General features: G+C 39.1%; 3 protein-coding genes, 1 long non-coding RNA gene, 1 other non-coding gene and 1 pseudogene across 5 annotated transcripts; 2 read left to right on the top strand and 4 right to left on the bottom strand.

Moving 5' to 3' along the window:
• Positions 1-958: 958 nt before the first annotated feature.
• Positions 959-7,931, bottom strand: LOC131256558 (coniferyl alcohol acyltransferase-like). Its single transcript, XM_058257426.1, has 2 exons — positions 7,431-7,931; positions 959-2,171 (listed from the first exon to the last, which is right to left on the bottom strand). Exons 1-2 carry the CDS (start codon positions 7,869-7,871, stop codon positions 1,077-1,079), a joined length of 1,536 nt encoding a protein of 511 aa, XP_058113409.1. The 5' UTR covers positions 7,872-7,931; the 3' UTR covers positions 959-1,076.
• Positions 959-51,217, bottom strand: LOC131256255 (coniferyl alcohol acyltransferase-like; annotated as a pseudogene).
• A 2,612-nt stretch (positions 51,218-53,829) lies between these two features.
• Positions 53,830-58,576, bottom strand: LOC131256256 (coniferyl alcohol acyltransferase-like). The gene is made up of 2 exons (XM_058257244.1): positions 58,142-58,576; positions 53,830-54,918 (listed from the first exon to the last, which is right to left on the bottom strand). The coding sequence occupies exons 1-2, from the start codon at positions 58,574-58,576 to the stop codon at positions 53,830-53,832; spliced, it is 1,524 nt and encodes a 507-aa protein (XP_058113227.1).
• Positions 58,577-107,182: 48,606 nt separating this feature from the next.
• On the top strand, positions 107,183-108,117 carry LOC131256092 (uncharacterized). Its single transcript, XR_009176588.1, has 2 exons — positions 107,183-107,389; positions 107,909-108,117. It is a non-coding gene; the product is annotated as an uncharacterized LOC131256092 (long non-coding RNA).
• Positions 108,118-128,272: 20,155 nt separating this feature from the next.
• LOC131257031 (small nucleolar RNA R71) lies at positions 128,273-128,379 on the top strand. Its single transcript, XR_009177054.1, has one exon. It is a non-coding gene; the product is annotated as a small nucleolar RNA R71 (small nucleolar RNA).
• A 7,073-nt stretch (positions 128,380-135,452) lies between these two features.
• Positions 135,453-142,125, bottom strand: LOC131256093 (coniferyl alcohol acyltransferase-like). Its single transcript, XM_058257143.1, has 2 exons — positions 141,588-142,125; positions 135,453-136,592 (listed from the first exon to the last, which is right to left on the bottom strand). The coding sequence occupies exons 1-2, from the start codon at positions 142,026-142,028 to the stop codon at positions 135,501-135,503; spliced, it is 1,533 nt and encodes a 510-aa protein (XP_058113126.1). The 5' UTR covers positions 142,029-142,125; the 3' UTR covers positions 135,453-135,500.
• Between the last annotated feature and the right edge of the window lie 2,054 nt (positions 142,126-144,179).

Below are 144,179 nucleotides of genomic sequence, written 5' to 3' on the forward strand. Positions count from 1 at the left end.
TTTTCCTACCAACTTTTCCTGCCGTACGACCTACTTGAGTTTTGGATCTGCCTCATTGTTGGCACCATGATCGAACGTGATTTGGAAAAACAGATGGTCTGGAGCGGATTTCTCACAAACATCATGGTGGCCCCACCTAGCTTTCGGTCCAACTTCATTTCAAAGGCTTTCTTCTTTGGTCTTTATTAACATTAACATGGCACTAATAATGTTGTTGATGTCTCAAATCTGTAAACAATAGGGTTTGTTGATGCAATTGATAGCCAACTCGATGCCATTGAACAAATGTTGATGCCATTGACAGATACTCGATGTCATTGGAAAAATCTGAAAAATTCATGTTTTATTGCTAGAACGTTTTGATATTTTCTTGATCCATTGACAGATCGTCGATGCCATCGAACTACCATCGAAGCTGCCATCGAGTGCGCGTGCAGAATTGCATAAGTGCGGGATTTGATTTTTATTCCGATTGTGATACGATATTATGCTATATATATCAGGTGTAATTGGGATTTGGGTATTAAGAGAAGTGTTCTAGGTTTTCTAAATTCGTTCATAATTTGGCTTGAGAGGAATATTCAAGGCTTGTTCAAATTGGTAAACTCTATCTCTTATAATTTTCTTTTATAGTGTATTATTATTACTCTACGTCGTCGTTTTTTTTAGCAAAAATTTTTCCATGTAAAATTCAGTTTATTTGTGTTTGAACTTAGTCCTGTAATTGAAATACTTTGCAGGATTCATATATGTAATTCCGTGGTTCTAACAAATAATACATTAATTCATATCCAATTTCGAAGCTGGTTCGACGTGAGAGTTTTTTTTTTTTTTTTGGAACTGGAGTCTTTTCCTCGGGAAGAGATACAAAGCAATAGTCAACTTAGAATATTGCTCTCTACCTTTTCTTTTGAATTTTAGGTCCTTTTAAGTGAATTTTCAAATCGAGTTGCAGTAGAAGGGAGAACAAACATCAACTTTTATTTGTTAAAAAGATAGGGAAAGCAAATAAAAGAAAAAGAAGAAGAAAAAAAAAATCAAGCTTGGTGGTAAAGCATCCCACGCACAAATCCACATCATACAAGGCTAAAACTCTTCACCTTGCCTCCTCCTTCTACATTCGCACTAGTAGCACTGGCAGTAGTGTAGGGATGGCTACAACTTGGAATCTCATTTCTGGTATAAGAAACGTTGGAAGTTGTAGCAGCAACAGTAGCAGCCAAATTAAGGTATTCAGGAGTTAAGGGGTGAAAGATATGGCCTTCCTCAGCTTCCAGCAGATCTAACTGCCCTTTGAACAGGTGCATGTAGACCACCCAATCCCCCTCCCTGCTCGCACTCGGCATTGGCATCACGTACCCTGCGTATCCCCCCCATGGGAAATGGTATGAACCAAACACCGGCTTCCCCCACCCAAAATCCACTCTTTTCACTGGGAACCTCTGCCCCGATGACACCACAAATGCCGCCTCATCTTCCCTTCCTCTGCAATATATCTTCGCCACTGCTGGCTGTGGTCTTCTTGCCTCTACCCAATCTATCAACCCCAAGAAATGCTCCTTGCTTGCTCCCTTACTCAATGCTTCATGCACCACCTCCGCCACCCAACTCAATGGCCTTGTTGCCAGTTCCTCAACTCTTTCCTCTCCGTATGGTATTGACAACACATTCCCAAAGTAATTTGACATGAAATGGTTGGGCCCATCCTCATCACTCAATCTTGTCCGCCCGTCAACCACAATCCCCATCTTGCATCTTCTCGTGCTGTCTCTCTCACTTTTCGCAACAATCTGCCATATGCATGCACTTAGTGATTCGAGTTTGGTTCTCTTGCTGGCGCCAGAGCTGGCAAGGGACTGAAGCTCATTGATATCTTGGGCAGTCACATAGTAAATGCGGCTTATGATCTTGTCATCATCGGCTGTTTGTTCTTCATTCTTTGGAGGTGGCAACGATGATAGTGGCACGTACATGTCATCAATGGAGACATCGTAGGAGCCAGGGCGCCTTGGGTTGAGTAGGGATCGACGGAAAGATGGTGGGGTGGAAATTGGTTTTGATTGAGCCATCTCTGCCCATGATACCAAGAACATGTTCATTGAGTAGGCATCAGCTACACGGTGGTCGAATGAGCATGCGACAACCACCCCACCGCACTTGAACTCCGTTGCCTGTCCAAACCACCCACATATAATGATCATCATCATACATTGTGTTGTGCCTCTGGTAACTTTTCCTGTTCATTAATTTAAAAAAAAAAAAAAGCTTCCGGCCAATGTGGCACTTATGTAAGGACACGACTTTTAAAAAAACCGAATATAAAGATCATCTAAAACAAAAATCGGGCCAGTCTAATCTAGTCATCAGGTGTGTACTCACCGTTGAAATCATCAATGGAAAACCAATAGTCTAACTCAACGTACAATTGTGGTGATCTTCATGTTGGATTCTACCATTTTCATTGATACTAATTTCCCAAACAAATTGCATCCACTAGTTGATCATTTCGCCAAATAAAGGTGGAACAATCATATACAAGTATTGTCTGAGAAATTTTGAAATCATCCATCCTGCCAATGCGACATTCGTATTTGAAATCCTATCTATCCAAAAGCTGGAATGCAACATGGAGGTCAGGCCAGTTTACTCGTTAAAGTGTTCACTGATTTCAGTGGTGTGCATCTGAAGAATTGGCAAATGTGAGACTGGCAGGAAAAAGTGAGGGGCACGTGAAACTTCACAAACAGGGAAGCGGATTGACTGGCGTACAACCTTGAAGACAAGCTCCGAGTTACGTAGCCCACAAAATGATGTATTTATTATATCTACACCGGTCATTCATTCTGCGAGATCATTTAAGAGCATGTACCTAAAAATGATTCCTATCTAAAGCTTAACTAGACCACACTACAAATAAAAGTGGGACAATGATTTTAATTGTTACAACATCTATAGGGCCCACCATAACATTTATTTTCCATCCAATCAATTCATAAAATCACACAGACCTGCATAGAGAGGAAAAACAAATATAATATCATTTTAAAACATCCATGACCCAAAAGAGTTTCGACGTTTTATCCCTCGCTGGCTTTTTTACTTTTTCAGTGTTGTCAACTCTATCTTCTGCCTTATTTTTTTTATTTTTTATTTTTGGCTAAGTCGTATTGCGAGCTTGCCAAATGAAAGAGACATGACAAAAGCGGATTGGCTACTGTACCAGCCACACTAACATAGTTGGTGGCGTGGATACGTGTCGAGCGCTTACACTCCTTAGAACTCAGAGTTGTACGAACAGTTCAGAGTATATTAAAGTTTCATGGGCCACACAATGATGTATTTACTATATCCATTCTGTTTATCCATTGGGCTAGATTATTTTAGATCATGAGCCTATAAAATGAGTCGTATCTAAAGCTCAAGTGTACCACACCCTAAATAGCAGTGGACAATGATTCTCACCATTAAATCGTTTATAGGGCCCATCATAACGTTTACTTCACATCCAATCTATTGATAAGGACACACATACTTGGATGAATAAGAAAAACAAATATCATATTGATCCAAAATTTCTGTTATGCCCAAAATAGTTTCAATGGTAGACGTCTCATCCACCACTTCGTTGTGATGTGGTCCACTTGATATTTGAATCTGTCTTATTTGAGGGCTCGTGGAATGTACGGACAGTTGGGATATAACATATGCCTTAGGACTCACAAGACTTGGTGACGTCACACGAGTTATAACGGCGGTGGTGTGGTACACCAGCCAAAAAGACAGGTGGAAAGGGTGAACTCTGGCGTATGTACCTACACCCAAGGTAACCTTTTCTAACTCCACGTGCCATGATTTACAAATCTGGCTCATTCAACGGACAGCCATTTTAAAATTATAAAAAATAAAAATATCTATCACGTGATGTGTATGGCCACTTCAGTTTCAATATTTTCAATATTCACACCATGAAAATTGGATGGTCCTGTTTGTGAAGGTGAATATGAGGCAGAGTATCCGATGGAACGCTCGGTCCATGTGAATTTCGAGTTGTGATCCGCCCGTGATGTACCCCAGAATTTGGATGGCCTGGATAGGCTTACATGTGTGCCATGTGTAAAGAGGAAGGGTCACCATCGTTTAACTGGCACCGCAGCCTTGTCTAGCGCGTGGTTTGAGTGGATCCTTAACCCCACTGTAGTGTATGTTCCTTACATATACACTATCCATCCATTTCGAAAGCTTATTTTATGGCATGATTAAAAAAACGAAGCAGATCCAAAACTTAGGTGGTCCATGCCACAAGAAACAGCTGTGATTGAATCTCCGCCATTAAAAACTTTATAGGGGCACATGAATTTTTATTTATCATCCAACCTGTTGATAAGGTCACAAAGACCTGGATGATGGGATCACCCAAATATCATCTTGATCCAAAACTTGTTTGGGCCACAAAAAGATTTTAATGGTCAATTACCACTTTTCCTGTGGTGAGATTGTGACTAGATTTGGATCAGCTTATTTTTTTTGGGAACATGTTCTAAAATAAGCTAAAATAAGCTGTCAAAATGGATAGACGGTAAGGATTTAAGGAACATACAATAAGGTGAGTCCCATAATTAGTGATCCACCGAGGTGGCTCCCATACAATACATACTAGGGCTGGGGTTTGGTTGTTGTTCAACCCTGGCTCAATCCAAGATTTTTATACCTCAATCTTAATCCAACTCAACCGCAGGTTGGATATTCTCGATGGAAGTTTAACTCAAAAGACGCTTTATCAAGTTAGTCAGGTGAATACATGCTAATATTTTTGTTCTTACATTAGTTTATTTTACTTTCGATGCATAGAATATTTTTTTACCTATAATTTTATTAATTATATATGTAATTATTTACTACAAAAAATTTCATTTTTTCTAAGCAAATGAATTAAAATATGGTACAACTACATTAAAAGTCATGTCATGTAAAACACGGTTTATTTGAAAAAGTGAATTCCCATGATTCTTGTTAGCTAGAGTCATTAAAAAAAAAAAACCGTAGACCAATGAAACCCAATTGCATTGAAATTTTCTATGCCTCCAACAAAGACATCCGCCCTTAATTATAATTTATAAAAGACTTGTGTATCGATGATTAGATTGGGCAACCTGAAACTTCAATTAGACCTAGACCTAAGTTTTATGGGATTGGTGTTTGTATAGCATAAACTCAATACCAAACCCAGTGCATCCAGCTAGATCCCAACCTAATGTTGGGTCACGGGTCGGTTTGGTTGAACCAGTTCGACTTTCAGACCTATTACATTCATCAAGTTGGGCCCACAGTCAGGGCCCACCGTGTTGGGTGAGGCCAGGCCGTACCTAATCGGCTCCCACTGCTCGATCCGCATCGTACTCATAAGGGAGCGGATTAGTGATGGACGCGGTTTGCCTGGCCACTCCAACAACGGACGCGGATTTCCTGCAAAAGCCTTTTGCATGAAGTTTCTCCCCACCGGAAACTTAGTTGGGCCCGCCGTGATGTTTGATAGAAATCTACTCCGTCCATCCTTTTCGTGAGCTTATTTCATAACTTAAGACTAAAAATTAACAAGATTGAAGAATCAAGTGGGCTGCATTAAAGGAAAAGATGGGTATGAAAATTCCTACTCTTGAAACCTCCCTGGGTCTAAAGTGATGTTTACATGCCATCCAAACCGTTTGATAGCGTCATTTCTACTGTGATGAATTGAGAAGACAAATATTAGCGTGATTCAAAACTTATGTGGTCCCATGAATATTTTAACTGTATATGTTCAATCTTCATGTTTTTGGCACACTTGAGTATTGGATCCTAGCTCATTTTTGGCCCTGTGTCCTAAAATGAGCTCAGGAAACGGATGGGCGGAGTGGATTTCTAACATACATCATGGTGGGCCCACTAGGTTTACAGCGCAGGATCTCAGTGGAAAAGGGTGTGCGGTAAATCCACGTCCCCAACAGCGCGGCGCAGATTTCTATATAGCTCTGTAGGTACGTGTTGTGCGAAGACGAGCACTAAGGCTCCTCGAGCTCCGAGTTGTACTAACGGTTCAAAGGAGATCACAGTTACGTTGCCTCACAGCGATGTATTTATTATATCTACAGCTATTCATCGATTTTAGAGATTATTTTAGTGCTCTATACAAAAAATATTCATATCTAAAGACCATCTACCCCAAGCTACAAATATAGATAATGATTTTCACCGTTGAAAAATTCTTAGGGCCCACCATAACATTTAATTTCCATCCAATCTGTTCATTAGATGAGCAAATTTTTTTTTATATTTATCCAAAACTTCTGTGACCCTAAAAAGAATTTGAATGGTAGACGTTAAATCCCCCACTGCCTTTTGCAGTATGGTCCACTTGATAATTAATATGTTTTATTATTCATCTAAAGCCTTAATAAGAGATCGGTAAATGGATGGACAGTCTGGATATAACACATACCTCACAGGACTTGCTGACGTCAATAAGGCAGAGATATAGCTGGTGGGAGGTGGTCATTGGTTATGCAACCTCATTATAGTACGTGCGACCGAACCTCATTCACATCTACGACTAAAGTGGGCCATATAGAGGAAAAATTGGACATGAAATGCCTACCGTTGAAACCTTCCTCGACTCCCAAATAGCGAGGTCATTCACGGTGGGATCAACTGAAAAAACCAAAAAGCTTTTGTGACCGAATATTTCAACGGTAGTCGTCTAATCCCACTGTTTACTCTCGAGTGGCCCATTTGAGTCTTGGATCTGGCTGATTTTTGTTTGCACGTCTTAAAATCATTTCGAAAATGGCCCCACCTGATTTCGCAGCTCGAACTTGGTGCTAAAGGCTTTTGCAAGAAATCCCACTTCCTATGTGATTTTATCCACGCCGTCCATCTTTTAGCCAGCTCAGTTTCCAGCACGAGGTCTATAGTATTGAGAAGAAGCAACGCACGTCTTCTGGTGTTGTATCTGTTGCGACAGTGGATTGCAACAGATACTTTTAAGAAAATTGAGAGATTGAATGACCCATGTTTTACTTGAGAAATATATTATCAAGATTCATGTGATGATAGCTTATTTATGGTACTAACAAGAAAGAAGATGGACCGTTCAAAACGAGTGACGCCAGCTTCTAACCCTGTGGCTGGGGATTGCAGGCAATCCGGAAACTGAAATATTGGAGATTGGTGTCTGGAATCTTCCAAGAATATGGGAGATGTTCTGGTGAGGCCCATGAGGCCAATGCTGTGGATCTCTTAAACATGGGCCTCACTTGTATAAAGTAAAAACCCCAGTTAGGTTTGCATATTGGCTGTGAGGAGGATGACATGATTTTGAACGGGAAGAAGCTATGGAAGTGATGCGGGCGCCATAAGTACCATTCGAAAAAAGAAAAAAAGAAAAAAAGATTGACCTGAACACAGAACACCCCCTCTTTCTTCTTGGGGATGAGCTTCCCTTCGACGGTGGCATCTGGGTTGTAGAGGTGGAGATGTTGAAGCTCGATATCAGCATAAGCTTCATAGAAGTCGACTCCGCGATTGTTGCAGAAGAGCTCAGGTTCACCAAGGGAGCTGGTGATAAACTCACTGGAAAAGGCGTAGTAAGAGACAAGGGCTTGGGCAAGGGATTTCTTGAGAGTGCTGGCCACGAAAGGGAAGCTTGATTTTTCAGTGGTGCTTGTGCTGCTGGGCTTCTTATAACAGAAGAAGAGGCCTACGTCAAGAGGGGGAAGGAGCAAGTCGAGGTTGGAGAGGGGCAGCAAGTGGTCTTGCAATGGCAGAACTGCTGCCACCTTCTCCTTCATTTTCACCGTTACGGTGAAATCATCAACACCAGCAACAGCAGACGCCATGGAGAGAGAGAGAGAGAGAGAGAGAGAGAGAGAGAGAGAGAGAGAGAGAGAGGTTGGTGCGAGTGACGATATGGAGTGGAGCGGGCGCCTTTATAAATTTCACGTCAATCGTAGACCTCGCTTTATTTTATTTTATTTTATTTTCCATTATTTTCTTTATTTCCAATGTACATTCCGTGTGTAAGGAATATTGATAACTATTCTGGGTGGTCCACTCGTATATAGGAAACTGACGCACCATCTTCCTCAAGGATAACTACTTAGAATCCACTAAGCCTCACTGTAGTCCTCACTGAGACTTCTCGAATACACACAGAAAAATTGATTAATGATTGAAATAAATGAGTCTACGGCCGGGGATACCAAGCCATGGAAGAAGTTTTGGAATTAAAATACAAGTAAAACTCCTATAAATTAAATGTGACTTATTATAAATAGTATGTTTACCAGTTATAGACAACTGTGATTTCCACTAGTGTGCATGTCCTATTTAGCCGAATCATGATGTTCTCCTAATTATTCTAAGCACTTTTCGTGTCGGGAGCAACTTTTAAAGCCCAAATGAAGAGTTATACTCAAAAGAAAAATTTATTATAAATAATAAAAACAAAAATAAAATGAGAATTTGACCATCGATCCGATGATATTTCGTAAATTCAGCATGCACAACCCAGTGCAGTGGATTGGGTGGCTAAAGTAGCTTGTCCTGCTCCAAAATCATATATGATAGGTGGAATAACTCATTCCAAATTATGAGATAAGCCTGATTTAAGGTCTGATAGTTCGGATCACTTTTGTCGTTGACATGGCTTTTTCTGATCCATCTTGGCCATAAAACTGTCCTTGACCCGCTCAACAGTAGAAGCCAAGGTCCTTCCAATATTTAGAACAATTTAATCCCTTCAATCGGTGGGTCCTAGCCATAAACAACCTTAGTTATCACCTAACGATTCACCTTACCGGACACTTGAGTATTGGATCTAATTGACATTTGACCATGTACATCTCGCGTTCTAAATGTTTCAAATGGCTCACTTGAGTATAGGATCTAACTGACATTTGAGAGTCCTGATGAATTTTGAACTTGAAAACTAATGCATAGGTGGATTTCTCACGCGTATCTTTGTGGGCGGGCAGGGTGCAAGCAATCCGTGTCCCATCCTACCCCCGGTGAGTAAGGGATGCCTAAAAGTCACATGAAAAAGTTCAAACCATGGCATGATCAAGTCTAGTACAGCACAAAACAGTAGTGATAAAAGAAGATAAGCTATAGGTTTATCTGGCTAACCTTCCATCATACGTTCTCGTGTTGAAGCTCCTGAGAGCCTACTACTAAGGCATAAGGATCCATTAGACGGTCTAAGTGGGAAAGCAAGACACGACTTCTTCACACATACTCTCGTCACCTCATATATATGCTTTTCATGAAAATTACCATCTTCAACTTTAATTAAACTGTCCAACGTTACAAGAGAGTCCTGCTCACTAACATTTTCAACTGCACACATGCCCAGCCCCCACATTTATCAGGTGGGTCCCTCCATGAGCCTGCCTTGGCCATGAATCATGAGAAGTTGGACTTATAAAATAAGTTAAAGTAATGGTACAATTTCATTTGTTGGTTCAACCTTGGGGAAGATATACTTTGTGAAATTTTAGATTCATTTTAAAAAATATATAATAAAAAAGAAAATAACAAATAAAAGATGATCTAGAAAGGAAAGAGTAATAAATTATAAGCATATACATTTATTTTTTTCACTCACACACCCACACCACACACTCACCCACCCTTCCTACACATGTGACATAGGGAAGGGCGTGATGAGGACGATCACCATCTTTCTTGAATGATAAACACCTTGAATTCACAAGAAAAGTTTTTCGAATCCATGAGATAAATAAGAAAAAAATTGAGCAATTTTATTAAAAGCTATCCAAATAAATAAGTTTATATGCTTAAATACTCTTAAACAAACTCTAAAATGCAATTAGAAAAAATTAAACAAATAAGTAAACAAAAACTAAAAAATGTGCAAAATTTCACATTCCATCAATTGATTGATTGATTGATCGGAATGGTGCAAAACGTTTGGAGACTAAAACCCATAAAATTGAATTTGTATTGATCAATCGAACTGAGTAAAAATTGTCAAGCAAGCTTTTCATTTAAATCCGAATTTCGATTAATCGATCAATCGATCGTCTTGATCAATTTTCTCGATCGACCTCGATCGATTGAACTATGCTAAAACTTTTTTGATTTTTTCTGGACTTTTTCCATTTCATTTGTGATGGGCATGTGCTTGCTCCATGTCCTACATTAGATTCCTTCCACTTGAAAAAAAAACTCATCCTTGAGTTATCCTCCAACTTCGGTTCATGATACTCGTACATTTCCACCACACTGAACGTGTGTAAGATCTCTACGTCTTCAGGAATATCAACGACATATGCATCATTATTGATCTTATGGAGTATAGACACTAATATGATCTTCTTATTTTTTTAGCTTATTATATGTCTCAATCGAAAATCTCTCCTTGCACAGGTGAACCATAACGTTGTTGCCCACATTGAACATATTTAGGTGTCAATGTGTGTTAGCTCTCTCTTTATACTCATCGTTTGATGCTTGTAACTTGGCTTGAACATCAGTGTATATACTTATGATTCAGTTCGTCATATGTTCTGTAACATTGCTTATGCCTGACAGCTTGGACAATGGAACCAAATTAAGAGTATGTTTAGGTACTCGTCTATACATAACTTTAAACAGGGGCTTTTCTATGAAACGGTTTTTGTCACTCTCCAAACTCGGGAACTTGGCTCACTAAATTTTTGGCTGCCAAATTCAGTACCAACAACCTCTGTAGTACCCCATTCTCAGCTTCTAGGTCCCATATGCCAGGTTTTGATCCTGGGATCCTATAATGAAGATTTTCAAGGTTTTTTTTTTTTTTTTTTGTAAAGGAGCATTACCACGAGTGTACCAAAGTTACAAAAACATCATCATCACATATCCACCACATAATCTTTGAGTACAATGTTAAAAGGAAAATGTAAAATATAACTAAGAATTTAAAAGATTAGGCTCATGTTCCAAGCTCAATGCTACTGATATGCCCTAGCATCACTTGTAGTGTAAACAAATGCACATAAGCCTCATATAAAGCTCAGTAGAGTGCATGTATGCGTGCGCAATGCATATGACAAAAATACAGATATCAGAGTATGCGGAAAATGATGGAGGGCTAAGCTGGCAAGTTCATGAATGTTGTTAGCCATATTAAGACTATGCAATGCAAGGCCTACGTGTCCAAGTGTCATATGCTAGAGATGTAACACAAACATACCAAACGTCAACTAATCCACGAATCAGAACAGTTCGTAATTGGAAACAACACTGGGGTCTAGTAAACTTCGACACTAGCTATGCCATGCAAACATTTCAGGAAATTAAAACATCATTAGGGATATTTGCATTGTCCATTCGAAGATTAGAGTCATAACTAATTGTTAGGGAGAAAGGGACTCTTCCAACCCAACCTCTACCTAACCAAAAACCTCAATGTGAGATAAGTGACCCTGACTCTTCTACTCAATGTGTGGAGCAAGGAAAGTCCATCACCACTCTTAGAAGTGAAAAAAACAATTGATAAATGCATAACGACGAGGGTTGACAAGCTTAAGGATTCAAAAGAATCTAAGAGTGATGATGAAACTAGCAACACCCCACATGAGAAGGAACTGAAAAAAAAAGAAGAATATAAGTCTATGGCTCCATTCCCACGGTGATTGATCTCACCCAAACCTCTACTCAACAATTAGGGTATTTTAGAGGTTCTTAAACAGGTGAAAATCAGCATCCTTTTGTTGGATGCAATAAATAGATTGATGTGCATCGTCATTTTATTTGAAAAATGTTAGAGGAAGGTGGTGTTACTCTTGAGAATATTTACACTAGTGAAAATCCATCCAGCATGCTTAAAAAAGTGGTTTCTACAGAGAAGTTCAGATTTTGCTCGAATTTTCTAGGCTTAGCAAATAAGAGATAAAGATAGAGTGTACATGAGAAGTGACGATGATGGTGTTACTATTGAAGTTTAGAGATGGTAATAGCATCTTCGAACAACAAAGATAGATGGGATTAAAGCCATGGTGGAGATTGTTGAGAAGTGCATTTAATATGCTCCAGTGGAGTTTGGTTAATGAAAACTCCCTATGATATTCTCGGTCTACCGAGGTTTGATTCCAGTTGATCGAGAGTCTCTGTGATGTTTTTGATTGATCGAATGAAATGCGTAAGTTTTAGAAAGTGCATGTTTTATTTATTGATCTTGTACAGAAGTATATAAGGAGACTTCTAAACACGATCAAGATATTATAGAGAGAGCCTATACGATATCTAGGGTTAACGTTTTATGAGGGGAGCAATCTTGGGCTTTCGAATATGTAAGTTGTCCATTTCTTGTAATTTTTTAATTATAGTGAATCGTTTGTTGTTTAATGCCACTGTTTTTTCCACAAGAGTTTTTTCACATACGTAAAATCTTCATATTTCTCTATGATTGCTTGATATTCATTTTTCTATTCATATATTTGATTTGTTCTAAGGTTACTTCCACACCTAACATATGACAGCTACGCACAACACAATAAACATGAGAAATTAGACTATTATAAAATAAATGAATAAAAGTAATGGTCCAATCTCATTTGCTGCTTCAACCTTTGAAAAGATATAATATGAAATTTTAGTATCATTTGAAAGAAATATAATAAATAAAATATAACTCAAAAAGAGAAGAGTAATAAACTACATGCACACACTTTTTTTTCCCACTCACCCAACCAAATGAGCACTCAATCTCATGACGAGGGTTGAAACAAAGCCTATCTACCTACCACGGAGCCATGGAGCATATCTTACGCACACATTTGAAGACTTCATAGATAGTGACATCATGCAATTAATCTATATAATTGATTTTGAACTTATGGTAACCAGAGAGAGAGAGAGAGAGAGAGAGCTCACACACAAATAGTTGGACAAGATCACACACAACTAGTTGGGACAAATCAAATTGGTCTAGTATTAAATACTAAAAAATTATTTTTCTATCACAAGTAATATACACATGTGAAGTTTTGTAATATCAAGTTTTACATAAGTATGATAGAAATTATATGTCAAAGATCAGGCCTGTCCATCAAATAAAGCCTATTAATTATATTTTATCAGCTAAAAATTAATAAACGATAATCATCATTGAAGCCACACATACAAGTTGAATATGTACCGGTAGAATGGAATTCTAATACCCCATTTTCTTATAAATAAATATCATACCATTAATCATTAAAAATAATAATTAAGTCCTTTACATGTTTGAAAGAAATCCTATCTAATTAATGGACCCGATTTATTATACATTTACTGCACCGCACAAATACATCACATGTGTGCAGCTTACTAAGTCATCCCATTTTCTCTTGATATCCATTGCCTAATTTACATAAATGCTCTTGTGCGAAGAGAAGCTGATGGATGTTACTTTGTAAAAGGAGCACCCTGCTTGGGTGGGCCTCGCAGTGGTGTTAAAGTGAAATCCACCCCAACCATCAGGTGAGTCACCCTATATTTGACCCAAGGCCAAAAGATCTGGCCATTTGTTTCAGTTGAGCCACACAATTAGAAAATTTTTATGGGAAAATCTCACCCTCTACACTGTTCCCTAAATGTGATCCACTTGAATTACATATGAGCTTGATTTTTTAGCCTTTAAGCCTATCTTTTGGTTTCGCATTTAATGAGTGTAATGGATTTTACATACACATTATAGTGGGCCCTGTAAAAATCAAGGGTGGACTTCTCTCTCCCAACTATTTTCGTTGGTGTGCCTTAACTGAATAACATACCATCTAATTTTTAGGCTACTATCCTACCATGGGATTACACATCTAATGGTCAGAGTTGATCTCACATACACATCAAGGTGTGGCCCCGTAAAATATCACTGCTGGCGTCCCTCCGCATTGGTTCCTAGAAAATAGTATAGTTCCAAATGGACGTAGATTGTGTAGTGTACCTAATGGCATTGGCGAGTATAGATGGCAAAGATTTGTGGGCCTCATCATGATGTATTTGTTTTATCCACTCCGTTCATCCAATTTCTCATATTAATTGAAGTCATAGCCCCAAAACTGAGGTTGATCCAAAGCTAAAGCTAACCCCACCAAAAGAAACAGTGGGAACAATGATGCTCGTCGTTGACATCTTCCTAGGGCCCACCATGATGTTTATTTGTCATCCATCCTGTTCATAATGTCATAGATGAAGAAGGCAAAACACAAATATTAGCTTGATCCAATGGGAAACACAAATTTCATGCAGGGCTGATATGTGATTCAAGTGGGCCATACTTAGAGGTGGGCATGTTGGACCCGATCCGGTGGATCCGACCTGATCCAACCCAACTCGGTACCGTTCTGAACAGAACTGACGGCCTAGATCGGCCTTGATAGAGTTTGTTCATCAAGATCTGATTGTTTTTCGGGTCGGGTTCGGATAGTGGTGTATCCGGATAGATCCGATCCGAAAACCCGGATCGAAAGGGTCCGACCCGAACCGACCCGGGTTCTTATTAGAGACAATACGGTGTGGGGTATCTTCAGGTGGGACAAATGGTCAGTTTTCAGATGGCAGGAAGATTTGCATCAGCTCTGGGATTTACCAATGGAACTCTGGATTCACGAAGTGTTCGTGGAGGTGGGGTCTTGTATTGAGGAAGTGATAGCGATTGACTTGGAGACTGAAGGATGCGAGCTACTGAGGTATGCAAGAACAAGTGAAAGAAAAAAAAAGGACGGTGCAGGAGAATATTTTCTTTTCAATTGAAGAGGCCAAGATTTCAATTAAGGTGGTGCTGGAATCATCATGTTTTGTGGAGGAAGGGATCTCGGAGAGGAATATTGTTGATGGTGGTAAGACGGGAAAGAAAGGGGGTAGAAGAAAAATGGTGGAAGAGTTGCTGGAGGAAGATGGAGTAGAGGCTGGGTGCTCCAGCGATCCACCATGTCGAGAGATGTCAATGTGTAAAGCATTGGTTAGAGGGTAGAGAGATAATGAGGCATTGACGCGTGGCGTTGGCAGCCTTTACATTAAAGGGAATTTGGCGGGAATGGACACGTTACAGGAGTAGATGGTTTATAGAGAAACAACCAATGAAGTAGAGACATGTGGTCTATTGGTCAAATCACTTTGGTAAGCAGTAGAGGGTTTTCTCGACACGTGTGGAGGTTAGGAGACAGATGTCAACGCTTCGTTTAACAAGGCAACATGTGTATTAAAATAAAGTGATAGAAATATAAGGTAGGAGTCACATGAGCGGGAGAAGGTGCATGTGGAATATTTTTTTTCATTTCGGCATGGGTGGAAGAAATTAAAAGTCATGGCACCTATGATTCTGTGAAGGCACGGATCTCTATTTCTCGAAGACAATTGTTTACAAGGGGCAACGAGAAAAGACGAGTCTGCAAAAGCTAAGTGCTAAAGGATTTCGATGGAATCTAATTTTTCTTATTTGAAATTCCTGTTCACTGGTAACTCTCAATCGGAGAATGTCTCTCGGGTTACTAATCTTGCTGATCCAGGGCAGTTACCGATAGTGTCGTATGACAAGTACGATGAATGGTTCTCTTCAAAAGAACCAATTCGAACTCTGCCCAACCTGATCCGACTCAATTTTCATGACCGAGTCGGACTTGGATCGGCTCAGGACAACAGGGTTTGGGTCGGTCTGAATCAGATGATCCGGACTCGGTCCTAGATCGGTCCGAGTTCGAGTTGGTCCATGTAGATTCCGGACCGAATCAAGTTGGACCCAATCCGATCCAACTCGGTCCGATGCTTAGCTCTAGCCATACCAATAGAAATAATTGAGAGAAATGTCCACCCTTGGTTTTTACCAGGCTCAATATGATGAGCATATAAAATCCATTCCAACCATTAGACGCCAAACCAAATGCTAGATCTGATACCTAAAATGCAGACACATTCATGATTCAAGTGGGATATACTAAGAGAAACATTTTCGAGGGTTAGTTTTCACTGCATATTATTTTCAACCATGTTGTCTACCTGAACCACGAATAGGGCTGATTTTCAGGGTTGGTGTGTAACATGGGGTGACTTATCTAATGACTGGGGTGGATTTTACATAACCACCATGGTGGGGCCATCCCAAGCCAGCAACTCCTCTCCTTCTTTAATTAACTTTTCCTTTTGTATCATTTATTAACATTAATTAGCATTTAATTCAGACAGTTAGTTGGAGGTTCCAACTAAGTTGTGTGTGAGCATCTCTCTCTCTCTCTAAATATAAATATATGGGAAATGGTACTATGAGGTCGACCTCATGGGAACTTCCCATGAGGTTAAGCTGTGTGGGCCCCCTATGATGTGTGTCAAACATCAACACCATCAGCCAGATGGGTCCCCTTTAGGTTATTGGATATCCCAAAAATCAGCCGTATATGGCGCTCAGGTGGGCCATACCATCTAAAACCATATGACGACATGCTTTAAACATATAAAAGCACTTGGTGGGGCCCACTTGAGTTTTCGATGCAGCTGAAACTTGGTTTGAACACTCCATCCAAGTGTGACACACATAATGGATGGGATGGATTTGTGAAGCACATTTCAGTGGGCCCAATAAATGATTATGAATGTTTCAATGGGAGGTAACCCCTCTCAACTGTTGTATGTGGTGTGGCCCACCCAAGTCATAGATTGTCGTGTGTGTGTGTGTATATATATATATATATATATATATATATATATATATATATATATATATATATATATATATATATATATATATATATATATATGTTCATTCTTTGCTTAGATTTACCGTTTATGTACATGCATTACTCAGCGGATAAGACTAAGTAACCATGCTTCCACTCATCTATCAGGTGCCCCTTCTTATGTTAGGCCTTGAGCGCAAATAACAAAATACCAGCCTCATCGACAGCAAAGGTGGGCAACGTACCGTGGAACAATGCCAAGGGCCTGCCTACTATATATATGTTATGCTATGAGTCCCATCGTGGTGTTAATATTCCATCCGACCATTCATTGAGGCATGCCTCATTAGGATGAACATGTACATTACAAATTATACGTGGTGTGGCCCACCTGAGTTTTGGATTGGGCTGATTTTTGGGAATAATGTGAAGCATGATAAGTCTGATCATGCGATGAAAAAAGTGGATGCATGTCATACTTGGAACATGATCAGCCCATTAAACTCAAGCGTTTTGATGGCTGCGTTCAACCGGTGGTTGTAATGGATTCCGATCACTCAAACGCATTTACTTTTCCTGTCTTCCATTTGTTTCCTGGGTGTAAGGCCCACCGATTACCATCTTAGTACATCACCAGAATCATGCTTGCTAATTAAAGAATTATTAGCGTACCAAAATATAGTTTTCGTGAAGAAATATGTGGTCACATCTTCTCTGAAATACCTTTAGACATTTGTACTGATATTATTTTGCTTTCCTATGTAGGAGGTCAGAGTTTCTAACATCACATGACTCATGTATTATTATTATTTTTCAGTTAGCTTGTTAGTACACTCACTGTTAGTTCACACTTCACTGTTAGCCACCCCCACTAGGGAATCGTTACCAAGACCTTAGTGTTGAAACGAGGTATCTTTCACTCAGTCTACCACTTAAGCTATGGATCAGGGTGTCTGACTCATGTATTCAACTCACATCATTCTAAATAGATATAATGAACCCACAATCATCTACCATTTTAGACTTTTGAACGATTCGGTGAGGCCTGTGACCATGGGGCCCACCTTTATGCATTTGTTATCTATTCATGCCATTCATCCGTTTTTCCAACTTATTTTAGGGCATGAGCCCAAAAATGAAGCAGATCCAAATCTTAGGTGGACCATATCACAGTAAACAGTTGTGATCATACGCTCGTTGGCCGAAAAAAGTTTGATATTTCTATTTTCCCATATCCGGGTCCGTGTGACCTTATCAACCGGCTGGATGTCAAATAAACATTACCATGGCCCCTAAGAGGTTTTTAATGGTAAGTGTTCAATCACCACTATTTCCTACCTGTGATCAACTTGAACTACTCAGCAAGTTTTTTGGATTTTGAAAAATATTTTTATTTTTATTTTTATTTTTAAACGTCTATTTGTTTCAACATTTGGAAATTGTATATGCTTAGACATCTTGCAACACTCTAGTGCAAATACTCAATTAAAGATTGAGATTTACTCGTGATCCAAAGTTTTATATGCTAAATTCTATACTATTTTTTGCCATGTGAAAAAAATATTTTGCACTACACACAAAAATAAATAAATAAATAAAGACAAAAAATCCTGAGGCACACTCTGATGTTTATTTTTCCATTCAATCTATGTACAAGGTCACATTGATATAAGACATAGATGAAGGGAAAACATAAATATAAGCTTGATTAAAACTTCTGAGGTTCTCAAGAAGTTTTGATTGGATGGTGTTTAATCACATTGTGTGGTCCACTTGAGTCTGGGATCTGCCTCCTTTTGAGCTCATTTCCTAAAATGTCTATTAAAATGAATGAATCGAAAAACTGTAGGCCTGCTAGTCCATTTAGGCCAGGGCAAGGTGCAATCCGTATCACATCACCGACTATTGGCAGTGTTGGCATGCAATTAATGCTATTTGTTGGAACTGGTGGAAAAACAAGCTGCACGGTTTTAATTAACTAGTAACATATTTTATAAATTTTGTTTGTTAGAGCACATCAGTAACGTAAGTGCAAGACCAACACCCATCTTTTTTTTTTGAAGGGACACCCTAATAAGTGTTGCTATTAATTCAATCAAACTAGACTACCTATATAAGCAAGGGCTTAAATTAGATGTACATGTATGAGTAAAGATGTGCAAGTGTGCTAGATTCTACTTAACTTTAGGATTGGTTGAATTGTTATTATCCCCTTCATTGAGAAAAACTAATTAAAGACTGAACATAAGATCTAGATGTTTATGCCTCATTTTGTCAATGATGTGAGATAGAGTGTTTTGAGTTGGTTAATCCTTCATTGGAAGATATTAAAAAACCGAAGACATGAACAGTACTTGAAACATCATTGCTTGAAGACAATCGGTAAACATGACGTGCTTTGGTAAATGTAGCCTTAGACCCCTTAAGTTCCAAAAGAACATACTTCTAAATGTTTCATTCTATAGATAAATATGTGATTCATTTAAATCAAGCCTTAGACTTTAAATGAACATATTAAGATATGTTTATGAGAGGAGAAAAGCTATTGTGAATTAGAAGCCCAAAACAATAATTTTTCGGCAGCGGTCGATCAAATCTCAATCAAATAGACGTGTCATCGATCAGACTCGATCGATCGAAGGTTTGATCGGTCGATCGATTGAAGTCAAACTTTTTCCTTTTGTAAGATGGAGTGGAGTAGGCAATTAACTGAACCACTATACATCCTTGCATTTGTGATTAATTATATAAATGCAATTTTATTATACTTATATTGTGATTTGTTAATACATGTGGATGCATGAATAGATTGTATGTTAAGCATTTAAATTGTAGTACACACAATTGATATTTCACATTTCTTATCATAAACTAGCAACTCAATTAGTTGAATCAATTGTACTCTATATACTTAGACACACTTGGCTTGGAAGCATAAGTGTTAATCGTTTTTAATTAGCACATATTTTTTAGTTGTCCTATTCACCCCCTTTTAGGACTTAACTATAATTCTAACCTATATAAGCTTCTGCGTAGTGTGGTGTCATGTTGGACAACTGACACAATTTCAATTGATATCTGAGCAGGTTGCTCTTCGAGGACTTAACCGTCTAGAGTAAGATCCGTAAGAGCTTCCGAATCATGTTTACTCATGTAGGAAGTGTCGTCACATGGCCGCCTTATTTTAACGGGTTTAATTAACTACACATATTAAAATGATAGAATGAGAGTTTTCTTAAGATCCCATGACCCTATGATTTGACCTATAGTTGAAAAAGGATGGTATACACCCATGAACAAGTTGTGGTTAACGATAGAACCCTTAGTACTCTAAAAAATAAATCTAATTGAAGTATTGATGAAAGAGTTAGGTATGCCTATGATGTCAAAACTCTCAATGAGATTTACTATGCGGTTTGTCCTAATAAATTTGAATGCATCTGTACATGTGAAAGATGAAAGGAAGAATTGAGCATTTTATAAACAACCCATGAGGGAAGCAAACTAATTTAATCAGACCAAGCTCGATCGATCGAGGAGCAAGGTTCGATTGATCGAAGGTGGCTAAAAGTGTCCAAAAACTTAATAAACTAAATTTGAATTTTATTGATCCATGTTCGATCGATCGGAAGATTGATCGAGGGCCATCAAATTGTCTTGATCGATCAACTGGCATTATTATTTTTCAAATTTAAATTTAAGAATTAATGTTAGATCATCGTACTTGAATTAAAGGTGGACCCTACTTATTGGAATAATGTGATTAAATTGTGGTATGCTAAATCATCTTAATAGGAATTTGAAATATAGTTTTCAACGCGTTCATTATTTGAAGGATTGGACCCTATTATAAATAGGTGAGTGAATCTCAACATGTCTCATACCTATCCCGTTAAGATAGAAGATGTGATTATTGTGACTAATGGTATAATATGATTTCCATATATCTGTTATACGGTTGTGATAACATGGTCCTCTTTATATGACATATTATTTGAAAGAATTTCGATATATACATATTGAACATGTAAATATAACATTCATTGATATTTTATGTTCTTTATTCATCTTAGAGAAAATATATCTTTGTCAACTATACATGACTACCCATAGCCATTGAGCACACATGACATACATTCATCCTGATTGCATGAACACCTTGTACTTGAGATGAAAAGCTAGATGGGTTCTCCAATAATGTGTTTAAGAAATCCAACCTACCCATTCATTTTTTTTTCAGTTCATTTTAAGACTTGAGGATGAAAAATAAGTTAAATTTAAAAATCAAATGGACTGCAAAACATGAAACATAGAGGTCCACCGTTGAAACATTTGTAGGGCCACAAAAGTTTTAAATACAACTAATATTTTTGTGTTTTCTATTCATCCCAATAGGAATGACATTTTGAACATTATGGTTGGCATGTAAAGATTACGGTAGACTAGGGAGGTTTCAACGGTAGTCATTTTCCTACCCATTGTTTCTATCATACTGCCCACTTGATTTTGGATATGTCTCAATTTTGGTCCCATATCCTAAAAAGATCGGGCAAAATGGATGGATGGGTGAATCTCTCAAAAATATTACCGTGGGATCTCTCAAAATGGATGAAAGTCATTAGCCTACCTCCCAGAGCCTTTCCTAAAAAAATTCACTAAGGGGGAGATAACACTACAACAAAACAGCGCTTACCCGACCGATGGGGTTACCCTTTGCTGGCGGCTAGTTTTAACGGCCGCAGGCAAAGGGTCCTTATAAAAAAAAAGAAGCCTTAACCTTATTTGCACCGACTCTCTCTCTCTCTGCCTCTCCCTCTCCACTACCTCTCGCTCTCCCTCCCTCTCCCTCTCCCTCTCACTCTCGTGTGCTCTCCCTCTCCCTCCCTCTCTCTGCCTCTCCATCTCCCTCTTGTGCGCTCTCCCTTTCCCTCTCCCTCTGTCTCTCCCTCTGCCTCTCCCCCTCTGCTTGCTCTCCTCTCACTCTTACTCTCCCTATCTATCTCTCTCAAAACCCTATTCCTCTCTTTCTCTCTCTCTATCTCGTTAGCCCTCTGCTGCAGTTCGGTCTTTTGCTGCTCGTGAATCTCGGATTCTCAGGTATATTGTCAAGGGTTAATGTCTTGTGTTGATTGTAGTTGTTCATGTTGCTTGTATTTTGCATATTGATGTATTATCCCTTGTATGTGCTAGAATCATCTTTTTTCTTTTCCAGAAATACATCACTAGAGTTGAATATAGTAGAGTTTTCAGAATGATTTGGTGTACCGCTGTTTTACATTACTGTAGTTTGTTGCCAATTTCATATGAACTTAATGAAAGAGAAGCACTTCATGTTGTGTTCAAATGATTTTACTCCTTGTGATGTTTTCTCTAATGTTTGCAGCTTTCATTTTGTATATATTGGTCTGATTAGCTTTTATTAGTTATAGTCTTTACTGTTTACTTTAATCGTGGTATACTATTCTTTGGAATTTGGAGCTAGAAGCTCAAACTATGGTGGGCATGCTTTGGCAGTCAGAAAGTGGGATGCTTCACTCTATGTTGCCATTATCTCATGGTTTAGCAGCATGATCATAAGGCATCACTGGAAATATCTCTTGTATTCTGGGTACTGGAATGCCTAATCTGTTCTCAATCAATATATCAGTTTTGTATTGTGGCTACTAGAATACCTGATCTGTTCTCAATGCATATCAGTCTGTATAGGAATAAAGATATATTGTTTTGCACTTGATTGGTTGGATAAAAGCATCTGCCTGTTTCTTGGGTCCCTTTGAGCTAGATTTTTTATGAAGACTGCAGATAGGCTTTTTAGTGACCTTTAGCATCATTTCAATGGAAGTGATTGTAGCTGCCTGATGTTTCTCCGAGGTTCAAGGTTGTGGGTGGGTTTAGCACATGCCTCTGATTCCAGTTTAATTAGGTTGTCCAAAGAAGTGTTATGGAGAAAAAAAATATCCAGTTTTGTTGATGAATTATGTTTGAGACCTTCTTGTACACATCACACTTGTGCTTTGGGGCTGAAAAAGCTGGGGAATTGTAGACACATTTAGTACAGCCATTTCCATGCCAACACATGCAAATTGCCTCTAGTTCACTCATTGTCCTGCCAACTGTTGTTTGTCTTTACGTCCAAAAGCCTACCTAAATCATGAAGCTATTCTTCATAAATCGTCAAATGGTGCAAAGTCCATTGTTAACCTAGAATAATTTACTCCGGGATGTTCCTGAACTTTTTTGCTGCTCTAATTAAGTTGGAATGTCCTTAATTCTTTATATAATTGTAGATTCTTCCTTGAAATTCTATCAAGAAATAAGACATGGATATGTCCATGTTCTGAAATATACTGAATATGGGTGTGATATCACTGAGACATTTTTCCTCGAAGAAAAACAAAATTTTCATTAGAAAAGAGTGAGTATACTTAGTAAAATCTTTAATTTGAGTAAGTTGGCAATAAAAGAATTACCATTGCCAATTCAAATAAAAAGTAGTAAAAAAAAAGAGTTAATTTATGTAGAAAATCAATAAATGAAGAATTTGGAGCCTTTGAAGAAAAGAGGGGTAAATGGATGTAAAAAGAATCCCATGGACTCCTGCTGACACTCTAGGTTTAAGTTCATTTACATTATTGGTATTTGGTACATGACCAACACGAAGGGGAAAAAAAAATCACACATCTTGTTCTTTATTTTTAATGATCTTTTTGTTGGGATTCTCTGAATCTTTTAACTTCTAAGAGAGCATGTTTATTGTAACATTTATAGAAGTTACTGTTTCATCATATGATTATTGCCTAGCATTTAAAGTTTGTAAATTGATTTTTTATAGTTTAAACTGTAAACTGTGAAGTCAAAAAGGTTTTCTGTATTTGAGACAACCCAATGAGGTTGAATATATAGAGATTACAACCATTTATACAAGGAAAACAATAAACTCAGAATCCTCTACCTATGGAAATAAACTATATAAGGTATACTAGTTATACAAGGTATGTGAGCTATCTAACATCCCCCTCAAACTAATGCTAGTCATCGACAAGTAATAGTTTGCCAATTAAAAAAGAGTGACGTGCAGAAGTGGGGGACTTGGTGAGAATGTCAGCAATCTGATCATGGGATGCAACATGTGGAAGATAAATGAGCCTAGACTGAAATTTCTCACGAATAAAGTGAAAGTCAACTTCAATATGCTTCGTCCGTTCATGGAAAATCGGGTTAGAGGCAATCTGAATGACACTAAGATTATCGTTATGGAGTGGAGTAGGATTCTATAGAGGAATGCCCAAGTCTGAAAGAAGTCCACGTAACCAGACGAGCTTATTACACCAGCGGACATCGCCCGGTACTCGGCTTCTGTGCTTGATTTGGAAATAGTGGCCTGCTTCTTACACTTCCAAGAGATGAGAGAAGTGCCGAGAAAGACACAATAGCCAGTGATAGATCTTTGTGTGAGAGCGCAACCGGCCCAATCAGCATCCGAATAAGCACGAAGGTCCAGAGTCGCCGTGGAGGAGAAGAACAGGGATCGATCTAGAGTTTCACGAAGATACCGTAGGATGCACAACACGGTAGTCATATGAAGAGTCCGAAGAACAGAAACAAACTGACTGAAGACTTGGACAGCGTAGGCAATATCAAGGCGAGTCATAGTTAAGTAAACCAGACTCCCAACTAAACGGCGGTATAAGTCGGGCTGTGCAAGTAGATCACCATCGTACGTCACGGCCATAGTGAACGTTAAGTTCTAAGGGAGTCTAAACTGTCTTCTGATCCAGTAATGATACTAAGGTGAGAAGATCCTTGGTATATTTACGCTGACTGACCAGGATCCCACGGTTGGAACGTGAAAATTCAAGTCCAAGAAAGTATGTTAGATGGCCGAGGTCTTTCATCTTGAAGGATCACTACTAAAAAAATGACCAAAGGCTACAGACTACAATAGTTTTTGGCTACGGATGTAGACCGTAGCTAAATTGCTACGGTTTAAATCCATAACTAAAAATAATTAAACCGTAGCTAAAAGCTTCCACCACCACTCGTACCTACAACCTGAGACGGCCCCATAAGGGACTCTACGATACACATTAAAATATGTGTGCTCCATCTAATATGTCTATTCATTTTGAAAGAGCATTTTTGGGCAAGAGCCCAAAAAAGGAAGTAGTTCGAAGGCTTAAGTGGACCACACTTTAAGAAATAGTGGAGATTAAATACTTACCATTGATCGATGGGGTGGTTTAAGTTGACATTAGAATTTCCTATATTTTGGGGTCAATCCCTATAAAAAAATTTAAAAATTAATGGACGGAGTGGATATATGAAATGTATCATGATGGATCCCACAAAGTCGCCCTTGAGAGGGCCGTTCATCCATGACCGTCAAAACTGTACGCAGTAAACGGCTACAGTCCAGGGCTTTTAGCTACGGATTAAAACCGTAGCCAAGCCGTAGTAAGTAAAAATGTGGAAACTCTTATCGTGCTGCCCTTTTTCTTTTCCCCCTACACGAAATCTTTCATCTCCCTCCACTCCAAACCTATTCCGCATCCATCTTACGAAACCTTTCATTTCCCTCCACTCCAAACCCATTCCGTGTCTCTCTCTCTCTCTCAACCTTTCATTTCCCTCCACTCCAAACCCATTCAGCATCCATCTCTCTCTCTCTCTCTCTCTCTCTCTCTCTCTCTCTCTATCTCTCGATCTCTCGATCTCCCGCACCCCTTTTCACTCTCTCGATCTCCCCTCTCACAAACCCCTCTTCTCTCCCTAACCATCCCCTCTCTCTTGATCTCACGAAGACTTCCCTCTCTGACGCCATAATCCGCGTCCATTTTAGGTATGCAAGAATGATTTTCTTCTTCTTCTTTTTTTTCTTTTGAATATTCATATTGCTGTCTTTTTTTCTTTTTCTTTTTTCTTTTTTTTTTTTGGAATTGGATTGGGTTTTTTTATATATTTTATTTTTATTTTATTTTAGGTTTTTTTTTTTTTCTCTTATGAATGATATAGATGTTTTAATATGCCAAAATAGCAATCTACTCAAGGATTTGAATGGCATGGATGTTGATGAGGCAGAGTAATGATCCTCATGTGTATAAGGAACCCGATTATAGGTAATATTGAGAAGAACATTATTCTTAACTCAGTAGTAATTCTCCACAAATTGATTTTGATTAGTTATCTTCCCTGGACTTGTGTACAATACCTGAAGCAGGAATGTAAAGTTGAGGGTAATGCCTACTAAGGTGTTTCCTTGCTGATTTCTATTTGCAATCACATATTCACTTTCCCCATTATGTTCATGTTATATCTACAACGTTCATCCATTTTTTTTTTAAATTTAAATTTTATTTTTCATATGAATATGGAGTATGAACCCAAAATGGAAATCTGATACAAATCATGTGTGGACCACACGACAGGAAAGATTGGTAACTGAATGCCCACCATTAAAAAGTAAAATCCTCTTCAGGGCTAGAAAAAGGGGTGCGGCTTCTGTGGATCCCCTGACTTATGTAGCTTACATTAATGTCGTCCATCCAACTATAGTGTTTGGTTTTGAGATGGTTGGGCATTTGTGGTAATGTTTCGCCTTTTGGCACTTCTTCAATAAAAGTGCATTTTCCTTTAAAAAAAATCTATGATCTTTTGATGGGTTGTTCAAAAGCTAGAGCTAAGGGGGTTATCCATGGTGTTGGCATTCAGTGCTTGGGATTCAATTGCATATGGAGAATTAGTGCAATGAGCTTCTTCTTCTTCTTTTCCTAGAGGAAAATTTTTGGCTTTGAATCCATGGATTTGAGGAGTTGGGAATTTGCCAAATCCATGGAGAGATTCTTATTTGGGGTTGGGGTTGTCCATGTAAAGGGTTTGTGGATCTTAAATTGGTTCTTTTTCCATGTCATTTTGTTGTATGGACATGCAGTTCTTTCCAATCCGAAGTCTCAATTATTTGGGAAATTCTTCCTTATGGTATAATGTGGGGGCTATGGAGAGATTCTAGAATCCTTGAGGGAAAGACTTTATAGATTGGCTCTATAATTTAATTGATTTCCTCAATGATCAAAAGTTAGAGCTTAGAAGGTGTTTGGTTGATTTGCCAAATAATACCTTCTTTGGAGAAACAAACTCCATAGTTTGTGGTGGGGATTTTTTTGCCAAATCCAAATCCATGGGGAGTGTCTTAAATGGGGTTGGGGCTGCCTTCATGGGTTGTAAGCTGTTTTGGGGTCTTAAATCCAAATCCATGGGGAATTTTTTGCTAAATATTTCAATTGACTTAATAAGGTGGTTATATCCTACAAATTATTTCATGTTTTGAATGTATGGTGATGAGATGCAAGCTTGCCAAAGTACTGTCAGATGTAAAACCTCATGGGTCAAATCATCCGACTTCTTAATGCAACTCATGTGTCTGGAGAAATAGGTTTTTCTGTTGATAAATACATGTATGCGGTTCACGAATATGGAGGAGAATATAGTTAGAAGAATCTGGCTTCTTAATGCAGTCACACCAAAGATTTTCTCCAAGGCTAATGGTATTTTACATTAAGAAGCAATTTGATAATTCTAATGGAAACCAAAATCACTGGGTTGTCACATCTTTGAGAGCTCAATGACCCAAAGGTATTATTGTAGCCATTGAGTTGGCCTTTTTACTAGTTAATGTTATTTTTCACGTAAATGTTCATTGGATAACATTTGTTGATTTACTTTTTACTTTCTGTAAAGTAATTGAGTTCCCCCCCCCGGTTTTTTTTTCTTTTTCTTTCTTTCTTACTTTTTTAAGTGTAAATACTTTTTGATCCTTTAGTGTGGTAATATAAAATTTTTTAAAGGATTTAATGCATCTTTGTTTTCTTTATACTCCATTTAGCTGATTAATTTGAGTTTCTGTAAAACGTAAAAAGAAAGAGCATTAGTCATACAAATTCTTTAGTCTTGCAAAATTGATGAGGAGTCGAGCTTTGCAAAACCTGATGTCATACCAAGATGCCTGTTTCGAGAGTTGACAGTGAGCGGCTTGAGTGTTCTCAACAGCCATTACTTGACAATAACTTCGGAACTGTTTTCTCAGCTTTGCCTCCTAGCTTCATTGAACTATTGACTGGCTGTTTGAATGAACATGAGAACAATGGTAAGATATGCAGACTATATTTACTAGTTTCTTTAGTATGACATTCTCTCTGTTTGTGTAGTTTTAAAATTTTGAACTTTTTTGGCTGCAGAGATGCATATCGGATTCTTCTTTTCATGGTATGTGAATTTCTTTCATTACTAGTTCTCTGCTTCTAATCTGAAGGTTGTGCCAAGATTGACCTGATTCTTTGTACAGGGCATCAAGATGGTGGGATCCTTCTGTTGTATGGATTGGATCATACATATGTGCCATGCTATCACATGTTTTGGTGTGAACATGACCTGACTGTGCTTGTTTGTGGGCTTAGTAAAGCTCTTCCTCACTATTTACTTCAAAAAGGAAAAAAGAAAATGACCTGACTAATTGCTGGGACAAGAGCCATCACAAACATCGGTTGTATCGGCAGTGGCACATGGATCAGATGGTAATTTGCCACCTGAAATTGCTGTCGAGATGCTGATGGATTCAAGGTATGAAGCCCAAACATCGAAAGATTTTTCTTCATCATCATCTTCTTCTTCTTCTACATTGGGTGAGTCTTTGAGAAGAAGGTTGAGTAAGAGTAGATCAGAATGCAGAGTGTTTCCTTCAGTCCATGTAAATGAGAGTCATGGAATTGTATGAGTTTGTATCCATTTGTGTATATGTGAGTGAGAGGCTGTAATTTACAAGTTAGAATGTCTATTTCATCAAGGGCTGTGATGTAGTGAGAGTGTATTGGTAGGGTGCAAGTGGCCCACCTTGGGACTGGATTTGGACTGTAAAATTGATTCGAATGTACTAATAGCCCAGAATCCCTCATGGATTTCCAGCCCTTGGTGAACTCTGTTTCTCGTCCCATGCGTCTTTTTTTTTTTTTTTTTTTCCTTCTACATCATCATTACCTATAATGTATCTTTGTATATCTTCTTGGTGCTCACTAGTGCTGATGCTTGATTTCTTCAGGATCCTTTGCGAGGAGATTGGCGCAAGAATTTCCTATGTGGTAGGTACTTGCATAGAACTTCTGTTTAGTATGCATTTGATACATTGAACATTGGTCTTGTGATCAACTTCCTTTGCTTAATTGTCGTAGGTTTTACTTCTGCTTTTCCTTCAAATGCTATTGAACTTGATTGATTTAATTGGAATGGTTTGCGGATACATTGGAAAGTTTCATTTAAGAGGATAGGCTGTTTTACAAGTTTGGGCACGAGGCCCACCATTTGTGTGGCATCTAATTAACCTATCCAATAGGATTGCTCTATCATGAAATTAAATATTTATGTAACATCTATGTAGTCTCTGCTTTCTATATAAACTGTAACAGAATCTGAACCAAAGCAAGAAAACAACCTTCTCTCTCTCTCTCACATCTTTTACATACTTTACATACTTGTACAATGAGAGTATCAAACAGTTTACATGTTTGAGGGAGGTCGTTTAAATCCTGAGGAGTTTTTTAGCTATGGTCTCTTCCTATGAACACTGCTGATATTCAAATAAAGATAAAGAGATTGGAGCAGTTCTATGGAACAAATTTTTATAGTGGCAACAAAATGAGGTGTGTTTGCTGGCATAGTTAAAATTGGCTCTCAAAATCTGCATTGTGTGTTTTAAGGGCCTGTTTGGTTTATCCATGGCTTTATACATTTTCTTAGACTTTGTATTCCAGTTTCTAAGGGCCTGTTTGGTTGCGACTTAAAGATGTGTTTATCTCGTTTTATTCAATCGCGATTATGTATTAGAGATCTTATTCAATTGTAATTATGTATTAGAGATCAATTCTTTTGGTAGGGATTAAAAATAAAACCAACAACTTATAACTGTGTTCTCTAATATGTAATTAAAAATAAAACCACAATCATGTAAATGGTCTTCTGTAACGCCTTGAAATTCGGGGTCGAGCATAACTCAGCTCCCGAGTTTCGAAACATCACTTATGCAACATATTTAATGATGGATGTATGTTTACTGTATGAGTACATAAAACATGGGATAGATTAAGCCAAACTGCAAACATAATTCAGGGATAAATGAAAGACGCAAGCGGAAGACTTAAAGAAACATAAGTGTACATGTGTAAGTCCCTGAAATACGTATATATACCAGGTCATATTACAAGTGTTGTTATCAAAAATACAAGCATTAAATGACATTATCTATTCCCAAAAGAAAATTCAGAATTCCCGCGCATCAGGACATGGCTCACAAGAACCCGCCTGAGAACTGCATAAAGGAAAATGCGGCCTCATCAGCCTCGAACTCCTGCTCTGCCTCAGGGGTCGCATCAACATCTACATCTAAGACAGAATCTGGTTGGTGTTTAAACATCGGCCCAGAACGTGGGAGTGAGTGATCAACTCAGTGGAACAATAAAGCAAAGGTTAACATGTTATCAATTCAATCAAGCAGTAATAATAAAGCAGAACAATCAAACATGTCCTAATTACTCTTGTTAGTGCAAGGATGTATGTAGAATGATGCATGCCCTCGCCTGTACACCCTCAGCGTCTTCATCTTACGTTACGCATGACAACTATCCTCAAGTGCTCCACCTCTTCCAGGCACATGCAATGCGGTGTATGAACATGATTACCAAGTTGTTATTAGTCCTTTTCATACAGCCGGATTGGGAAGCTAAGGTACCTTCCTCATATCACTTTCCACACAGTGATCCATTCTAGGGTCGTCAGTCCTAGATCATCTCATACGATCATATGGTTTTAGGTCGCTGCAAAGGGCTTATCACCAATCAATGCTCGCCTATCATACCTTCGTTACTACAATAAGGCTTGTCACCTCAATGCGGTATCCAAGTATGCTCGAGGTCACTACAAAGGGCTTGTCACCAATCAATGTAGGCCGACAACACGAATATAGTGTCCCATACCACCATAATCGGCTCACGAGTTTGGTTACTTACTGGTCACTACGGGGAGGCTCGTCACCCCAGCGTAGGCCGACAGCACGACCATGGTGTCCCATACCACCATGTCCGGCTCATGAGTCTTAGCGGATCAAGGTACCACAGTTAATGGGATTTCATCGATAAGTTTGGTACCCTAGATTCAAACAATAGTGTCCATACATGGTGAACATACATCGGATAATCGGGTTACTTGACGAACTTGACTAGCATGAGCGCACGTTGGGTTGAACGACAGAGAGTGCGCAAACACTCCGTGTGGCCAAACCACTGCCGACAACTCTAATACGACTCGGGTTCGTCAAATCATCTCCTTCGTGACGAAAGCAACCTCAGCCATGAACTCAAGGCCAATTACCGATTTCCTAGAATATTTTCGAGTCCCAAACACATTCTACTACAACAGATATTCATATCAACAATTTAGAATAGTAATGGAACAACAATTCAAATCATGTAGTATGTGAGCATTTGCAGAATATCAACTTAGCATGGATTTAAACATAAGTAATACTTGAAACTAAACAACAAGGAATGTGACTTGCATGTGAGAAATCATACACACCAATAGGAGAGTTGATGATCGCTTCTCAACGCCCACAAATAGGATAGTATGCTACCCTTTAGACCATACCGACATTTCTACAAATACTTAGAATACATAGTTCAACATACATGACGCATGTTGAAATACACGCATTTGGACAATTCCTTTTGCCAAGGAGTTGACACACATACAATTAGCACAAGTACACGACAAATAATCATGGCAAACACATGTTCATATTTTATACGTACACGGTACTTCCTACATATACATAGAATACACAAATCTCAATATAACACATGCATATCAGGAACACAAAATAAACATGGCATTTGACATGTGAAATTACACCCATAACAAGAATAAACCATTAACTGGCATTGAAAGGCTTGAAAACCATAACCTATACGAATATAGTCCGCACCTTAAACCAGAAATAGCACACCAAACTGATTCAGACGATATGTCTTCGTCAACGGCGACAAGATAACTTAAGGCAAGAATAGAAATGAGCTACAACAACACTTAAACTATTCTAAGCTCTAAAACAGATTAGGGTGAGATGAACTTACCCAAGAAGGAACTTAGAATCGCCGGAATAACGATTCAAAAGTGATGGTTTAAGGATGTAGAGTAACAGGAAAGAATCTAAGATGATTCACCAACTTCACTCTCACTTTCTCTCTCTTTTCCTCTCTCTTTCTTAGCTAGGGTTAGGACATTCGTATGGAAAAGAGAGTGAGGGTTTTAAGGTCTTTATATAGGCCTAACATTGATGAAAATAGCCCCAGGGCCAAGGTATACTTAGGTTATAACCAAATCAGGCCTCTCTCGATCCAACGGAGCACTTCCGGTGGTCCTTTTTTCACGTGCGGTCGGACTTAAGTTCACTAACCATGGATCTAGGTCAGGCTGAGTTTTCGTACCGATCGGATTTACAGATCAGCCATGGCGGACCACACTCAATTCAACGGTCACCGAAACTCGATCAGGTCCACAAGCATTATGACATGCCTGGGCCATCTTCCCTGATCTGAGGGTAAAATTGGGTCAGAATCTAATGGTCAGATTTCTTAAAATCGTCGCGCAAGCGATACGACTCAGATTTCATAAAAGCATATTTAATTTCTCACCGTTCTCACACTCTTCACTCCAGACTCAATCAAATCGACCCAGGACATCATCTGAACTTGATTTTTGAGGTAATAGTCAAGCCCAATATGGTGACCATAAATATTTAAGATCATCGCTATCGGACTTTTGACGAGCGGTCCCGGTCCGATCCAAAGCTTCTAAAAATTCCAAAGAGCAACTGGATTTAGCGTTGAATCTCAGATTTCAGAGTAACATAGCGCTAACTATTCTACAGGTTTTAAGTCCTACAGATCAAATTTAAAGTGATTGATGCTAATTTCACAAGCAATCGAGTTTAGCGCTAATTACCCCACAAATAACTTCTAAGGAAAATAGAGGTAGTACTCGGGTCTTGGCACAAAATTTTTCGTGTCATTACATCTTCGGACTTGCTCCAATGGCTAATGTTGTAGCTTCTTTCGGTTGTTTCCAATTTGTGTTCTTCTATGAAAAATTGGCAATTCTATGCCCTATAGCCTATGGACCTTCAAATCCTATGGTTAAGGAATTTCACTCCCACTATGGAATATTACATGGAACTTTGTTGATAATTTTTACATCTTGTATCAGTTTCAGGTGTCAACCTTGTTAACCTTAAATTAGAGGCCTAGATCTTCCATTCATTTAGTCATGGGCCTGGCATAGATCCTGCCTACTTTGATCTCATTGGAAGTAAGTCATAGTTCAAGGCTTGGCTTTGGTGTAGAAAGTTCCGTGTGCTAACAAGGAAGCCCATGTCTTGGTTGCAGTCTGTCCTCTATTTATTTATGTCTTTATTATTTAAGAAATGTTTATTTTCTGACCTGATTGCAATTTAAAAATATATATATTTTTTGAATGGTGAAAATTTCAAATATACTGCTTAATCCACAAAACAACTAGTTGTTTTCCAAGTCCAACATCCATATGAATTTTCTTTAGCATTTCCTTGACTAATATAGCTCCAAAAATATTCCTTACTGCAATATGTACTAGATTGTTATTTGGACTCCTGGCTGAGCACTGGATGTTTAATTCATGCAGTGTCTTGTCGAGTACAATGCAGCATTAGCATCAATTTGCTTCATAAAGAATGGAAATGCTTCCTTAACTCTTGTTAATATGAAAATGCCATGTTTTCCTTTGTTTCTGATGTTATGGGATGAAATAGTCTAGTATGTTTCCCCAGTAAATTCAATTTATATTGTTTTCAATTGGCATTTGTCTACCTAGTATCATTGGTAGTCAGGTGGTCTGGGATTTGGCATTTAAAAGAGATCTTGCAGATGATGAATTTGATGAAATGCACTAACAATCTACATTCAATGGAGAAAAAGATTTGGTAGTTAGGATCTTCTAATTAGGGAGATTTTTTAAAAAAAAAATTTTTTAAAAAAATTTCATCCATGATGGTGGGCATCAGATCAATGGCATGGATGAACTAGTGATGAGCCCTAAATTTACAGATTAGGAACCAAACAAGGAAGTTTCATGTTGGTGACAAACATGGAACTCGGCATTTAAAAAATGATATTTAAAATCCTGCCAAAGTATAATTATATTAGTAAATAAAAATTTACTAAAATACCTTTAAAATAGTAAGGCCCTATTTGGTAGAAACCTAAAAATGAGCTCATCTCATGTTAGTCAATTGTAATTTTTTATTAGAGATCTTAGTCTCTAATGTATTAGAGATCAGATGTTTGTGGTGTATTGTCTTACAATGTCTACAAAATGTAGGTTAATCTGTCTACTGGTCAAATGATAGATTTGATACCTTGATGCTTACCAAACGCAGCCAATAGGCACAATCAGTGGAAGGGACTATTTATTAGGTTGGATTGGGAAGGAAACTTCCCAACTTCCGTCACAGACCCTTAGCCCATGGGTAAGGTTGGCATGTGCTTTCACCTATGCCTGGTGTTTACTATCCCCCATACAGAATGGGATTCATCCTATGCTTGGTAACTCCTCCTCTCCATTCTTGGCATTTGGTGGGTTTTAATAGGGAAAGCATGAACATACCCCGATATTCCAACAGATGAGCAATCCCAATCATGATCTCTTGTTCTTAGAAATGGCCATTTTATGCATGCAATCTTGAAATTACAATAAAAATAAAAATAAAAATAAATAAATAAATAAATGATGATCCCCCCAAATTTTGATTCTACAGTTTTGCTAGAGTTTTATAGACCTTGGTGTGCAAGAAACTAGCACCAATCTTAATTGAAGTTGCAGTCTCATTTAAATCTAATGAGGACGTGATCATTACAAAATGCTCCTCTGATTAAGGTAGCCACTTTCACCCACCATACACATTTCTGGGTGGTATTACCTAATCTCTTTTTGAAATAACTTGTGTTCTTTGGTCACTTTGCTTCAATTGTTGGTGTGAAGTAACTCAGATCCTTCTTTCCAAATGGTGAATTACTTTGTGCTGGGCCTTCAGACTATAGTTATTCTAAATGCCTTTTGCATTATTGCATCTGCGGCAACTTTTCTGCTCCCTTTATTTCAATGAATTTTACTTGGTTTATTCTTTGCCTTCAGGTATTGTGGATAGATTCAGCCACACAGTTCCAATCTATGAAGGTTATGCTCATAGATCTCAGAAGAAACATAATGAATCACCATCATCAACATCATCCAAAGCTATCTATGTATCTTATTCTAAAAAATATCCCTGCTAATGCGGACTATAAACTGAAGATTTGTGATTTTGGGCTTCTTTATGCATATTGCTACAGTTCTCGCGCACTTTTAGCTATAGAAATAATCTATAGCCGTAAAGTACTTGGTGCTATAGAAGCAATGGCTACGGATTTAATCCGTATCCATTGTTTCTAAGGCTACGGATTTTATCCGTAGCCATAGATTTTAGACTTATGGCTACGGCATCAATGGCTACGGTCGTGTTACAGACTTTAACTGTAGCCATAGGCCTTTAGCTATGGTTTTTATCCGTAGCCTTTGCCTAGTTTTCTGGTATTGGATGATTGCAAAACTTTCTTTAAAGCCGAAATGCCAGTAGCATCGCTACCAGTCAGGAGGAGATCGTCAATATAGACCAGAACAATGACAATTCCGTAGCAGTGGTGCACAAAAATAAGGATGGGTCATGACCACTTTGAGTAAAGCCAGCACTTGTAACAACATCGTGAAAGCGTTGGAACCATGCCCATGGTGTTTGTTTGAGGCCATACAGGGCTTTCTTTAGGCGACATACCTTATCGTCAGGGATTAAAGAGCCAGGAGGAGGTTTCAAATATACGGTTTCTTAGATGTCTCTATGAAGAAAGGCATTTTTCACATCCATCTGAGCGAGTGGCCATGAGCGAACAAAAGATATAGCCGGAAGAGTACGAACAGTTTTCATCTTGGCCACGGGAGCGAAAGTCTCATCATAATCAATTCCGTATTCCTATTTGTATCCCTGAGTGACAAATCGAGCCTTATATCGATCCAATGATCCATCAGACTTGAGCTTGACAGAATAAATCCATTTGCTACCAATTAGCTGTTGGTCAACAGATCGAGTGACAATGTCCCGCGTATGATTATCATCTAATGCCGTAAGTTCTTCTGCCATAGCCTTCTTCCAACAATCATGAGTGGCTAGCTGCCTGAGAGTATGAAGTAGGAATAAAAACAGTATCCAGAGTAGCATTCATGGTAGATAGAGAGCATATCAAGTGATCAGGCGCTCGATGTTCACGAGCGGAACGACGTATCGAGATAGGTTCGGGATCTGCAACAGGTACAGTAGGTTCGGGTTGAGTAATAGGTGGTGGATCTGTATCTGGTCGACGTGAGTAAACCTGCAATAGACGAAGGAGTGTACTTGAGGCAAACAGAATTTCTGGAAAGCTGTTAGACCAGGAGAGTTTGAAGTGTGTGGAGGAGGAAGAGATGAATGAAAGACAATGTGTTGAAGAAAAACAACATGTCGTGAAACCCGAACATGACAAGAAACCGAATCATAACATCGAAAACCCTTCTGAGTTTTTCCAAATCCCAAGTACATACATTTGACTGATTTTGGAGATAGTTTGTTACGTTCACGTTAAGCTAGGTAAACATAACAGATACAACCAAAAACACAAAATGTGGAATATGTAGGAGGTAAGCCAATGAGAACTAAGTATGGAGATTTACTGTTCAAAACCTTGGTTGACATCCGGTTAATCAAGTAGATGGAATGTAACATTGCTTCCGCCCAGAAAGAACGAGGAACACTCATAGCTGTCATTAGGGTGTTGACAGTTTCAACAATATGACGATTTTTTCGTTCAGCCACCCCATTCTGTTGTGGAGTATCAGAACAGGTGGTCTGATGAATAATCTCATGACCTTGAGGAAATGTACGAAAATTGGTTGAGAGATATTCCCCCCCTGAGTCAGAGCTGTCTAACATAAACTACTACTAATTGGTTTTTCGTTAGTACAATGATTTTTTAGATTTTGTTTGATTTTCTATCCAACCAAAAAACCTTTAATAGTCTACTTATCAATCTATTTTTTTACAAGATTTATTATTATTAATTTTTTGTTAAAAAATTTATTGATTTGTAAAAGGAACTGTTTCCGTGCACAGATTTGTGGAATTTGTTGTGCCGATAACTTGGCATCCATGCCACATGTCCAAGTAACATTGTCTCTTAGTCAATCAATGACCCCTCCAAACCTTTCCTACACTTTAGGTTCCACTTGGGTAGGGGATCCTTCAAAATAGAAGGATTGAGCCTAGTCCTGATTTAGTGGGCCATACCCTCCATGTCAGATTAATGTCATAGAAGCATCAATTCTTCCGCTTAATCAGAAATTAATTTCTGATTAGAAGTAATGGGGAAATTTTTTTCGCTGAGCAAAAGAAAGTGTCAGTTCTGTGATGCGAATTTGGTGTAGAGAGTATGGGGCCCAGCAAAATTGGGAATAATAAAGTTGAGATAATGGTGACCCTCGGACTGGCCACTTGGGGAGATTCAAATGAAGCAGTAGCCATGGCTTCTAGTGAAGGATTTAAGGATCTTTCCCCTCTAAACTCGTCACTGAAGGAGATTCTAGTAATGCTATATTTTGCATGCAAGTTCAACCTTGAAGTCTTTTGGTTGTTTTTCCCAAGATTTATGGCATTACTTCTTGGCTAAATGAAGCACTTTTTTTTTTTTTTGTTTTCCTGCCTGAATGCTGTCTGGGTGATTTCTGGGGACAAAAAGTCCTTAGCTCTTTTGCACAAAAATAAGTTGGGCAAGGTGGGGAAATCTGCCAGCCCGCACATGGTACCAACGCATTACATGAGTGAGTAATCCAAACAATCCATTAGGTGGACCAGGGTAGAAGAATCCAGTCCCTCAAAATCAATCCCATCCACTCTTTAGGTGGGCCAAAAAAACCCCTCAAATATGTACCACTGGAAGCATTAGTTTAATGATGGCATGTATTGATCCCATTCTGACACTGTCAGTACCCGGTCAGGTCTAAAATTGTTGGGGAAGATTTTCGGCCGCCATCCAATCAACTCCTCATGATTTGGCTGACAGCTTTTCTAAAAAGGGTGCAGGTCAATTCTTTTTTGTGGGAACTCATTTCTCCTTAATTCATTTGTTCTGTACGTTGTTATTGTTAAGAAAAACATAAAATATGATGCGTGATTTTCAAAAAAAAACAAACTCCAGGTTGACCTGTTTTCTTTCTTGTCTTTCATTATTATTGCATTGATGGTCATGAAACTCATGTTTCTCGTTTGGCAATTGGCTCTTTTGGATGTAGTAACTCTAATACATTTGGTGAGCCTGTGGAAATAGATCCTGCGGAGTGTGCTATACTGAATGTAAGCCTTCTTACCTCCGTATGCTTTGTGGATGAATTCTAGTCAGCACCATTTTTATTTGCAGAAATAAGTCTCTCCATTATCGCTTACTTTCATTTATTTTTCATCTTCCATCATAGACTTTTGCTTCTAAAAAGCTGTATGTACATTTTAGATCTGTTGCAATTAGTTAGATTTCAATCCTAGTTGCTTCATCTATCTTGGGATCTTCCATTCTGGAATTTTCAACATGCGCACAATTTTCTCATCTATATGCAGCCTAATGGTTATATTTGAAGCTGCAAGAGCAATAACAAAGCTAAGTGGAGTGACCAATCTATCACTGTTAGTATTGGGTAGTATAGATGCTGAATATTTCTTTGATTTCTTTGTTTTTTCATTAGTACTACTGATGTGTGTTTTGAAGTAACCACAATTTTCAAATGCGATACCTGGATCCAAAGAAAATGGGATTCAAACCAGAATTTCTTAATCATGTTTGGATCTGGGTATGCTGTTTGGAACTAATTGTTGTTTGGAAGACCATATGGTTATTTCAAATGCATGTTTTGCTGCATTTAAGTAGTTGTAACTTGGACATAGATGAAAGAAGGTATATAAGGAATACTGAATGCCAAACCTACATATACACCTACTAGCACATATTCAGATTATATATTAATTATTGTTCTGGTAATTATTTTCGTGGGTGTGCACTTGTGCAACTTGTAAAATTTGATGGAGTACCTGAACTGAACATTATTTGGGCAATATGGTTGTATGCTTTACTAGATACGAGCAATCATAAATCTAAACCAAATGAGTTCAAGCTTGATGCATGATAAACCTAGCGTGTTGCTATCCTTGTAGGCCCTTAGTGAGATTTTTTTAATATGTATTCTTAACATGATGATTTGATGGTGATGAGATGTTTAGATGATATTTTCTAGCTTGAGGATATTTGTATCTTGTTTTGTGAACATTTAATTATTATTGTTTTCTTATTTTGTTGTATACCTTAGATTTAGATATGATTCATTTTTAGGATCGATGAGTATGTTTACATGCCTTGCTTTTTGTATAGGTTAGTTTGTTGAATTTGGAAAGTGAGGACTTGTTCATTCCCCAAGTATAGGGTTGTGATGTAGTAATAAACTCGGTAAGACCGAGGTCGAATCCACAGGGACTGAAACTTGTATGTTTCCTGAAACTAACTAGAAATAAAACTAGCCTAAGATGCAATCTAAATCAAATATAAATTTATGAATAATGGTGAGAGATTAATGTAAAACTTAAGGAATTTAGAGGAAGGAAACTAGGGATTCAGAGGATCCACTTGTAGGGATCAGGGAGATCTTATGCCTGCATCAAGAATTATGAAATTTAAACTGAACTTACTTGATCTGGTTTTCAAGAGATGAAAGGTATATGAATTAGAATGGAATCTATCACCAAACCATGCCCAGGAGACAAAGTAAACAACAGAATTAAACTAATTACCAACCAATCAACAATGTATGAAGGTTAGGAAGGGTACCGACATCCAACCATGCCCAGGAGACGATGATGAACAACAGGGCTTCCTGACGTCATAAACATATAAGGAGAAAGAAATACTCAAAGCCATTGCAAACCCATTGTAATTTCAGTCACAATAGACCATTAAAGACTAAGAAAAATATTCCTTTAATAATCAACTAAATCAAATTCAGTTTATGAATTTTAAATTAAAGGTACAAAGTAGGATCTCCCATCTCGCTACAGGCTTCACCTCTTAGCCCTAGCTAAGAGGTTCAGCCCAACATGAATGGGCTGGATCCCTTAAACCAAAAACAAAACAAAAAGAAGAAGAAAAGAAAAGAAAAAAGACTAATATCTTTCTCTCTCTCTCACGTTCCACGTTGAAGCTCCAAACCGAGATCCCCTTTCTCCCTCTTTCTTTTCTCTCTTATAGCATATACTGACCGTGGCTGGGTCAGTGGAGTGCTTAACAAGCAAGTCGGTTTCCAAAACCGACTTTGCTTCGCAGTTGAAGATGTTTTACGCAACCAAAGAAAACCACAAGTTTGCCGTTTTGATTGCTCATGCACCCATGATCCTCACCGTGCAAAATATACTCCTCTTTGTTAAGTTGTGGATGGCTGAGAATATGAACGGTTTAGATTTTCTCAACATTCAACCGTGATGGCCCACCTGGAGCGTCAGATCTGTATGCAAAACAGAGTTTGCGTAACCTCTGATTGCGCTGATGAATGGTGGGGTTCAGGATCATCGCCAAAAAGGAAATCCATTCCGATCATTGGATTCAGCTCGTGAAAAAAGTCAGAAATGGTGCGGTTCGTCTTGGATTTGGTGTGGTCCACCTGGAGTTGTGCTTCTACCGTCCACCCTGCGCTTGAGTCTTCATGTACATACGGTGTTTGCCTGGAGCAAAACTGCCACCTAAGCATGAGTGATATGGCCCTCGTAGTTCTCATGGACGGTCCAGATCAGTCATCTGGACCATGATGGTGGCCCACAGAGATCGTCCGCAGGCTCTGTTCCTGCGTAAACAGAGAAGAAAGAGAAAAAAAACGAATTTCTTCCGCTGTGCTGCTGGCGGGGGCCATGATTAAATTCAGATGGGAAATCCACACCGTCCAATGAAATCCTGGCGAAAATCCAGTCAGGAATGAGTAGTTTTGGTAGGTTCTTGTGTGGCCCATTGTATAATATCAATTCACCGTTCATCTTACTTCTTTTGACGATCCACGTGAATCCACGTGTATGAGTCCAAAATTCCACCTAGGTGAGGGTATTCCCTACCCTAGAAGTACTGTGGATGGCTTTGATCATTCAAAGGAGCAAGGGGTGGGCCCCACTGAGTGAAACCGGCGGACCCACGTCCGCTCGCTGTGAGAAGTGAGTTTGGAGAAGAAGAGTCGGTCAGCGCTTGCTGACCGACTTTCGGATGTTTGGTGCACGCCCGGTGCACTTGCATCCCATGCACATGCACTACATGTATGGGTCCCACAGAGATGTTTGTGAGAAATCCGCTCCGTCTATCCATTTTGTTAGCTCATTTAAACAGTTGAGACCAAAAATGGAGAATATCCAGATATCAGGTGGGCCCCACTTAAGGATTTAAGGGGCTGATCTATCCGTTTGGCCACTTCCACAGCGATCCAATGGCTGATTTTTGATTTGTACGGCTTATTTAAGGTCTTCAGGCCATATATGGAGTTTCGACTTGAACGGATGGTGGGAACCCTGTGATCTTGTATTTTGTACCAATTTCAGGCTACTTGAGCATTAGTTTCTTGATTTTCTTGGATCCCTGGCATGCAAATATGCCGATCTTGGTCTCCTGGGGTCCATCCCATGCTTTGGTGTCATCAGAGCGTTAAATCCATGCTTTAAGCATCCTTTTTCAATCCATGCTCGTAAATACACTCTGCATCACAAACACAATTAAATCAGGCCATTAAACGGTATAATGCTTGTAAATTCATGCAATAACTGGGTTTGATATGCAATATCTGACCTACAATAGGACTTCGCCAAGAAAGTAGTAGACGCTACACAAACTAGTTTACAGGTTTGCAATTTGAGATTGTTGATTACTTTTATGGTCTTATCCTTATTTTGATTGCATTCGGATCTTTTGTTGGTTGCTGATATTCCATTTGCATGTTTCGACTTGCAAATTTAGTTTAAATTTCTTTAAAACAATAGCCCGTTTGGTAGAAGAGGTAACATCTCTGGCCGTGCTCTCTCTGAGTAGTAGCTCCTTTGGAGCCCGCTTTCACGTCGACCGAAGGGTCATAGCATGGAAGTACCAAATCTGTTCGCTGAGTCTAAAAGAGAGACGCAACGTGGTGTTTTTTTTTATTTTACTTTGCTAGTCTTATTTTATGCTTATACCTATGAAGGCATTTAATTTAATAAATTTGATATTAAATTTAGTATGCTTAATTTATATTTTGCCGCTTCATTTATATTATGTTGAAATTGGTATCAAAGCTTTGTTTACGGTTCTATTATTTAGTTTAAATTTATTTAGAACAATAGCCTGTTTGGTAGAAGAGGTAACACCTCTACCTGTGTTCTCTGAGCAGTAGCTCCTTTGGAGCCTGCTTTCACGTCGACCCAAGGGTCCTAGCGTGGAACTACCAAATATGCCCGTTGAGTCTAAAAGAGAGATGTAGTATTTTTTATTTTACTTTGTTAGTCTTATTTTATGCTTATACCTATGAAGGCATTTAATTTAATGGATTTAATATTGAATTTGGTATGCTTAATTTATATTTTGTCGTTTCATTTATATTATGTTGAAATTGGTATCAAAGCCTTGTTTACGGTTCTATTATTTAGTTTAAATTTCTTTAAAACAACAACCCGTTTGGTAGAAGAGGTAGTTATTTTCTGGTTTTTGAATATGGGTTTTGATTTCTGAAAGACGATTATTATACTGTGATTGTTTTCTTTTGACAAGAAGAAACACTGGCTCTTCAGAAGGCCGCAGATAGTACGGGCATATTCTTCTGGAATGAAAATTGACATGTTTGATCAATGGCTGTTTTGTCTTTGCAGGCACTAGCATCTCAATCTCAGTGACTCAACTTGTTGTAGGAGCTGTTCATCGATATAGCTTTAGAGGTTGATGTTCGAGCTAGGGGTAAGGAGCCAATGCATTCTTTGCTTTTCTTTTTCTCTTGAGTATGTATGCTCAGTAGTTCTGTTTTGGCCAAAAGTTGTTGGCTGGGGCTCATCTTCAATTGGAGATTTACTTGTTGTTTCTCTTCAACAACAGTTGGCTATTCATTAGTTATTAAGTTGGCTGAATTTGATGCTTTTTCTTTCACTAATAGTTGACTGGATGCAAGTGAGCTTTGTAATATTACAAGTTCTAAGTAAGGAAATCCAAGGAAATACCCAAGAAATATCCAAGCTGATTTTTTGTTTTAAATGCACCTCTTAGTTCAATTTGTGCATCTATATCTGTACATATATGATATACTCCTACTTGATTTTTTTTTTTTGGAAAGATTCCTTTTGAATGTTTATCTATCCTTCCAAAGAACAAGAATTATATTTAGTAGTTCTCAAAGAATGTGGGTATTGGTACTTTCAGGTAGGTGTTGCGGAACTTAAAGTTGCAGTCGAAAGGAGTGGGGGGTTGGTTGTGCTGGCGGAAAGCTTTGGCCATTCTGTTTTTAAGGATTCTCTCAAACGCATTTTTCAGTCCACTGATTACGACCATGGTCTATCATTTAAGTAAGGCATTGTCTCATAGTAAATTCATATTCCTGACTGTAACTTAGGATTTGTTGTTATCTGGTATCTATACTAGTTTTATTTTTTCTGATTCTGTAAGGAATCACATCTTGCTGTGTGATATGGTTTCTCCAAATGCATCCTAGCATAAGCCTGGCATCGCTAGTTTTGAAGAAAATTTCTATTATTGGTAGATTGTTTAGATTTTATTATCATTAAACAAAAATATTGATGCATTTCTTTTCCTTTTACTTCATTGGGCCTTTGCATCTCACTTCAACAGTTGGTCACCTGTGGTCTGGGGTCAAATCTTTATTTTCTACTGCCCTTCTAAATACAGAAATTGTCAAATTCTTGTCTGCAGTATTTGAATTCAAAGACAGCTGTTGGTCTATAATTGATTTGTGAATTGCCTCTGAGTATTGGCTGATAATCCCTACATGTAAGAACTTTGAAGTCGTTAGCATTTATTCTTTCATCATTTAAATTCAGAAGCATTGATTAAGTAGACAGATGGAGGTTGAAGATTTAAAAAATAAAGTTAATATATGGTTGGAAGCACAATTGACTATGCCATTTCTTTGATAATAGTTACTGATGTAATATTGGTCGCCGTGGCACATTGGTGCATTATTTAAGTTTCACCTGTCACATAAGATGTTCTATTTGGCACTTTTCAAACTTGTATTGCATAGCCACTCCACCGAAATATCCTTTTCATTTTTATCGTTTTAAAACTTTCTCTAAGGAGATAAAGTGGGCATTTGTGGATCTATAATGGAAGGGTGGACAATGAAAGGGTGGAAGATAAAGAGGGGATTTATGAATCTATAATCAGTTTCTATTATGATCTATAAGCTTATTGGTTCATGGGTGGAACAGGCTGAGATTAGATAATCTCTCTTGTGATCAAATTGAAGCGTTGGAACTTGGAAGCTGCTTGGTAGGAGAGGACTTTGAGGAAGTCTTTGAAGCAATTACTAGCCTTGGCCAAGATAGGGCCCCCAGTCCAGATGGTTTCCCCATGGTGGTCATCTTGACATTTTGGGAGGTGCTAAAGGTTGACCCAATGGCGTATGTGGTGGAATTTCAGGAGTGTGGAGGAAGATTATCTTTAACATGTTCCAACATATAATCATTTCATTTTTGTTCTCTCAGGTTAGGTTTTATGTCCAATGTCCAGGCTTGCAAGATTGTTGAAGGATAATGGTATACAAAGAGATTGAATGAGAAATAGATCACGTCCCTGCTTAAAGTTACTTGCCAAAGACCCAGGGAACAAGAAATGGACATTTTACAGGTCTCCAATTCTAATCCTTGATGTGAACCTACTTTCTGAAAAAAATCACAAATCTACATTCCAAATCCTTTCCAGGAAACTATTTTTCTGAAAAATGTACAGACACCAAGAGTTTCAAAACATTACTGTTACCTTTTATGATGAAAGTAACACACTTACCTTATTGGTGCTCTGTAATGCCTGAAAGTGAATGTTACTCACTGCATTTCCTTTTTCCATCTTGCCCATTTCCAGACGAGGATCCCTATGCGAAAGAGTTTGGGATCAATATCACTGATAGGCTTGCTTCTGTTGAAGCTCGAGTTCTACCTGCCCCTTGAGTAAATTGCAAATTAACCAGTTGAAGAATCATTTTTAAATGTATCGCATTCTTTCATGTTTTTATGTAATTATGAAACTCTTCACTGTTGCTTGTTTCCGTTATTTTGTTTTCTAAAGCTGAAATACCATGATACTGGCAAAGAAAAAGACAGTTTGCCTCAGGTCGGTCAGTCGAATATGAAGAACAAGGTACTTTTATTCCTACCTTGGAAATCCCATTTTAAAATATAGAACCTAACCCACTTTTTTATTATTATTATAAACTGTTCAAGATTTTGATATACTTTTATGTATATTATGTTTACTGCAATGCAGAAAATGATAAATGGAAGCACTGTAAATTACTGGGCTCGTATCAACTTTCCACAGAGCGTGGCTTTTGCCAGGAGCTGGTGCAGATGTGCCAAGTCTCTGGCATGGTAAACCTTCTTCAATGGTCTTCTTCAAAATTAACTTGATTCCTTAGGCAAAACAATGGAACTAAACTTGACATCCTTGACTGATCAATGCAGGAATTTAGCCGTGAACCTGTTATTCCAATCTACTCGCGCGGCAAGGTCTGGTCAAGTAGAAAAGGCCTTGAAATATGTACATAATGCAGCAACGAACAAGCTCAAAGGAAAAGAGTTGGAGCTACTTTTAGCCATTCTTCCAGACAACAATGGCTCTTTGTATGGTATGTTTGTGCCTGTGGTAGCTACTTTTTTCTGGTAATATGAAAACTGTCATTTGTACTGAACTTATAGCTTTAATATGTATTTTGATGCAATATTGAGTTGAATTCCAATCTCTAGCTCTGATACCAATTAATTTCTTTTTGCTATTTTCTTTTGCAGGTTTTAGGCATGGATGAATGGGAGCTAGATGGATGGATTTTTTATTTTATTTTTTGAAACTATTCAATTTATTATTGTAAATATTATTCACGACAGCTCAATGCATGTGAAAGGGCCACATAGGCATGTATTTTTTTTTATAGGAAAACAATCACTAGGCACTATCTACTTCCTGAGAGGAATGTGAAATTAGGTGGGCCTTGACCAAAAGTCAGGTGGGCCTTGATCAAAAGGGCCAATGATAAGGTCCATTCATCCGTAGGCATTATAAAACTGGCATATGATTAGTCTGAGACTCTCTTTTTTCTTGGATTCTATGCATTTCCACCCCCATACACATGTCCCACATGGAGAATATCTTGACCGCTCATATGGTGGACCATGGATAGAGGACCTATGTCCATCCAGATGTGTCCATTGTCTTGGATACGCGGCTTTGGTTGCGACAATGTCGTGCGTGTGGATCCAAAAATTCAAATACCACAACGTACCGTTAGAAAGGCGTACAAACTGTTGGTAAATCCCACATGAAGCAGTGGCCAGCACAACTGCCAGTAAAGGGAACATGACTGCTGGTGGAGCCTTTATCGACGCAGGCTTTACCGGCTATTAGCTGACTACAGGCAAAGGCTTTGCCGGTGGTTTTGACCGCTAGTAAAGGCCATTTTTTTTGTAGTCAAGTGTGCTTCCTGTCTGTGAGAAATCCATTATCTATATCTATTTTTTCTAATCACGTTGGGACATAATCTAAATAATTGGCAGATTTAAAACTTGAGTGGACCGCATGACAAGAAAAGTAAGAATTGAATGTCCACTGTTAAAAAACATTGGCAGGGCACATAAGTTTTGGTAGAGGTTAATATTTTATGTGTTTACTTATACCAGTATGAATGACAATATAAATGGAATGGATGGCAAATAACATTAAGGTGGATGAAGTACTAATATATTTTTACACCCTGATCCATAGCTCAAGCGGTAGACTGAGTGAAAGATTTCAACACGAGGTCTTGGTATGGATTCCCTAGTGGGGTTGGCTAACACCAAAGTGTGAACCGACAGTGGGTGTATTAACATGCTAACAAAAAAAATAAAAAAAAATCAAGGTGGACCATAGGGAGATTTCAACGCTAGACATTTCCCTACCAACTTGCTCCTGTCGTATGGCTGCTTGAGTTTTGGATGTGCCTTATACCATGACCAAACATGACCCGGAAAAAGGAAGTGTATTGGCTGATGTACCATACACCACCAACCAATACGGATAGTGTGTTGACGTCACCAAGTTCCGTTGGTCCCATCATGAGGTATGTGCCCTATCCAAACCGTCCTTCCATTTGGCCAACTCGTGATAAGGCTTGAGCTAAAAAATACTATAGATCCAAAGATCAATTGGACCACATTGCAAAACATAGTGAGGGATTGAATGTAAACCATTGAAATCATTTTAGGGGTCATAGAAGTTTTGGATCAACATGATATTTATTTTTCCTCTTCATCCAGGTATATATATATATATATATCGATATATATATATATATATATATATATATATATATATATATATATATATATATATATATATATGCATAGTACCTTTTCCCATATATATATATATATGGGAAAAGGTACTATGCACTTGACCTCACGATTAGCTCCCGTGAGGTCGAGCTGTGTGGGCCCCACCGTGATGCGTGTCGACCATCAACATCGTGCATTTGATGGGTACCCTCTAAATTATGGGATATCCCAAAAATCAGCCGTATACGGAACTCAGGTGGGCCATACCATCTAAAATCATGTGAAACACCGTTAAAACCTATAAAAGCACTTGGTGGGGCCCACCGGAGTTTTGAATGTTGCTGAAACTTGGTCTGAACCCTCATGCAAGTGGGACACACATAATGGATGGGCTGGATTTGCAAACCACATCTCTGTGGGCCCAAAAAACTGATTATGAATGTTCTAATGGTGCATGGCCCCTCCCCACTTCTGTATGTGGTGTGGCCCACAAAAGTCACGGATTGACTTGATTTTTGAGACCTAGGCCCACGATGGAATGGTGCATCTGACTGTTGGGTTAGATGTTCGAAACGCATCACGGTGGGGCCCACACAGCTCGACCTCATGGGACGGACTCGTGAGGTCGAGCGCATAGTACCTTTTCCCTATATATATATATATGACCTCATGAACAGGTTGGATGGAAAATAAACGTTATGGTGCGCCCTACAAACGTTTTAATTACGGTGTGTACTTCACTTGAGCTTTGGATATGAATCATTTTTGGGTTCATAATCTAAATGATCTAGCCGAACGAATGAACGGAGTGGATATAATAAATACATCATTGTGTGGCCCATGTAACTTTAATATCCTTTGAACCATTGGTACAACTGGGAGCTCGATGAGTGTCAGCGGTAGTCTTGGTAGGACACGTACCCACATCAGCTATATTGGTGGTGTGTGGTACACCAACCAATCCGCTTCCCTTGAAAAACCGATGGTCTGGTGTGGATTTGTCACAAACATTATGGTGGCCTCACCTGGCTTCTGGTCAACTTCCGGAAACGGATTGGCTACTAGACCTGCCACTGGCCAATGGCTAGTGGTTGGTGCTCTGTGGGCCCCAGCATGATGTATATGTTTCACCCATGTGGTCCATCTATTTTTCTAAATCATTTTATGATATGAGCCAAAAATGAGGTATATCCCAATCTAAGTGGGCCACATTACAGGAAACAGTATTGATTGAATGTCAACCATTAAAAACTTTTTGGGGCCATAAAAGTTTTGGATCAAGCTGATCTTTGTTTTTTCCCCTTCATCTAGGTCTTTATGACCTAATCAACAGATTGGATGTCAAAAAAATAGTACAGTGGCCCTTAGGAGGATTTTAATGATGGATATCCAATCACTATTATTTTCATGTGGTGTGGTCCACCTGAGATTTATATCCTTCTCATTTTTGGGATCAAGCCCTAAAATGATCTGTAAAAATGGATGAATGACATGGATAAACAACATACTTCATAGTGGGGCCCACAGAGCACAGACCACTAACCACCGGGCCAACGGCGGGGGAGTAGCTAATCCGTTTTCCCAACTTCCTTTCAAAGGCTTTCTTCTTCCGTCTTTATTAACATTAATATGGCACTAATAATACATTAATTCATGTCCAATTTGGAAGTAGGGGTGTACACCGAGTCAACATTAATATGGCACTGATAATACATTAATTCATGTCCAATTTGGAAGTAGGGGTGTACACTGAGTCGAGTTGGCCGCAACTCAACTCAGCTCGACCACTAGCTGACCCTAGCTTGAACTCGGCTCAGCTTAGTCTAACTGGCCCGCTCAGCTCGGTTCAGTCAGCAGTTCGAGTCGAGCTCGAGCCAAAATCAAGCCTTTGCGACATTTTCACAAACACATGCTATGCACTTTCAATTTCTCACTGTATGTAAAAAGCAGCAGCTGTTTACAAGTATTTCATCAAACACCTTGTAGGCAACATCAAAATCAAGAAAAAATGGTATTTGTTTCATATACATACCTTCCTTGCCACTAGCCGGCACTTCGTTGAGTCATTTCATCAAACACTTAGTGAGCAACATCAATATTAAAGTAACCGAGTCATCGAACTAGTTTGATTTGAGTTCGATTCGAGTTGGGGTTTGATCTAAGTTGAGTTGAGCTCTAACTTGATTTGAAATTTTTTCAAGCTCAAAAAATCAACTTGACTCGGCTCAAACTCAGCTTTGAACTGAGTCGAATCGAACTTCTTCGAGTGGAGTCAAGCGAGCAAGCTAACTCGATTCGTGCACACCCCTATCTGGAAGCTGGTTGGACGTGAGATTTTCTCTTCTTTTTTCTTTTTCTTTTTGAGAACTAGAGACTTTTCCCCGGGAAGAGAAACAAAGCAATAGTCAACTTAGTACATTGCCCTCCACCTTTTCTCTTGTATTTTAGATCCTTTTTAGTGAATTTTCAAATCGGTTTGCAGTGGAAGAGAAAATAAACACCATTTTCTATTTGTTAAAAAGAGAGGAAAAACAAATGAAAGAAAAAGAAGAATAAAAATAAAATAAAATAAAGCTTGGTAGAAAAGCATCATACGCACAAATCCACATCATATAAGGCTAAAACTCTTCACCTTGCCTCCTCCTACATTCGTACTAGTAGCACTGGTACTAGTGTAGCGACAGCTACAGCTTGGAATATCCTCTCTGGCATAAGAAAAGTCGGAAGTTGCAGCAGCAGCAACAACCAAATTAAGGTATTCAGGAGTTTAAGGGGTGAAAGATATGGCCTTCCTTAGCTTCCAGCAGATCTAACTGCCCTTTGGAGAGGTGCATGTAGACCACCCAACCCCCCTCCCTGCTCGCACTCAGCATTGACATCACGTACCCTGCCTCTCCTCCCCATGGGAAATGGTATGAACCAAACACTGGCTTCCCCCACCCAAAATCCACTCTTTTCATTGGGAACCTCTACCTCAATGACACCACAACTACCGCCCCATCTTCCCTTCCTCTGCAATATATCTTCACCACTACTGGCTATGGTCTTCTTACCTCTACTCAATCTATCAACCCCAAGAAATGCTCCTTGCTTGATCCCTCACTCAATGCTTCATGCACCGCCTCCACCACCCAACTCAATGGCCTTGTTTCCAGTTCCTTGGCTCTTTCCTCTTCGTATGGTATTGAGAACACGTTCCCAAATTAATTTGACATGGAATGGTTGGACCCATCCCCATCACTCAATCTTGTCCGCCCGTCAACCACAATTCCCATCTTACATTTTCTCGTGTTGTCTCTCTCATTTTTCGCAACAATCTGCTATATGCATGCACTTAGTGATTGGAGCTTAGTTCTCTTGCAAGCGCTAGAGCTGGCAAGGGACTTAAGCTCATTGATATCTTGGGCAGTCACATAGTAAATTCAACTTATTATCCTCTCATCATCAGCTGCAGCTTCTTCATTCTTTGGAGGTGGCAACAATGAAAGGGGCACATACATTTCGTCAATGGAGACATCATAGGAGACAGGCCGCCTCGAGTTGAGTAAGGATCGACGGAAAGATGGTGGATTAGAGATAGATTTTGACTGAGCCATCTCCGCCCATGATACCAAGAACATATTCCCTGAGTAGGCATCGGCTATCCGGTGGTCGTATATGGCTGCTTCAGTTTCCCGAAGGAGATTTCAATGCTAGACATTTCCCTACCAACTTGCTCCTGTCGTATATGGCTGCTTAAGTTTTGTATGTGCCTTATACCATGACCAAACATGATCTGGAAAAAGGAAGTGTATTGGCTTATGTACCATACACCACCCACCAATATGGCTAGTGTACGTGTTGATGTCACCAAGTTCTGTGGGTCCCATCATGAGGTATGTGTTGTATCCAAACTGTCCTTCCATTTGGCCAGCTCGTGGTAAGGCTTGCGCTAAAAAATAATATAGATCCAAAGATGATGAAGTGGACCACACTGCAAAACATAGTGAGGGATTGATCGTCAACCATTGAAATCATTTTATGGGTCATATAAGTTTTGGATCAACATGATATTTATTTTTCCTCTTCATCCAGGTATATATGACTAGGGGTGTACATCGAGTTGAACCAAGTTGAGCTGATGCCAGCTCGACTCAGCTCGGCCACTAGCTAACCTCAGCTCGAACTCGGCTCGGCTCGGTCCTCGAGCCAGGATCGAGCCAAGTTCGCTCGTGCAGCATTTTTCACAAACACCTGGACTGCACATTAAAAATCCCACTGTATGTAAAACAACAACAATGGTTTTACAGGTATTTTATTAAACACCTTCTAAGTAATATAAAAATTAAGAAAAAAGGGTATTTGTTTCATATACATACCTTCCTTGCCACCAGGTACACTTCGTTGAGTCATTTCATCAAACACTTGGTGAGCAAGATCAATATCAAAGTAACTAAGTCACCGAACTAGTTTGATCCGAGTTCGATTCGAGCTAGGTTAGATCTGAGTCGAGTCAAGCTGGGGCTGGCTCGAACTTGGCTCAAACTCATTTTTTAGCTCAAAAAATCAGCTCGGCTCGGTTTGAACTTAGCTTCGAACCAAGTCAAATTGAGCTTCTTCGAGTTGAGTCGAGTGAGCTAATCGAGCTAGCTAGGTTCGTGTACACCCCTATATATGACCTCATGAATGGATTGGATGGGAAATAAATGTTACGGTGTGCCGTACAAACGTTTTAATTACGGTGTGTGCTTCATTTGAGCTTTGGATATGAATCATTTTTGGGTTCATAATCTAAATGATCTAGCCAAATGGATGAACAGGGTAGATATAATAAATACATCATTGTGTGGCACATGTAACTTTAATATCCTTTGAACCGTTGGTACAATTGGGAGCTCGATGAGTGTTAGCGGTAGTCTTCATAGGACACGTACCCACACCAGCTATATTGGTGGTGTGTGGTACACCAACTAGTCTGCTTCCTTTGAAAAACCCATGGTCTGGTGTGGATTTGTCACAAACATCATGGTGGCCCCACCTAGCTTCTGGTCAACTTCCGAAACGGGTTGGCTACTAGCCCTGCGGTTGGTGCTCTGTGGGCCCCAGCATGACGTATATGTTTCATCCATGCTGTCCATCTATTTTTATAGATCATTTTATGGTATGAGCCCAAAAATGAGGTATATCCCAATCTAAAGTGGGCCACATTACAAGAAACAACATTGATTGAATGTCGACCATTAAAAAGTTTTTGGGGCCATAAAAGTTTTGGATCAAGCTGATCTTTGTTTTTTTCCCTTCATCTAGGTATTTATGACGTAATCAACATATTGGATGTCAAACAATAGTACAGTGGGCCTTAGGAGGATTTAATGATGGATATCTAATCACTATTAATTTCATGTGATGTGGTCCACTTAAGATTTATATCCCTCTCATTTTTAGGACCAAGCCCTAAAATGATCGGTAAAAATGGATGAATGACATACTTCATAGTGGGGCCCGTAGAGCACCGACCACTAGCCACCAGGCCAGTGACGGGGGATTAGCTAATCCGTTTTTCCAACTTCCTTTCAAAGCCTTTTTTCTTTCGTCTTTATTAACATTAATATGGTACTAATAATACATTAATTCATGTCCAATTTGGAAGTAGGGGTGTACATTCAGTCAGCAGCTCAGGCTAGTTCGAGCCAAAATCAAGCCTCTGTGGCATTTTCACAAACACATGCTGTGCACTTTCAATTTCTCACTATACGTTGAACAACAACAACTGTTTATAAGTATTTCATCAAACACCTTGTAGGGAACATCAAAATCAAGAAAAAATGATATGTTTCATATACATACCTTCCTTGCCACTAGCCGACACTTTGTTGAGTCAAACACTTGAGCAACATCAATATCAAAGTAACCGAGTCATCGAACTAGTTTGATCTGAGTTCGATTTGAGTTGGGGTTTGATCCGAGTTGAGTTGAGCTCGAACTCAGTTTGAAATTTTTTCGAGCTAAAAAAATTAGCTCAATTCAGCTCAAACTCAGCTTCGAACTGAGTCGAATCAAGCTTTTTCGAGTCGAGCCGAGCGAGCTAACCGAGCTAACTCGGTTTGTGTACACCCCTATTTGGAAGCTGGTTGGACTTAAGATTCTCTCTCTCTCTCTCTCTCTCTCTTAGAAGTGGAGTCTTTTTCCCGGGAAGAGCTACAAAGCAATAGTCAACTTAGTACATTGCCCTCCACCTTTCTCTTGTATTTTAGGTCCTTTTTAGTGAATTTTCAAATCAGTTTGCAGTGGAAGAGAGAATAAACACCATTATCTATTTGTTAAAAAGAAAGGGAAAACAAATGAAAGAAAAAGAAGAAGAAAAAATAAAGCCCGATCGTAAAGCATCCCACGCACGAATCCACATCATACAAGGCCAAAACTCCTCATATTGTCTCGTCCTCCTACATTCGTACTAATAGCATTGGTAGTAGTGCAGCGACGGCTACAACTTGGAATATCCTTTATGGCATAAGAAACGTCGGAAGTTGCAGCAGCAGCAGCCAAATTAAGGTATTCAGGAGTTAAGGGGTGAAAGATATGGCCTTCCTCAGCTTCCAGCAGATCTAACTGCCCTTTGGAGAGGTGCATGTAGACCACCCAATCCCCCTCCCTGCTTGCACTTGGCATTGGCATCACATACCCTGACTCTCCTCCCCATGGGAAATGGTATGAACCAAACACCGGCTTCCCCCACCCAAAATCCACTCTTTTCACTGGGAACCTCTGCCCCGATGACACCACAAATGCTGCCCCATCTTCCCTTTCTCTGCAATATATCTTCGCCACTGCTGGCTGTGGTCTTCTTGCCTCTACCCAATCTATCAACCCCAAGAAATGCTCCTTGCTTGCTCCCTCACTCAATGCTTCATGCACCGCCTCCGCCACCCAACTCAATGGCCTTGTTGCCAGTTCCTCGGCTCTTTCCTCTCCGTATGGTATCGACAACACGTTCCCAAAGTAATTTGACATGGAATGGTTGGGCCCATCCCCATCACTCAATCTTGTCCGCCCGTCAACCACAATCCCCATCTTACATCTTCTCGTACTGTCTCTCTCACTTTTCGCAACAATCTGCCATATGCATGCACTTAGTGATTGGAGCTTAGTTCTCTTGCAGGTGCTAGAGCTGGCAAGGGACTGAAGCTCATTGATATCTTGGGCAGTCACATAGTAAATTCGACTTATTATCCTATCATCATCAGCTGCAACTTCTTCATTCTTTGGAGGTGGCAACAATGAAAGGGGCACATACATTTCGTCAATGGAGACATCATAGGAGACAGGCCGCCTTGGGTTGAGTAAGGATCGACGGAAAGATGGTGGATTAGAGATAGATTTTGACTGAGCCATCTCTGCCCATGATACCAAGAACATATTCCCTGAGTAGGCATCAGCTATCCGGTGGTCGAATGAGCATGCCACAACCACCCCACCGCACTTGAGCTCCGTTGCCTGTTCAAACAAACCATCCTAATAATCATCACCCAAAACAAAAAAGGCATATATATTTCACCTAAAAGATGTTACAAGTATCACAAGTTGTGTGGTAGTGTTGCCAGGTAGGTGATCATTTCTCCAAGTAAAGGTGGAACAATCACATACAGGCATTGTGTGACAACTTTCACATTCATCTTTCCTTACGATGTGACAACTGTATTTGAAAGCACAAGTGCAACATGGAGGTCAGGCTAGTTTACTCATGTAGAGTGGGTGGTGGACATTTTCATGGCCAAGATGGACCATGGAAGGCCCAATCTAAGGTGAAAGTAGGACTGTCGAAACCCTAAAGTACGCGTATCTCGCAAATCAGAATAAGTAATTCGACATACTATATATGATTTTGGGTAGGAGAAGCTACTTTAGCCAATCAACCCCGCTACATCGGGTTTTCCACGCTGAATTTGCGAGATTTCATCATATCGACGGTCGAAAGTTCATTTTAGTTTCGTTTTTACTATTTATAATAAATTTTATTTCAATCATAACTCTTGATCCTTTGAGCTTTAGGAATCGTGCCAAACAAGAAAAGAGCTTAGAAAAATGAGGAGAATAACATGGTTAGACCAAATTGGACATTTACTATCTTTGGCCGTAAACCATGAAGTCTAGTGGAAATCATGAGGGTATATAAATAGTAAGTTTATTATTTATAGCAAGTCACATTTTTAAAAGAGTTTGAGTTGGAGTTTGATTCTGAAATTTATTGATATGTTTGGTATCACTATTTAAATGATTGTAAAGTCTTTTTATAATTAATCAATTTATTTTCAAATTTATTAGAATTTATTTTTATTTTTTATTTTTCCTTATGGATTTGAAGAATCTTTGTGAGGAGTTTAGAGAAGCTCTGTGAATTAGTTATCCTTGAGGTAGACGGTGATCGACATTGTCATGTTCATCCCTCCCCGCGTCATTTACTCATTTAATTAGGGCCAGACCATTAACTATTCACTGATTTTATTGTCGTGGCCCAATTGATCAATTGACTTATAGCCTTATCTTTGAGCCGTGTCTGGGCTTTCACAAATTCGCACTTGTACGTATGCGATGGACAGCCGGATAGGAAAAAAAGTTGGGGGTACGTCGTGCTTGACAAACATTTTCTGTATCAATAATTCTATATTTGAAAGTAACGAAAATCCAGACATGTAATTCTTTTAACCCCCTGTCACGAGTCAATGCAACTATTCATCTCCCACTACTCTTGGAATGCATTTCATTACTTTATAATTTACTAGTATTTTTATGAAGAATAATTACAATGCTTGTGGATTGTTTATTCCATATTACAAAAGGTTAAACCGTTTTGTCGTTAAATATTGGACTTTTATGACAGTGGAAAAGGAAAACTATGGCGTATGTACCCACACCTAGGCTAACTTTTTCTTAACTCTAAAGACTGTCCAAATCACTCCGTCGCTTTTTCAACAGTACACCCAATTTAAAATTATTCAAAAATCTCAATCACGGGATGTGGTCACTTGAGTTGTTTTGAATTACAGTGAATTTTGGAAAGTCCATGCACCTGGAAGAGTAAAATCAGATGAATGGACAGGATGATATATAAATACCATGGATGTCCGTAGTTTCCTTTAGTGTGGTCCACTTGAGCTTTGTATATGCTTTAATTTTTAGGCCTATTACATACAATGAGCTGACAAAAGGGATGGACGGTGGGGATAAAATATATACGTCACGGTGGACCCTACAAGAGTCCTGACACCATGTAGCCATCCAGGTCTGGAAATTATCAGGCATGAACGTCTTTCTCATTAATAACACAACACGTTGAGATACGTTTGACAGACCATTGACTTAAATCCGCGTATCATAGTTTCAACGGCATCCTTAGCGGACGACTTTTGTCATCCTTAGACGCGAACTACTAACTTGTGCATCACCGCACAAGTGGTCCCCAATATCGATAGTTAGGATTTTCTATATAAAAGTTTGCAAGGTGTAGTAGGTCCGACGTCTTTAAAACTAGTGAATCCCAATTGGTTATCGATCAAAAGTTGGGAGACTGAATTTTGAGAAAAACCAACACACACGCTTTATTGTCTGCCATGTCTGCTCAGATGGTCGGTCAATCAGAACCGTCGACGTTTTTTCATCAAGTATATTAATACTCGCCTGTTTGGAAATCGGGTTTAAATGGTATTGAGTTGCATTTGGTGAAATTAATATGATTATTATACAATAGTAATAATAATTATATGTCTAAGTATATATAGCATGTTATTTTGACCATCCATTTAGGATCAAATTCTTCCTATCAAAAAACATCTAAATATGTGAAATCTGGATTTTGCGGGACTATAGAACTGAAAGTAACCAACCCGATTTGAACGGGCAACTTGGTTGTGTAAAAGGGTGCATATGGATGGATGGCGTGGATAAAATCATATGCATCTATAGGGCCATCAATGTAATAGATTTTTAAGATATGCGTTCGTACTCTATTTGGATAGCATGACATGATATTGGGATTAATCCCATCCTCACCATAGCTTGAAAACACGGGATAGATTTTATGTCGAACTAAATGCAATTTCATACCACCGAATCTCACGTTCCAAACACTTGATAGATTTTTCACCGTGATATTGGTGAGAAATCCGCCTGTCCATCCGTTTTGGCGGATCATGTTAGGACATGAGATAAAATATGAGCAGATTCAAAAATCAAGTGACCCACACGACAGGAATGAGTAAAGATCGAGGTGGACTCTGGAAGGTTTCAAATGTAGGCATTTTTCTCCCCAATTCTTTCTTGTCAGGTGGCCGACTTGAGTTTTGGATCGCCTCATTTTTTATGCTCATTTCCTTAAATGAGATGGCAAAACCGATGGACGGGGTGGATTTCTCACAAAGAACACGGTGGACCCCATGTAGCTTATGACCCTGCGGTCGGATTGCGGCGTCCAGAAAAAACAAGGAAAATGCAATACTTGAGATTGGTGGGTAGAAGGATATATTCTGGTGGGTGCCCATGAGGCCAATGTTGTGGATCTCTGAAACATGGGGCCCACTAGTAGAAAGTGAAAAACCCAGCATGGTGTGCATACTGCCTGGGAGACGGATGATATGATTAGAAGAGGAGGCACCCATGGAAGTGATGCGGGCGTAAACACCATTTGATAAAAAGAAGAGGGAAGGAGAAGAAGATTAATGACCTGAACACAGAACACCCCTTCTTTCTTCTTCGGGACGAGCTTCCCTTCAACGGTGGCGTCTGGGTTGTAGAGGTGGAGACGTCGAAGCTCGATGTCAGCATAAGCTTCGTAGAAGTCGACACCACGATTGTTGCAGAGGAGCTCTGGCTCTCCAAGGGAGCTAGTGACAACCTCGCCGGCAAAGGCATAGTAAGAGACAAGGGCTTGGGCAAGAGATTTCTTGAGGGTGCTGGCCATGGAAGGGAAACTGGATTTTTCAGTGCTGCTGCTGGGCTTCTCATAACAAAAGAAGACCCCTACGTCAATAGGGGGAAGGAGCAAGTCTAGGTTGGAGAGGGGCAGCCAGTGGTCTTGCAATGGCAGCACTGCTGCTACCGTCTCCTTCCGTTTCACCGTTACAGTGAAATCATCAACACCAGCAACTGCAGATGCCATGTATAGAGAGGGATAAATAGATAGATATTTTGAGAGAGAGAGAGAGAGAGAGAGAGAGAGAGAGAGAGAGAGAGAGGTTCAGATTAGGAATGTAATAGGAAGGAATGAATGAATGGATGAATGTAAAGAAGGAAGAGAGAAGAAAGTGGTTGGTGCAAGGGTATATGGAGGTGAGGGGTCGATATAGTAGATATATAGGGATCTTTTCAACCTCCTCCTTTTGCCAAAAAATAAAATAAAATAAAATTTGTTTCCCACGTTAATTCCGTGAGAAAGGAATTATAACTATCCTTTTGTCTCTGACCCTTTCCCCACGTTCCTATAACATTAATTAAACCGCATTGTTTTGGTAGTCCAGGTCATTGTTCTTCTACCTTATCCACTCTTATATAAAAAGAAGGTCCTTCAATTTGAGCCCTTCAACAGTGGGTCCCCTGAAACAATACCATGGTATTGAACACCCACCATCTGAAACCTATGGCCCCATAAGTTTTGGATAAGGATAATATTTGTGACTACAGTTTATCCCAGTGGTCATAAACTTATAAACGGTTGGAAATGTATATAAGCATCATGGTTGGCTCTAAAAATGTTTTAAAGGTGGACATTTCCGTTTTCATTTTGCCCATGCTGTGACGTGGCTCATCTGAGTTCTGAATCCTCCTATTTTTTTAGTGCAACTTGAGAATTAAGGATGGGGTAGATTTCTCACAGGAATATCTGTGGGTACGTATCAGATAACTTCCAACTACAGGAGCCTGCTGTCGGTGTGGAAGTCAGGAATGCCAAACGGTCATATGAAAAGTTCAAACTATAGCATCCGTTTTAGAAAGAAACAAAGTAAGAGAAAATAAAGAAGATAATAAATCTATTAGTCTGTATCGATGACTGTCAATTTGTTTTTCATGGAAACGTTCATCAAAATATCTTTCAAACGCAGACGGCGGAGTCAACACCAGCACCCATTTCTCTTGATTACAATATTACATGGTCCAAATTTATAAACATGAGACGCCTCATCCTCTCTCTCATCATCCCTTCATCAACTTATCTCTGCTTTACATGAAGAATACCATCTTCATCTATAATTAACCACCCCAACATTTCATCCGTACAAGAGACTCCTGCCCACTTGACACGTTCAACTGCACACATATGCAAGGACCGTACCCCTACTTTTATCAGGCGGGTACTTCCATGAACCTTGATGCAGCACGTGAATTTGGACTAGTCTAAAATAAACAAGTAGATTAATAAACAAAAGTAATGACGTCCCAGAAAGTCATGTCATGCACGCAATTAATCCATCCAATTGGTTTTAGGCTAGCATTTTCTTGTCTTTCTTTGCTTAGGTTTACTGCGTAGTTTCCACTCCATCCATCAGCTGCTGCCCTCCAAGTGGCAGGCCTTGGGGTAAATATCACCCTGATTTACAGCTCAGGTGGCCCATACCCAATGAAAAAATGGGTAGCGACGGCCTACAATATGCTAATGTAAGAAGCTCTTCATGGTGATATATATATATATATATATATATATATAGAGAGAGAGAGAGAGAGAGAGAGAGAGAGAGAGAGAGAGAGAGAGAGAGAGGTCTCCTGCAAACCATCCTGCCCAAGGATGGTGGGTGGGAACCACTGCTATGTTTGTGAGAAATCCACTCCATCTATCCTTTTTTCAAACTCATTTCATGACATGTAACATAAAATCAGGAGGATTGAAAACTCAAATGGGTCGCTTGAGAGGAAACAATGGGTTTTCAGTGAGCACAGTTGAAACATTCTACTGGCCATAAAAGTATCGTATCAGCTTAGATTTACTGTGTTTATACGTCATCCAAGTGGGAATAACCTTATAAGGGGTTTGGATGACATATAAACGTTAAGTTGAAGCCCGGAAAGGATTCAACGGTGGGAATTTCTTTACCCAAATTTCCATCTCCTAAGACTCACTTGAGTTTTTAATTCTCTTGATTTATGGTTGCATGTCATGAAATGATGCTGTATCGATGTCAGTAAGTTTTGTGGGTCCCATCATGAGGTATGTGTTATATCCAAACCGTCCATCCATTTGGCTCTATCATCTTAAGGCTTGAGCCGAAAAATAAGACAGATATAATGATCAAGTGGACCACACTGCAAAAAAGCAATGGGAGATTGAACGTCTACCATTGAAACCTTTTTTGGGGTTATAGAAGTTTAAGATCAATATGAATTTTTTAAATCCTCTTCATCCATGTATTTGTGACCTTATTAACAGGTTGGATGGAAAATAAACATTATGGTGGGCCGTATGAATTTTTTAACAGGGAAAATCATTATCACTCTTTGTTATTTTGAGTGTGGTCCATATGAGCTTTGGATAATGTGAATATAATAAATACATCAATGTGGGGCCATGAAACTTTGATCTCCTTTGAACCGATCGTACAGTACAGAGCTCTAGTAGCGTCGGCGCTTGTCTTGGCGCCACACGTATCTACACCAGCTAGGTACACCAGCCAATCCGCTTCGCGTTTGTGCGGGCGCGCATTAGCTACTTATAGCACTCCTACTAGAGTGGCGTCACTAAATTCTGTGGCCCCGCCATGATACGTATGTTTTGTATCCATGCCGTCCATCCATCTGGAGAGATCATTTTAGGATAATATCCAAAGAATGAGTCACATCCAAAGTTCGACGCCACCACAGAAATCAGTAAGAAGAGTGACGCATTAAAAACTTCTAAAGGCCACGGAAGTTTTCGATGAAGCTTATATTTGTATTTTCCTTTCTTTAATGTCTTTGTTAGATTATGAGTAAATTAAATTTCGAAAAAACATCACGGGGCCTTAGAAAGATTTCAACCATGGGTATCAATCTTCCTACTGTTTTCTATATGGGGTCCACTAAAGCTTCATATCTATCTCATTCTCTTGCTCATGGTTTAAAATAATATCGCCAGATAGCTGGACACCATGGATACAAAAAATACATCATAGTGGGTCCATGGAACTAGGTGACGTCACTTTAGTTGGCAAGTCTTACTATTCAACCATATCTGGTGACGTCACTTTGGTTGGCAAGTCTTACTATTCAACCATATCTAATATGCGGCCCCTTTTTACACTCCACCTCCCCATCCTCTAGGGAACTTGGATAGGGCCATAATAGGACGGGACTAAAACTAATGTACGGAGTAAATTACTCACAAATATAGTAGTGAGTCCCACCCACCATCGATGGGCAGGAACTTACTGCGAAAGGCTTTTATAAGAAATTCGTGTGCTGCTCTTGTGGTGGGAATTGGACCGCACCAAAGTATATAAGCGTGCCTCGTGAGGATGAACATGGAACCAAAACTCAGGTGGGCCACACCGCATGAATAGAGTTTTTAGGCATTATTTTCACATCGTTACCCATGGTGTAGCCCACATGAGTTTTGGATTGGGATGATTTTTGGGATGTATGAGAAGCACAGTAAGCTTCATGCGATGGACAGAGTGGATGTAAGTACAGCGGGCCAAATAAAGCTGTAGTGTTTTATTGGCTGCGGGCAATTTTGTAGACGTCCCGTTCCGGTTCAAAAAGTAATAACCCACTGTACGCATTTACGTACCTCCACAAATATCGGGACGCGGGCTTTCGCAGGAAGTTCCTGCGCTAGAAACCTGGGTGGGGCCCAACGTGATGTTTTTGATAAATCCACCCCGGCCATCTGTTTTCCGAGATATTTTTAGGATGATATACGAAAAATGAACCGTATCCAATATTCAAGTGGACCTAAAATGTGAGTATTGAACATACACAGTTGAAATATTCGTGGGCCATAGAAGTTTTGAATCAGGCTAATATTTGTGTTTTCAGTTCATCCAAGTAGGGATGACGTTATTAACGGTATTGATGTCATGTAAACATCACTTCTGCCCTAGAAATTTTTCAATGGTAGGAATTTTCTTACCTACCTTTACTCTAGTGCGGCCCACTTGAGTATTGGATCCTTATCACTTTTGGTCTCAAGTCTTAAAATGAGCTCAGAAAACGAATGTACGGAGTGGATTTTTCAAAAATATCACGTTGCCCCAACCAGGTTTCCAGCGCAGGAACTTCCTGCGAAAGCCTTTCGCAGGAAATCCGCGTCCCAAATATCGGTCCGAGTGAATCAGCTTTTTGTCATCTTCCATTTATTGGGCGTATCTATCACTTTCATACAGTACGGCTGCCTATCGTTGATCAGTGCATCACATCAATCACGTGCACATTAGTATTCAAATAGCATTTTTCATGTAGAAATATCTGATCCTGAGTAGAATATCTTCTTTTAGATTTGTTTTGACATATGCACGTATATGATGCTTTCCCATACCTCAAGTGGTAGACCGACTGAAGATACTCCCTTCCAAAACTGAGGTCATGGTATCCATTGCCTAATGGGGTGGCTAACAGTGAAGTGTGAACTGAAAATGGGTGTACTAACAAGATTTTTAGAAAAAAACAAATAAAAATTGTTGCTTTCCTACATGAGTTAGGCCCAACGTACCTTACTGATTTCTAACACAGGCATACACACCACGACACACATGGCGTAGTGGGATTTCACCAGCTATGGGTGCTCGAACGCTTGACTGGGGAGCAAGAGCAAGGATCCTACCTTGTTGATTCAGTTCATCTTTATTAGTGGTTGTTGAGTCAATTAGAAGAAATATATTTCTTTTGAGAATATAAAATGTAAAAATTGGAAAGCAGCGCCTGGAAAATTGAGGCTACTAACATCAGTGCAAAAATGCAATACGGAATCATCCCGATTGGTCTTCTTCTATGAATGTATCATAAGACTTTTGACCGATTCCCTAAGGCGCCGGCGAAACACCGACTTCGGTGAAGCTGCGACCATGGGAGCTAGCATTGATGAATTTCTTGTATTTCCATGCCCTCCGTGGATCATTTTATGGCAAGGGCACTAAAATGAAGCAGATCCAAATCTCGCTGGACCACACCACATGAAACAGTGGTGATTGAATGTTTGTGGGCCACAAATTTTTTGGATCAAGCTTCATTGTGTGACCTTATCAACAGGTTAGATGGTAAATAAACATTGCCATGGGCCTTAAGTGGTTTTTGATGGTAAGCATTCAATCACCATGGTTTCTTTGTGGTGTGGTCTATATATATATATATATATATCTGAATTTGGTTCTACTTCATTTTTTGATGGATAGACGGTGTGAATATACAACACAAATATCAAGCTGGCCCCCATGGTCACAACCTGAATGAAATTAGTGTTTCCTTAGCCCCACCGAATCCACATTTAAAGTTTATGGGTTTTGAAAAGGAATTTATTTCTATTTTAAAACATCCGTCTGTTTGGGCATTTTAAAATTGTCTATGCCTGGTCATTATGCAACATTATAGTGCAAATACTTTGTTAAATATTGAGATTTACTGGTGATTCTAAGCTCATATGTTTTGAATTCTAACTAATTTCTAATCATGAAAAAAAGAAGAAAAAACTCTTTATTAATTTGTTCTTGTTGGGAAACTATGGAAGCAAACTCTAAATTCAAATCACACAATTAAAGATAAATGCAAACAAAGCATGCACAAAAACAATTTTACGTGGGAAAACCCTTGAGAGAAAACTCCTACATAAAGCGATAATGATCCCTTATGAAAATGAATGACAAGGGATGGAATCACTTCCAAATGCAAAAATCTAAGTTTCCTCCCTCCTAAATTCTAGAATCAATTAGTTGTCCATGTTCTACCCAAATCTAGTATTACACCTATATATATATATATATATATATATATATATATATATATATATATATATATATATATCTATATATATATATCTATATATATATATATAGTGTTACACTCAAAATAGGAAACAAGACTGTGCAATTACACAAAACTGCGCATGCTGTCGATCTAGGCATTGGTATAACGACATTGATCGAGCAACCCTCGATTGATTAATTGAACATGCTCAAAAGTATCCGAAGAGTTTATATGAATTTTTTGGATTATGTCGATCGCTCGAACCTCTAAGGTAGATCGATCGAACTCGTCCAAAACTATACAAAGACCAATCTATTTAATCCAAGTTTCACTTGATTGATTGAGCATGTTGTTCGATCCATCAAAACTACTCATGTTTCTGCATAGATTGAAGACATTCAAACAACAATTGTTTCTTTGATCATTTAAGCTACACCACACAAACATATCCACTATATTGTTTCTTAGGGTATCTCTGTCTTTCCAACAGAAATGGAACAAATAGAAAGAAATAGCTGTATAAAGAGATTAATTGTCATTTGGTCCAAGTTTTTAGGGTGTCAACCATGATATGTATGTGAAATCCACTTCAACCATTCGATTATAATTGCATGTTAGGTGCCCCCAAGAACAAAACAGTATACTCATTTGTGATTCAGGTGGGCCACTATTGCAGGGATGAACATGATGAGGTTGATCACCATCTTCCTCAAGGATAACTACTCCAAATCTATAGAGCTTCTCTGGAGTCCTTACAGAGACTTCTCAAATCCACGAGGAAAAAAAGCAAGAAGAATAAAAATAAATTCGTAATTTGATTGATGAATGAAATAAATGAGTTCATAACCCTTTAAATAGGGATACCATGTAAGGGGAGAGAAATCAGAAGCAAACTACAACTAAAACTCCTTGAATTTGCAACTTATTATTTATAGATGGTTGTGATGTCTACTAGTGTGTTGAGGGTCCAATATTGCATATTAGACCCCATTTATTACCTGGATTTACGAACATGATACCATTTTATGTCCTATTTTAATTGTGTTTGTGCTGCAAGGTGAATTTATGAGCTTGGATTGCAAAAGGATGCTAAAAGCATGAATTTTATACTCAGAAATCATTAAGGCAAGGGATGGACACCAGGGGACCGAGATCGATGATTTTACACGACCGAACTTCGAGAAAATCACGTGTTTCACACTAAAGAGGCCTGAAAGCCGTCCAGAATGCAAGATCACAGGGTTCCCACCATCTGTTCATCTCAAAAATTTATATCTGGCTTGAGGACTATAAATGAACAGTACATATCAAATTTCAGTCATTAGATCCTTGTGAAAGTGGGCTAAACGATAGATCATCCTATGGATCTCTGATTTGGGGCACACTTGATATTTGGATATGCCTCAATTGTGGTACCAACTGTTAAAATGATATGAGAAAAGTGATGGACGGACCGGATCACTCATTATCATCACCTTGGACTCCACCTGAGTTGAGTGTGCATAGTGCACAAGTGCACCAGATATGTACGGCAACTCTAAGACGGTCAAACCGTCTTGGACCCGTATCTCCTCAAAAACGGCAACTACCGTTACTCTGTACGCAGTCGAATTGCGCGAGGGCTTTTGCGGAAGCCGGTGGGCCACCATCATGGCCCACATGATCGATCCACACCGACGATCAGGTATCCCGGACGGAAACGTCCTAAACCCAATCCTTTTCACTGTAGGATGCATACCGGTGTGGACAAGAACTCTGGCCGAAAGAAGCCTTTTTCACCGCGACATTAGCTGACGGTGTCCGTCCGTTTGTAGATTGATGTGGCCCACCAGAACTATGATTCGGACAGGTCCAAACCATTCACTGGACACAGCCAGCACCCAAGTCCCAAAACCTCCTTATTTGACAGACAGGGGACATCAGAAAACAGTGATCCATTCGACCCAATCGAGCCCCGCACAAAGAACTTCATCAGCATTCTTTGCTGATCTGGATCATCTTCCGGAATTTCATCTTAGAAAATCTTACTGATCTGGTCCACTCAAAATGAAGTAATGGAGGGACCGACCTTGCCCAAGAAGACTGGAAGAAAAAGCGGAAATTAGAGGGGCAGTTTCGTCGCGTTAAACACATTACAGCACAGGTTGCAAAGCTGTGCGCAATCGGCTTGATCGGACCACCGATTCAGTGGGCCAGAGGTCATATCACAGTGATCAGAGACGTTCAAGAGATGGATCCAATGGATCCAATGCAGTCAGGGGTTGGGGTCAAATTGCTTCTAAAAACAGGGGGGGTTAATGAGTTGCTTTAGCATCAAACAACATGCATTCATCATCCTTTCGCTGCGCAAAACAGAAACTATGCGTAAACAGTTGTCCACGTCCGATTTCCACTGACTCCAGCACCCCTTACGCACTCCCAGCCGACCGACCTTGGTGGTCTTATTAAAGGAGACGTGAGAGAGAGAGTAATTTCATTCAAGCTTAGGGGCGTTTGAGAAGAGAGAGAGAGAGAGAGAGAGAGAGAGAGAGAGAGAGAGAGTTCTTGCGTTTTTCTTCTTGTTTTCTATGATTTTTGAGAGATTTAGCCTCATCATAGCTTGTGGTGTGATGGAAAGATTCTACGGCTTAGATTATATTAGATGAACTCTTTCGGTTTTAGTTTGATTATAAGGTATGCTGTTATGCATTATAGGGATTATGAATTTAGGAATCCTTGTTGTTCGCCGTCGTCTCTTAGGCATGGTTGGATGATGGAATCCTTCCTAACATTCATACATCTTTCAGATTGGCTGTGGATTAGTTTAACTCTGCTGTTTACCTTGTCTCATAGGCATGGTTTTGTGATGGAATTCATTCTAATTTATATCAATCTTATCTCTTGAAGACTAGATCAGAAGAAGTTCAGATGTGATTTTGATGGTATATCTTCCAACTGGATGAAGATGGGACTCGAAGTCCAATTGAGTTCATGAATCAAGCGTAGATCTCCCTGATCTCTACAAGTGGATCATCTGAATCCCTAGTTTCCTACATTTGATTTCTACAAATTTTAGTTTCCTATTTCACTATTATTGCCTCATATTCATTCAGTTTAGATTTCATCTCAGTCTAGTTCTAGCCCTAGTTAATTTCAGATTTCGTACAGGTTTCAGTCCCTATGGATTCGACCTCGGTCTTACCGAGTTTATTACTACATCACAACCCTATACTTAGGGTGTGAATATAGTGTGTAAGGTTTCAATAGCATGAAAATGCATAATTAGCCCAACTGTTATTATTCCAAATTCAAACAATAGGAAAGCTCAAAGGTCACTATGGGGGGTTGGTCACCCAGCATAGGTTGACAGCTTAGGCATAGTGTCAAAAGTAATTACACATGTAAGGTGAAATATTTGAGACTTATCGCATGTTGATATGTGAATATAAATCTAACCATCAGTCATTATAAAGAATTACTCAAATAGAAACTAGTGTTTCTCATAAATTTCACTAAGTATTATTTTAGGCAAGAGATGAAATAAACAAGGTACGTTAACTATCTAAGCTCTTTCCATGTTGAGCGCAACTCTTAAAGCCCAACGGATGAAGAGTTATAATCAAACTAAATTAAACTTACTATTTATAGTTAAAACGGAATTAAAATAGGGAAACAGCCGTCGATCCAGGGGTATTTAGCAAATCCAGCTTGTGCAACTCGGCATAGCAGGGCTGGGTGGCTAAAGTAGCCCATTTTACCCAAAAATCATATATTTTACGTCCAATAACTCATTCCGGATTGTGAGATATGCCCGATCTAAGGTCTAACAGTTTGGATTACTTCTGTCATTGACCGAGCCTTTTCTGATCCATATTGGCCATGAATTTGTCCAAGACCCACTCTACATCAGCCACACTAATGGAAATAATAGAAAGAAAGACATTTACCATGACTTTTTCAACGCTCACCATAGGGCTGTTCACGAGTCAAGCTAGCTCGAAAAGCTCGCTCGACTCGGCTCGAGTTAGGTCGGATTGACTCGGCTTGAATGGTCGATTCGAGCCAAACCAAGCTAATTATTTGAAGCTCGAGTTGAGTTCAAGCCAAGTTCAACCAGGGGGCATTTCAACTCGACTCGACTCGAACTCGACTCAACTTGAAGCTCGAACTCGAGCTCGACTCGGCTCGATTAATAAATATATTAAATATTTTATTATATATATATTATATCAATATAAGTTTTAAATTTAAACTTAAAAATAAAAAAATAAACCCTAGAGTCTCTACTTGACCGCACTTACCCCCTTCCCTTTCTCCTTCTCTTTCTCTGCCCACTGCCAGCTGCACGCCCGCCCCGATCACCACCACTAGTTTTCATTTCAGCTCCACAATAGTATGATTTCAATATCTTGAGATCTACTTCTTAAGCGAGAAACCCAAGAAATTCGAGATGGGTTTTTCTCAGATTTGTTAGAGCTTTAAGGAAATCCAATGATCTGATTGGCTAGAGCTCTTTACTTGGATTTCTGATATGTGTTCTGCTTTGTTTATTTTCTAGTACTTGGATTTCTGCTGGTGGAAGAAGATCAAGAACAAATCGATTCTTACAGGTTTCCTCGTCCAATTCGAAGCTTTGTTTGATTTTTTCATTGGGTTTTGCTTTGATTCTCTTAAGATTTTTGAATTTTTTATCAATGGAGGAGGATTAAGAACAGAATCCATTACTCTCTCACCCAACAAGCTCGAGCTCGACTCGACTCGAACCACTAGCTCGACTCGACAGCTTTGGCAAACAAGCCAAGCTTCAATGTTGAGCTCAAGGCCAAGCTCGAGCTCGAGCTCGAACTCGAGTACATCATGGACAAGCCAAGCCAAGCTTAACCCACCTCGACTCGACTCAACTAGATGCCCACCTCTAGCTCACCATGATGATTATATGAAATCCACTCCAACCATTATATTTATATGGTACACTAAACCTTAAACCCACGTCCCAAAACTCATAACCATTCATGATTTTGGTGGGTCAACACAAAGGGAAAAAAAAAGAAGAAAAGTTGAGCATTTCCCTGTACATTATTTCCAATCTTGTGGCCCACTAAATCACAGATGTGGTTGGTTTTTAGGCCTTAGGCCTAACATGGGATGACCCACCTAATGGTTGGGGCGGATTTCACATAAACACCAGGGTGGGTTCCACCTGAGCTGCTAATATATTCTTCTACAATTACTCCATTCCTTGCCTTATTTATTGCCATTAATTAATCACCACCATTTAAATTGATTGGACATCCATCCAACCGATTGAACTAGCGTCGACCTCATAGATTGGCCTAATTTTTAAGACAATGCTCCACCATAAAAGGGTACATCTGATTGATGGGATGGATGTGCACCACACATCACAGTGGGGTCCACATAGCTCAACCTCATAGTACCTTTTCCCGTGAGGTCGAGCTGTGTGGGCCCACCATGATCTATGTTGTACATCCATCACACCAATCAGATGCCTACTTCTATGGTGGGCTACGGGCCTAAAAATCAGGCCAATCCATCACTTGGGTGTGCCACACCACATACAAAAGTTGAGATTGTATCACCACCCGTTGTAACCTTCATAATTGTTTATAGGGCCCACCAAGATGTGATTCATACATCAAGCCCATTCATTGTGTGTATCCCACTTGGATGAGGGGTCACACCAAGTTTCAGCAGTATGCAAGGGTTAGGTGGCCCCCACCAGATGTTTTTATATGTTTTATGCATGATTTCACATGATTCCAGATGGTGTGACCTACTTGAGTTCCATATACAGTTGTTTTCTGGCATTTCCATAAACTAACAGGGACCCACCAAATGCATGGTGTGGATGTCGGACATGTATCTGGTGATCTCTGTGAAAACAGTCACCGGTATGGATCTAATTAGTCCATGGTGTCCATACCAGTGACCAGTAATGCATGATAGGATAGTTACTGTATTGCGGATACAATTGATTTCTTGAGTGTATCAGTGTGAAGTTTTTAAAGGTTAAAAATATAAAAATAATATTGTACATTGTATTATTGTATATATTTTGTATTTTGTTTTTTAATTAAATATCCTTTTATTTATTGATAACTGACATTAATATATTGTTTATTGTTTAAGGATTAAGTAAATAACAAGTATTTTTAAATTATTTTTTTTTCTTACGATTTTCTTTGATACAAGATAAATATTGATTTATCTTATTGGTTACAACTGATGCATGATACTATACACATCCCTTAATATTTAAACCCATAATTGCAGGTAGGTGCTGTGCTCCCACCTTTTGAGAAGAAAAAAAAAAAAAAAAAAAAAGGAAAAAAGAAAAAATAAGTAATTCAGTTTGGTAGCCACATGTTTCATTGCATTGGGCTCTCCCAATGCTACACAGGGCCGAGATACAGCACCATGACCTGATGATTCAAGACAAGATGCCCTATATACCGTCATATTTCACGAGATTGGGCCTTTTCCCGAAGAATAAAAAATAAAACGGAGGGATAAGGAGAGAAGAAATAATTTATGCACATATAAAAAGAATAGAGAGGAACAATATTCGTACGTATTTCCCCCAAAGGATGCATCCATGAATTCCCACTTTCCGAAAACATATTCATTTCTATTTCTTACGTACAATTTCTCTTATGTATGAAAAAAACTCAAAATCCCCACAGGCAACTCGCCCAGAAACCTGACTACACATCCAACTGCCAGATTGAAATCTCTCTACCTAACCTCCCTATATTGTGTTGAAATAATAAAAATATAAGTCATGTTGTTAAATAGAATAAGTCTATCAATGCAACCACGTGTCTGCATAAGGAATGCCTCTCCATCGACATCATCAATTACTTCAACCGTAAACTCTCCAAATATGTGAATGCACCACCACAACTACACAGACGCATGCCAAAATGCACAATGAAGAGGAGCATGCAATGTTTGAGATTGTGTTAGTGGTCCCCTCAACAAAAGTAGCCTGCCATGCCATTGGCCCAAATAATAGAAATAGGTACATGAATAAAAATAAAATTAGATTCCTCTCTCTCTCTCTCTCTCTCTCTCTCTCTCTCTCATAGGTGTAAGATTGTGTGTACCAACAGTTAATCTTCCACCATCCACTATAACGGGTGGCATGAAAAATGAACACCATGGGCTTGTTTGGATTGTGGCGATGACTTAGAAAAAAAATGCAAGGTATAACAAAATTATAACATAAGTGGAAGGTGAACTCACATCAGCTTATATCACACTTAGGGAAAGCAGAACATTTACGCTTGTTTGTTTTGTTTTAAAAAATTTTTAGAAAATGGTTTACATTTACATTTTATGTTTTTTTTTTTTTCAATCCTACAAAGGTAAACCTTTTTTATTTCCAAAATTACCATTAAAAATATTATATTAGAGGTAGACTCTTTTCCCTCCATATATATTACTTAAAACAGAAAAAAGAAAAAAAAAATGATTCTATTTCTTTATTAAGTATGGGGAAGGCAAAAGCAAACCTAAATACTTTGCCGTGGCGTCCCTTGTTTTCAAGCAACAACAGCAAACTTCGTCAATGCAAATTGCTTCAGCTAGTTTAGCCTCAATTCAAACAGGTCCTAAGAGACCCCCTGATCCATAGCTCAAGTGGTAGACTGAGTGAAAGATACATGGTTTCAACATTGAGGCCTTGGTATCGATTCCCAAGTGGGGGTGGCTAACAGTGATGTGTGAACTGACAGTGGAGTGTGCTGACAAGCTAACAAAAAGAAAAAACCAGGTCCTAAGAGAAAAATCAGCAATTGTACTAATTTTGTGAGAAAAAAAAAATCTAACAATTAGATGGTTAAGATAGCCCATTGAAAGAAAAATTTTGGTTATTGGGCAATCAAAGGTGGATCTCACAGCTTACTTGGTTTTGATCATCAGGCACATGTGCCACAATCAGGAGTTCTCTGCCTCCAGTATTTATCTAAGCAGAGGGATACATTTGGAGAATGTTGGGGCATCACATGGAAGCAAATTCGAATTTAATTAATTAAGGCGAAATCAAACGCAAACTAAAAGCACACAAAGAACATATGAATTTTATATGAAAACACTCCTGAAAAAAAAAAATCACGGTACAAGCGATAAACAATTCACTATGAAATGATATTATAAGAGATGAATAGACTTAACGATTCGAACAACTCCAATATCCTTTCTCAAAACCCTAACTTTGTTCTGACATCTTAAGAACATCTTAATATTCACTTAGAATACCATAATCGTGATTACACCTGATATAATACTATTATAACCAGAATTATAAATAAATTGTGCACTTATGCAATTCTACACGTGCCTTTGATGACATCGAGTAGGAACTCGTAAACTATCCAGCGAACAACTGAAATTTTTTTTTTTTTTTTACTATCAACGGTCTCATCGAAGATGTGCACAAAATTGCGCATGCAAGTGCGTAAGTTGTTTCCTACTTCGGTTGTGATAGTATATTGGGTGTAATCAGGATTAAGGTATGAGGGATGTGTATTAGGGCTTTCTAATTCATTCCTAAATGTTTAAGGGCATGACTAAGGCTTGTGAAATAGATTTGAGGCTTGTTTAAATTGGTAAAATTTTATCTCTTGTAATTTCTCCTTGCATAGTGCATTACTCGTTGCTTTGGTGGTTTTTTCCCGCAGGCGTTTTTCTACGTAAAATTTGGATTGTTCTTGTTTAGACTTAATTGTATGATTTGTATACTTTGTTTGATTCGTCTCCAAGTGTTTCCCCAATTTCCAACAACTAGTCCAATCACCCATGAAATGCATGGTGGGCCCATTTGAATAGTTCGGATCGATCATCTAACCGTTAAATTGTTCTGATGCATTGGAACACTAAAATTACTTAATTGTGCTCAGAGACCGGTGCATAGTTTAAATCTAATATTTACTAGTTTTGGTTTGGGTTAGTATAGGCTACGTTTGTTGGGAAAACTATCCTTTTCTACTAGTTGCATTTTGGGCTTAACGATGCAACTGGCTACTTTGGAGGCGTGGGAACCTCCAACCACTCATCTAGGCAAGTTCATTCATTCCAGCACAGTGGAAAAAACCACTCCTCCTAACCTTACAATCTGGGTCTTTTTATTTATATTTTTTACACGAATTACATTCCATGGATTGAGTTGTCAGCATCATTTATAATATTTTAAATTTCCTAAATACAAGACCACCCACAACTCATGCATAGTTATTATGTCTTTTCTAAAGAAACACATCCTTTTCATATTTCTTCAAACTATTTTTAGTTTTAAAATTCAATAAAACAGAGTTAACCAGAGAAACAAAAACAGAAGGTGAGCCAGTAGAGAAGACAACGCCCAACCCACACCACATGAGTGTTCACTCCTTCACATTGTGGATGGACTCTTAAATATCTAATTTCAGCCATTGATTTTGGACAGCTGACCATTTTAGTCTTAAGCTAGCATCGACTGGTAGCCACCAATCGGATGGTTATGATCGTGAGCTAGTGTCATTTATGGGTTATGTTCCATCCACAACAGGACCCATGATGATGGCCCTAGTACATTAGTAGTACATGTCTACATGGCATAACTGCACCAGTAGAAAATGATTTTTAATTAATATCTAAATTAGCAAAAATTAAAATAAAATGCAGTATTGAGTGGTTGGGGGTAGGAATCGACCATGTTAATGAAAGGGAAGCAATGAAGAAAAATGAAGTGACAAAACAAGTTAGAGAGAGATTCATAAAATTACATGGATAGATCACTGTTTAAATTTGACTCCCTCCAGGATACAAGGTGTACTATTTCTATTCATTTCATGGTTCAGGTTACCTGCTTTCACAAACCAACTAATCCAATGTCACATATATGCTTTAGTAATCTCATTTCCTACTTCGCCCATGCAATGATGGATCGACATCACTGTGTAGTTACGATCGATATGATGGTGTTTGGGTGCATTATGAACAACTCCATTGACTCATTCGGTCTCCACAATCAGTGCAGCTAAAGCATAGTCACGCAAAGCAAGCTAATTGGTCCATGATAAGTCCAACCAACCAACCTACTCTTTCAATGTTTCTATTGTTAATTCTTGTTAATCTTAATTTATTCAACTTTAAAATGGCATTGTCTAGTTCCTCATTGAACCCGTCGGGAGTGGACTTGTTAACTTTGAAACAGCATGCGTCATAGCTTCTGTCTTCTTTTTTTTTTTATATATAACTTAAAAGGGGCATTTTGTTTTAATGGAAGGTAAACCTAGATAGAAAATGAATATATGAGAGAATTACACCAAGGTAAGATATTAACAGAGTAAAATTCATATACTATTTATAAAAATCCCTTATATGATGTGTGCACGCACCTACCTTCTCCTAGGTCTTAGCCGCGGGTTTGAGTGGATGAGCCTTGTGGCAAAATTCAGACTGACACGACAAGCCATGACAGTGTATATATAAACAAGAGAGAGCGCCCACTCTCCCATGACGTTGGTTGCCCTCAATGTTAGAGCTATCAACAAACTGGATTTTGAACTGTTCGGGTCTATTCAAAATCTTGATTTTGCTTGGCTCAGGCCAGCCCATTGAGAGACCTTCTCATGGCTCATCTACGATTTGTGCCAGAGCTTGGGCCTGCTGTTTGGAGCTGCATTTCATGAGGATAGTAATGGGTGGGACCCATTAGATGGGTGGTTTTGTTTCACTGTATATTATATGTGACAAATATTTTAACATGATACTTAGTTTGATTCACCCAATATATAAAGTTATCTTTTTTTCATTTTAAGTATTTATTTATTTTTTTTCTCCCATCAGTCTTTTCTAAAAGAATATGAACTACTTTACTAAACATTGGATATGAGAAATCGTCCACTGCTCGTGTAGCACAAGTGCAACTAGTTGTATACGCATATCCATCCACATGGAGCGTAGATGGATGGATGATTAGGATATTCTAATGAAAGGGAAACAAGAGAAATCCAAGCCAAGCCATGGATGGATGGTTAGGATATTCCAATCAAAGGACACATTGGACTAATTAGCAAACCATGATGGGCCTCGTTAAATGGGTGTTTCAATTAATCACTGTTTGGACCTCTTCTCCATATGCAATCTCGGTCGTCAATTTTGTAGTCCATTGATCCAATGGTTGAAATTGTTGATCGCTGTGATTTTTTTGCTTGGAGGACACATGAAGTAAGTGGACCTAATTAGTAGCTGATATCAATTGATTAGAATTAGATGGTGGACGCATCCCTTTGCATGCACCTTTGAGAAGTACTGTATCATTGGCGAATAGACAATGAGTGGAGATATAGAAGTCCAATGGCCTATCTTGAAGGCTGTATAGACGTTTTGGAACGGAGATAACAACCATGACTATCTTAGAAGAGTAAACGTGGGACTAACGTAGTGACTTTGAAATCAACTAGTGCAGGAAAAACTTATACCAAATAATGTATCAATATGAGGAAAGACTTTTCTTTGAAATTAAATAAAATACGTCCATGGATAAACAGACATCATTGTCTTCTTCTTAAGAATAACCTTTGGGAGATATAATTTTCTAAAAATAAATGGTAATATTGATATTATTTGTGAAAAGTTTGTTTATATAGCACAAGAATATTTTTTAAATAATAAATTTATTAGAAATAATAAATGATTTTTAAAGTAACTCAAACTCATTCATATAACTTAGACAAGAACTTTACAATACTCTAGTACTCGCTCAACTCTATAATATACTCATTAGTATTAAAATCTATAGGTTATTAAATAAATAGTAAAAGTTAACTTAAAACTAGAAATTAACCCTTAAAATGCCTTTATTTTGGAAAATCATTTGGGGGCATTTGGTTAGCATGTAGAGCTCATTGATAGCTTTCCAACAATATATTTTATAGACAAAACAGATAACTAATTAAAAGGTTATAGTCGTCAAAAGCTATTGTACCTGGATCGAACTTTCTAGCTTGTTTGTCATTCATTTTGTCCTACATTAGGGAGTTGAAAAGAAGGAAATGTAACACTTTCCGAGAGAAGGTTCGTATGACACCTTTTTCATGGCTTCTTCGTGTCATCTCAGGGCAGCTGTCTACTCTAATTAGTCTATCACTTACTGTCTCAACCACGTATTTATCATATATAACTGTAGACACCCTACCTCAAGCTGATGAGCTTATTGAAATTGAATTGTTTAGATGGATAACTAAATCCCAAATCCAACCTATATATAGTCCATACCCTAAAACCTAATCCAAATCCTAACCTAAACCTTAAACCCTAATCCAAGCTCTAACTGTAAGAGCCTAACCCTATATGTATGAAAAAAACCTAGTCAAATCAATTGATTCACCCGATCAGCCTACCTAGTCTATCAACCCAATCGACTCATCTAGTTGAGCTTAACCCTAAAACCTGGCCTGAACCGAGCCACCCAAGCCCAACCGGAGTCTAAGGTAGACAACAAATTAACACCCCAGAAGGAATGCCCTCCACACGAGCATGAGAGATTCCCTACCAAGACAGGAGGTCCGTTTGTGATTGGTGGCTCCCTGAGAGTCGTCGGCCAGGTGGCATTCCTTTTGTCTAGGTAGGATACCTCCACGCATGTGGTTTCTCTCTTTTACAACCCTTATGTGTGCGACAATGTGCACTAACTCTAATGCCCTTATCTAAGACCCATATCCACCATTTTACTAACACATCCAACCCATGAGATGTTGCCATATGGCAATCTCAAATCCATACCATTAATACCCTTTTAAACCCTAGATTTACCCAGAATTACCAAAAAATTGGGATTTGAGCTATAAATAACCACCTCCCCTTCTTATTTCAAGTTTCCAGTAGTTCCCAAACAGATCCAATCATCCCAGAAAATTCAGCAAAACCAAGCAACTTCCCATCCCTCAGGTCCCTTAAGCCACCCTTAGCCTAGATATTCCTTCCCTCCACCAAGGAGAGGAATGAGCAACAGAAGAGAGCCTATCCTAGGTCTACCCTAATCAAGTTAGATCCCTAGTATTCCTAGCAATCCAGGTCCAAATCCAAGCCAATTAATCTAGTCCTTGTGACATTACTGACCATCCAACCGTCCAACTTCTGAGATCATCTTCGTCGACCCTTCCATTGACATTGTGCAATATTCATTTCCTTTCTCAACCCCCTACTTATCTCATCCATCAGCAATGCCGCGCATAGCACTAAGCATTTAATTGATTCGAACGTATGCTCTATGCTTGCAAATATACTTGGATCTTGTCCATTAAAAACTCCGATCGATTAATATACGCATGGAAAGTGGAAAATCAAAGTAAATTCATCCAGTCAAAACTACATCTTGTCGTCAACATTGCATTTAACACAACATTTTATACACACAACCTTACATATATAGTCTTTCATGTATAGCACTCAGCACCCAATGAGTTTAAATGTATGCTTTGCGAGTAGTCGAGTTAATTAGATCTTGTCTATCAGAAAAATTGACTGAATGATTTATCGCTTCAGGAAGTGGGTAGTCAAGGCGAATTTATATAAGAAAAATTATAGCTTATCAAATGCATTACATTTAACACAACATCACACAGTCTCACATCATTAGTGTACAAGAACTAATCCTAATCGTCAAAAGTTTATGAAATCTTGTAAAGTGGAGACTAGATATTTGTATGGGCAGAGTAGGTGCCTAATACATTCCCTCTCTATAACCATGGTTACTTACTCAGAATCTCCAACCTTAGATTAAGGAGCCATTTTAGAACAAAGAATCATTGACTTCTCTATCCTAATATTTCTATAGGGTCTAGTCAATTGTGAAATCAGATTAATTGACTAGTGGCGACTCCAGTAAAATAAAACATCTTTACAATCATACTCACAAACATTTCCAAATCCACTGTCAGTGTGAACATAATCCACCACTTAAGATCCAATGTCCACGTTCACTTACATTGCGTCTCTCATGTTCTATTTTACATTTTTAAAAAGAAGTTGTGTAAGGTAAGAATATAAGAATGTTTATTGCGCAACAATTGTCTAAACTGTCACGTCGGCTTTTACTAATCACCCACGGTAACATTTTTTTAAATCTTTTAGGTTTTAAGTATGACCAGGACTAGGGTACCATTAGCATACTCACCTGATTGTTGGAACATGAACCTGCAAATGGATGAGTAGGAAATTGGCCAGAATCTTTCCCCCAAGAGGGTCAAACCCCATTGATCGAATGATTAGTGGTCACTCAAAACAAAGACTTTTTGGTGTGACCCACCAAAAGTGGGACCCTGACACCTGGACCCTTTGATTATTAGGGTTCACTCAAAATACAAAGACTTTTTGTTGTGACCCATCAAAAGTGGGACCTGACACCTGGACCCTTTGATTGCAGACACATGTAAATCCAAATATTCTATTAGAAATTGGTAAAAAAGGATAAGAAAATTGCTGATAAATTCAAAGGATGCGCATTACAATATAACATGGTATTTCAAATTTAAACAAGGCAAGGAAAGTTGAAAATCAGTAATGGAGGTTAGGCATCAATTTTAGTGGGAAATTCGAACTGGTAAGTAGATCCCACAGCCAATACTTGTCCCGATTTCTTATAAATTAGGAGCCGGACCTATTTCCTTTGAAACAGACCACTAATATTATCTACATCTATGTTGTCTACTTAAGGTTCTCCATAGACACCGCTTAATTTATCAAGTTATTATATTTATAATGTATTATTTAATTATATTTATTAGAAAATAATGCATACAATTTCAAATTCAATATTGGTAGGGCTGTTAACAGGCCGGACCTAGGGTAGGTCTCGATCCGGATTTTGAATTGCTTTTGACCAGGCATAGGGCCGGCTTATTCCAAATTCTGTTTTTATAGGCCCTAGCTCCTCCCATTGACACCCCTCAATATTGGGTGTTTGGTTCTTTCACTTATAATTCAATATATATATATGTATATATATATATGTGTCTATCTATATATATGTCTATATATATAGCTTTATATATATATATAATAATAATAATAATAATTATTATTATTACTTTCTTGTTCGTTACTCATTATTTCCATAGTCATTATAGTAAAAATCATAACCACATATTGCTAGGATCCTCCACACATGGTCCATCTTTGATTTCTCATCCCTTCACGATTTATTGGATGGTTAAAGATCATTAGAACAAAATTGATTTTTGGGAGGGATCAATGATCAAAGGTAGACCCCTCATGGTGGATAGAATAAAATAACAATTGATCAAAATTGGAGACAAATGGTTTGATTGGGTTGATATTCGAGATCAACAGTCTAATTGAGTTGATAATGAGGATCAATCATTAGAATGGACTAATATCAATGAGGAGTGGTCTGATTGGGAAAAAAAATTGGAGAGGAATGGTCCGATTGGGTAAAATTGATGATCAATTGTCTAATCAGACTAATATTGAACATGAATTGTCTAATTGGATTAATGTCGAAGCCCGGTAGTCAGATTCAAATGATATTGAATATCAATGATCTAAATAGGCCAATTGAAGATAAATGGTTCGATCCATTGGGCTAGAATTAAAGATATGAATGGTCCGATTTAGCCAATATTGATGATTAATGATAGATTGTGAAAATATTGAGGATAACCGGTTAGATTGGGCCAATAATGAAAGATGAAAATGTTTAATTGAATTGATATCAAAGTCAAATGGTTTGATTAAATCATGTGTACAATGTGTCATATGCATGACCATCCTGTTGGGGATTTGTGCTGCGGAATCACACAGATCTAGCTCTAGGATAACAATTCAATAGTAACAAGCAATCACAGAAGAATGCAAAGATTTAACGTGGAAAACCCTTTCGGGAAAAAAACCACGGCACAAAGCGACAAAAAATCCACTATGAAAAGAAAATTATAAGAGAGAGGACTTACCCGATTCGAACAACCTCGAAGCTCACCCTTACTACACCCTTTGATAACCCTAGAACCCTTTAGAATGCTCTAGAATAATTTTCCATGTACTAGAAAAGCCCTAGGGACACCTATTTATAGTTTAGACAACTTCCCCTTTTGCACCGACTCAAATTTCTGCAGTCCGTATCAAATACGGAAATGAATCTGCGTAACCACGACTAGTCGAGCTGAGTCCACAACTGGTCGAGGGACCCCTATGACCGGTCGAGCGGCCCGGACACCAAAAGGTGAATTCGCTAGACTTTGAGTCGAGCGGGCCACGACTGGTCGAGCAATCCCTACGACCGGTCGAAGGCGGTGAAGACTTTTCTGACAACAATCTTCACCAAGTCCTCAACCTTCAACCGTGTAGCTCCTTGATCTCTTCTCTTATCTCTTCATCACATCATAGCTTCAATCAATGCTTCTCGTGCACACTCCGTCCTTCTTTTATGCCATCACTAAGCCCAGAGAAGTTACATAGAACTTGAACTTCTCTGTAGGAATGACCTTGGTGAGTATGTCTGTTGGATTTACACTAGTGTGAATCTTTTCCAGTGTGACTCCTCCTTCCTTAAGCACCTATTGGATAAAGTGGTAACGAATATCAATGTGTTTAGTACGTGAGTGATAAACAAAATTTTTAGCCAAATTGATAGCGTTCTCACTATCACAGTTAACCGGCACGGCCTCCTGCTGAAGTCCCAACTGATTTATCATGCCTCTAAGCCAAACACCTTCTTTAAAAGCTTCCGTCACTGCCATATATTCTGCTTCGGTCGTAGAAAGAGGCACCACGGACTGAAGCTTCGACATCCAACTGATTGCTCCACTCGTTAGTACAAATGAGTATCCTGAAGTAGACTTCTTGGAATCTATACTGCTTATGTAATTAGAATCCACATACCCTACCAACTTTGTTCCTGTCTTTTCAAAAGTTAAGTCGTAGTCTTTCATACCTCGAATATATCGAAGTAGCCATTTCACCGCTTCCCAATGTTGCTTACCGAGGTTTGACATATATCTGCTCACAACACCGACAGCCTGTGAAATATCCGGTCTCGTACAGACCATGACATACATTAAACTACCAACCGCATTCGAATGGGGTACATGAGACATAACCTATTTTTCCTAATTGGATTTATGACATTGTTATGAGGAAAGCTTGAAGTGAGCCGTGTAGGGAACGCTCACCGGCTTTGCCTGATCCATCCCATACTTGATCAATATCTTTTTAAGGTATTTTTCCTGTGATAACTAAAGCCTGCTCTTCTTCCTGTCTCTATGAATATCTATGCCGAGAACCCTCTTTGCAGCCCTTAGATCTTTCATCTCGAATGTCCCTGATAACTGAGTCTTCAGTATGTTGATTTCAGACATATTATGACAGGCGATCAACATATCATCAACATATAATACTAGGATGATGAACTTTCTATCACTTAGTGTCTTGTAATAGACACAGTGATCGTATTCACTTTGAGTAAATTTGTGACTCATCATGAAAGAATCAAATTTTTTATACCACTGCCTATGCGACTATTTCAGGCTGTATAACGGTGTCATTAACCTGCAAACCTTTTTCTCTACCCCTTTAACTTCGTAGCCCTCTGGTTGCTTCATGTAGATCTGCTCTTCTAATTCCCCATGCAAGAATGCAGTTTTCATATCCATCTGTTCTAGCTCGAGATCGTATTGGGCAACGAGCGCCAACACAAATCTGATAGATACCTGCTTAGCCACTGGCCCGAATATCTTTGTGAAGTCGATTCCTTCTCTCTGAGTATAACCCTTCGATACCAACCTTGCTTTGTATCATCCTGTTTCCTTTTGAATAACCACTTGCATTCGATCACTTTTCGGCCCACAGGAAGCTCCACCAGCTCCTATGTGTGATTTTTGTGCAACGAGTCCATCTCATTATCCATAGCCGCCTTTCACTTTTCTACATCAGGCTCATCAAGAGCCTCCTAAATAGTAAACGGGTCCCACTCATCTGTAATGAGGGCATATGCAATATTAGAGTCGTCCCTGTATCTTGTCGGTAACCTGCGATCACGCGGTGGGTTCCTTCTCACAGGTGGCTGCTCTACCTGATCATGTACCTCTATCTTCGCATCTGTCTCTGCCTGAGTATTATCTGTGTCAATCTGGACGTCTACAATCACCCTTTCTGGTTCCTCTTGCTCTTTTTGATCATTCTTGCGAAATAAGGAGCTTTTATTGAATCTGACGTCATGACTAGTGATGACTTTGCGTGTGACCTTGTCGAATAACCTATAACTTTTCACGTTAATGCCATAACCAACAAAGATATACTTTTTGGCTTTATGGTCTAGCTTATCTCTCTCCACTGACGGTACATGAGAGTAAGCTGTTGAGGGTCAAATATTGCATATTAGAACCCCATTTATTGCCTGGATTTACGAACATGGTACCGTTTAACGTCCTAATTTAATCGTGTTTTTGCTGCAAGGTGAATTTAGGAGCTTGGATTGCAAAAGGATGCTAAAAGCATGAATTTTACGCTAAAAAATCACCAAGGCAAGAGACGGACTCCAGGGGACCAAGATTGAAGAAATTACATGCCAGAGATCCGAGAAAATCAAGAAACTAAAGCTCAAGTGGCCTGAAAGTTAGCCAGAATGCAAGATCACAGGATTCCCACCATCCGTTCAGCTCGAAACTCCATACAGGGATGAGGACCATAAATGAATCGTACAAGTCAAATTTCAACCGTTGTATCCTTGTGGAAGTGGCCCAACGGACATATCATCCCACACATCAGCAATTTGAGGCCCACCTGATGTTTGGATCTGCTTCAAGTTTGGGTTCAACGCTTAAAATGAGATGGATAAGCAGATGGTCGGTGTGGATTTTATAAAAACATCAAGGGACTCACCTTATGTGATTGGCGTGCACACAGTGCACGTCCACTCGCGTTGCACCAGACCAATAACGCAGTTAAACTGCGTATTAACCGAGCCTATTTCAAAAACGGCAACTGCTGTATTTTTCGCCTGCGAACAGAGGTTGTGCGTGATCCTTGTGGCCTACCACCGTGCTGCAATGATCTGATCCGAACCATCCATCAGAATTATACGGCCCATATCACCAAGACCTAAGTGACATAATTGCAAAAGACAAGCAAGGATTGGTTCCCAACCGTTCAAACGCAAGATGGACGACTGACTGGAAGAACTTGTGGGCCACGCCGAAATCACTCCAATTTCACCATTCCCAACTGATTTTCTGTGAGAAATCCAATGAACGGACTGGATTTGTCTAGAAACACTAGGAAGTGGGCCCCACCAACGTCCAGCGTCAGTCCGAGGGCCCTGTTTTCACACGTCCGCGAGTTCCGGATGTTACGGAATTCTGTGCGCCACTGTCTTCAATCAGATGGATAATCCAAACCGTCCATCGTGTATCTCGTCCAAAAATGCCCCAAGGGACGTTGATTTTTTGGAAAGAAGAGAGGAAAGTGGGCGGTGTTTTGCTCATCTATTGGGCTGCGTAACAAGATTTACGCCGAGGAATCTTTCGCTGCGAAAACGTACGCACGACTCCTTCACTGACTTCACCTCTCCACCGACCTATACTTCAGTTTCTATAAAAGAGAGAGGAGCCGTGGGATTCAGGCATCCAAGTTTTGGAACATCAGTTGACAAAAGAGAGAGTTGTTTGGTTTCTTTAGGTTTATTTTGTTTGTTTTTTTCATAATTATGGAGAGATCTAGTCCATCCATGACGGGCTAAACCTCTTAGCTAGGGCTAAGAGGTGAAGCTTGTAGTGTGATGGAAGGTTCTACGCTTTGATTCATGCCTGAACTGATTTGATCCTAGTTTGATTTTAAGGAATTCTTCTAGTTGTTAATGGTTTGTTGTGACTGAAATTACAGTAGATCTGTGATAGCTTGAGTATTTCCTTTTCCTTTATTTTGATGTTAGGAAGCCCTGTTGTTCACCATTGCCCCTTGGACATGGTTGGATGACAGAACTTTTCCTACATTCATTATTGAGTGGTTGTGGATTGGTTTAGTTCCGTTGTTTACTTTGTCTCATGGGCATGGTTTTGTGATGGAATCAACTCTAATTCTCATACTTTTCGTCTCGTTGAAAACTCGACAAAGGTAGTTCAGGCTATGCTTTAGTGATACATCTTCCAGCTGGATGAAGATGGGACTCGAAGTCCAGTTGAGTTCATGAATCAAGTCTTGATCTCTACAAGTGGATCCTCTGAATCCCTAGTTCCTTTCCCTGAATTGTTTAAGTTTTAGATAATTATTTTAGCATTATTCCTCAAATTACACTCAATTTAGATTTCATCTCATTCTAATTCTAGTTCTAGTTCTAGTTAGTTTCAGATTACGTACAGGTTTCAGTCCCTTGGGATTTGACCTCAGTCTCACTGAGTTTATTACTACATCACAACCCTATACTTGTGGAGTGAACATAAGCGTCATAACTAAATATGTGTAGATTTGAGTAGTCAATTTTCTGACCACTCGATACTTCCTTTGGGATTTTACATTCAATTGCCGTTGAAGGAGATCGGTTCACAAAATAACAAGCCGTGTTAACGGCCTTAGTCCATAGGTCCCTGCCCAACGCAGCATTCTTAACATGCATCTGACCCTCTCTAGGAGAGTCCGATTCATTCGCTCAGCCACACCGTTTTGCTCGGGCTTGTGGCGCATTGTATTGTGCCTGATGATCCCTTCATCCTTCAATAATTATTAAACTCAGTGGAAGTAAATTCTCCACCATTGTCAGTCTTTAAAACCTTTATTTTTCACCAACTGTTTTTCCACCATTGCCTTCCATTGTTTGAATACGATGAAAACTTCGGATTTACGTTTCATGAAGTAAACCCAAACTTTCCTGGAGTAGTTGTCAATGAATGAAACAAACCACAATGACCCCCCAATGAAAACTTCTGGTGATGGCCCCCATACATCAGAGTGCACATAATCAAGCACTCTCTTACAAACATGTTTTTCAGATTTAAAAGACAGTCTAGATTATTTATTATATATACAATGCTCGCATATATCTAAATCAGAATTTTTAAAAGCTGGAATTAAGCATTGATCAGAAAGTACCTTCATGCCTCGCTCGCTCATGTGGCCCAGACGAGCATGTCACATACGTAGAGACATGGAGTCTGCAATAGCTACTACCGCTCCACCTGCCGAAGTGCTCCCAATCAACCTATAAAGGTTTCTGTGCCTTTGCGCTCTTATAACCACGAGTGCCCCTTTTGAAACTTTAAGGACATCATCAATACTAGTGAACTTGCACAATATACCTTCGAGTGCACCGAGAGAAATTAGACTTTTCTTCATGTCAGGAACGTGCCTGATGTTAGTCAAGGTATGCTATATCCCATCAAACATGTTGATGTTAATCGTACCAATAGCCACAACATTACAGGCATTGTCATTGCGTATAAAAACCTGTCTACCATCGTATTCCTTGTAACTGGTAAACCAACTCTGATGAGGAGTCATGTGATAAGATGCTCCTGTGTTAAGTATCCACTCGTCTTTATGGTTGTCGTGTAAGTGACCAATTATGGAGACAGACAGAACATCACCATCCCTTGATTCTTCATCAGATGTGACCACATTGGCCTCCTTGGAAGAAGTCGCTGAATTTTCTTTCTTCGTTTTAGGATTTCTATAATCCGTCTTCATGTGTCTAGACAACCCACAATTCCAACACTTTAATTTTCCTTTGCCCTTACCCTTAGATTTGGATATAGGCCTTAAGGATCCTGTACCTCCCTCAGAATCTCTGACCCTCGTAATCAGTGCATCGGAAGATGCCCCCATGTCACCGTTTAACTTTCTTATAGCCTTCCCTTGAAGGGCTGAGATAATGGTGTTAACACTTAGGGTTTTATTTGTGATGCACATCGTGTCCCTGAAAAACTCATATGATGTAGGAAGAGAATTCAACAATATACATGCCTGTTCCTCATCTTTGACCACTTCCTCCATATGCAATAATTTGCACATCAATTTATTAAAGTTGCTGATATGGGCTTCTAGATCTCCACCCTCTGCCATCTTTAAGGTATAACATTGTAGCTTCAAGTGTAGGCAATTTTCAGAGGACTTATTTGTATAGATGTTCTCTAACTTCGCCCACAAACTAGCTGCAGTTTTCTCTCTCAAAACATTATAAAGAACCTCATTTGTGAGACATAAATGGATAGAGGCTAAATCATTACTATCAAGGTTTTCCCATTCATCATCTTTCATGGTAGATTTTCGCTTCTCAGGAGCCTTAATCTCGCCTTGCTTGGTTAACAGGCTAAGCATCTTAACCTTCCATAATTCAAAATTATTTTTGCCCGAGTACTTCTCAATATCAAACTTACCGTTTTTCATTATTACTAATCCTGCAGATTCAGATCTGTGCCCCAACGATTGCTTTGATACCACTTGTTGGGGATTTGTGTTGAAGAATCACACAGATCTAGATCTAGGATAACAATTCAATAGTAACAAGTAATCACAGAAGAACGCAAATATTTAACGTGGAAAACCCTCTCGGAAAAAAAACCATGGCACAAAGCGACATAAAATCCACTATGAAAAGAAAATTACAAGAGAGAGGACTTACCCGATTCGAACATCCTTGAATCTCACCCTTGTTACACCCTTTGATAACCCTAGAACCATTTAGAATGCTTTAGAATAATTTTCCATGTACTAGAAAGGCATTAGGGACACCTATTTATAATTAGGCAACTTCCCCTTTCGCACCGACTCAAATTTTCGCAGTCTGCATCAAATCCGAAAATGAATCTGTGTAACCACGACTAGTCGAGCCGAGTCCACGACTGGTCGAGGGACTCCTACGACCGGTCGAGTAATCCTCACGACCAGTCGAGCAATCCCCAAAAGGTGAGCTTGCTGGACTTTGAGTCGAGCGGGCCACGACTGGTCGAGATGACCCCTATGACCGGCCGAGCAATCCCTACGACCGGTCGAAGGCGGTGAAGACTTTTCTGACAACACATCCAAGTTCAAGCCCCCCACATATGTACATGTGCCATCATCAATCATAGATCACCCAAAAAAATGTGGTACAAGTGCTAATATGCAAAGGTGTTAAATGTGTATATGCACACATGTTAATGTGTCACCATCTATGTTAAGCTCGACGCATGTGATACAATCCATTCTTCTTATTTGCTCCAAAGGATTTACAAATAAGAAATGAAATAACTAGTCCGCACAACATGTTCATGAATCACTAATCTCAACAAAATGTACTCCATGGATATACATGCAGCCCCAAAGTTCAGGGCTCCCCCAAGGCCACTCACATGATATACAGTGGAGATTGGGAAATGAGTTGTATGATGCTTAGCCAACATACAGTGCTTGATACACATGCACTCAAAACTTGTAACCCTGTTATACATTAACTCAACTATGGAAATCACTATCGTTCAGTCATAGTCCCCTCTACAAGATCTTAACCTCTAGTCCATTGACACACGGTTGTTGATACAGGACACTTGGATTTTTCATTTGTGATCACCCACTAAATGTACATAGTCAAATAATCAAATAAGTCTCTTCTTCTTCTTCTTCTTCTTTATTTTTTGTTCATGATACATCTAATCTCTGGAACCATGATTTCAACAATCTAATTTGGCCTTCTTTTTCACACTGGCTGGTAAAGATGCATTGGTGTCGGGTATGATGCTTTGAAAGGAAAAAAAAAAAGTGGGAGTACACCACATGTACCTTTGTTATAAGGTAAAAATAAAATTGATTTACAATTATTTGGGTAGTATCTAGAAAAAAAAGGGCTTAAACCATCACATAGTTCCACAAATGATGTAGAGCGAGTCGCGGACAGTTACATGGCCAAGATGGATCAGAAAAGGCCCGATCGACGATAGAAGTGATCCAGACCATCGAACCTTAAATCGGGCGTATCTTGCAATCCGGAATGAGTTATCTGACGTAAAATATATGATTTTGGGGTAGAACGAGCTACTGAAGCCAATCAACCTCGCTACACTGGGTTATGCAGCCCGAAATTGTGAAAAACCCCTGGATTGACAGTCGTTTCCCTGTTTTAATTTCGTTTTTACTATAAATAGTAAGTTTTAGTTTGATTATAACTCTTCATCCGTCGGGCTTTAGGAGTTGCGCCCAATGTGAAAAGAGCTTAGAATAATTAGGAGAACGGTTTGGTGAAGCTAAATAGGACACTTACTATTTTTGGCCGAAAACCTTGCGCCCTAGTAGACTTCACGATCGTCTATAAATAGTATGTTTACTATTTATAGTAAGTCGCAGATTCTAGGAGTTTGAGTTGTAATTTGATTTTAATTTCTTTTCCATTGCTTGGCACCCCTATTTAAAGGGTTGTGAACTCATTTTTATTCATCAATTCATCAATTCATCAATTTCAAATTTCTTAGAATTTATTTCTATTTTCTGCTTTCTTTCCTCGTGGATTCGAGAAGTCTTTGTGAGGAGTCCAGAGAAGCTCTGTGGATTCGGAGTAGTTATCCTCATCACGTTCATCCCTTTGGACTCCTCTAGGGATGAACGTGATGAGGATAACTACTTTGAATCCGCGACTTACTATAAATAGTAAACTTACTATTTATAGACGGTCGTGATGTCTACTAGGGTGCATGGTTCTTGGCCAAAAATAGTAAGTGTCCTATTTGGCTTCACCAAACCGTTCTCTTAATTATTCTAAGCTCTTTTCACGTTGGCCACAACTCCTAAAGCCCGACGGATGAAGAGTTATAATCAAACTAAAACTTATTATTTATAGTAAAAACCGAAATTAAAACAGGGAAACGATTGTCGATCCAGGGGTTTTTTGAAATTCCGGGCTGCGCAACCCAGCGTGGTGGGGTTGGTTGGATTCAGTAGCTCGTTCTACCCCAAAATCATATATTTTACGTCAAATAACTCATTCCGGACTGCAAGATACGCCCGATTTAAGGTTCGATGGTCTGGATCACTTCTGTCGTTGTTCACTCCCCAAGTATAGAGTTGTGATGTAGTAATAAACTCGGTGAGACCGAGGTCGAATCCCAAAGGATTGAAACATGTACGTTATCTAAAAGTAACCAGAACTAGATCTAGACTAAGATGAAATCGAAACCAAGTGAATATGAGGGCATAATGGTGAAAATATTAATCTAGAAATTATAAAAATCAAAAGTAGGAAACTAGGGTGCTAAGGATCCACTTGTAGAGATCAGGGAGATCTACGGTCAATTTATGAACTCAACTGGACTTGGAGTCCCATCTTCATCCAGTTGGAAGATATAATCTGAAAATCAAATCTAAACGTCTTTTGATCTAGTTTTCAAGAGATAAGATGAATGTAAATTAGAATAGATTCCATCACAAAACCATGCCCATGAGACAAAGTAAACAACAGAATTAAACCAATCCACAGCCAATCTGATAGATGTATGAATGTTAGGAAGGATTCCGTCATCCAACCATGTCCAAGGGGCGATGGTGAATAACATGGCTTCCAAACTACATAATTACAATAATGAAAAGGAAATACTCAAAGCCATCGCAGATCTATTGTAATGTAAGTCACAACAAACCATTAAAAACTAAAGGTATTCCTCAAAATCAAACTAACATCAAAAGTAATTCAACTAGCATGAATCCAAGTTGCAGGATCAACCCCATCACGCCACAAGCTTCACCTCTTAGCCCTAGCTAAGAGGTTCAGCCCAATATGAATGGGCTGGATCCCTTAAACAAAAACAAAATAAAAAGAAAAAAAAAACAAAACAAAACTACTATCTTTCACTCTCTCTCCTGCACGTTCAAGCCAAGATTAGATGATCCATTTCTCTCTCCTTTCTTCTCTCTTTATAGGTGCCAGGGGCTGTGCAGAGGGCGGTGTTGAAGAGCCGACCTTGCTGGAGTTGGTCTTTACGCACAATAATAGGCAGAAACCGGAAGCCGCTGCGACAATCCTCATGCAGTTATGATGGCAGCATCTCAGCTCTTCTCTTCTTTGCTTTCTTTCCAAAAGGACAACGTCCCCTGGGACTATTTTGAACGATCTACATGATGGACGGTCTGGATTACCAATCCGACGCTGACCGAGATCACACAACAGCCCGAGAAGGCCGAGTGGCATTCGGTTTTCTCGGACGTTCGCAATAGAGCTTGCGCTGATGTGTGGTGGGGTCCACTTAGACTGATCTTATGGAGAGTCAAATCCATTATAAGAGCCTCTGCATCTGACCTTGATCACGATCCCAAGTTTGGAGAGAATCTGTGGTTCGGATGGGCCACACTGTCAATCGATGTAGTGGTGTATTCCTTGTAGGTGTGAGCTTGGATGCATGCATAGACACATCAAAGTAATAAATATTTAGATTAAATCGTGGCCTTCACACGATGGACCGCTCGGATCACCCAAAAGGATGATAATGGTGGGCCACTACATCATCAGCGGACGCCCTACTGCGAAAGAAATAGAGATTTTCCTTCTCTGTATAGGAAAGTCGGGCAGGTGCGGGTCAAAGTCGGTTTGACCCGACTTTACGTTCAGTGCACCTCCAGTGCACGTGTGTTATGCACACTCATCCCATGTAAATGGGTCCCACAGTGATGTTTCGAGCAATCCACTCTATCCATCCATTCTTCCAGATAATTTAAAGGGTCGAGCCCAAGTTGGAAGCATATCCAGTGATTTAGTGGGCCCTGAATCAGAGATTTATGGCTTGATTTATCCGTTGGGCCACTTCCCTAGGGATCCAAAGGCTGAAATTTGAAGTGTACGGTTAATTTATGGTCTTCAGGCCATATATGAAGTTTCGATCTAAACTGATGATTGGAATCCTGTGATCTTGCATTCTGGACGATTTTTGGGCCACTTGAGCTTCAGTTTCCCCATTTTCTCGGATCTTTGGTATGTAATTCCGTCAATCCTAGTCCCCTGGAGTCCGTCCCTTGCCTTTAGTGTCATCAGAGCGTTAAATCCATGCTTTAAGCTTCCTTTTCAGTTCATGCTCGTCAATACACTCTGCATCACAAACATGGTTAAAGCGGGCCATTAAACGGTATCATGTTCATAAATCCAAGCAATAACTGGGGTCTAATATGCAATACTTGACCCTCAACACAACCCCCAACCAGCATCTTGCTAGTCCCGAGCAAGGTATGGGAAAAATAAATTGAGAATTACAGGACAATTTCTATAAACTCAAGTGATTTTTAAAAATAATCTAGAAATAGAAGTCTAAGATTCATGATTGTTGGCATTACTTTCTCCTAAAATCAAGCTCACGGTAAACTTCATAATCAAGTTCAAATATTAATCCATTAATTAGAACAATTCTAAACATCAAGTTCCATGGGTGTATAGTGTAATCACGGCTTACCATCATTAAGAGATCCAATTGTCAATTTTTATGATACATTGATGATCGAATGAGCATTCAAGACAACCAAAACCTAAACTAGAAATTGCCTTACAATTTCCTTTTTTTTTTTCTTTCATTCTTCCAGCTTTTGATTTTTCCATCGAGGGGAAAGGGAATCACATCCACACCTATAAGGAGCAAACGTATGTTGAAGATCGTACACCCAACCCTTTCCTAATGACAACTGTTTTTAAGCTGGGTATTCTTTTTCTTTCTTTCATTCATTCATTCTTTTTTTTTTTCAAAAACTTCTTTTTCTTTTTCTATATTCTTTGTATTGAACAAGATGGACAATTCCCTAGGTTGGTTCCTTCCATGCTTAATGATCACCATGTTACAATTCAATATCGAACTAAAACCTTAATGTGCAAGCGAGATGTGTCCTGTGAATTCATGACTCAATCAATGTTTACAACTTCTAATAATGGATTAACAATTCAAACTTAACTGTGAAATCTAACAGATAACTGAATCCAAGAGTCATAAATTACCAACATCATATATTTTGCAATTCCAAGTGTCCCAGATGGCCATCAAAATCACTTTGAATTCATACAAAATTCCAGAAAAATTTAAAATTTTCACAATTTTTTGCTCAAGATCAAGAAAACCTGATCAGGAAACCTAATCTCCCACACCCAACCTAAAATCTACATTGTCCTCAATGTAAAAGAAATAAGCATGCAATGCACATGGGACAACGAAAATATAAGAGGAGTGATGGAAAGATAGTACCTGGACGAAAGAATCAAGAGGCTTTCCCAAGATATCTACGTAAGAGCGGGTCAGCACAAGAAAGAAACCAACAGAAGTAAAATAAAAATAACAAAAATAAAATCTTACCTACATCACTTTCATAGGTGCTCTCGATTGCATTTAGCATATGCAACAAGCCTTTAAACCCCTAGGTTGCCCCTAGTGGACAAGTTGTAGTCTTGTGAGGGTTTGCAACAATGTTACCCGCAAACATTGAACTAAGAAAATAAAATGGAATGAAAAGTTAGGTTGCCTGCCAAGAGTGCTAAGTTTACCATCTATCCTAAAGTAGTATAAAACAAACTACCCTAGTCCTATGAAAGCAATGAAAAACTACTCGATCATGCCGCAAGATTCCTCTTCCGGCCAATATCTTGATAAGTTTCTCAATAAGTTCTTCAACAGGATCATCCAAAAGCCCCTTTTGCAATAGGCTTGGGCGCCCTGGAGCATGACTTTCCAGAGAGACTTATATATCTCATAAGAAATTTTCCATTGAATTACTTGAGGTATCCAGACTATATATGATTCACCTGTGACAGAAGAAGTTTCAACGTTAGTATCCCATGGTGAATCAGAGACTACACGTAAATAAAGTTCAGAAAACTCTTTAAGAAGTGATGCAGTCCTAATACATTCTAAAGTATCGGACTTCGGTTCCATTGTTAGCTCTTCCTCCTTTAATGGTAGACGTTTAAGATCAAGGGAAGAAAGGGCTTCAGAATAAGGGTTCTCTTGGTCAGTGATGACTACCAGGATATTGTCTTACAAGGCATCCACTTTATCTCTTGACATGGAATCGTTTGAATTTGCAAAGTGTGCCAAGCAATCCCATGAGTTGGGAAGTTCAGCTGAGTGTGACTTATTTTTCACATTGGAGCTCGTGATGATCTGCCCAAAGAATCCATCATCCTTGAAAATAGACGGATGTACGCTTTCTTCCTCCAGTCCTACACAGATAGATTGAAAATCAATAGGAGAAGCATCGATGTGATCACTTTGTTCATGATTAAGACTACTCAATTGAGGCGTTGAATTGTCAAACGTGTACAGCTCAGATGGTGGCCTCAATTGAGTGGTTTCAAATTCCAACGTCGTAGCGAGCAACTTGTCCTTCTCCTGAATCACATCATCATTCGATTCAGAGGCGTGATCCAAACATATTTCACAAGAGTTAGAAGGGTCGGTTGTAAGGAGCTCATCCTCCACCTTTAAATCAGACATGTCAGGTGAGGGGAGTGACTCATTATGACCGACCACTTTGTGTACATCTTGATCATTGACCTGGACTAAACTTGAGATAGATTCCAGGGGAACTGTGGCTGCACATTCAGGATCGCCGTCCTAATATTCATCATATTCTAGTTCAGTGCAGTGCACATTTGGGATGAGATCGCCTTCCTCACATTCTATTCCTAAATTCGGTTAAGGTTCGAATAAACTAACCTTTACCTCATCATTGAAATCCTGTGTGTCATGTAAGGAAGGTGTGTCATCATCACTATATTTAAAAGACACCCATGTATCTTCACCATTCTTTTGAACAGTCATTGAGATCTTCTCATCAGGAAATTGAACTGCATGCTCATTGATGGAATTCAACTCATTCCAAATTTCAGATTTCTTTAAAGGCGAGTTAGGATCACTTTCCTCGCATTGTATTTTTGGATAGAATTGTGGCTGGGATGACCGAACCTCCTCTATCTTTTCAAGGCGCGAAGTAGGCGCTTCAAATGCTTTTCTAATTTCTATAAGACATGCTATGTTATGCTGAAATGAATCATCTTGGATCGTTTCTGGTTGGATCTCAAAGGTAGGGTATCCAAGAGAATAATCATTACAACATGTTATTGGTTCATCTTTTTAGTTTTGATGGTTCCATTGGTTATAGTCATACTGATCATACATGGGAGAACATGATGGTTGATAATAATCCTCATTCCCATAATTATGATCGTATACAGACCTATTAGCCGATGGAGAATAACGTTCTAGTCGGTTCTCAATGGAGAAAAATCTTGATATATACGTTAAATTCCAAAACCCTTAGGCATTCCCCAAAACTGCTTATCCATCTCAACATAGACACATACCCAAGCTTCCATGGTGAACCTTAATTCTGATTCTAATCCTAGAAGAAAATAAAAAAAATTCCTATACCAGTACAGAAAGTAAGAGGAGAAGTTAGAAGGATGTTACAAAATGAGAAGTTCCTATGTTAAGGTCCTGTAAAAGAAAACAAAAGAGATTAATTTCTAAAATAAAAAGTCTAAAGTTAGAAAGTTCCTACAATTGAAATAGAAAGTTAGTTTTTAAAAAGGAAAGTTCCCTAAACCTAGAAGCTAAGTTAGTTTCTAAAAAGAAGACCCAGAATTAGAAAGTTTCTAAAATAGAAAATCTAAACCTAAAATTAAAAAGTTTTTAAAAATAAATTAATTCTTAAAAAGGAAAGTTTCTAAAAATAAAATAAAGGAAAGATGAGTTAGTTTCTAAAATTAGAAAGAATTTCTAAAAAGGGAAATAACTAACCTAGTTTCTAAAAATAAAAGAGGAAAGTTTCTAAAAATAAACTATTTCCTAAAAATAAAAAAAGTAGAGGAATTAGAAAGGATTTACCAATTTAGAAGTTTATGTCAGGATCCTACAAAACAGGAAAACAGGTTAATTTTTAGAAAACAGAAAAATCTAAATCTAAAGTTAGAAAAATCCTAATTTTAAACTAATCCTAAAACTAGTTAATTTCAGAAAAACGTAACCATCAATCCCCGGCAACAGCGCCAAAAACTTGTTCACTCCCCAAGTATAGGGTTGTGATGTAGTAATAAACTCGGTGAGACCGAGATCGAATCCCAAAGGACTGAAACCTGTACGTTATCTAAAAGTAACCATAACTAGATCTAGACTAAGATGAAATCTAAACCAAGTGAATATGAGGGCATAATGATGAAAATATTAATCTAGAAATTATAAAAATCAAAAATAGGAAACTAGGGTGCTAAGGATCCACTTGTAGAGATTAGGGAGATCTACGGTCGATTTATGAACTCAACTGGACTTCGAGTCCCATCTTCATCCAGCTAGAAGATATAATCTGAAAATCAAATCCGAACGTCTTTTGATCTAGTTTTCAAGAGATAAGATGAATGTAAATTAGAATAGATTCCATCACAAAATCATGCTCATGAGACAAAGTAAATAACAGAATTAAACCAATCCACAGCCAATCTGATAGATGTATGAATGTTAGGAAGGATTTCGTCATCCAACCATGTCCAAGGGGCGATGGTGAACAACAGAGCTTCCAAACTACATAATCACAATAATGAAAAGGAAATACTCAAAGCCATCGCAGATCTATTGTAATGTAAGTCACAACAAACCATTAAAAACTAAAGGTATTCCTCAAAATCAAACTAACATCAAAAGTAATTCAACTAGCATGAATCCAAGTCGCAGGATCAACCCCATCACGCCACAAGCTTCACCTCTTAGCCCTAGCTAAGAGGTTCAGCCCAATATGAATGGGCTGGATCCCTTAAACAAAAACAAAATAAAAAGAAAAAAAATAAAACAAAACTACTATCTTTCACTCTCTCTCCTGCACGTTCAAGCCAAGATTAGATGATCCATTTCTCTCTCCTTTCTTCTCTCTTTATAGGTGCCAGGGGTAGTGCAGAGGGCGGTGTTGAAGAGTCGACCTTGCTGGAGTTGGTCTTTACGCACAACAATAGGCGGAAACTGGAAGCCGCTGCGACAATCCTCACGCAGTTATGATGGCAGCATCTCAACTCTTCTCTTCTTTGCTTTCTTTCCAAAAGGACAACGTCCCCTGGGACTATTTTGAACGATCTACATGATGGACGGTCTGGATTACCAATTTGACGCTGACCGAGATCACACAATAGCACGAGAAGGCCGGGCGGCGTTCGGTTTTCTCGGACGTTCGCAACAGAGTCTGCACTGATGCGTGGTGGGGTCCACTTAGACTGATCTTATGGAGAGTCAAATCCATTATATGAGCCTTTACATCCGACCTTGATCACGATCCCAAGTTTGGAGAGAATTTGTGGTTCGGATGGGTCACACCGTCAATCGACATAGTGGTGTATTCCTTGTAGGTGTGAGCTTGGATGCATGCATAGACACATCAAAGTAATAACTATTTGGATTAAATCGTGGCCTTCACACGATGGACTGCTCGAATCACCCAAAAGGATGATGATGGTGGGCCACTACATCATCAGCGGACGCCCTGCTGCAAAGGAAACAGAGATTTTCCTTCTTTGTATAGGAAAGTCGGGCGGGTGCGGGTCAAAGTCGGTTTGACCCGACTTTGCGTTCAGTGCACCTCCAGTGCACGTGTGCTATGCACACTCATCCCATGTAAATGGGTCCCACCATGATGTTTCGAGCAATCCACTTCATCCATCCATTCTTCCAGATAATTTTAAGGGTCGAGCCCAAGTTGGAAGCATATCCAGTGATCAAGTGGGCCCCGAATCAGAGATTTATGGCCTGATTTATCCTTTGGGCCACTTCCCTAGGGATCCAAAGGCTGAAATTTGACGTGTACGGTTGATTTATGGTCTTTAGGCCATATATGAAGTTTCGATCTAAACTGATGGTTGGAACCTTGTGATCTTGCATTCTGGACGATTTTTGGGCCACTTGAGCTTCAGTTTCCCGATTTTCTCGGATCTTTGGTGTGTAATTCCGTCAATCCTGGTCCCCTGGAGTCCGTCCCTTGCCTTTAGTGTCATCAGAGTGTTAAATCCATGCTTTAAGCTTCCTTTTCAGTCCATTCTCGTAAATACACTCTGCATCACAAACATGATTAAAGCGGACTATTAAACGGTATCATGTTCATAAATCCAAGCAATAACTGGGGTCTAATATGCAATATTTGACCCTCAATAGTCGTCGACTGGGCCTTTTCTGATCCATCTTGGCCATGTAACTGTCCGCGACCTGCTCTACATCAACAAATCAACATCAACAAACAAAACAAGAATAAAACAACCTAGATCCACCATGAAAGATTCATAAGTCATATGGTAGGGTATGTAGCTTGATATCTGTATAATGCTTGACATGGAAAAAATCGCAAGTCATGTGGGTGGTATATGTGTTAATTCAAAACCATGAGAAAGTGATAATGTTTGGCTTTTTGTTTTTTCTTTCCGGCTGGCAAGGGCAAATGGATTACAGTACCTTGACATCTATAATTTCCGAAAGATGTCCAAGTAAAATATTTGATATTCTGGCAGGGTATGATGTTTTATATGAAAAAATAAAATAAAATCACGAGTCATATAGGTGGAATATGTATCTCAAATTGAACTGGCTAAATTGTGGAACTAATATTGTGACTAAGTCACAGTCCTACAATCAGATTATTTGAACAATCCTAACCTCCTATTTGTGTGTGGATGTCTACCAATTCACGCAATACTCCAATAATGAAGCATAATTAACTTTTTCATTTATGATACATCTAAGCTTGGTCCTGTAACTTGACCAATTTGGTATGAATTACCACATATGCAATTTCTAAGTTATATATATATATATATATATATATATATATATATATATATATATATATATATATTAAAAGGAGAATACACACACTCTTACACCCATACAACACTACATGGGCTCTCAAACCCATGACCTCAAAAGATTAGAAACAAAGAGTATCGCACTAACGCTGTGTAACAAAATCCCTAACCAGTAGTAGCTTGATGACTGATAACACATTAATCCTCATTTGTTGTCAAACAATCAAAAGCAATTCAAGCAATGCCATTGCCGAGATATACCCAGTAAATTTAAGTTGCTAGTCTGTTTCTAGTGTGCGGCTAAACTTAGGGGACAATATATAAAACACTACATAATAAAATGTTGAGTTTGTACTCCCAATGCATTGTTAAATCCATCCCCACCAACCCTTCAATATACAAAGCTAAGTGACCATTGACAATGATCTTTTCCATACTCATGATAAGAGCCAAGGGTTGTGATTCATTGAGTGGCTGTTGTGTGGGGGTAAAACAGGCCATTCATTAGGTAGTGCAGAATGTTACCATCTAGCAAAAATAATGTTAGTCCACTGATCAGGAGGTCAAACTTAAATGAGAAAAAAAAAGGGCAACTAGAAAGGGCCTTGTTCATGAAAAATCTCACCATTGATCTCATCCACCTCAATAATCACCTACTTTCTGGTCATTAAATCAACAAAAATCCACTTAAAATTGGTTAATTATGATCATCGTACTATATCATCAGTCTTGATATGCAGCCCGTCCAAAAGATGAAAAACGTGGGTAGTTGAACGATCCTTATCGATGATGGTCACATCATGCATACTTGTTGGGTGGTATGCATTTATTCCTCGTAGACCACGGCCTCTCAAATTCATCAGTAAATAAGGGACCACAAACATAGCATTCATTAGGAAATTCCCCCCACTAAAAAAAAAAAAAAACCATGAACGCTAGATTCATATGGAACACGATTTGGTAAGTTTGTGAAGTGACACGATCTTGAGCTGAAGAGCCATCCAAACCATTGATATGAGGGGGCCATCATTTGTCCAATTCAGGAGATTTATTGGGCATCGTCCATTCATTATGAATGGGACAATCATGATCGATGACTTAATCAACCATCCCAACAACTAAGCTCACTGGTTATTGGCTACCAAAATCTTCTTATGTAGGCAGTTAACATAGATGGTGAAACATTGACATGTGTGCATACATGTTTAATACATTTGTCTATTGATATTGTGTGTCACAACTTTGGGTGATTTAAAATTGATGATGGGACATGTGCAGGTAGGGCTACCAATGGGCCCAGCTGGCTTGTCTAGCTTTTGGGACTGGCCTGCCTCAGGCTGGAGTATTAGGCCCAAGGGTTAAACTCTAGCTTAAATTTCAAGACCCTTTTTCAATCAAGAAAGGCTTGGACTAGAGTGCACAACAGCCTGTCAACCCAGCCCATTACAGCTTGGAAGCGCAATTTTTCTATTATGAAAATAAATAAATAAATAAATAAATCATTTCTCCTCTTCGACTCAACGGTTCGGATCTATCCTATCAGCTTGAACGAGGGCATGATTTGTGTGATCCGGATACCGTGCATGAATGGACCGTCTACTGTAAAAAAAAAACATTATAAAAACGATGGAAAAGTATAACATGACTGTATATTATTATATTAGAGATTATACAGAAACCAATATGATTATCGGACTAGATAAAAACCTGCTGTGCGTGTGACATCCACTCCATCCATCAGATCATGATGTTAGACGCTGGGACCTAAATGCCCAAAACCAAAAACTCAGGATGATTTTTTTTTTTTTTTTTGCTTGAGGTTTCTTCATCCTCATAAAACAGTTATGCGGCCATCTAAGCCTGATTTTACATTTTTACCCTTGGTGTCATCCTTCGGAGTTTTGGACCCGGCGAAACGTATGATTTAAATTCAAAATTAGAAGGTTCACTTGATGGACGGAGTGGATGTTCTGTTAGAACAACCAGATTGGCCCCACTGGATATCAGCATGCATTTTTTGCTACTTCCAAATAAACGCGTGCTTTCAAAATATTTAAAACAGAACACATAAGGTTTACAAATACAGACAAAAGACTGCCTCTTACACCTTGACAAAACACTCATCACCCAAGAACAGTCGTGCTGTTGGTGTGTCTAAATGATAGATTTGTACTCACACCCTTTCTTTTTTACTGTTATACCCCATTGCAAGGGGCATGCGTGCGGAAGATTCTGTGTGGCCCACCTTTATGTATGTATGTCATCCGTCCATCCATTTTGTAAACTCCGGATGTTTCGCTTTAAATATTTTGAAATCTAGTCATTATTTAGTAATAGCCTAAAAGGTAGGCAGTTATTCTGAGAAGTCCATTTTTAAAACATTATTATTAAAATAATAAGATAGCCTCCCATCCCAAGCTTCCATCACCCCACCAAATAATAAATATATAATTTTACGAAAAAAAAAAAACTACCTAACTAATATAAAATTTACATTCTAATATCTTTTTATCAAATTGGTTCTTACAGCTGCATCATCATTAATCAGTATATGATTATCATTCCGCTGCCTTCTTTAACTTCTTTAATACTCCTTTGGTAGGAGAGTCAGCAAATGGATAGGCTGATTGGGCGGACTCCAATGTGATGTTTAATTATAAAATCCATCCTAGCCACTAGGTGCATCACCTCATGTTAGGCCAAGTGCCCGAAACTCATACCTTTCTATGACTCAAGTGTACCACATGATTGAAAACATTGTAGAGGGCAACAATTGCTTTTTAAATTGTTTTCCTTAGTATAGCCCACCCGAATTAGGAATGGGCCTGTTTCTTATGCCATTGGCATAAATTTTAGTTTGGGATCTAATACTCATACTTAGTTAATTTTATATGAAAATCACATAAGACCCATTAAAACTAAGGGTGGAAGTCTCTTTCCATATGTTTTCTTTTGTGTGGTTCACTTGAATCACAAGATAGCATGATTTTGTGGCTCTTGGCCTAAAATAGGATTAGGCATCTAATTGCCGGTATGAATTTCCTAAACACATTATGGTGGGCCCTCCAAAAAAATATGTCTAAAGCCCTCTTTAATTGCATGGAGGGATTATTTAGAAAAAGGAAAAAAGAAAAAGAATTGCATGGTATAAAATTTTTTAATTTTAACGGGGGCCATTCTGATGCTTATGCAAGATCCACTTTGATCATTAGATATTTAGTTCAAAATTAGGATCAGAGACAAAAAATAGGTTGGCTCGTGTGTTTACACCCATTTTTGACGTACCCTCGTGGACCGATAACATGCCGTCACAACCTAATAATAACAAAATTGTACTCGCGCCCAAGGATATATTTTGCTTCTTTATCTTTCAACAACGTGCTCAGTATGAATATAATAGACCCACCAAAGTAAGGATCCTATCATAGATTTAGATATCTACGGTAAAGTTGTCTCTCACAATCCTTGCGTAATAAAAGATTTTCTCGGAGATGTTCAGAGTTATCGCGATGATTATGAAGATTCGAAGATCAAACTAATATATAAGCGGATGGGAACCAATAGATTGGGTGCCGATCCAGATCCAACAAAATCGGTCTCATTAGATCCATATATCTTCATGATCATGATAGGGAGAGATCTAAAAATAGTTTGTGACCAAACCACATAAGATCACTACAAGAAAGTAGGCCTTTAGCCTCAATTTTTTAGCCTCGGTTCAAAAAAATGAGGCTAAATGTGCTTTTTAGCCTCGGTTGTAAAGTAACTGAGGTTAAAAGTTTATTTTTTGCCTCGGTTGGTCAGAAACTGAGGCCAAAAGTTTGCTCTTTTGCCTCAGTTGGTGAGCAACTGAGGCCAAAAGTCTGTACTTTTGCCTCGGTTGGTGAGCAATCGAGGTCAAGAGTCTGCCATTTTGTCTCGGTTAGTGACCAACTGAGGCTAAAAGTCCGCCCTTTTGCCTCAGTTGGTGAGTAACTGAGGCCAAAAGTTTACCTTTTTGTCTTGGTTAGTGAGAAATTGAGGCTAAAAGTCTGCCCTTTTGCCTCGGTTGGTGAGCAACTGAGGCTAAAAGTTTGCCTTTTTGCCTCGATTGGTGAGAAAATGAGGCTAAAAGTCTGCCCTTTTTTAGTCTCAGTTGAAAAAATGAAGGCTAAATGTGTTTTTTAGCCTCGGTTACTAAGGAACTGAAGCTAAAAGTTCATTTTTCGCCTCAGTTGCTAAGGAACCGAGGCGAAAAGTCCACTTTTTAGCCTCGGTTGCATAGGAACCAAGGCGAAAAGTCCACTCTTTAGCCTCAGTTGCATAAGAACCGAGGCGAAAGGTCTACTTTTTAGCCTCAGTTGCATAAGAACCGAGGCGAAAGGTCTACATTTTAACCTTAGTTGCATAAGAACCTAGGTGAAAAGTCTACTTTTTAACCTCAGTTGCATACGAACCGAGGCAAAAAGTCTACTTTTTAACCCTAGTTGCATAAGAACCGAGGCCAAAAGTCTACTTTTAACCCCAGTTGTATAGGAACCGAGGTGAAAAGTCTACTTTTTAGCCTCAGTTGCATAGGAACTGAGGTGAAAAGTCTACTTTTTAGCCTCAGTTGCATATAAATCGAGGCAAAAAGTCTACTTTTTAGCCTCAGTTGCATAAGAACCGAGGCAAAAAGTCTACATTTAAAAGTCTACTTTTTCGCCTCAGTTGCATAGGAACCGAGGCGAAAAGTCTACTTTTTAGCCTTAATTGCATAAGAACCGAGGCAAAAAGTCTACATTTTTGCCTCGGTTGCATAAGGACCGAGGCCAAAAGTCTACTTTTTAGCCTCTGTTGCATAGGAATCGAGGCTAAAAGTCTACATTTAAGAATATTGAAAAAAATTTGAGAATATTGAAAGAATTAAAAATTTTGACAATTGTGAAAATTTTGAGAATTTTGAAAAAAAAATAAAAAATTGAGACAATTGTGAAAAAATTGAGAATTTTGAAAAAAAATTGAAAGTTTTGAAAAAAGATTTGAATTTTCTAATAGCTAAGAATTTTTAAAATTTTCGACAACTTTTAAAAAATTAAGAAGTAATTTTTTTTTGAAAAATTAAGAATAAAAAATGATAATTATGAAAAAGTATGAATTTTTTTTAAAATTGAGAATTTTAAAAAATTAAGAATTTTGAAAATTTTTGAAATTTTTGAAAAGAAATAAGAATTTTGAATTTGAGAATCTTCAAAAAAAAAAAAATGGAAAATTTTAAAAAATTGAGAAATTTCAAATAATTGAAAATTCTAAAAAAATTTAAGAATTTCTAAAACTATTAAAAATTGATTTTTTTTTTTTGATAATTTTGAAAAAACTGAGAATTTTTTTTTTTTGATAAATATCAACAAATTTATAAGCTTGAAAAAATTTAGAATTAAAAAAAAAAAAATTACGAATCTGGATTTTTTTTCTTTTTGAGAATTTTCACACACGTATCGAACTGTCGTTTGAGTAAAGAGATCCAGTCGTTCATTAGCTAGGCCACCGTCAGACCGGTCCACTCAGCATGGAAATTTGTCGTTTTATCCACGGTCTGTTTTTGCCAAATAGCTATGGCTTGCTTGGTGAACGGACCAGTCTGATTTCTGGGCCAGGCCTTGCTAACAAAACCACCTCCCGGATGAATGGTCGGGATCTTGTACGCGTGCTCTATGTGATACTGCAGGTGCTAAGTTAGAATTCATGCGGTGAATGCCCTGTCCAGTTTATGCGAGTACCTCTGTCATTCATAAATTGTTGTCCATCTATGCCGTACATGTGTCCATTTGGTTGGATCCGCACTGTCCATGGCCCCCACGATAGAAACACTGAGAAAACAATAGTGGGGAGTGACGCCTGCCGTTGAAACCTTCCTAAGGTATTGCCACGACCCCTATAAATAGAAAAAGAAAACCCAAACCCCCTTCTCTCCCTCTCTCCCCGCCCCATCTCTCTCTCTGCAACTCCGTAAAACCCATTTTCTACTCAACTCCAGTAGCTACCCACTCTCTCTCTCTCTCTCTCTCTCTCTCTCTCTCTCTCTCTACAAAGCAAACGCTCTCTCTCAGTCGAGTGTCGAAGCAACCATCGCAGCACAAGCACTCTCGATCTCCCTCTCTCAGATCTCTCCCTCTTTCTTTGTCCATATCCTGCTCAATCTCTCTCTTGAGATCGGCCATCATCAATGCTGAATGTTGAAACCCTAATTGGGGTTTTACAATGAAAATTCACACAGTTTGATTTTTTTCAGCGAAATTGTCATTTAGACCTAATCACTAGATCTGTGTGTTGGTTTGTGCTTGTTGTTGTGTGTGTTGGTTGTTTTCTTATTTCCCCAGACGTTTAGTAGGAATCCTAAAATAGGCCATGGAAGATGGAGAGATCGATTTCCAGTTCAGGTCTGCACTTCTGAATTCCTCATTTCCATCTCAGAGATTGGTAAATCTCTCTCTCTCTCTCTCTCTCTCTCTCTCTCTCTCTCTCTCTCTCTCTCTGTAATTTCATCTCAGAATCGATTTTCTATTTTATCTTTTATTGGATTTTCAAATGTTCCTAAATTTTCTGCAGTACGTTTGGGTTTTTAAACCTGGCTTTTCTAAATTCTAGATCTGAAACAGATTCTGATTTGTTCGATCTGCACTTGCATTCGAAAGCAAAAAATCACAGATCTCTTTCTCTGCATATCATTGCAAAAATCTGTAATAATCTAAAATTGTTCTCTTTTTGATTTTTTTTTTTAAATAATTCCTTCAATTCAATGCAAGCAAAACATGTATTGTCAAGCCCCGATTGCCCACAAGTGGAGCCCACATTTTGTTGATCTAGCAATTCATTTGGTGGGCCTCGAATTAGATGGATAAGGCAATGATCCACATTCAATATTCAATTGGTAAGGGTGAAAGATGGTTGGGATCTTTCTATATGGATGACGTTTAGGGATCATCAAATCAACTACCTAGATCACCGAACTGCAGGCTCCACCTGGAGGAACTTAGTGCCCATGATTCTCAGCTGAGGATATGCTAGCAGTTTCTGAGCTACTTCATTTACTTACTAGTTGAGATTTCTAGTTTGAATTTAGGCAGTTTGCCCCCACCTTTTCTATTATTATTCTCATTTTGCTTCATGGCTTCTCTTCATATATATTGTCATTGAGATTTCTATTTGAAATGGATGTCTTGTTATTTATCAGTTTTTATTCCTTTGCATAACTGTTGTGATTTTTTTGTCTAAAAGTTGCCATCCACATTTGTTTCTGAAGACTCATCATCTACTATCCTTTTCATTTGTTAGTTTTGCTTCTTTTAGGATCTATTTGGATGCTTTGTTGAACCGTATTGCAATTATTCAAATTCATTATGAGAAGAATATGGCCAAATTGTGACTGGTGCCATTTTAATTTGTTGCAATTCCATGGGCTTTTAAGTTGGCCAGTTGGACTTGGAATGATAATAATTTCAATTTGAGTGGCTAGCCTCACTAGAGTCATTTACTCATTGAATGGAACTATTGCAATTCAAATTTGGGTGAGCATCCAAACACGGCCTTAACTGTTGGGACTTGGGAGTCCAATATTAGTTTTCTTCCCCCATGCTTACTACATTTCTTTTCCTTTTTCTCTATGGGTTTTGTATCATTTCGTCAATTAGATTTTGGGATTTCTAGTTTTAGATTCTCTCTAGCTATTCTTTTGGACAAGTGTTCTCCATTTTGTTTGTCTTTTGCTTACTTTCCTTGGCTGTCAAATATTTAAGCTCAGTTCTGCATTTCTGTTTTGTTCTTCAATAGGTGGAATGAGAGGTCTCCTATAATGGGTTTAGGATAGATGAATTTATCCCTCATAAAACATCAGCATACATTAGCCAACATGACTTGCACTTTTGCACATATTCCAAGACTGAATTTTTAAAATTTTATTTTACATGTCATGTGATGGAAGAGCTCCTGAAGGAACTCAAGAAAGGAGAGAAAAAGGCCAGAATAATTGCTGACTTTGATTTGGATGCATACATGAATGTGGTCTACTGTTTGCTTCCTTTTATTCTAGAGGTGGTTAAAAAGTTAGTTTCTATTGGCAATGATTAAAAGCTACGGTTAATTTTGAGAGGCAATAACAGTCGATTCGAGCTCAAAATGAGAATGGTACGTAATTATCCATCCAAGCTCAAAATTAATTGATTCACGTTAGTATGATTTATTTCTGATTCTATGTGGAAGTTCCTGACCACAACTTTGTGCATTTTGGCTTTTCCCTGGCTTTGACTTTCTTTTTATTTAACCATTTGTTTGTAGCTGTCGATCAAAGGATTATGAACTTCCAGTGTAAGCTTACTCAACCCACACTGAGATCCATTAAATTAATAGTCTAGATTACCACATACACCGCTTGTACGGAACCCAAGACGGTTTTCATACCCAATGCATCATGGCCCATTACTTTTGTTCTATTTCTGAGTTGTTTTAGCATATATAGCCAGATCAGGTCCTTTTCAATGACCCAAAATGTTTGCATCTTTTCCTTTGAATATAGGCGATCTGCTTAACCACTGAATATATAAGGGCTTTGAATAATCCAGAGGCTAAAATATTCCAACAGAAGAGTTTTTATTTTTATTTTTACTATTTTTACTACCCACATTCAAAATTAGACCATCACATAAACAGTTTTGATCATTGAAAGGTGTCCCAGATCTGAAGGATAAAAAGCTCCAACTTATCATACGTGTTTTCTTAAAGAATTAGTATTTAACCTTGGCGATACACCAAACAAATATATTCCTTTATTGGTGGAATTGCTATAAAATTCCCTTTAAGATGACATTTTATTGTTTGAACACTCTTCTGATTTTGCTAAAGCAATGACAGTTTCTTATCATATTGTACCCAATGGATTTTGATGTATGGTTGCATGTATCTTCTTTCATACCCTGCATATGGTGTCATTCGCTGTGATATTGTTGGCTTAGAGAAACTAAGCATTGGGATGGTTCCTCCATGTGGGTGCTTTGCACGTGAGCTTTTCTATGTGTCAATGTTTGCTTGCCTTGAAATTGCCCATCCATGACCTTTTTTATGAATTCCTAAGTGAGAATTTGGGGTAGAAATATTGCTTCTTCTGCCAAAGACTTGGTTACTAATCCTTTCTTAAAAAGCTAGGCAGTTCATATGAACTTAGAATCTTTGTTTTTATGAAAGAATTTTCATTTTCTTTTTAGTTGAAGTCATCAGCCTGATCTTTTTAATTGGTTTGATTATCAGAATCTCTTCAAATGGAGTTCAAAATAGCAACATATTAAGGTATGTCCCTTTCTTAGTTTTTGTCATGTCATAGTTCAAGTACATGAACTATAATTTGTAATGAATTCCTACCTGTTGAGTTTTCTCTTTGATAGAGTGAAGAAGAAGAGTGGATTTCATTTTCCGTTCTTCTTTATACTTAGAAGTTGTGTTTAATATTGCTCAAGTCATTAGGGTATAACCCATGTATGGAGGATTTCATGTTTCCATGCTCACCAACCAAAAACAGAGTTCTCAACCTATGGCTTGTCATGATGTGAGCTTTTGTGTTATTTGGATGGCAAAGAACCATCAATTCCACAAAACAATTGTTAACATTTTTTTTTATAGTTGTTGTTCTTGTTGTTTTGGGGGCATGTTGATGAATAGTTTTGATTGTATTTTCATTTTTGATGGTTAAATTCTTCATCACATACCATTAATATCATAATGTTAAGTCAGGAAAATGACTAGAATTTTTTTTTTCTTTGCTAAAATTGTCTGACATGTTTTTAATTGTTGTGTTTCAAATGATTGCAGGGGAAAGGAAGTGCATTTTGTGCTGGTGGTGATGTTCTACATATGGCCCATTTTGTAATCACCAGTAGATGTCTCTTTTCTAGCCTGCGACAAATCCTTTAATGACAAGATATAGTACATTGCAATAGATTTTTTTTTTTGGTGATATTAAGTCAATGTACCGAACGTTTTATGAAACTCAATTTTGGATCTTTGTTTGATGAGTTTTACTCAATCGCTATGGACTACTTTCATTTTTTGGAGAATTGAGCATTCTTAATGACAATTGTGCTGCTTAGTTTTTTAATTAATCAAATCATGGGAGCCAATGATTCAGGATGTTTGTCAGGCAGGTACGCAGTGAAAGAAACATGGCTAAATCTATCTTTAGTCTTAGTTTTGCCTCAATTACCTAAACTGAGACTACAACTCCTGTGGTTAAAAGCTTTAGCCTCAGTTGTTGAGAACCGAGGTTAAAAATAGATTTAGCTTCAATTGGAGGCAACTAAGGCTAAAATTTGGATTTAGTCTCGGTTGGAAACAATGGAGGCTAAAATTTTGATTTAGTCTCATTTTGAGAAAACTGAAGCTAAAAGGTTCTTTTAGCCTCACTTGAGGAACTGAGGCTACAAAAGTCATTTTAGCCTCGGTTGCTAAAATTGAGGCTAAAGCCTTTAGCCATGGGGTTTTCAACCTCAGTTTGGATAACTGAGGCAAAACTGAGGCTAAAGGCTTTAGCCACAGTTTTGAACCTCTTTAGCCACAGTTTTGAACCGAGGCTAAAGCCCTCTTTTCTTGTAGTGGATAGAGCCCTAAAGCTCCATGGATCTCTACAACAACATTGGAAAGACATTTAAAAAGAGTTTTTAATATATTGAGATATCTTGGCCATGCTGCGATGATTAGAAAACAACTAAGCAAGAGTTTTACCACATCCTGAAGCTATGAAGTAGAACGTGATGAAGAGCTTCAGGCCTATACCAAACACGAATTATTTTCACAATATTTATCTTTTATCCTTTATCTTAGCATAATTTAATTTAGTCACTTTACTTCCCTCCAGCTATATTGCAAAATGTTTGAGGTTTATATTAGATTGTTATTGTCCAATTTCATCATTGTAGTACGCTTTGGAATAGGTAAATATCCACAATCTTTTATTGTTGGATCCCGATCAACCGAGTTCCTATTTAGAAGATCAACATCTTAGTCACATCCTGCTGACTATTCACCTAAATTGTCTATCTATACAAGCGGTTCAGGTATTTATCTCTTAGTTTATTTTTATTCTCTAGTTTATTTATTACTTTATCGATTATACTAAACATCATTTATAAATTAATATTATTTTAGTCTTTTTTGTTTTAATATATTCATCTTTGTTCCATTGAGAAATATATTGGTTGCAATTACTACTGAAAGAACTGAAATTACATGGATTATCTAACATAATATCACGGCACACGAAAGCTTGCGGATCTTAGAATCATGGCTAAGTCTTAGAGAGGGTGAATAAGACATTTTAAAACTATTTATCAATTAATACGATTAAGGTGGTCTAAGATCATAAACTAAATAAGATACAATTGTCTATGAGGTGAGATATGAATATCAATTATGTGTGTTATAAATTAAGTACCTCGCATACATTCTGATCATGCATCCATATGAATTCAATAAATTCAATTACAAGCAAAAATAACAATGCATCCATATAAACAATCTCAAATATAATAATGTATAGTGGTTTAGTTAAGTGCATACTTTACTCTCAATAGACGCACTCAAACTCAAGTGTACCGAATTTCACTATCTCAATTGATTTTTCATATGTTCACCAGAAATCTTTACAATGATTTTTAATAGATTCACCACAAACCTACATGTATTCACCCATATCGGTGGACTATATACATATCTATGTTAGTGATAATCCTACATAAAGACCTAGATGTACTCACCCGTCTTAGTGGAACATGTATCCACTCGTGTTGGTGGCTCTCTCGAAGACTTACTTGATTTTTTATAAGCTAACCAAGAACCTATATGGTCATAATCTAAGGACCAACGTACACTCCCGCCAGAAGCCCTCATGGAGACTAACACGTACACACCCATGTTCGATGAATTTGAGTTTAGGTTACAAACTCTATACTCAACTTCACACAGCAAAAGAGTATATAATGAACTCTAAATAATAACAGTTAGTTGGACGAGCTCATTTGTAGTGATGTGAGATGCGTCTTTAATCTTAAATTCGCTCCTCTTGTACTTTCCAAATCTTTGAAGTCGATCTTTTTCTGTTTTCTTGAATTGACTACCAGTAACGATCTTCTTATTGAGATGCTAAGGTAATGAGAGTTTGTTAGAATCTTATACAACTAATGGTGTTAGTTGGTTCTAGTGAAGATTCACCTATATGGGTATTATAATGGATATAGACAAGAATTTACATATAGGCTTAGTGTCTAATCTCTAGAAAATGAAAAAATTTTAAGCGCACCTTTATAATGGAACTTGAAATGCTCATTAAAGTGATTAATAAAAAAAATGGGACATGAACTCTTTGGTATAGAGTCCAGGAAATAGATACAGAGTGAAGAATCATCTAGGCTATATTTCCACCCAAAACTCATCCCTTATGCAAATGACCAAGTGCCAAATATATAGATAAAATTCTCCAACGGTCATATAATAGCTAGTGTCGATCGACTAAGCGATCTCTCGAATAATCAAACTAAATTCGATTTATGAGCAAAAGGTTGTTGGACATTTTTGTGCACCTTCGATCAATCGAGTGAATGACCTTTAATCAGTCTCATTCAATCAAAGGTCACTCAATTGGATTGAAGACCAATCGAACTTGTGCATTGTAATTTTCTTTCTATCCAAGCACTTTGCATATGATATAGTTGGCACAAACTTGATGACTAAAGATTTTTCTATTTAGAACAAGTCATCTAAAGTATGTTGTTTTGGAACTAAATGGATATAGGACTAGGATCATCATGGCACTTCAATTTACCTAACTCTTGATGTTTCATGTCTTCGAGTATTTGGTTTTTCAATGTCTTTTAATGGGGGTTCAACCGTCTCTAGACACCTTAACATACGTCATTGACAAACCAAGAAACAAGAACAAGCCCTTAAGACACAAGACAAAAAATCTATTAGAAAAGACGAACAAGTGTAGCCTCGTGTTTGATTAAATTGCATAAAAACTATGATTATAGTAGGCCACACGAAAAACACTTGGGAGAGAGCCATCCACTCATAAATTTTATACGACTCACCATAATAATTATATGAAATCCACTCCAACTATTAGACTTGACAAAATTTTATACCTATGGCCCAAAAATTATACCCATGATTCACTTGGGCCACATTATTGAAAACAATTTAAAAGGCAAGCGATTGACCTGTACATTATTCCGAATCAAATGGTGAACCAGAATCACAGTTGAAACTTGAGTTATGGGCCATGCCCTAACATGAGGTGCCACAGGTGGTGTTGGGAATCGAAGGTTACATAATGAAAAATGTATATATATTTAAGAGAGAGTTTTTTTTAAAACCTTTTATAAAGGCACCGGCATGTAAATTTCTTATTAATCAGCATCAAATTCCCATGTAAAAGTATTACATATATCAATCGTATCGTTCGGGCGAAAATATCTTATGAAAGGAAATAATACAGGTTTTATAACGGAAGGAATGGGAGAAAGAAACATAATATGGTTGAGTCATCTACTCACAGCCAGCGTGGAAGTGTTATATATCAATCAGATCTGTCCACCTACTTTATCTGGATTATATCCCATTCTTAGAAAAATTACAAATAAAATAATCCCATCTGAAAATATTAATCTTTTGTTGTTTCCTACCGTCAATAGAAAGGAAGATATTCAGATAGATACTGGAATTTAATAAGTTTTATATTTTACATTTTAATCACTCAAAGCATGAAAAACTTGATAGACGGTCCTGATTACCATGAAACTTGTTGTGTAGAGAGACGGTTCTACGATGTCAAGTTTCTACCTTGTCTACCATATCATTTTGGCACTAAAATAGAGGTGGCTAGTTGTACTTGCGCCCATCCTTGCTGCTTGTGCCCTATGCCATGTGAGTCTCTAACCCTGGCACGTGGAGTTGTCCCCACGGCCACTCACTCGTCGGCATTAGGCATTTGTTACTCGGGCAGGGTGATGGATGATATACAGGCACTTAAGACATTAAGAAATTGCATGCCAGATAAACCATTCAATTCAATTAAAAAATTAAGGCCTATTTGGCAATTCTTATCTAATCTAATAAGAGACATGAAATTTCAACTTTTTGTCCCAACTCTTTTTTATCTATAAACCTCAGACGGTATAACTAATTGTTTAGAATTGTAAAAAAGTTCATATTTAAAATAAGAGCATTTGGTGAATGTGGATCGTGTATTTTGCAGCATGCCTTGAATGTGGGTCATTCATTGTCAGGGGCACACCTTTAGTACAGACCGTTCATTATGTCAGCCCATCTTACTTAATGTGCATCATCCATCATGTGGGGCACTCCTTAGATGTAGGGCATCCGTCATGTCGAACATCGTATATAGATCTTCCATCTTTCTAAGGCCCACCTTTAATTCAGAAGTCCATTATGCATCGCGCACCTTAGATGTGGGTTGTTCATTTTTAGGGGCCAACCCTTAATATATACTATCATTTGAGCCAATCTTGATGTGGGTCATCATCATGTGAGGCCCACATTGGATGTGAATTGTCCATCGCGAGAGAATTGGATGTGGATAGTCCATCTTGTGGAACCCACCTTTAATGAGGATCATCCATCATAAGAGGCTCAACTTAGAACTAGATCATCCATCATATGGGGCTACATGTTCACTCCCCAAGTATAGGGTTGTGATGTAGTAATAAACTCGGTAAGACCGAGGTCGAATCCCAAGGGACTGAAACCTGCGCGTAATCTGAAACTCACTAGAACTAGAACTAGATTAAGATGAAATCTAAATCGAATGAATTTGAGGGAATAATGGTGAAATATTAATGTAAAACTTAAGAAATTTAGAGGTAGGAAACTACGAATTCAGAGGATCCACTTGTAGAGATCAGGGAGATCTACGCTTGATTCATGAACTCAACTGGACTTCGAGTCCCATCTTCATCCAGTTGGAAGATACGTCACTAAAACTCAATCTGAACTTCCTTCGATCTAGTTTTCAAAGACATGAAAGTTATGTGAATTAGAATTGATTCCATCACAAAACCATGCCCATGAGACAAAGTAACAACAAAATTACACTAATCAACAGTCAATCAGATAGACGTATGAATGTTAGGAAGGATTCCATCATCCAACCATACCCAGGAGACGATGGTGAACAACGGGACTTCCTAACTGGATAATCAGGATAATGAAAAGGAAAAACTCACGCCATCACAGATTTACTGTAATGTCAGTCACAATAAACCATTAAAAACTAAAGCCTTCCTTAAAATCAAACCAATCAATAACAAGTTCAACATGAATCAAATCGTAGGATCATTCCATGACGCCACAAGCTTCACCTCTTAGCCCTAGCTAAGAGGTTTAGCCTAACATAATCAGACTAAATCTCAACATAATTCATAAGAAAAAGTAGAAAAAAATAAAGAAAATATATAAAAATTCCTAACACTTCTCTCTCTGCCTCTCTTTCTCTATCTAACGTCCCATGTTCAAGCCCCCCTCCTTCTCCACGTTTTGGAACTCTTTTTATAGCTACTAGAGTGGTGGAAATCGGATTTGGAAAGCTATCGCACGCGCAGCAAAAGCCTTTTCGCAGCTAAGTTCGGGGCTTCATAACTCTCGCGTTCCTTGCATAATTTCTATAAAATCAACGTCTCTTGGAAGTATTTTGGTTGGCCTACAAGATGGATGGTTCAGATCTGCCATATGATCAAAGATGATGGGCCACAACCGCCTGAAAAATCAGAGTTCGCGGACGTACGTAACCTTTCGCACGTCCAGCGCTGTTGTGATCGGTGGGCCCCATAGAGGTGCTTTCATGGAAATCCACCCCATCCATTAGATTGCCCTCAAAATTTCAGTCAGAAACGAATGGTTTTGAATGTCCATTGACTCGGACCAGAGAAGAAATTATAATAAAATCAATTTGAACGTTGCAGGGTAGTCCACTTATGGCCTCTGTATCGTGCATGTGTGCTTGCATGGGTACAAACAGTCAGCATAAGTTTGATGTATTCGTGGTCCTCTACACGATGGACGGCTTGGATTATCCGGATGGGCACTTTGTGGGGCCCACTAGCATCCGCAAAACAGACGCCGTCCATCCGTTACACGTTGCAGGAAACGGAAGTTTCCTTTTTGAGAAGAAGGTCGGGTCAGCGCTTGCTGACCCATCTCTCGATTCCGGTGCGGCGCGGGCTTGTGCACGCTCCATGCACACGCTGCATGTACGTGATCTGCTGCGATGTTCTTGCCAAATCTAATTCATTCATTCAATTAGTGTCTCTGTTTAAGCGTTGAGACCAGATTTGAGGCAGCTCTAGATATCAGGTGAGCCTAGAATCAACGGTTTATGGGCTGATCTGTCAGTTGGGGCACTTCTATAGTGATCCGAGGGCTGAAATTTGATATGTATAGTTAATTTATAGCTTTCAGGCCATGTATGAAGTTTTGAGCCAATCAGATGGCGGGAACTATGTGATCTTGCATTCTTCACCAATTTCGGGCCTCTTTAACGTGAATGGCTTGATTTCCTTAGATCCCTGACATGTAAATTTTTCAGTCTTGGTTCTCTGGAGTGCGTCCTTTGCTCTGGTGACTTCGGAGTGTCAAATTCATGCTTTTAGTACTATTTTTCAGTCTACACTCCTGATTACATCCTACAATAAAAACACAATTAAAATATGACATTAAGCATTATCATTTAAGTAAAATCAGGCAATAACTAGGGTCTGATATGTAATATTTGACCCTCAACACTACATTGTGGCACTAGGGGTCAGCCTTTGATGTTGACCATCCATTATGTGAGGCCCACCTTGATGTGAGTCATTGATCATGCGGGGCTTACCTTGAATGTGAGCTGTCCATCATGTCAAAGATTGTATATAGATTGTCCATCTTGTTGGCCTATCTTTAATGTGGATCATCCATCATGAGAGGCCTAACTTCAAAATGGATTGTACATAATGCAGGCCCCACCATCAATGTTAATTCTCCATCATATAGAGCCCATTTTTTAAATTTGTATAGTTCATTGAATAGGCCCCACATTTGTTGTGAGCTGCCCATTACATGAGGCAAAGAAGAGAGAATAAAATGTATATCAAATCACTTTCACACAATAACCCGTTAATAAATAAGTGAACTTTACTTGTTTAAAGAAGTAAGAGGTAGATGCATATCTTTAAAATCATTTAATTTTAAAATATAAAAAATTCTTTTTTTTTCAAGGAAATAAGTAAACAAGGTTTTATTTATAAAAATTCCAAACGGCCCCAATAGCTTTATTAAATAATATGACCATGGGAATGATAGGCATTAAAAGATTGAAAAATAAAAATATCAACGAAATAGGACTGTTTTAGCCACTCTAACATTGGGACTGTGAAAGAGTGGTTCACCATTTATCCAGTAAAATTCAAGTTACTATATGCCACATGTGCTATTGTGAGGGTCTGCGTATCAAGTGTCATGCTCCATAGTAAATAATTCCCATGATAGCAGCACTTGTTTGTGAGTGTCTGTGTGTCAAGGGTCCAATGTGACGTTTATATGACATCCAACCGGTGAATATGTGGAGGATGAAGGGAAAACCTGAGAAGATTTCAATGGTGTACATCCTATCTCATTGTTCCCTGTGGCATGTAGGGAAGGATGTGAGGTCAAGCACCATCATCCTCAAGGGGATAACAGTTCCGAATCCACAGAACTTCTCTGCACTCCTCACAGAGAATTGAGGAAAAGAGTAAGAAAAAATAGAAAATAAATTTTATAAAATTTGAAATTGATTGATGAATGAAATAAATGAATTCACACCCATTTAAATAAGGATACTAAGTAATGAGAGAATAATCAAAATCAAACTACAACTAAAACTCTTAGAATTCGCAACTAACTATAAATAGTAAACTTACTATTTATAGACGGTCCCGATGTCCACTAGTGCATAAGGTTTTCGGCCAAAAATAGTAAGTGTCCTATTTGACTTGACCAATCTGTTATCCTAATTATTCTAAGGACTTCTCGTGTTAGGCACAACTCCTAAAGCCCAATGGATGAAGAGTTATAACCAAACTAAAATTTACTATTTATAGTAAAAACAGAATTAAAATAGGAAATGACCATTGATCTAGTGGTATTTCGCAAATCCGGCTTACACAACCTAGCATAGCGAGTTGGGTGGCTAAAGTAGCTCGTTCTACCCCAAAATCATATAGTTTATACTCGATAACTCATTCTGGATTGTGAGACACGATTGATTTAAGGTCTGACGGTTCAAATCACTTCTGTCGTCGACTGGGCCTTTTCTTATCCATCTTGGCCATGAAACCGCCCATGACCCGCTCTACATCACACGGCCCACTTGCATCTTGGATGGGCCTGATTTCTAGTATTGAGTTTGATGATGGTTCGTTGCAAATGATGAGCAGCGTGGATTTCATGCAAACATCGCCATGTGCCCTTGTGTAATCCAATAATGATGCTTGATACATATGCGCTCAAAAATTATACATGTGGCATATATTAACTAGAATTAAAGTGATGGAATCGTGGAAACCAGTGTGTCAGAGCTAGTACCAAATGGGATTGGTTTAGAGATACCAACCTCTGATTCGAGGACACTCATTTATGAGAATAGAGTTAAAAAAATTTCACTTTTAACCCTTCAATAAATATCTACAAATCCAATAGTCAGATGATTAATTAAGAGTAGTTTTGGTTGATGATACATCTAAAACTAGTTCCCATGATTTGGAAAGTTTTAAGTGTCTATTTTGTATGGAAGTTTTAGATTCATGCGTCTGCTCCACAGCCTTTTACTCTTGTAACTGTATAGTGACATCACTTACATTTTGAATGCATCATTTGTTTACAGGGCTATCACGGTAAAATTATGCATTTTGGAATGTAAAACTATAATGATTACAATTTTCTTTACCTGTTTACACTTTATTTGTATTTGACTCTCATTTTTTGTGCTGTAAAACTGTGTTAGTTCAATTTAATTGTGTCATATTTTCATTTTAAATGACAAGTTTAGGGCTAGTAATGGGATTGTTAGGAACAACCCATTCTGCGTGAGTTTTGGTTGTGAATTTGAGATCTATCGACGGTTTGGATCACAAAACATACATGGCTAGTCGTGAGGTAACAGAGGCCATCCAACATTGGACTCCTATTGCAAACTCAGGCCCCACCAAAAATTCCAACTTGTTGATTTATCAAGGAAGAAGACACAATTACTAGAGAGAAGATCACCAGGTATATATATTGAATGCACTTGCATGGCCTTCTTGCTGAGATTGTCTAGTACATTCCTCCATAAGAGGAGCTGCATGCCATGCCTGCATGCTGGCCACCTGATGTGGACTTTGTTGGGGGCCGTTGCACAAAACCTTAGGATCTAGCCTCCCAAAAACACTAGAATTATGAGATAATAAAGCAACGAAATAAATCAAAGCACAAACCATACAATACAAGAGATTTTTATATGAAAAACCCTTAAAGATGAAAAAACCACGGGACCTCGTCCAGAGCAACAATTAATCTACTATGAAGTAGAACGTTACAACCGATCACAAGCACACACCGCTTGGATCAAACTTTTTTTACTCACACAGGAGCGGATAAACAATGAGAGAATAAAAGAAAAATGGAGAGATTTAACCGATTACGAGGACGTAGAAGTGTTGAGATGTTGAGTGCATAATAGATCACCTCTATGAGCAGAACCTCCCTTCCACAAGCTTCCTCTCTCTATTTCTCTATCTCTCTCTCTCACCTTTGATAACCCTAAACCCTTTAACAAACCCTTGTAAAGCTTTAGGAAACCCTCTTGCATTACCTAGAACAGCCCTAGGTACCCATATTTATAGATTTGGAAACCCCTTTCCGCACCTATGTGAAAACCGCCTCAAATTTACACAATCCGCACAAAATCCGGAAGGAATCCGAGTAAGCTTGTCTGGTCGAGCAGAGTCCTCGACCGGTCGAGCACCTCCCTCGACTGGTCGAGCACCATGGAAAAATTCCAACTAAGCTCGCTGGAGTTTCAGTCAAGCCAGTCCACGACTGGTCGACCAACACCCTCGACCGGTCGAGCCTAGGGAGAAAATCCCATCAAAATTTTCCCTTTTCGACTAAGGAAAGATCCGCCTTCTTCAAGCCATCCAGGTTTCTACAAACCTCAAACTTGCCCTTGAGCAAAGCCTTGGTCATCATGTCTGACCCATTATCATTTGTGTGGACCTTCTTAAGCTGTAACACCTTCTGTTCTAAAGTATCCTTGATCCAGTGATACCAAATCTCTATGTGCTTCGACTTGGAATGCTGACTTAGATTCTTATTCAAGTGTATAGTACTTTTACTATCACAATAGACCACGAGCTGTTCCTGCTTCAGGCTAAGTTCCTTTAGGAACCTCTTCATCCAAAGCATCCCTTTACATGCTTCTATGACTACAATGTACTCGACCTCTGTCGTCGATAATGCTACGACCTTCTTTAGCTTGCTCTGCCAAGTGACCGCTCCCCTTGCAAACGTGAACATGAACCCCGATGTAGACTTCCTGGAATCTATGTCACCTGCCATATCTACATCTGTGTATCCCTCTAACATAGGTTTTCTGTTACCATAGCATAGGCTCAACTTGGATGAGCCTCTTAGATACCGTAGTATCCATTTCATTGTTGCCCAATGCTCTTTGCCAGGATTGACAAGATATCAATTAACAACACTAACCGCATTTGCTATGTCTTGGCACGTACACACCATAGCATATATCAAACTTCCTACTGCTGATGCATAGGGTATCTTCTGCATCTCATCCACCTCTACTTCGTCTTGGGACACTGCATGTCACTCAATCTGAAGTGACCATCCAGTGGGGTATTGACCGGCTTTGCTGCATTCATATTCAACCGCTCTAGGACTTTCTTAATATTCTGCTCTTGTGACAGCCAAAGCTTCCTGCTGCTTATGTCACGGGTTATCTTCATTCCTAGAATTTGTTTAGCCGGGTCCAAGTCTTTCATCGCAAACGACTTGCCCAACTCCTATTTCAGTCTGACGATCTTCTTAATGTCTTTTCTCATGATGAACATGTCATCAACGTATAACAGCAAAACTAAGAAATCGTTATCTGAGAACTTGCGCGTGAACATACAGTGGTTCGACTCCATTCTGTCATACTTATACTTCAACATAAACGAGTCAAACTTCTTGTACCATTGCCGTGAAGCTTGTTTTAGCCCGTACAAGCTTTTCCTCAGCCTATACACTATATGCTCTTTGCCCTTGACTTCGAACCCCTTTGGTTAGTGCATGTAGATTTCTTCTTCCAGGTCACCATAGAGAAAGACAATTTTAACATCTAACTGCTCTATCTCCAAATCTATGCTAGCCGCCAACCCAAGCAACACCTATATGGATGTTATCTTCACCACTGGTGAGAATATCTTCTCGAAGTCTATACCTTTCCTCTGACCAAACCCTTTTATCACAAGTCTGGCCTTGAACCTCGTCTGTGAATTCTTTTGCTCAACCTTCTTTCTAAACACCTACTTATTGCTCAAAGCTTTCTTGCCTTTAGCCAATTTCACCATATCATAGGTATGGTTCTTATGCAAGGATTTCATCTCCTCTTGCATAGCTTTTAATCACTCTCTTATGCTCGTCGGCTAGGGCCTCAGAATAATCTTCTGGCTCTCCCCCATCAGTGAGCATAATGTACTCATGCGGTGAGTACCTCTTGGACGGTTGTCTATCCCTAGATGACCTCCTCACCTGTGGCTCAACAGGTGGATTAAGTGGGGGCTGCTCCTCCGATCCAATTTCTATAGGAACTCCTTCGTCCTCTACACCTTGTTGTACTCCCCCGTCATCAGGCACCATGGGAGGAATTATTGGATCCATGTCCTCTAGCTTAACTGAACTAGGTTGGTTCTTCTCTGGTTTACCAAAGAACGAGTTTTCTTTTATACACTGATCTTCAAAGAAAATCACATCTCTGCACCTGACGAGCTTCTTCTCAGTCGAATCTCACAATCTGTAACCAAATTTTTCATCACTGTACTCCAAGAACACGTACTGCCTGATCTTCATATCGATCTTGTGTTTACTCCCCAAGTATAGGGTTGTGATGTAGTAATAAACTCGGTAAGACCGAGGTCGAATCCACAGGGACTAAAACTTGTACGTTTCCTGAAACTAGGTAGAAATAGAACTAGACTAAGATATGATCTAAACCAAATAGAATTTAGGAAATAATTGTGGAATAATTATCTAAAACTTTAAGGAATTCAGAGGAAGGAAACTAGGGATTCAGAGGATCCACTTGTAGGGATCAGGGAGATCTTATGCCTGCATTAAAATTTATGGAAATCAAACTGAACCTACTTGATCTGGTTTTTAAGAGATGAAAAGTATATGAATTGGAATGGATTCCATCATCTAACCATGCCCAGGAGACAAAGCAAACAATAGGATTAAACTAATTACCAACCAATCAACCATGTATGAGGATCAGGAAGGGTACTGTCATCCTACCATGCCCATGGAGCAATGATGAACAACAGGGCTTCCTGACTTCATAAACATAAAAAGGGAAAAGAAATATTCAAAGCCATTGCAAACCCATTGTAATTTCAGTCACAACAGACCATTAAAGACTAAGAAAAATATTCCTTATAATAATCAACTTAAAACCAAATTCAGTTTATGAAATTTAAAGGCACAACGTAGACTCTCCCATCTCACTACAGGCTTAACCTCTTAGCCCTAGCTAAGAGGTTTAGCCTAGCATGATCATGCTAGAACCACAAAACAATCAAAGAAATAAAAGGAAAAGAAAACAAGAAACATAAAAACCGGATCTCACTATCACGTTCCAGCTCTTCTCTGTTTCTCTTTCTCTCTCCCTGACGTGCAGCAGCAGCCAAGCCACGTCCAGCCCTCCTGTCTTCCCGTTCGTCTCTCCCCACGCTGCCAGCAGCCAAGCCACGACCAGCCCTCCTCCTCCTCCCCTGGTTCAATGCCCTTTTGTCACGTTCCACTCCCCCTTATAGGCAGGTGCGTAGGGCCGTGGAGAGGTTGAGTCTGAGAAGGAATAGGCTGAGGAAGATCTATTTACGCAAGGCTGGTGCGTAGGGGCGTTTTGCAGCCAAGAAAACGGAAGGGAAAACTTCCACTTCCATCACATTCTTTCTAAATAGCTGACGTCCCTTGGGAAATCTCTGGACGAGATACACGATGGATGGTTTGGATCATGCCTCTGATCAACTATGGTGGGCCAGAACCGCACGGAAAACCCGGGTTTTTCGGACGCGAAAACAGAGTAGCGTCCTTTGGCGCTGTGACAATGGTGGAGCCCACTTCACTGTTTTTCTGGGAAATCCAAGCCGTCCATTGAATGAAGAATGAAAAACCAGGTGGGAATGGCTGGTTTCGGATCAAACTTGGTGTGGCCCACGGATTTCTTCGTTGCACCGTCTATCCTGCCTTTACATGCACTGTACCTGTGTGTGTGTGCATGGGACAAAAAAGAAAGCTAGGCGAGGGTCAACCCCAACCTCTCGTCACAATGGACGGTTCAGATCTTCAGAATAGGCGATGAGTGGAGCCCACTGCTGAAAAATGGATGGATAGCGTCCGTCTACTGTTGCTGCGGAAGAAGAAGATGGGTCAGCCCGTCTTTGACCGGCCTGACCATCCGGTGCACGGCCGGTGCGTGTACACTGTGTACACGTACCTGTACATGCGGAGTCCACTGTGATGATCGTGAGAAATCCGCTCCGTCCATCCGCTTTGACACGTGGTTTAAGGCGTTGAGACCAAAATTGGAGTATATCCAGATATCAGGCGGGCCCCAAATCAAGATTTTAGGGGCTGATCTGTCCGTTGGGCCACTTTTGAAGGGATCTGAAGGTTGAAATTTGCCATGTACGGTTAATTTACGGGCCCTTGGCCATGTATGGAGTTTTGAGCTGAACGGGTGGTGGGAACCTCGTGATTTTGCATTCTGCTAGTTTCTCGATTTTCACAGATCCCTGGCGTGTAATTTCGTTGATCTTGGTCCCCTGGAGTCCATCCCATGCTTTAGTGTCATCAGAGCGTTAAATCCATGCTTTAAGCATCCTTTTTCAGTCCATGCTCGTAAATACACTCTGCATCACAAACACAATTAAATCAGGCCATTAAACGGTATCATGCTTGTAAAACTATACAGCAACTGGGTCTGATATGCAATATTTGACCCTCAACACAAACCCCCAACCAGCATTTTGCTAGTCCCGAGCAAAGTATGCGAAAAATAAGTTGAGAAATACAGGACAATTTTTATGAACTCAAGCGATTTTTTTATTTTTTAAAAAGCAGTCTAGATTCGAAAATTCTAAGATGCATGAATGTTGGATATTACTTCCTCCTGGAATCAAGTGCACAATAAATTTCATAATCAACTTTAAAGTATTTATGCATTAATTAGAACAATTCTAAACAATGAGTATCATGAGTGTATAATAAAATCTCGGCTTATCATCATTAAGAAATCCAATGGATAATTTTTATGATAACATTGATAATCAAAACAGTATTTAGGACACTCAAAACTTAAACCAGAATTTGCCTTTCAGTTCTTCTTTTTGTTTTTTTTTTTGTTTTTTTTTTTTTTTCAGTCATCGAGGGAGAGGAGAATTGAATCCGCACCTATAGGGAGCAAACCTATGGTGAAAATTATTCGCCTAACCTTTTCCAAAGGTATCTCTCTTTTTTTTTTTTTTTTTGTAATTCATGACAGGCAAATTTTCCAAGCTGGTTCCTTACATGCTTAGTGATTACCAAGTTAACCCTTTAATATTAAACTGAAATCTTAATGTGAAAGCGAGATGTGACATGTGAACTCATAACTCAATCAATGTTTAAAACTTCCAATTATAGATTAATACTTCAAACTTAACTGTGAAATCTAATATAATAGATAACTGAATCTAAGAGTCATAAATTACCAACTTCACTTATCTTGTAATTTTAAATCCAAGATGGTTGTCAAAATCACTTCAAATTTAACAAAATGTCAGAAAATTTTTAAAATTTTCACAACTTTTGTACAAGACCAAGAAAATGCTGATTAGGTGACCTAATCTCCCACCCCCAACCTAAAATCTACATTGTCCTCAATGTAAAAGAAATAAGCATGCGATGCACATGGGACAAAAAGTAAATGAGAAGTGATGGAAAGATAATACCTGGATGAAAGAATCAAGAGGCTTTCCAAAGATTTCTATGTAAGAGCGGTCAGCACAAGAGAGAAACCAACAGAAGTAAAATAAAATAACAAAAATACAATCCTACCTATACCACTTTCGTAGGTGCTCTCGATTACATTTAGCGTATGCAATAAGCCTTTAAACCCCTAGGTTTTCCCTAGTGGACGAGTTGTAGTCTCGTGAGGGTTTACAGTAATGTTACCCACAAACATTGAAATAACTAATGATAAGAATGAAAAGAAGTGAAGAGCTGGGTTGCCTCCCAGGAGCGCTAAGTTTACCGTCTTTAGCCAGACAAATAAAGCAACTACTCTAGTCCTATGAAAGCGATAAACCTACCTATACCTCCATCAGACTAGGAGATCAATCCTGGTAAACAGGATCAGTCAGAGGCATGGACATGTCCTCTGAATCAAATTTTTCGACAAATGGTTTCAATCGATGTCCATTGACTTTAAACTCCTTGCCATTATCGGGATCTCTTATCTCAATGGCCCCATGCGGAAAAACAGTGACAACAATGTAAGGGCCGGTCCAACGAGATCGAAGCTTACCCGGAAAGAGATGTAATCGAGAATTGTTCAAAAGGACCTTCTGACCAGGCGTGAATGATTTTCGCAAAATGTGTTGGTCATGAAATGCTTCCATCTTGTCCTTGTAAATTCTCGAATTATCGTACGCATCATTCCGGATTTTCTCAAGTTCATTCAATTGAAGTTTGCGTAGCGAGCCAGCGTTGTCCAGATTGAAATTTAGATTTTTGATCGCCTAGTACGCTTTATGTTCCAGCTCTACAGGCAAGTGACAAGCCTTCCCATAGACAAGTTTAAAGGGAGACATTCCAATAGGAGTTTTAAATGCAGTATGGTATGCCCATAAGGCATCGGTCAATCGGATTGACCAATCCTTACGATCTGGGTTAACTGTTTTCTCCAAAATGTGTTTGATCTCTCTATTAGAAATCTCAGCTTGTCCACTTGTCTGAGGATGGTATGGGGTGCTCACCTTATGAGAGATATCGTATTTCTTCATTAAGCTCTCAAATGGTTTATTACAGAAGTGTGAGCCCCCATCATTAATGATGGCTCGAGGCGTTCCGAATCGAGAAAGGATGTTTTCTTTTAGGAATTTAATGACTGTGCGATGGTCATTCTTTCGACATGGAATCGCTTCGACCCATTTAGTGACATAGTCCACGGCGACCAAAATATATAGATTTCCAAATGATTGGGGGAATGGTCCCATGAAATCGATGCCCCAGCAATCAAATGCTTCAATGATAAGGATGGGATCCAAAGGCATCATATTTCGACGGGACAATGCTCCCAATTTCTGGCAACGCTCACAAGCTTTGTAAAACTCATGAGTGTCCCTAAACATATTGGGCCAGTAAAAGCCACACTGCAGAATCTTGGCCGTGGTCTTTTTAGCAGAAAAGTGACCACCACAAGCCTCTAAGTGACAGAAGAAGATGACTCTCTGATGCTCATCGTCTGGTACACATCTCCTTAGGATTTGGTCTGGGCAATATTTAAATAAATAAGGATCATCCCAGAAAAAGTTGCGCACCTCGGTGAAAATTTCTTCTTATCTTGCACAGTCCACTATGTCGGTATGGCACCTGTAGCAAGATAATTAGCAATATCAGCAAACCAAGGTGAATGGGAGACTCTGAACAGTTGTTCATCAGGGAACATGTCGTTGATATGGGGCGTCTCAAGGGAATCAGAGGTATTAAGGCGAGAAAGGTGATCGGTCACAACGTTTTCTACTCCCTTTTTATCTTTAATTTCCAAATCGAATTCTTGGAGTAGAAGGATCCATCGTATCAAGCGGGGCTTAGAATCATTCTTAGAAAGAAGATACTTCAGTGCCGCATGATCTGTATAGATAATGATCTTGGATCCGATCAGGTAGGAGCTAAATTTATCTAAGGCGAACACTACGGCTAAGAGTTCCTTTTCCGTAGTCGAGTAGTTCACTTGGGCAGGATTTAGAGTCCTACTCACGTAATGAATGACGTAGGGCCTCTTATCTTTTCTCTGGCCTAGGACCGCCCCAAGAGCATAATCAGAAGCGTCACACATAAGTTCAAAAGGAAGGCTCCAGTCGGGTGGCTGCATGATAGGTGCAGTGGTTAACGTGCCCTTAAGCTTGGTGAAAGCTTCCTGGCACTGCTCAGTCCACTCGTACGGAGCATCCTTTTGAAGAAGATTACATAAAGGACGAGAGAGAAGACTAAAGTCCTTTATGAATCGCCTGTAAAATCCTGCGTGTCCTAAGAAGGATCGCACGTCTCTGATGTTCTTGGGTGGAGGTAAGTTAGAGATAAGATCGATTTTTGCCTTATCTACCTCGATTCCTTTGAACGAGATGATATGCCCAAGGACAATTTCCTTCTGAACCATGAAATGACACTTCTCCCAATTAAGTACCAACTTCTTTTCTTCACATCTTTTCAGCACACATTTAAGACTTTCCAAGCACTTGCTGAAAGATGGACCGTAAACAGAGAAGTCGTCCATGAAGACCTCTAGGTATTGCCCCACCATATCAGAAAAGATACTAAGCATACATCGCTGAAAGGTGGCAGGGGCATTACATAGTCCGAATGGCATCCTTCGGTAAGCAAAGGTGCCGTAGGGACATGTAAATGTGGTCTTTTCCTGGTCTTCAGGGGTTATCTCTATCTGGTTGTAGCCCGAATACCCGTCAAGAAAACTGTAATAGGAATGACCAGCTAACCTTTCCAGGATCTGATCAATGAATGGTAAAGGAAAGTGGTCTTTCCTCGTGACGGTATTCAACTTCCTATAGTCAATGCACATTCTCCAACCAGTAGTGACTCTAGTTGGCACGAGTTCATTATTAGCATTGGCTACGATGGTGATTCCGGACTTCTTAGGGACCACTTGAGTTGGACTCACCCATTGACTATCAGATATAGGGTATATAATACCCACGTCCAATAGCTTAAGAACCTCGGCCTTAACCACTTCATGTTTGGATTTAGTCTACGTTATGGTTGCCGAGCGGTTTTTGCATTATCCTCAAGATATATGTGGTAAGTACAAATCGAGGGATCGATTCCCTTGAGGTCCGCTATCGTCCATCCCAGGGCTCCTTTATGCTCAATGAGAGTAGATATGAGCATACTCTCTTGTTCTTTCTCTAGGTGGGCAGAGATTACCACCAGGTATGTCTTATCTTGACCTAAATAGGCATATTTCAAATCAGAGGGCAAAGGTTTTAGGTCAAGCTTCGGCGGCTTGAGGTTAGACAGTAGAGGCACTACATCGGTTTGTGGTAATTCTTCAAATTGTGGCCTCCACCGGTTAACTTCAAGTACCGGTGTAGTATCAAGCAAGGTGCACGTCTCCCTAATCATGTCATCATCAAAATCATGGGAGTGGGCCAGGCATGTCTCTAGATAGTCGGAGGATAAGGTTAGAGGTGTCGTATCTTCCACGAAAGAGTCAATTATGTTAATGTCGTGAAAATCGTCATCATCCTCTGCGTTGCTGCCGTTATTGAAAAAAATATTTGACTCCAATGTCAAATTTCCAAAAGATATAGTCATGACACCATTCCTGCAATTGATAATTGCATTTGATGTGGCAAGGAATGGGCGACCAAGAATGACGGGAATCTGAGTGCTTATGTTATTGATGGGTTCGGTGTCCAGGATGATAAAGTCTACAGGGTAGTAAAATCTATCGACCTGGACTAACACATCCTCAATTATCCCTCTTGGTACACGAACAGAGCGATCAGCAAGTTGTAGTGTGGTTAGGGTGGGTTTTAATTCACCCAAACCTAACTGTTTGTATACCGAGTAGGGAATCAGATTGACGCTCGCTCCTAAGTCAAGAAGTGCATGAACAATTCGATAGTTCCCGATTACACATGATATGGTTGGGCTACCGGGATCCTTAAATTTCTGTGGCACGTCTTGCTTCAGGATGGCACTCACTTTCTCAGTCAAGAAGATTTTCTTTTGAATAATTTTTCGTCTTTTGGTCGTGCATAAGTCTTTCAGGAATTTGGCATATGAAGGTATCTGTTTAACGACATCAAGTAGAGGAATGTTGACTTTCACCTATTTCAACACCTCTAGGATATCCTGAGAGTTAGAGAGAGGTTTTGGTGAAACCAACCGTTGGGGGAATGGAGCAACTGGCTTCTCTAGAAGTTCCGGTTCTACTTTTTGTGGGGCATCACTGGATTCGTCATACGAGAATCTATCTTTTGCATAAAATCTGTAATTCCCCGCATTGCCTGAGCCAGCTCTTGTATAGGATTTTGAACCGGTTCCTCTTGAGGTTTCACTTGATTTGGATTTTGATTGAAGAAACCTGGAGGGGTAGCCGTTTGTCCATTCCTCCAACTAAAGTTTGGATGATTTTTCCAGCCAGGATTGTATGTATTGGAATTAGGTCCAGTAAAAGGTCTTTGATAATTATTTACGGCATTGGCTTGTTCATTCAACACTCCTCGAAAGGCAGGTATTGTAGGACAGTTTTCAGTTGTGTGAATGTTGCAATCACAGATGCCGCAAACAATTTCATTGACCTTATCCTTCTTTCCTTCCATGGCCTCAACTTTCCTTATGAGCGTAGTCACTTTACTCTTGAGATCATCCTCTTCTTTCAAGAGATATAATCCACCTTTCTCCTTTAATTGAGTCGGCCTAGACGTGGTGTTCGCCATTGGGTAATAGTCCCATGATTGTGTTTTTTCAGCGAGACTATCGAGGTAATCCCATACCTCGTCAGCATCTTTGTTGATGAACTCTCCATTACACATTGTCTCGACCATTTGGCGCATGGAAGATGTCAATCCATCATAGAAAAAATTTGTAATGCGCCACGTTTCAAATCCGTGTTGTGGGCATGAACTGACTAAATCTTTGAACCTTTCCCAACATTGGAAGAATGTTTCATCTTCCTTTTGGGCAAAGTTCATGATTGCTTTTCTGAGGGTAATTGTTTTATGATGTGGGAAGAATTTTTTTATGAATTCCCTCTGCATGTCGTTCCATGTGCCAATGGATCTGGGACGTAGTGAATGTAACCACGTCTTAGCTTTCTCTTTTAAGGAAAAAGGAAAGAGTTTCAGCCTAATTGTATCCTCAGATACATTAGGAAAACATAATGTAGCTATAATCTCATCGAACTCTTTCAAATGTAAATATGGACTTTCTGATTCAAGTCCATGGAATTTGGGAAGGAGTTGGATAACTCCTAGCTTGATGTCCATTTGTCCTGTATTTTCAGAAAAAATCATGCATGAGGGCATATTCACTCCCGCCGGTTGTAGATAATCTCGTAAAGTACGAGGTGGGGGTGCCTGTTGCACCTCATTCTCATCTTGGGTATCCTCCACCCTGGGTGGAAGTAGAGGAGGTTGGTCTTCAGCCATAACTTCAGTTAACTCAGGAGATTTCGAGCGGTGTCTAGTCCTGCGATGGATAGTCAACCCCTCAACCAATCCTCCTTCAGTCAAGAGACGTCGAGTGTTGTCACGGGCCCACTTGGGCATGAAACACTCGTAGCCCTCAATCAAATTCAAAGCCTAATCCTAAGAAAGGAAAAGAAAATCTAAAAAGAAAGAGAGGGAAAGTTGAAAAGGAATTACCAAATTGAAGCTCCTAAGTTAAGGACCTGCAAAATAAAACAAAATAAGTTAGATTCTAAAAAGGAGAAGAACAATCCTTTAAAAGAAAGGTAGCAGTGAATTAATTTCTAAAAGAAGGAATTCTTAAAAGAAAGTGGAAATTTCTAAAATAAATTAAGAAAGATCTAAACTAGAAAGTAAATTATTAAAAGAGAACTGAAAAATAGAAAGTAAGGAAGGAGCTTACCTAATTAGAAATTTCTATCTTAAAGGCCTACAAAATAAGAAGGTTAGTTTCTAAACAAAAATTCTAAAAATAAATTAGGAAACAAATTAGATTTTAAAAGAGTTAAAATTAGAAAGTTATCAAAATAGAAAGTTAATTTCTAAAAAGGGAAAGAAATAACCTAATTTCTAAAAATAAACTATTTCCTACAGAAGGGAGGATACTAGAATTAGAAAATTTCTAAAATCTAAACCTTAATTCTAAAAAATAGGAAAAAGTAGAGAGATTAGGAAGGAATTACCAATTGAGAAACTTATGTCAAGATCCTATAAAACAGGAAACAAGTTAGTTTTGAACTTAAATAAATAAATAAAACTAAGGTTAGTAAAATCCTAATCTTAAACTAATCCTAAAACCAATTAATTTCAGAAAATTGTAACCGTTAGTCCCCGGCAACGGCGCTAAAAACTTGTTCACTCCCCAAGTATAGGATTGTGATGTAGTAATAAACTCGGTAAGACCGAGGTCGAATCCACAGGGACTGAAACTTGTACGTTTCCTGAAACTAGGTAGAAATAGAACTACACTAAGATATGATCTAAACCAAATAGAATTTAGGAAATAATTGTGGAATAATTATCTAAAACTTTAAGGAATTCAGAGGAAGGAAACTAGGGATTCAGAGGATCCACTTGTAGGGATCAGGGAGATCTTATGCCTGCATTAAAATTTATGGAAATCAAACTGAACCTACTTGATCTGGTTTTTAAGAGATGAAAAGTATATGAATTAGAATGGATTCCATCATCTAACCATGCCCAGGAGACAAAGCAAACAACAGGATTAAACTAATTACCAACCAATCAACCATGTATGAGGATCAGGAAGGGTACTGTCATCCTACCATGCCCATGGAGCAATGATGAACAACAGGGCTTCCTGACTTCATAAACATAAAAAGGGAAAAGAAATATTCAAAGCCATTGCAAACCCATTGTAATTTCAGTCACAACAGACCATTAAAGACTAAGAAAAATATTCCTTATAATAATCAACTTAAAACCAAATTCAGTTTATGAAATTTAAAGGCACAACGTAGACTCTCCCATCTCACTACAGGCTTCACCTCTTAGCCCTAGCTAAGAGGTTTAGCCTAGCAGGATCATGCTAGAACCACAAAACAATCAAAGGAATAAAAGGAAAAGAAAACAAGAAACATAAAAACCGGATCTCACTATCACGTTCCAGCTCTTCTCTGTTTCTCTTTCTCTCTCCCTGACGTGCAGCAGCAGCCAAGCCACGTCCAGCCCTCCTGTCTTCCTGTTCGTCTCTCCCCACGCTGCCAGCAGCCAAGCCACGACCAGCCCTCCTCCTCCTCCCCTGGTTCAATGCCCTTTTGTCACGTTCCACTCCCCCTTATAGGCAGGTGCGTAGGGCCGTGGAGAGGTTGAGTCTGAGAAGGAATAGGCTGCGAAAGATCTATTTACGCAAGGCTGGTGCGTAGGGGCGTTTTGCAGTAAAGAAAACGGAAGGGAAAACTTCCACTTCCATCACATTCTTTCCAAATAGCTGACGTCCCTTGGGAAATCTCTGGACGAGATACACGATGGATGGTTTGGATCATGCCTCTGATCAACTATGGTGGGCCAGAACCGCACGGAAAACCCGGGTTTTCCAGACGCGAAAACAGAGTAGCGTCCTTTGGCGCTGTGACAATGGTGGAGCCCACTTCACTGTTTTTCTGGGAAATCCAAGCCGTCCATTGAATGAAGAATGAAAAACCAGGTGGGAATGGCTGGTTTCGGATCAAACTTGGTGTGGCCCACGGATTTCTTCGTTGCACCGTCTATCCTGCGTTTACATGCACTGTACCTGTGTGTGTGTGCATGGGACAAAAAAGAAAGCTAGGCGACGGTTTTGGTCACCTCGCAGAGCATATGGACGGTTCTGATTTTCGATACCTGTGATGGATGGGGCCCACTAATGAAAAACGGACGGACAGCGTCCGTCCGCTGTTGATGCAGAAGAAGAAGACGGGTCAACCCGTCTTTGACCGGGCTGACCGTCCGGTGCGGCGCGGGCAGCGGTGCCTTATGTACACGCGCTGTACATGCGGAGTCCACTGTGATGATCGTGAGAAATCCGCTCCGTCCATCCGCTTTGACACGTGGTTTAAGGCGTTGAGACCAAAATTGGAGTATATCCAGATATCAGGCGGGCCCCAAATCAAGATTTTAGGGGCTGATCTGTCCGTTGGGCCACTTCTGAAGGGATCTGAAGGTTTGAAATTCGCCATATACGGTTAATTTGCGGGCCCTTGGCCATGTATGGAGTTTTGAGCTGAACGGGTGGTGGGAACCTCGTGATCTTGCATTCTGGCTGACTTTCAGGCCGCTTGAGCTTTAGTTTCTCGATTTCTGCCGATCCCTGACGTGTAATTTCGTTGATCTTGGTCCCCTGGAGTCCATCCCATGCTTTAGTGTCATCAGAGCGTTAAATCCATGCTTTAAGCATCCTTTTTCAGTCCATGCTCGTAAATACACTCTGCATCACAAACACAATTAAATCAGGCCATTAAACGGTATCATGCTTGTAAAACTATGCAGCAACTGGGTCTGATATGCAATATTTGACCCTCAACAGCTTGGACCTCTTGTCCTTTAGTATGTGAACAGATGCCCTGCATACAAACACCCTGAGATGACTGTACGATGGATCCTGTCCGGTACACACCTTCTCAGGTCCTTCTCCATTCAACGGGGCTGATGGAAACCTATTTATCAAATACATAGCTGTGTGCATTGCTTCTTCCCAGAACGTCTTGGCAACTTCGCATGGGATAACATGCATTTGATTCTCTCAACAATGGTACGATTTATTCGCTCAGCTACACCATTATGTTGAGGGGTCCCGGTAACCATTTGTTCATGCCGTATACCCAGGGACTTACAATACTCATGGAAGTCGCCAATGTATTCACCACTATTGTTAGTGCGGCTGCACTTTAATGATCTACCTGTCTCTCTCTTGACCATAGAATGAAACAATTTAAACACACCAAAGACCTCATCCTTAGATTTTAAAGCATAAACCCAAACTATCTTAGATACATCATCTATAAAAGTGATAAAATACAATGCCCCACCTAAGGCTTTTGTCCTCATAGGATCACAAATATTAGAATAAACCAAATCTAATGCATGCACTTTATTAACATGAGAAGCAGATTTAACAAATAAAACTGAGGTCAGACACTTTCCTGATATAAAGAAGATTTTGATTTCTTTTGATGCACTCGAAGTAATAGGGTGCAAGTTCACCGGTTTTAATGGTGTTCTTAAAGTTTCAAAATGGGCACTCGTGGTTATGAGCGCGCAGAGGCACGATAATCTTTACAGGTTGATAGAGAATAGTTAATTGGTGGAGCTGCATGATCATATCAGATTCCATGTCTACACAATTACAGCATGCTTGTCTGGGCCACATGAGCAAGGGGGCATGAAGGTATTTTCCGATCATTGTTTAATTCTAATTTTTAAGAATTTTTATTTAAATATATACGACCATTGTATATATAGTAAACAATCTAGGTTATCCTTTAAAACTGGTAAACATGTATGTAAGGGCACGCTTAATTATGTGTACTCTGACGTATGGGGGTCGTCGCCTATGGTTTTAGCTGGAGGGTTGTCATGGTTTGTTATATACATTCAACAACTACTCCCAAAAAGTTTGGGTTTATTTTATGAAATATAAATCCGAAGTTTTCACTAAATTCAAACAATGGATGACCATGATAGAAAAACAGACATGGCGAAAAATAATGGTTTTAAAGACTAATAATGGTGGCGAATTTACTTCCAATGAATTTAATCAATATTCAAAGATGAAGGGACCATTATGCACAACACGGTGCACCATACACCCAAGCAAAATGATGTAGCTGAGCAGATGAATCAGACTCTCTTGGAGAGGACCCGATGCATGATTAGTAATGTCGGGTTGGGCGAGGACCTATGGACTGAGGCTGTTAATATGGCCTGTTGTTTGGTGAATTAGCTCTCTTCTACGGTAATTGACTGCAAGATTCTAGAGGAAGTATGGAGTGGTGATAAGGTTGATTACTTAGATTTGCACATATTTGGTTATGAGGCTTACTCTTATGTACTGTCAGTTGAGAGAGATAAGTTAGACCATAGAGCCAAAAAGTACTAGTCGTGACGTTAGGTTCAAGGAAAGCTCTCTATTCCCTAAGAATGATTAGGAGGAGCAAAAGAAACTAGAGAAGTTATTCGTAGACATCTAGATTGACACAGGTAATACTCAGGCAGAGACAAATGCGCAAACAAAGGTACATGAGCAGGTGGAGCAGTCACCTGTGAGAAGAAATTCATTGCAAGAGATTGCGAGTTACCAGCAAGATATAGGTACGACTCTAATATCACATATGCCCTCATTACAGATGAGGGGGACCCGTCTACTATTCAAGAAGCTCTTGATGAGCTTGATGCAGAAAAGTAGAATGTGACCATGGATGATGAGATGAAATTTTTGTACAAGAACAACACATGTGAGCTAGTGGAGCTTCTAGTGGGTCAAAAAGCGATAGGATGCAAGTGGTTATTTAAAATGAAATATGATAGATACAAAGCGAGGTTGGTATCGAAGGGTTACGCTTAGAGAGAATGAATTGATTTCATATATATATATATATATATATATATATATATATATATATATATATATATATATATATATATATTCGTGCCGGTGGTTAAGCAAGTGTCTATCAGATTCGTGTTGGTGCTGGTTGGCCGATATGATCTTGAGCTGGTATTAATATTTCTGTATCTTCACTTCGTCCTAGAGGGAATGAACATATGAATGGGATGAATGACATATAACATTACAGTGGACCCTAGGGAGATTTCAACAGTAGGCATTTTCCCACCAACTTTTCCTGCTGTACGACCTGCTTGAGTTTTGGATCTGCCTCATTGTTGGCACCATGGCCGAACGTGATCTGGAAAAACCGATGGTTTGGAGCAAATTTCTCACAAACATCATGGTGGCCCGACCTAGCTTTCTGTCCAACTTCATTTCAAAGGCTTTATTCTTCGGTCTTTATTAACATTAATATGGTACTAATAATGTTGTTGATGTCTCAAATCTGTAAACAATAGGGTCTGTCGATGCCATTGACAGCCAACTCGATGTCATTGAACAAATGTTGATGCCATCGACAGATACTCGATGCCATTGGAAAAATATGAAAAATTCATGTTTTATTACTAGAACGTTTTGATATTTTCTAGATCCATCGACAGATCGTCGATGCCATCGAACTCCTATAGAAGGTGCCATTGAGTGTGTGTGCAGAATTGCATAGGTGCAGGATTTGTTTTTTTATTCCGATTGTGATACAAAATTATGCTATATATATATTGGGTGTAATCGGGATTTGGGTATTAAGAGAAGTGTTCTAGAAGGGCATAATTTGGCTTGTGAGGAATATTCAAGACTTGTTCAAATTGGTAAACTCTATCTCTTGTAATTTTCTTTCATAGTGTATTATTATTGATCTGTGTCATTGTTATTTTCCGCAAGAAATTTTCCATGTAAAATTTTGTTTATTTGTGTTTGAACTTAGTCGTGTAATTGTTTTTTCTGCAAGAAATTTTTCATGTAAAATTCAGTTTATTTGTATTTGAACTTAGTCGTGCAATTGAAGTACTCTGCTGGATTCATATATGTGATTTCTGGGTCCTTACTCTTGCCCGAGTGGTAGACTCTCAGGAGTTTCAACTCCCGGTCAAGGGTTCGAGTACCCATAGGTGGTGAAATTCCACCAGTGTGAGTGTGTGGGGTGCGTGTGCGTGTGTAAAAAAAATAAAAATAAAAAATATATGTGATTCCGTGGTTCCAACAAATAATACATTAATTCATGTCCAATTTTGAAGCTGGTTAGATGTGAGAGTTTCTTTTTTTAAAAAATAATAATAATAATAATAATAATAATTTAGAATTGGAGTCTTTTCCTCGAGAAGAGATACAAAGCAATAGTCATCTTAAAATATTGCCCTCCACTTTTTCTTTTGAATTTTAGTTCCTTTTAAGTGAATTTTCAAATCGAGTTGCAGTGGAAGAGAGAACAAGCACCGATTTTTATTTGTTAAAAAGATATGGAAAACAAATGAAAGAAGAAGAAGAAGAAAAAAAAATATCGAGCTTGGTGGTAAAGCATCCCACGCACAAATCCACATCATGCAAGGCTAAAACTCTTCACCTTGCCTCCTCCTTCTACATTCGTACTAGCAGCACTGGTAGTAGTGTAAGGATGGCTACAACTTGGAATCTCCTCTCTGGCATAAGAAACGTCGAAAGTTGCAGCAGCAGTAGCAGCCAAATTAAGGTATTTAGGACTTAAGGGGTGAAAGATATGACCTTCCTCACCTTCCAGCATATCTAACTGCTCTTTGAACATGTGCATGTTGACCACCCAATCCCCCTCCCTGCTCGCACTGGGCATTGGCATCACATACCCTGCGTATCCCCCCCACGGGAAATGATACGATCCAAACACTGATTTCCCCCACCCAAAATCCACTCTTTCCACTGGGAATCTCTGCCCCAATGACACCACAAATGCCGCTCCATCTTCTCTACCCCTGCAATATATCTTCGTCATTGCTGGCTGTGGCCGTCTCGCCTCCACCCAGTCTATTAATCCCAAGAAATGCTCCTTGCTTGCTGCCCCCCTCAACGTTTTATGCACCAACTCTGCCACCCAACTCAATGGCCTCGTCGCCAGCTCCTTAGCTATCTCCTCCCCATGTGGTATCGACAGCACGTTCCCAAAGTAATTTGACATGCAATTGTTGGGTCTATCCCCATCACTCAATCTTGTCCGTCCATCAACCACAATCCCCAACTTGCATCTTTTCATGCTGTCTCTCTCACTTTTCGCGACAATCTGCCACAGGCATGCACTCAGTGACTCGAGCTTGGTTCTCTTGCAGCCACCGGAGCTGGCACGGGCCTGAAGCCCATTGATGTCTTGGGCAGTCACATAGTAAATGCGGCTTATGATCTTGTCATCATCGATTGCTTGTTCTTCATTCTCTGGAGGTGGCGTTGATGACTGTGGCACGTACATGTCGTCAATGGAGACATCGTACGAGCTAGGGCGCCTTGGGTTGAGTAAGGATCGGCGGAAAGATGGTGGGGTGGAAATTGGTTTTGATTGAGCCATCTCTGCCCATGATACCAAGAACATGTTCATTGAGTAGGCATCAGCTACCCGGTGGTCGAATGAGCATGCCACAACCACCCCACTGCACTTGAACTCCGTTGCCTGTCCAAACCACCCACCTATAATGATCATCATCATACATTGTGTTGTGCCTCTGGTAACTTTTCCTGTTCATTAAATTATTATTTAAAAAAAAAAAAAAAAAAACCTTCCGGCCAATGTGGCACTTATGTAAGGACACGACTAGTAAAAAACCAAATATAAAGATCATCTAAAACAAAATTCGGGCCAGTCTAGTCTACTCATCAGGTGTGTACTCACCGTTGAAATCATCAATGGAAAACCAATAGTCTAACTCAACATACAATTGTGATCTTCATGTTGGATTCTACCATTTTCATTGGTACTAATTTCCCAAACAAATTGCATCAACTACTTGATCATTTCACCAAATAAAGGTGGAACAATCATACACAAGTATTGTCTGAGAAATTTTGAATTCATCTTTCCTGCCAATGCGACATTCGTATTTGAAATCCTATCTATCCAAAAGCTGGAATGCAACATAGAGGTCAGGCCAGTTTACTCGTTAAAGTGTTCACTGATTTCAGTGGTGAGACCGGCAGGAAAAAGTGAGGGGCTCGTGAAACTTAACAAACAGGGAAGGGGCTCGTGAAACTTAACAAACAGGGAAGCGGATTGGCTGGTGTACAACTTTGAAGACGAGCTCCGAGTTGTACCAACGGTTCAAAATAAATCAAAGTTACATAGCCAACAAAATGATGTATTTATTATATCTACACTGTTCATTCATTTTACGAGATCATTTTAGAGCATCAACCTAAAAATAATTCATATCCAAAGCTTAACAGGACCACACCACAAATAAAAGTGGGATGATAATTTTAATTATTAAAACATTGATAGGCCACCATAACATTTATTTTCCATCCAATGTGTTCATAAGATCACACAGAGGGAAAAACACATATCATATCAATCCAAAACTTCTGTGACCCAAAGGAGTTTGGATGGTAGACGTTCAATCCCTCACTGCCTTTTGCAGTGTAGTCAACTTTATCTTTGATCTGTCTTATTTTTTGGGCAAGTCTTAGGACGAGCTCGCCGAATGGAATTAGGGTTGGGTTATAACGGAAGCGGATTTGGCTGGTGTACCACACACAACAATATAGCTGGTGGCGTTGATACGTGTGGTACAAGACAAGCGCTTACACTCCTCGAGTTGTACGAACAGTTCAAAGTAAATCAAAGTTACATGGGTCACTGATGTATTTACTATATCCACCCGGTTTATCCATTTGGCTAGATTATTTTAGATCATGAGCCCATAAAAAGAGTCATATCTAAAGCTCAAGTGGACCACACCACAAATAGCAGTGGGATAATGATTCTCACCGTTAAAATAGTTATAGAGCCCACCACAACGTTTACTTTACATACAATTTGTTCATAAGGACGCACATACCGGGATGAAGAGGAAAAACAAATATCATATTGATCCAAAATTTCTGTTACCCCCAAAATGGTTTCAATGTTAGATGTCCAATCCACCGCTACGTTACGCTGTGGTCTACTTATATTTGGATGTCTTATTTTTCTGATAAAGCCTCACGAACGATCAGACGGCTTGTATATGACATATGCCTCATGACGAGACTCACGGAACTTGATGACGTTACACCAGTTATATTGGTGGTGGTGTGGTACACAAGCCAAATGACAGTGGAAAAGAAAAACTCTGGCGCATGTATCCACACCTAAGGTAACCTAAATTTTCTAACTCCATGTGGCTATATATGATATACAAATCTGGCTTATGCAACTGGCAGCCAGTTTAAAATTATAAAAAATAAAAATCTATATCACGTGATATGGCCACTTCAATTTCAATATTCACACTATGAATAATATTGGATGGTCTTTGCACTAAGGAGAGCCCTACACAAAACTAATGGTAGACCTACCATCCCAACTGTTGGATAATCATGATTTTTGGGTTCCAAGTAAGGTGAATATGCTGCAGAGTATCTGATGGAACGCTCGGTCCATGTGAGTTTCGAGCTGTGATCTGCCCGTGATGTACCCCAGAATTTGGAAGGCCTGGATAGGCTTACATGTGTGCCATGTGTTAGGAGGAAGAGTCACCATCATTTAACTACCACCGCAGCCTTGTCTGGGGCAGTTTGAGTGGATCCTGAACTGTGGGCTCCACTATGGAGTATATTCCTTATATCTACACCGTCCATCCATTTTGAAAGCTCATTTTATGGCATGATTCAAAAAACGAAGCAGATCCAAAACTTAAGTGGACCATACCATAAGAAACAGCTGTGATTGAATCTCCACCATTAAAAACTTTATGGGGGCACATGATTTATTTATTTATTTATTTATTTTTATCATCCAACCTGTTGATAAGGTCACAAAGACCTAGATGATGGGATCGCACAAATATCATCTTGATCCAAAACTTGTTTGGCCTACAAGAAGTTTTTAATGGTCAATCACTACTGTTTCCTGTGGTGTGGTCGAGACTAGATTTGGATCTGCTTAATTTTTTGGGAATATATTCTAAAATAAGCTTTCAAATGGATGGATGGTGAGGATTTAAGGAGCATACAACAAGGTGAGTCCCATAATTAGTGATCTACCGAAGCCACACCCACACAATACATACTAGGGCTGGGGTTTAGTTGTTGCTCAACCATAGCCCAACCAAAGGATATTATACCTCAATCTTAACCCAACTCAACCTCAGGTTGGATAATCTCAACCGAAGTTTAACCCAAGGACATTCTATCAAGTTGGTCAGGTGAATACATGCTAATATTTTTATTATTATTAATTTTTTATATTTTCAATACATATAAAGTTAGTAAGGTGAATACATGCTAATATTTTTTGTTTTTACATTAGTTTATTATATTTTCAATACATAGATTATTTTTTACCTATAATTTTATTAATTATATATGTAGTTATTTATTATAAGAAATTTCATTTTTTCCAAGCAAATGAATTAAAATATAGTACAGCTACTTCATTAAAAGTTATGTTGTGAAACACAATTTATTTGAGAAAGAGTAATCCCACATATCTTGTTAGCTGGAGTCATTAAAAACAATGCGGACTAATGATTCCCAATAGCATCAAAATTTCCCGTGGCTTTAATACACACATCCGCCCTTAATTATAATTTATAAGAAACTTATGTATCAATTAAGTTTGGATTAGATCGGGCAACCTGAAACTTCTGTTAGAACCGAACCTAAGTCTTATGAGGTTGGTGTTTGTATAGCATAAACTTAATACTAAACCCAGTGCATCCTGCCCGATCCCAACCTAATGTTGGGTCACGGCTTGGTTTGGTTGAACCATCCGGACTTTCAACCCCATTACATACATCAAGTTGGGCCCACAGTCATGGCCGCACCGTGTTGGGTGAGGCCAGGCCGTACCTAATCGGCTCCCACTACTCGATCCACATCGCACTCATAACGGAGCGGATTAGTGATGGATGCGGTTTGCCTGGCTACTTCAACAAACAATGGAAGCGGATTTCCTGCGGAAGCCTTTTGCATAAATTTTCTCCACTGGAAACTTAGTCGGGGCCCACCATGATGTTTGATAGAAATCTACTCCGTTCATCTTTTTTGTGAGCTTGTTTCAGAACTTGAGACTAAAAGTGAACAAGATCTAAGACTCAAGTGGGCCACACTAAAGGAAAAGGTGGGTAGGAAAATTCCTACTGTTGAGACCTGTGATGTTTACATGCCATCCATACCGTTTCATAACGTCATTCCTGCTATGATGAACTGAGAACACAAATATTAGCATGATTCAAAACTTCTGTGGTCCCATGAATATTTTAATTGTATACATTCAATAATCATGTTTTCGGCCCACTTGAGTATTGGATAATGGCTCATTTTTGGCCCTATGTACTAAAATGAGCTAAGGAAACGGATGAGCGGGGTGGATTTCAAACAAACATCATGGTGGGCCCACCTATGTTTACAGCGCGGGATCTGCGTGGAAAAGGGTTTAGCAGGAAATCCACGTCCCCCAAAAACACCACGTGTTGTAAGGACCATGTGGGCCGGTGCGGATTTCCCGTCATAGCCTTTCGCAGGAATTTCTTGCGCTGACAAGTGAGGTGGTCATTCGTTCTGCAACCTCATTTTAGTACATGGGCACCAAAACTCATCCATATCTAAGACTAAAGTGGGCCATACTAGAGGAAAAATTGAGAATAAAATGCCTACCGTTGAAACCTTTCTAGGCTCCCAAACCGTGAGGTCATTCCCTATGGGATCAACTGAAAAAAACAAAAAAGCTTTTGTGACCGACTTTTTCAACGGTAGTTGTTTAATTTAATCCCACTGTTTACTCTCGAGTGGCCCATTTGAGTCTTGGATGTGGTTGATTTTTTATTGCACGTCTTAAAATGAGTTCGAAAAATGGATGGATTTCTCACAAACATCACGGTGGCCCCACCTGATTTCCCAGCGCATGGGAACTTGGTGCTAAAGGCTTTTGCAGGAAATCCCTCGTCTCATGTGATTTTATCCACGCCGTCTATCCTTTTAGCCAGCTCAGTTTCGAGCACGAGGTCTATACTCTATAGTATTGAGAAGAAGCAACGCACGTCTTCTGGTGTTGTATCTGTTGCGACAGTGGATCGCAACAGATACTTTTAAGAAAATTGAGAGATTGAATGACCCATGTTTTACTTGAGAAATATATTATCAAGATTCATGTGATGATAGCTTATTTATGGTACTAACAAGAAAGAAGATGGACGGTTCAAAACGAGTGACGTCAGCTTCTAAACATTGGGAAACTAAATATTGGAGATTGGTGTCTGGAAGATGTTGTGGTGAGGCCCATGAGGCCAATGCTGTGGATCTCTGAAACATAGCCCTCACTTTGTATAAAGTAAAAACCCCAGTTAGGTTTGCATATTGGCTGTGAGGAGGATGACATGATTTTGAACGGGAAGAAGCCATGGAAGTGATGCGGGCGCCATAAGTACCATTTGAAAAAGAAAAAAAGAAAAAAGAAAAGAAGATTGACCTGAACACAGAACACCCCCTCTTTCTTCTTGGGGACAAGCTTCCCTTCGACGGTGGCGTCTGGGTTGTAGAGGTGGAGATGTTGAAGCTCGATGTCAGCATAAGCTTTGTAGAAGTTGACTCCGCGATTGTTGCAGAAGAGCTCAGGCTCACCAAGGGAGTTGGGGATAAACTCACTGGAAAAGGCGTAGTAAGAGACAAGGGCTTGGGCAAGGGATTTCTTGAGAGCGCTGGCCACGGAAGGGAAGCTTGATTTTTCAGTGGTGCTTGTGCTGCTGGGCTTCTTATAACAGAAGAAGATGCCTACGTCAAGAGGGGGAAGGAGCAAGTCGAGGTTGGAGAGGGGCAGCAAGTGGTCTTGCAATGGCAGAACTGCTGCCACCTTCTCCTTCATTTTCACCGTTACGGTGAAATCATCAACACCAGCAACAGCAGACGCCATGGAGAGAGAAAGAGAGAGGGAGAGAGAGAGAGAGAGAGAGAGAGAGAGAGAGAGGCTGGTGCGAGTGATGATATGGAGTGGAGGGGGCGCCTAAGGGTAGATATGTAGGCCTGTTCAACCTTCCGCTATTATAAATTCGTCAATCATAGACCTCGCTTTTTTATTTTATTTCCCCTTATTTTCTTTATTTCCAACTTATATTCCGTGTGTAATGAATATTGATAACTATTATGGGTGGCCCACTCGTATATAGGAAACCGACGCACCATCTTCCTCAAGGATAACTACTTAAATCCACTGAGCTTTTCTATAGTCCTCTCACCGAGGCTTCTCAAATACACAAAGGAAAAAGCAAGAAGACATAGATAATATTAATGAAAATTTGTAAATTGATTAATGATTGAAATAAATGAGTCTACCACCGGAATTAAAATACAACTAAAACTACTATAAATCATGACTTACTATAAATAATAAGTTTACTATTTGTAGACAATTGTGATTTCCACCAGTGCGCATGGTTATTGGCCAAAATTAGTAAATGTCCTATTTAGTTGAACCATGATATTCTCTTAATTATTCTAAGCACTTTTCATGTTGGGAGCAACTCATAGAGCCCAAATGAAGAGTTATATTCGAACTAAAACCTACTATAAATAGTAAAAATGAAAATAAAATAGAAATTCAACTGTCGATCTGATGATATTTCGCAAATTCGGCATGCGCAACCCAGCACACTGGGTTGGGTGGCTAAAGTAGCTCATCCTACCCCAAAATCATATATGGTACGTCAAATAACTTATTTTGAATTACGAGATACACCTAATTTAATATTTGATAGTCTGAATCACTTCTATCATTGACTGAGCCTTTTCTGATCCATCTAAGCCATGAAACTGTCCATGACCCGATCTACATCAGAAACAAAGGTCCTTCCATTTGGAATAATTTGATCCCTTCAATTGGTGGGTCCCAGCCATTAACCTTAGTTATCACCTGACGATTCACCTCACCGGACACTCGAGTATTGTATCTAACTGACATTTGACCATGTACATATCCCGTTCTAATTATTTCAAATGGTTCACTTGAGTATGGGATCAAACTGACTCTTGAGAGTCCTACCTAATTTTGAACTTGAAAACTAATGTACAAGTGGATTTCTCACGCGTATCTTAGTGGACGGGAAGGGTACAAGCAATCCGTGTCCCATCCTAACCCTGGTAAGTAAGGTAAATAGTCAGGTAATTACCGCATCGTTTCTCACGCATATAGGCAGGGTACAAGCAATCCATGTCCGATCCCCTAAACCTGGTGAGTAAGGTGAATCGCCACGTAATTACCGCATCGTATATTACGCATACGATTGACAACTTAACTTTCGGTGCTAGAACCGAGGATGGCTGCCAAATGAATGTAGAGCCCACTGTGATGTATGTGATGTATCAACACCGTTCATCCTATATGTCAGCCTCATTTAGGACATGAACCCAAAAATGAGGCAGATACAAAGCTCCAGTGCACCACACCACAGGAAACAGTGGAAATTGGATGCTTACCGAATAAAAATTTATGTAACCCTTAGAAGTTTTGGATGAAGCTGATATTTGTACTAACCCCTTATCAATGTTTTTATGAGTTCATGAACAGGTTACATGACAAATAAACATTAATGTGGGCCCAATAAACAAAATAACTTTGAATGGTGGACGTTTAAGGCCATTGTTTCCTGTGGTATGGGCCACTTGAACGTTGCATTTGTCTCAAATTTCGATTTAGGCCATAAAATCTTTTGATAAAATAGATGGATGGTGTGGATATGTCATGCACATCACAATGGAGTACACAAATTTATTTCAACTTTTTTGGACCAATTTTCAAGACGAAAATACATTTGAAATTTCAAAAAGATAATAATGACCTTTTTTAGGGGTATTTCCTGGTACCCGAAAATCAAATAGGCCCTAAAGGTCACATGAAAAAGTTCAAACCATGGCATCTAGTCTAGTACAAAACAAAATAGTAGTGATAAAAGAAGATAAGCTATTAGTTTAATTGTCTGGCTGACCTTCCATTTACACCAACGCCCCTTTTCCATTTGGTTTAGACATTTGTTTATTTATTTATAACGCGTACACTCAAGCCCCCACA

Source organism: Magnolia sinica, chromosome 9 (genome assembly GCF_029962835.1).
Source record: "Magnolia sinica isolate HGM2019 chromosome 9, MsV1, whole genome shotgun sequence".
In the NCBI taxonomy this organism is placed as follows: domain Eukaryota; kingdom Viridiplantae; phylum Streptophyta; class Magnoliopsida; order Magnoliales; family Magnoliaceae; genus Magnolia; species Magnolia sinica.

Excerpts from the sequence above, each read along its gene's own strand:
- LOC131256558 (XM_058257426.1), bottom strand. The coding sequence starts at position 7,871 with ATGGCGTCTGCTGTTGCTGGTGTTGATGATTTCACCGTAACGGTGAAA. Across the intron at positions 2,172-7,430 it reads AGGGGGTGTTCTGTGTTCAG|GCAACGGAGTTCAAGTGCGG; the intron begins GTCAATCTTTTT and ends TGGTTTGGACAG.
- LOC131256256 (XM_058257244.1), bottom strand. The coding sequence starts at position 58,576 with ATGGCATCTGCAGTTGCTGGTGTTGATGATTTCACTGTAACGGTGAAA. Across the intron at positions 54,919-58,141 it reads AAGGGGTGTTCTGTGTTCAG|GCAACGGAGCTCAAGTGCGG; the intron begins GTCATTAATCTT and ends TTGTTTGAACAG.
- LOC131256093 (XM_058257143.1), bottom strand. The coding sequence starts at position 142,028 with ATGGCGTCTGCTGTTGCTGGTGTTGATGATTTCACCGTAACGGTGAAA. Across the intron at positions 136,593-141,587 it reads AGGGGGTGTTCTGTGTTCAG|GCAACGGAGTTCAAGTGCAG; the intron begins GTCAATCTTCTT and ends TGGTTTGGACAG.